Consider the following 144,179-nt stretch of genomic DNA (forward strand, 5'->3'; position numbering starts at 1 on the left):
ATGAAAGACAGGGCTATGTTCCAGAACACAAAGAAACAGGGCTATGTTCCAGAACACAAAGAAACTGGGCTACGTTCCAGAACACAAAGAAACAGGGCTACGTTCAAGAACACAAAGAAACAGGGCTACGTTCAAGAACACAAGGTTGAAAAGAAAAGCAGAACCTAGAAAAGAAAAGCAGAACCTTACAACAATGACCAAACAATATACTGTATGTGAGTCTCTTGATCATATCTTTGATCATGACACTGGTGAGGAGGAGAGAGTCCTTGTTTAAACTTTGACACAAAGTAGTCTGTGATAAATAGCACAATATGTTTCATCTGAGTATTTGTTATAGTCAAAATAATCCATATATTATGCGTTTGTTACTCAAAAACGAGATGTATGAGCTCAGGTCAATGAGGCCTACAAGGCATAAATAGCAAATAGAAGTTCAAAACTTGTAATGTTCACAAGAACGTAAATTGATAAAAAGATCTAGCACAACATTTGGTGATAGTATATGTATTATTATGGATTTATAATCAGCCATAATAGGGCGTTCATTTTGGACCGGGAACACAGAACTAATTAACATGAAACGAACAGGAGGGTTAGTGAAGAGCTCAGAGTTTGACTAGCCATGTGCAACATGCATGCGCAGTTACAAGCCTGCTAGAGTTAGCGGCAGGAGGACAAACAATATCCACCTTCCTAGTACGGATGAAGCCTGAGCTGGAATGTGAAGCTAACTGAAGCTGGTTAAATGGTAAACTTCATCTATATGCGAATGATACTATTATGTATGCTATTGCCCCGACTGTGCATGTCAGAGCAGAAACTATACCAGGAAGTTAAAGGAGCTATCCGTAGACCTCCAAGATGGAATTGTCATGAGGTATATATCTGGAAAAGGGTACAAAACCATTTCTAGAGTGTTGAACATTTCCAAGAACACAGTGGTCTCCATCATTGGGAAATTGAAAAAATATGGAACTACCCAGACTCTGCCTATAGCTGGCCGTCCGACCAAACTGAGCAACCGGGCAAGAAGGACCTTGGTCAGGGAGGTGACCAAGAACCCAGTGACCAATCTGACAGAACTACAGAGTTCCTTGGCTGAGATGGGAGAACCTGCCAGAAGGACAACAGTCTCTACAGCACTTCCCCAATCTGGGATTTATGGGAGAGTGGCCAGATGGAAGCAACTCCTGAGAAAAAGGCACATGACAGCACACTTGGAGTTTGCAGAAAGTAATGAAAGACTCTGAGATCATAATGCAAAAGATCCTGTGGTCTGATGATACAAAAATTGTACTCTTTGGCCTGAATGCAAAGCGCTATGTCTGGTGAAAACCAAGCACAGCTCATCACCCATCTAACACCATCCCTACCGTGAAGCATGGTGGTTGCATCATCATGCTATGGGGACTGGGAGACTGGTAAGGATAGAGGGAACAATGAAGGCAGCCAAATACAGGTCAATCCTTAATGAGAACCTGATTCAGAATGCCAACAACCTTAGACTGGGGCGAAGATTTCAAAATCAAATCAAAGTATATTTGTCACGTGCGCCGAATACAACAGGTGTAGTAGACCTTACAGTAAAATGCAAATAGCCTGGTTAGCCAATGTGCGGGAGCACTGGTTGGTCGGGCTAATTGAGGTAGTATGTACATATGTACATGAATGTACAGTTAAAGTGACTGTGCATATAGGAAAAACAGAGTGTAGCAGCAGTGTAAAAGAGGGGTTGAGGGGGGCACACAATGCAAATAGTCCAGGTAGCCATTTGATTATCTGTTCAGGAGTCTTATGGCTTGGGGGTAAAAACTGTTGAGAAACCATTTTGTCCTAGACTTGGCACTCAGGTACCGCTTGCCATGTGGAAGGAAGTAGAGAGAACAGTTTATGACTGGGGTGGCTGGGGTCTTTGACAATTTTTAGGGCCTTCCTCTGACACTGCCTGGTGTAGAGGTCCTGGATGCCAGGCAGCTTAGCCCCAGTGATGTACTGGGCCATACGCACTACCCTCTGTAATTGCCGTAACAGGCAGTGATGCAACCAGTCAGGATGCTCTTGATGTTGCAGCTGTAGAACCTTTTGAGGATCTTAGGACCCATGCCAAATCTTTTTAGTTTCCTGAGGGGGAATAGGCTTTGTCGTGCCCTCTTCACGACTGTCTTGGTGTGTTTGGTCCATTCTAGTTTGTTGGTGATGTGGACACCAAGGAACTTGAAGCTCTCAACCTGCTCCACTACAGCCCCATTGATAAGAATGGGGGCGTACTCAGTCCTCCTTTTCCTGTAGTCCACAATCATCTCCTCAGTCTTGGTTATGTTGAGGGATAGGTTGTTATTCTGGCACCACCTGGCCAGGTCTCTGACCTCCTCTCTATAGGCTCGTCGTTGTTGGTAATCAGGCCTACCACTGTTGTGTCATCTGCAAACTTGATGATGGTGTTGGTGTCGTGCCTGGCAATGCAGTCATGGGTGAACAGGGAGTACAGGAGGGGACTGAGCACGCACCCCTGGGGGGCTCCAGTGTTGAGGATCAGCATGGCAGATGTGTTGCTACCTACCCTCACCACCTGCGGGGCGGCCCGTCAGGAAGTCCAGGATCCAGTTGCAGAGGGAGGTGTTTAGTCCCAGGATACTTAGTTTAGTGATGAGCTTTGAGGGTACTATGGTGTTGAACGCTGAGCTGTAGTCAATGAATAGCATTCTCAGATAAGTGTTCGTTTTGTCCAGGTGGGAAAGGGCAGTGTGGAGTGCAATAGAGATTGCATCATCTGTGGATCTGTTTGTGCGGTATGCAAATTGGAGTGGGTCTAGAGTTTCTGGGATGATGGTGTTGATGTGAGCCATTACTAGCCTTTCAAAGCATTTCATGGCTACGGACATGAGTGCTATGGGTCTGTAGTCATTTAGGCAGGTTGCCTTTGTGTTTTTGGGCACAGGGACTATGGTGGTCTGCTTGAAACATGTTGGTATTACAGACTCAATCAGGGAGATGTTGAAAATGTCAGTGAAGACACCTGCAAGTTTGTCAGCACATGCCCAGAGCACACGTCCTGGTAATCTGTCTGGCCCCGCAGCCTTGTGTATGTTGACCTGTTTAATGGTCTTAGTCACGTCGGCTACGGAGAGCGTGATCACACAGTCATCCGGAACAACTGATGCTCTCATGCATGCCTCAGTGTTGCTTACCTCGAAGCGAACATAGAAGTGATTTAGCTCGTCTGGTAGACTCGTGTCACTAGGCAGCTCGCGGCTGTGCTTCCCTTTGTAGTCTGTAATAGTTTGCGAGCCCTGCCACATAAGACGAGCGTCAGAGCCGGTGTAGTATGATTCAATCTTAGCCCTGTATTGACGCTTTGCCTGTTTGATGGTTCATCGCAGGGCATAGCAGGATTTCTTGTACGCTTCCGGGTTAGAGTCCCGCACCTTGAAAGCGGCAGCACTACCCGTTAGCTCAGTGCGAATGTTGCCTGTAATCCCTGGCTTCTGGTCGGGGTATGTACGTATGGTCACTGTGGGGACGACGTTCCAGATGCACTTATTGATAAAGCCAGTGATTGACGTGGTGTACTCCTCAGTGCCATCGGAAGAATCCCGGAACATGTTTCAGTCTGTGATAGCAAAACAGTCCTGTAGTTTAGCATCTGCTTCATCTGACCAGTTTTTTATAGACCGAGTCACTGGTGCTTCCTGCTTTAATTTTTGCTTCTAAGCAGGAATCAGGAGGATAGAGTTGTGGTCAGATTTACCAAATGGAGGGCGGGGGAGAGCTTGTACGTGTCTCTGTGTGTGGAGTACAGGTGATCTTTCCAACAGGACAAGGATCTGAAGCATACAGCCAAAACAACGCTGGAATGGATTCAGAACAAGAATGTGAAAGTCCTTGAGTGGACCAGCCAAAGCCCAGACTTGAATCCCATTGAAAATCTGTGGAAATACTTGAAGATTGCTGTTCACAACTGATCCCCATCTAATTTAACAGAGCTTGAGAAGATCTGCAAGAAATAATGGGAGAAAATCCCCAAATCCAGATATGCAAAGCTGATACAGACATACCCAAGACAACTCAGAGCTGTGATTGCCGCCAAAGGTGCTTCTACAAAGCATTGATTCGGGGGTGTGAATACTTAAGTAAATTAGATATTTCTGTATTTTATTTTCAATAAAATGGCAACAATTCTAAAAACATGTTTTCACTTTTATCATTATGGGGTATTGTGTGTAGATGGGTGAGAACAAATATCTATTTAATTCGTTTTGAATTCAGGCTGTAACACAACAAAATGTGGAATAAGTCAAGGGGTATGAATACTTTCTGAAGGCACTGTAGCTGTAAAATATAGATAGGATCTGTGCTGTCACAAGAAGTCCTGCAGAGGACAGTGTTTCTCCACAAAGGGTCCATGTTAAACTCAAGAGATTTTGCACAGTAAAATAGTGAAAGCTGTTTGAGAGAAAGCTATGGGCCAATGTTTCCAAACTCCAGTCCTCCAGTACCTCCCAACAGTACACATTTTTGCTGTGGCCCCGGAAAAACACACCTGATTTAACTTGTCAACTAATCATCAAACCTTAAATGAGATGCGTCATCCCTTCACACAGGAATAGCTGCCATGATTGGCTTTTTAGGTGCCTCTGCTACCACACGTAATATAAAGACTGATGATCGCTGTGTGGTACTCTTACAAACTAATTTAGTTGAATAAGGTGAGTTTGTCCGGGCCTACAACACAGACGTGTTACTGGAAGGAGGAAACACTGCATAGTGTAGCAAACATTCATAATGTCACATATACAGTAGCATAATTAAGCAATAAGGCACGAGGAGGGGTGGTATATTGGCAATATACCACGGCTAAGGGCTGTTCTTAGCATGATGCAACGTGGAGTGCCTGGACACAGCCCTTAGCCGTGGTATATTGGCCATATATCACAAACCCCTGAGGCGCCTTATTGCTGTTATAAACTGGTTACCAACTTAATTAGAGCAGTAAAAATAAATGATTTGTCATACCTGGGGTATACGGTCTGATATACCACGGCTGTCAGCCAATCAGCATTCAGGGCTCGTACCACCCCGTTTTATAAAGAGGGATATAGTAGGCTGACTTTATTTGGATATTCCATCTGTAGATGCTCTACAGACTATCAGTACCATTTCAACTAGCTACTAACCCTAACCCTAACCTTAACCCTTATCCTAACCCTAAACTCAATACTTACCCTAACCTTTATTCTGATCCTAACCCTAACTGTAACCTTAGCATGGAGTTGCTTATCAACAGATCGTTTGTTGGTAGAGCATCTACAGATGTACTATCCAGACTATCCAAATAAAGCATGACCAACTGTAGTGTGACTGTATTACTTTCAAATTTTACTAATAAATTCACAATATAGATGATTGCCACTGTGTGTCAAGTGTGAATCAGGTCTACATCGAGATTCATGTAAAACATTTTCATTGCGATCAGCCCTGGTGTCTGTGTGCCTTTAAGGGTTTTAATCACACGGTTGATGACGATATATCGTGCTGTAAACACCGCTGGCGCTCCGCTGCCGCTCCGCTGCGTGGTGGAGACAGCTCAAACCAAGGCTGGAGCTGCTCTATTCAGTAGACTGGGCCACTAAAACGCTCTGTTCACATCTCAAGCCTCATATGCCACCTCAAAGACGGTGCAGAATCTCCTGTCTGAGGTGCAATGGCTAGAAAGACAGACATTCCTCCTTCATACTATGGTGAGTCGCCACATTCGTCTTTGTTTAAGGTCGGTAACCTCACGTTGTTTCTTCAAGACAACAAAGGGTAGCCTACAACGATATTCTTCAAACGCTATCCTGACTTTGGTTACTGGGGCGGCTTTTAGCGCTAGGGCTGATTTACTAAATGTAACATTGAAGTGAGATACAATGTACCAATGTTATGTCACTTCATCATGAATGGAGCCTAACAAATTAGAAATTGCTTCGCGATCATATTTTAATTTGAAAGTAGGCTACTGGATATAAAAATGGTAACGTTAAGATGTTGTTTCTGTCACTCGAATCATGAAATGTAACACCAGTGGAACTATCAACCGTAGTTTTTTAAATGTATTTTTTAACATTATACAGTGTAACCTCTTGGGGATTGACACTTGGTATGTAGTGAACCTAGCTAACCGTATTGGTACAACATGTTATTGTTACAGTATTAAACACATACTATAGCCTAATTCTAATGATTTAAGACTGTTTTCTTTCCCCCAACCCTTGACAACAGATGAAACTTAAAGGTATTGTTTTGATGAAGAAAAAAAGTGAATTGCATCTGAAAGCCAAGACGAACAACAATACTCATAAATCATGTCCATTGTTATTATAAAATACAAGGCAAACGATGTAAAAGACAATAGATTTTTCCCTTTGTCCCTAAGTGAGAGTTGTTCCCTGGTCGTTATATGGATATTCAATCTCTGTGAAGATTTACTGTCCATTAGCTGGTCCTCTTTGTTAGGGTGTCTGTGAAAATCCGGGACTCGTGCCAGATGCCATAGAAACCACATTACTACAGTGTTTCAAGTGTGAAACGACAGCTTCCATAAGCAGTAACACAGTAATAACACAGTTTACCACAGATTGTCAGACAAAGGAGCACTAATAGAAGACGTGGATGTTGATTAAGGCAGCCCCCTCACCTCTGATTCAGAAGATCCATTTCAGTTGAAGGAATTCAGTTGTACTGAATAGGTATCCACCTTTACCTTTCCCTTATAGTAGTGCATGCAGAGATATGCAAGCTATGGCTTATGTAATTACAGTATAATAGTCTTGGTTATTATAGACAGTGCATGTCATGGCATCTTATAAGTAACGGTTTTACAGTCATTATCATAGGAGGTGAACCCTCATTATAATCAATCTTTTCTGTACATGAGCAATCATTATAATTCGGGTCAAGCCATCCATATTATTGGTGAATTTGTCAAAAGACCACTAATTCAGCCAGTCCACTTCATGCTGTGACAACTGGCAGAGGTATATAGAATTGTCATTGTCAGTAAGTGACATAGTCAATCTACTCAGTATGACTTCATGGGAAAGCTGCAGTGTCTCTCATCTCTCCCTAGACACTGACCCTGTGTTTCACTCAGTTCCCATGACTCCAGGCCCCTGCCAATCATGTTTGTAGCCTGTCAGTTGGAGATGAGGATTGGCTGCAGTGAAATAGACTCTCGCTGCCATCTCTTGAGACCTCCAACTGCCCACTCAGAATTCAGCCCACACTTGAACATTGTGTTGAAGCAGAGGAAGCTGTACATACAGTACTTCATTACATTTCAGCATTTTAGAATGAATAGTGCTTATGGTACATGTGAGTTGATCATGCTTGTGCCAATGCAACATTTTGGTGTTTATTGTCAAAAGATTTGGGATAATCTTACGCTCCTCCATCTGAAAAGGAAACGAGGCCCTGCGTCTTTAAATGCAGCCTGGCCAGTGGAGCATGGGATGGAGTTGTGCCGACTCCCCGTGTTCAGGTCAGCTGCTGTGTCCAAGTGGCCTCTCTGGTGCTGGTGCTCAGTCAGCCAGCCTGTCCAAATGGCCTTTCCCAGGCAGCTCGGGGCAGGGCTGTCAAGCAGAGAGGGATGCTAGGTGCAAAAACTCTATAGTCCTCGCCAACCTGCCTCTCTAGCAAATGGAAATGCGTGGTGATGGTCACACACACACACACACACACACACACACACACACACACACACACACACACACACACACACACACACACACACACACACACACACACACACACACACACACACGCACGGACACGGACACTAGTCAATCAAGCATCAATACACACTTGCAGACATGCTCAATTTGTGCACTTTCCATCACACACCAACATTCACACTTCTAGTGCATTTTTACAGACAAATAAACATGTTAAATCATACATTTGCACAGTCATAGACAGTCCCTTCATTCATCCTCAACCTTTTATAATGGATCCACAGCCAATACTTTCATCAGTAATGCATCCTGAATGATGTTCAGTCATTCATAAAGGTAGAACATACTGTCCCCATCCCAGACAGGTTCAGTCATTCATAAAGGTAGAACATACTGTCCCCATCCCAGACAGGTTCAGTCATTCATAAAGGTAGACCATCCCAGACAGGTTCAGTCATTCATAAAGGTAGACCATCCCAGACAGGTTCAGTCATTCATAAAGGTAGAACATACTGTCCCCTATCCCAGACAGGTTCAGTCATTCATAAAGGTACAACATACTGCCCCCATCCCAGACAGGTTCAGTCATTCATAAAGGTAGAACATACTGTCCCCTATCCCAGACAGGTTCAGTCATTCATAAAGGTAGAACATACTGTCCCCTATCCCAGACAGGTTCAGTCATTCATAAAGGTACAACATACTGCCCCTATCCCAGACAGGTTCAGTCATTCATAAAGGTAGAACATACTGTCCCCTATCCCAGACAGGTTCAGTCATTCATAAAGGTAGAACATACTGTCCCCTATCCCAGACAGGTTCAGTCATTCATAAAGGTAGAACATACTGTCCCCTATCCCAGACAGGTTCAGTCATTCATAAAGGTAGAACATACTGCCCCCTATCCCAGACAGGTTCAGTCATTCATTAAGGTAGAACATACTGTCCCCTATCCCAGACAGGTTCAGTCATTCATTAAGGTAGAGCATACTGCCACCTATCCCAGACAGGTTCAGTCATTCATAAAGGTACAACATACTGCCCCCATCCCAGACAGGTTCAGTCATTCATAAAGGTAGAACATACTGCCCCCATCCCAGACAGGTTCAGTCATTCATTAAGGTAGAGCATACTGCCACCTATCCCAGACAGGTTCAGTCATTCATAAAGGTAGAACATACTGTCCCCATCCCAGACAGGTTCAGTCATTCATAAAGGTAGACCATCCCAGACAGGTTCAGTCATTCATAAAGGTAGAACATACTGTCCCCTATCCCAGACAGGTTCAGTCATTCATAAAGGTAGAACATACTGTCCCCTATCCCAGACAGGTTCAGTCATTCATAAAGGTAGAACATACTGTCCCCTATCCCAGACAGGTTCAGTCATTCATAAAGGTAGACCATCCCAGACAGGTTCAGTCATTCATAAAGGTAGACCATCCCAGACAGGTTCAGTCATTCATAAAGGTAGACCATCCCAGACAGGTTCAGTCATTCATAAAGGTAGACCATCCCAGACAGGTTCAGTCATTCATAAAGGTAGACCATCCCAGACAGGTTCAGTCATTCATAAAGGTACAACATACTGAATTATCACTCTCTGACAAGTTCGTAAGAGACTGTTTAGAATGAGTCGCGTTCAGCAACAAAAGTGTTGAGCTGGTCACCTTGTTAATGAACACATTTCTCACATGGTCAGGTTGCCTGAGCGTGGCATTCTCACACCCAGGCAATGCAGACTTTTCACGGAGGCTGACAAAGAGCTAGGAATAGTTTTTTCAAAGACTGTCCTCTCCTTATAAACTACTGCAGTCGTAGTTCAGATGCCTCATCCCTTCAGACAGGAATAAGTGCCATGATTGGCTTTTTATTTTTATTTAACTGGGCAAGTAAGTTAAGAACAAACTGTTATTTACAATGACAGCGTAGGAACAGTGGGTTAACTGCCTTGTTCAGGGGCAGAACGACAGATTTTTACCTTGTCAGCTCGGGGATTCGATCTAGCAACCTTTCGATTACTGGCCCAACGCTCTAACCACTAGGCTACCTGCTGCTTTTAGGGGCCTCTGCTACCACACATAATATGAAGAGTGATCGCTGGGTGGTACTCCTACACACTGTAATGGACTCTTTATAATGCCCCTACTCATTCTATTGAATGAGGTTCTTCCCCTATGAAATTCTGCGGTGGTTTTCTCTGGCTACTACAGTAGGATATCACGGTTCCCTGATGTTTTTACAGACTACAGAAAGGTATTCACAGTGCTGGCAGGCTTGAGTCCGTAAATACTTCCACAAACTCGCTTCGTATCACGACAGGCAAACATGAATTGCCTTTTGTAAACCCTGTGTGAATTGAACAGAGTTTGGCTCTAAATGTCCAGCTATCTCTCCCTGTTACAGGCAACGCTATGCACGAAGGCTTTGGATATCCAGTTTGCAGCATGAATACAGTCCCTTTCTTTATTGGGCTAGTGGGCTAGCTGACATTATACGACGAGTGGCTCTAATCTAATCCTGGATGCTGATTGGTTAAAACTGACAATGATTTATTAAACACAACTCAAAGAAACAAAGTGTGTATAGCGAGTGAGACAGCTGCAGTTCCAACACACATAGAAAACAGATTCAGGTCTTTGTCTTGTGTTGAGTCTCTGCTACTGTGAGGTTGGTGATGTACTGAATGATTCAGGTCTATCAACAGATTCCATGGATCATTATCCTGAGATGAAAGTCAGCTGCTGTGTTATTTATTCTGTATGTGGAGAGGTGAGGGACTTGCATAACACCTCAGGGATGTGCTGCGTTGCACCGCTTTCTCAGCCAACTCCAGGCTGATCTGAATTACAAAATGACTGTGAGAGATGGGAAGGAAAGGAGAGAGTGGTAGAGGCATACGCTTATGAGATCCTCTAGCCTGAGGATAACCCCATCTTCTTCCTGACATTGATCACGTTAGGAGGCTGATCCAGAACCAATTCTTACTGTCACTTAATCAGTGAAGGCAAGTAATTCTGATTGCTTTGGGTCCTGTAACACCCCATGCAACCTCAGGCAAATTGACAACAGAGTCGCGTTAGCGAGTTGTTTTGCTCGACATCGAAGCTCCGCTGTATAAGGGAGAGGAGGCAGTCTGAAATGCAATATGTAGTGTGTGAATAACAATAAAGAAACATTGTGTGTGTAGCTAAGCATTTAAGCTGTGTCTCTCCCTGAACCTCCACATTACACAAGACGGACATGAAGAAACAGGCGTCATTCCATGACTCAACCTTAAAATCCATATAAACCCAAACCAAAGCCTGTTGAGCTTGTCACTGATCCAGCATGACAGACTCATTTCACAGGAACACAGGGCTGCTACTGATGTGCCTGGGGACCTTGCTGCATTTCTGTCTCATCACACCCTGCTACATCACACAAGTAGCCAAGGTCACAATCCCCCAAACACTGCCTGCCTCGCTGTCTACTCTGTCCCCAATCTCTCTCTCTCTCTCTCTCTCTCTCTCTCTCTCTCTCTCTCTCTCTCTCTCTCTCTCTCTCTACTCTGCCCCTCTCTCTCTACTCTGCCCCTCTCTCGCTCTCTCTACTCTGCCCCTCTCTCGCTCTCTACTCTGCCCTCTCTCTCTCTCTCTACTCTGCCCCTCTCTCTCTCTCTACTCTGCCCCTCTCTCTCTCTACTCTGCCCCTCTCTCTCTCTCTACTCTGCCCCTCTCTCTCTCTCTCTCTCTCTCTCTCTCTCTCTCTCTCTCTACTCTGCCCCCTCTCTCACTCTATACTCTGCCCCTCTCTCTCTCTACTCTGCCCCCTCTCTCTCTCTCTCTACTCTGCCCCCCCTCTCTCTCTACTCTGCCCCCTCTCTCTCTACTCTTCACCCCCCCTCTCTCTACCCATCACCCCCCTCTCTCTACTCTGCCCCCCCTCTCTCTCTCTACTCTCCCACTCTCTCTCTACTCTTCCCCCTCTCTCTCGCTCTACTCTTCCCCCTCGCTCTACTCTACCCCCTCTCTCTCGCTCTACTCTGCCCTCTCTCTCTCTCTCTCTCTCTCTCTACTCTGCCCCTCTCTCTCTCTACTCTGCCCTCTCTCTCTCTCTCTCTCTACTCTGCCCCCTCTCTCTCTCTACTCTCCCACCCTCTCTCTACTCTGCCCTCTCTCTCTCTCTCTACTCTCCCACCCTCTCTCTACTCTGCCCTCTCTCTCTCTCTCTACTCTCCCACCCTCTCTCTACTCTGCCCTCTCTCTCCCTCTCTCTCTCTCTACTCTTCCCCCTCTCTCTCGCTCTACTCTTCCCCCTATCTCTCGCTCTACGCTTCCCCCTCTCTCTCGCTCTACTCTGCCCTCTCTCTCTCTCTCTCTCTCTCTACTCTGCCCCTCTCTCTCTCTACTCTGCCCTCTCTCTCTCTCTCTCTCTACTCTGCCCCCCCTCTCTCTCTACTCTGCCCCCCCTCTCTCTCTCTACTCTGCCCCCTCTCTCTCTCTCTACTCTTCACCCCCCCCTCTCTCTACTCTGCCCTCTCTCTCGCCCTCTCTCTCTCTCTACTCTGCCTCTCTCTCTCTCTCTCTACTCTGCCCTCTCTCTCTACTCTGCCCTCTCTCTCTCTCTCTCTCTCTCTCTACCTCTCTCTCTACTCTGCGCCTCTCTGTCTCTCTCTCTCTACTCTGCCCTCTCTCTCTCTCTCTCTCTCTCTCTCTCTCTCTCTCTAATCTGCTCTCTCTCTCTCTCTCTACTCTGCCCTCTCTCTCTCTCTCTCTCTCTCTCTACTCTGCCCCCTCTCTCGCTGTCTCTCTCTACTCTGCCCTCTCTCTCTCTCTCTACTCTGCCCCTCTCTCTCTCTCTACTCTGCCCCTCTCTCTCTCTACTCTGCCCCTCTCTCTCTCTACACTGCCCCTCTCTCTCTCTCTCTCTCTCTCTCTCTCTCTCTCTCTCTCTACTCTGCCCCCTCTCTTGCTCTATACTCTGCCCCCTCTCTCGCTCTACTCTGCCCTCTTTCTCTCTCTCTCTCTCTCTCTACTCTGCCCCCTCTCTCACTCTATACTCTGCCCCTCTCTCTCTCTACTCTGCCCCCTCTCTCTCTCTCTCTACTCTGCCCCCCCTCTCTCTCTACTCTGCCCCCCCTCTCTCTCTACTCTGCCCCCTCTCTCTCTACTCTTCACCCCCCCTCTCTCTACCCATCACCCCCCTCTCTCTACTCTGCCCCCCCTCTCTCTCTACTCTCCCACTCTCTCTCTACTCTGCCCTCTCTCTCTCTCTCTCTCTCTACTCTTCCCCCTCTCTCTACTCTTCCCCCTCTCTCTCGCTCTACTCTTCCCCCTCTCTCTCGCTCTACTCTTCCCCCTCTCTCTCGCTCTACTCTTCCCCCTCGCTCTACTCTACCCCCTCTCTCTCACTCTACTCTGCCCTCTCTCTCTCTCTCTCTCTCTCTACTCTGCCCCTCTCTCTCTCTACTCTGCCCTCTCTCTCTCTCTACTCTGCCCCCTCTCTCTCTCTACTCTCCCACCCTCTCTCTACTCTGCCCCTCTCTCTCTCTCTCTCTCTCTACTCTGCCCCTCTCTCTCTCTACTCTGCCCTCTCTCTCTCTCTACTCTGCCCCCTCTCTCTCTCTACTCTCCCACCCTCTCTCTACTCTGCCCTCTCTCTCCCTCTCTCTCTCTCTACTCTTCCCCCTATCTCTCGCTCTACGCTTCCCCCTCTCTCTCGCTCTACTCTGCCCTCTCTCTCTCTCTCTCTCTCTCTACTCTGCCCCTCTCTCTCTCTACTCTGCCCTCTCTCTCTCTCTCTCTCTACTCTGCCCCCCCTCTCTCTCTACTCTGCCCCCCCTCTCTCTCTCTACTCTGCCCCCTCTCTCTCTCTCTACTCTTCACCCCCCCTCTCTCTACTCTGCCCTCTCTCTCGCCCTCTCTCTCTCTACTCTGCCTCTCTCTCTCTCTCTCTACTCTGCCCTCTCTCTCTACTCTGCCCTCTCTCTCTCTCTCTCTCTCTCTCTACCTCTCTCTCTACTCTGCCTCTCTGTCTCTCTCTCTCTACTCTGCCCTCTCTCTCTCTCTCTCTCTCTCTCTCTCTCTCTCTCTCTCTCTAATCTGCTCTCTCTCTCTCTCTCTCTCTCTCTACTCTGCCCTCTCTCTCTCTCTCTCTCTCTACTCTGCCCCCTCTCTCGCTCTCTCTCTCTACTCTGCCCCCTCTCTTCCCTCTACACTGCCCCCTCCCTCCCTCTACTGTGCCCCTGTCTCTACCCCTCTCTACTCTGCCTCTCTCTACTCTGCCCCCTCTCTCTCTCTACTGTGCCCCTCTCTCTCTATTCTCTGCCCCCTCTCTCTCTCTACTGTGCCCCTGTCTCTACCCCTCTCTACTCTACCTCTCTCTACTCTGCCTCTCTCTCTCTCTACTCTACCTCTCTACTCTCTCTCTACTCTGCCTCTCTGTTTGCTGTAGGCTAGCTGCCAGAGGCTGACGCTGAAATGCTAACCCAAACCCCCAGTGGGAGCCCATCCTGTACCCTGCTGCCTCTTTCCCCTACAGAGTGGATGTCAGTGTGGTGTGTTTACAAGGCTGGTAACAGGGAGATGTTTTAAATACTACTCATGTCTTAATGTACTAACTCAGTGAGAGTCCACTCCAGATATTCCAGCCCAGTGTAGTTCCGGGGGCTCAGTTGGCTTGAGCAAGGTGGTTGTGACATAAACGTTGTGGGTTTGATACCTGCACGGGCAGATGATCTATTGTGGACCGAGTTAAGCTCAGGGAGGACTCAGGAGTTGGTACTATAAGTCCAGACATTTGGAGTTCTTGTCTCTCAAAGGAGAACTGGTGACCCACGGCGATTTTCTGTTTTCTGAGCAGATGCTAATTTAAAAAGAAATGTGTGTGTGTGTATACGCACACACACTGCCGGTCAAATGTTTTAGGACATCTACGCATTGAAGGGTTTTTCTTTATTTTTACAATGTTCTACATTGTAGAATAATAGTGAAGATATAAACTATGAAATCTCATGTGGAATCATGTACTAAGTGTTAAACAAATCAAAATATATTTGAGATTCATCAAGTAGCCAACCTTCGCCTTGATGACAGCTTTGCACACTCTTGGCATTCTCTCAAGCAGCTTCACCTGGAATGCTTTTCCAACAGTCTTGAAAGAGTTCCCACATATGCTGAGCACTTGTTGGCTGCTTTTCCTTCACTCTGCTGTCTAACTCATCCCAAACCATCTCAGTTGGGTTGAGGTCAGGTAATTGTGGAGGAAGCACTCCATCACTCTCCTTCTTGGTCAAATAGCCCTTACACAGCCTGGAGGTGTGTTTGGGGTCATTGTCCTGTTGAAAAACAAATGATAGTCCCACTAAGTGCAAACCAGATGGTATGGCGTATCGCTGCAGAATGCTGTGGTAGCCATGCTGGTTAAGTGTGCCTTGAATTCTAAATAAATCACTGACAGTGTCAGCAGTCACCAGTGCTGCATCAGATGACCTGGCCTCCACAATCACCCAACCTCAACCCATTTGAGATGGTTTGGGATGAGTTGCCCTCTCTCTCTCTTTCTACTCTGCTCTTCTCTCACTCTACTCTGCCGCTCTCTCTCTCTCTAGTCTGCCTCTCTATTTACTCTGCCCTTCTGTCACTCTACCCCTCTCTCTCTAGTCTGCCTCCCTATCTACTCTGCCCCTCTCTACTCTGCCCCTCTCTACTCTCTCCCTCTACTCTGCCCCTCTACTGTCTCTCTCTCTCTACCTCTCTCTACTCTGCCCCCCTCTCTCTCTCTCTCTCTCTCTCTCTCTCTCTCTCTAGTCTGCCTCCCTATCTACTCTGCCCCTCTCTCTACTCTGTCCCTCTCTTTCTCTCTCTCTACTCTGCCCCTCTACTGTCTCTCTCTACTCTGTCCCTCTACTGTCTCTCTCTACTCTGCCCCTCTCTCTACTCTGCCCCTCTACTGTCTCTCTCTACTCTGCCCCTCTCTCTACTCTGCCCCTCTACTGTCTCTCTCTACTCTGCCCCTCTCTCTACTCTGCCCCTCTACTGTCTCTCTCTACTCTGCCCCTCTCTCTACTCTGCCCCTCTACTGTCTCTCTCTACTCTGTCCCTCTCTTTCTCTCTCTACTCTGTCCCTCTACTGTCTCTCTCTACTCTGCCCCTCTACTGTCTCTCTCTACTCTGACCCTCTACTCTCTCTCTCTACTCTGTCCCTCTACTGTCTCTCTCTGTCCCTCTACTCTCTCTCTCTACTCTGTCCCTCTACTGTCTCTCTCTACTCTGCCCCTCTCTCTACTCTGTCCCTCTACTGTCTCTCTCTACTCTGCCCCTCTACTGTCTCTCTCTACTCTGACCCTCTACTCTCTCTCTCTACTCTGCCCCTCTACTGTCTCTCTCTACTCTGTCCCTCTCTTTCTCTCTCTACTCTGTCCCTCTACTGTCTCTCTCTACTCTGCCCCTCTACTGTCTCTCTCTACTCTGCCCCTCTACTCTCTCTCTCTACTCTGTCCCTCTACTGTCTCTCTCTGTCCCTCTACTCTCTCTCTCTACTCTGTCCCTCTACTGTCTCTCTCTACTCTGCCCCTCTCTCTACTCTGCCCCTCTACTGTCTCTCTCTACTCTGACCCTCTACTGTCTCTCTCTACTCTGACCCTCTCTACTCTCTCTCTCTACTCTGCCCCTCTCTACTGTCTCTCTCTCTCTACCTCTCTACTTTGCCCCCCCTCTCTCTCTCTCTCTCTCTCTCTCTCTAGTCTGCCTCTCTATTTACTCTGCCCTTCTCTCACTCTACCCCTCTCTCTCTAGTCTGCCTCCCTATCTACTCTGCCCCTCTACTGTCTCTCTCTCTCTCTCTCTACTCTGCCCCTCTACTGTCTCTCTCTACTCTGCCCCTCTACTGTCTCTCTCTACTCTGCCCCTCTCTCTACTCTGCCCCTCTACTGTCTCTCTCTCTACCTCTCTCTCTCTCTACCTCTCTCTACTTTGCCCCCCTCTCTCTCTCTCTCTCTCTCTCTCTCTCTCTCTCTCTCTCTCTAGTCTGCCTCCCTATCTACTCTGCCCCTCTCTCTACTCTGTCCCTCTCTTTCTCTCTCTACTCTGTCCCTCTACTGTCTCTCTCTACTCTGTCCCTCTACTGTCTCTCTCTACTCTGTCCCTCTACTGTCTCTCTCTACTCTGCCCCTCTCTCTACTCTGTCCCTCTACTGTCTCTCTCTACTCTGCCCCTCTCTTTACTCTGTCCCTCTACTGTCTCTCTCTACTCTGTCCCTCTACTGTCTCTCTCTACTCTGCCCCTCTACTGTCTCTCTCTACTCTGCCCCTCTACTGTCTCTCTCTACTATGTCCCTCTACTGTCTCTCTCTACTCTGACCCTCTCTCTACTCTGTCCCTCTACTGTCTCTCTACTCTGCCCCTCTACTGTCTCTCTCTACTCTGACCCTTTACTGTCTCTCTCTCTCTACCTCTCGCTCTACTCTGCCCCTCTCTCTACCTCTCTCTCTACTTTCTGATCCACGCCCTTACCTTAAAAAAAAGGTGACCAAAGGATGCATATCTGTATTTGCAGTCATGTGAAATAAATTCATTAGGCCCTAATCTATGTATTTAAATTGGCTGATTTCCTTATATGGGCTGTAACTCAGTAGAATCTTTGAAATTGTTGCTTTGCTACAGGAGGGACTGGTGAACTTCACAAAATAGATGGCATCATGAGGATTGAAAATGATGTGGATATACTGAAGCAACATCTCAAGACATCAGTCAGGAAGTTAAAGCTTGGTCGCAAATGGGTCTTCCAAATGGACAATGACCCCAAGCATACTTCCAACGCTGTGGCAAAATGGCTTAAGGACAACAAAGTCAAGGTATTGGAGTGGCCATCACAAAGCCCTGGCCTCAATCCCATAGAAAATTTGTGCGCAGAACTGATAAAAGCGTGTGCGAGCAAGGAGGCCTACAAACCTGACTCAGTTACACCAACTCTGTCAGGAGGAATGGGCCAAAATCCATCCAACTTATCGTGGGAAGCTTGTGGAAGGCTACCTGAAACGTTTGACCCAAGTTGAACAATTTGAAGGCAATGCTACCAAATGCTAATTGAGTGTATGTAAACTTCTGACCCACTGGGAATGTGATGAAAGAAATAAAAGCTGAAATATGTCATTCTCTCTACTATTATTCTGACATTTCACATTCTTAAAATAAAGTGGTGATCCTAACTGACCTAAGACAGGGAATTTTTACTAGAATTAAATGTCAGGAATTGTGAAAAACTGAGTTTAAATGTAGAGTGCGCAGGGAGAAACGGGGAGAAAGAGAGGACGCTGGGAGAAACGGGGAGAAAGAGAGGACGCTGGGAGAAACGGGGAGAAAGAGAGGGCGCAGGGAGAAACGAGGAGAAAGAGAGGGCGCAGGGAGAAACGGTGAGAAACGGGGAGAAAGAGAGGGCGCGATGGGAGAAATGGGGAGATATTGGGAGAAAGAGAGGGCGCAGGGAGAAACGGGGAGAAACGAGGAGAAAGAGAGGGCGCAGGGAGAAACGGGGAGAAACGAGGAGAAAGAGAGGGCGCAGGGAGAAACGGGGAGAAACGAGGAGAAAGAGAGGGCGCAGGGAGAAACGGGGAGAAACGAGGAGAAAGAGAGGGCGCAGGGAGAAACGGTGAGAAACGGGGAGAAAGAGAGGGCGCAGGGAGAAACGGGGAGAAAGAGAGGGCGCAGGGAGAAACGGGGAGAAAGAGAGGGCGCAGGGAGAAACGGGGAGAAAGAGAGGGCGCAGGGAGAAATGGGGAGAAAGAGAGGGCGCAGGGAGAAACGGTGCCGTACTGTATTTATGTTGTATATTAGGACAATAACGTACACAATCCCAATAGGCCAATATCTCAATTAAGAGGTGTTTTAATAAAATGATATGCAGCTGTTTTTGTGACCTGAAAAATGTTTTATAACAGACACATGCATTCAGTCTGGCATCCCTTTTTTCAAGCCCTCTCATAGCCCTCTACCAAGAACATCCTGTTCCACCAATGATAATGACAGAATTAATCTCTGTACAATGTCACATTTACAGGGCTTTGAAAGGATGCTAGAGATTGTCTAGTTGAAGCTGTCCTATATCCATTGATTAGTCACAGAATGATTGGAAGTGGAATGTGGTTGGAGTGAAACTATCCATCTGTTCTGTACAGAATGTCACAGTCAATGCAGTCAGTTCTGTGGTGTACATTGACCCATAATGCTATCGCTATGGCAGACTGAGGATGCAAATGGGATTGGAGTATGAGGATTAGTGACAAATCCTCTGTCTGAACCTGATGTGTAATGTCATACCCAGTCTGCCCTCAACGCCCCAGAGAGTAGCTATAATCACCACAGTTCATTTGCTGGGCTGAAGAAATCCTATTGGGTTTTTTTTCTCTTGGAGAAATGGAAAACACTGGTAAGATGCTTGAGGAGGGTGGTCACGTGCGCTAGCAAGACAGAAGTCCTGGGTTCGAGCCTCAGTGTGTGCCGACTCAGGAGGAAGCGGTACTTGCTTAGCAAGCAGCGTAACAACAAACGGAAGCCCAGCCGCGAACTGCCCAGTGACACGAGCCTAACAGACGAGCTAAATTACTTCTATGCTCGCTTCGAGGCAAGCAACACTGAAGCACGCATGAGAGCACCAACTGTTCCAGACGACTGTGTGATCTTGCGCTCCGTAGCCAATTTTTGTATGTTTTAAATTTTATTTCACCTTTATATAACCAGGTAGGCTAGTTGAGAACAAGTTCTCATTTACAACTGCGACCTGGCCAAGATAAAGCAAAGCAGTGCGACACAAACAACAACACAGAGTTACACATGGAATAAACAAACATACAGTAAGTAATACAATAGAAAAAGTCTATATACAGTGTGTGCAAATGAGGTAGGATAAGGGAGGTAAGGCAATAAATAGGCCATAGTGGCGAAATAATTACAATATTGGCTGAATGTGCAGAAGATGAATGTGCAAGTAGAGATACTGGGGTGCAAAGGAGCAAAAATAAATAACATTATGGGGATGAGGTAGTTGGATGGGCTATTTACAGATGGGCTATGTACAGGTGCAGTGATCTGTGAGCTGCTCTGACAGTTGGTGCTTAAAGCTAGTGAGGGAGATATGAGTCTCCAGCTTCAGTGATTTTTTTTTCTCAGTTCGTTCCAGTCATTGGCAGCAGAGAACTGGAAGGAAAGGCGGCTGAAGGAGGAATTGGCTTTCGGGGTGACCAGTGAAATATACCGGCTGGAGCGCGTGCTACGGGTGGGTGCTGCTATGGTGACCAGTGAGCTGAGATAAGGCGGGGATTTTCCCCCGCTTTGTGAGTAAAACCTTTAGACAGGTCAACATTCACAAGGCCGCAAGACCAGACAGATTACCAGGACATGTACTCGAAGCATGCGCTGACCAACTGGCAAGTGTCTTCACTGACGTTTTCAACCTGTCCTTGACCTAGTCTGTAATAACTACATGTTTCAAGCAGACCACCATAGTCCCTGTGCCCAAGAACACCAAGCTAACCTGCCTAAATGACTACCGACCCGTAGCACTCTCGTCTGTAGCCATGAAGTGCTTTGAAAAGCTGGTCATGGCTCACATCATCACAAACATCCCAGAAACCCTAGACCCTCTCCAATTTGCATACCGCCCCAACAGATCCACAGCAATTTCTATTGCACTCCACACTACCCTTTCCCACCTGGACAAACAAAACACCTATGTGCGAATGCTGTTCATTAACTACAGCTCAGTGTCCAACACCATAGTGCCCTCAAAGCTCATCATTAAGCACCTCCCTCTGCAACTGAATCCTGGACTTCCTGACGGGCCGCCCCCAGGTGGTAAGGGTAGGCAACAACACATCTGCCACGCTGATCCTCAACACGGGGACCCATTTTTGGTGCGTGCTTAGTCCCCTCCTGTACTCCCTGTTTAACCATGACTGAGTGGCCAAGCACAATTCCAACACCATCATTAAGTTTGCCAACGACACAACGGTGGTATGCCTGATCACCAACGATGATGAGACAGCATATAGGGAGGAGGTCAGTGACCTGGCAGTGTGGTGCCAGGATAACAACCTCTCCCTCAACGTGATCAAGACAAAGGAGATGATCGTGGACTACAGGAAAAGGAGGACCAAGCACGTCCCCATTCTCATTGACAGGGCTGTAGTGAAGCAGGTTGAGAGCTTCAAGTTCCTTGGTGTCCACATCACCAACAAAAATATAATGGTCCAAGCACACCAAGACAGTTGTGAAGAGGGCACGACAAAACCTATTCCCCCTCAGGAGACTGAAAAGATTTGGCATGGGTCCTTAGATTCTCAAAGTTCTAGAACTGCACCATCGAGAGCATCCTAACGGGTTGCATCACCGCCTGGTATGGCATCTGCTTAGCCTCCGACCGCAAAACGCTACAGAGGGTAGTGCTTACAGTCCAGTACATCACTGGGGCCAAACGTCCTGCCATCTAGGACCTCTATACCAGGCGGTGTCAGAGGAACGCCCTAACAATTGGCAAAGTCTCCAGCCACCCTACTCATAGACTTTTCTCTCTGCTACCACACGGCAAGCAGTACAGGAGCGCCAAGTCCAGGTCCAAAAGACTTCTTAACAGCTTCTACCCCCAAGCCATACTTCTGCTGAACAGGTAATCAAATGGCTACCCAGACTATTTGTATTTTTTGTACGCTGCTGCTACTCGCTGTTTATTATCTATGCATAGTCACTACCCCTACCAACATGTACATATTACCTCAACTAACCTGTACCTCCGCACATTTACTCGGTACTGGTACCCCCTGTATAAAGACTCGTTATTGTTATTTTATTGTTGGTCTTTTATTTTTGGGGGTAAATATTTTCTTAACCAACGACGCAGTTTTAAGAAGGGCTTGTAAGTAAGCATTTCCCGGTAAGGTCTACACCTGTTGTATTTGGCGCATGTGACAAATAAAATGTGATTTGATCCTTTACATATACACCCTGCTAACATCCTCATTCCTAAACTTTGTTTATGCATGCATACTACACACATCAACATATTGTCTGTGCTCTATGTACACAACCTGCATCATCATCTGTCTTATGTAACAACACCTCAACGTGAGATGAGCCAACACACTGAGAGTAGAGGAGCCTGGCAGGCAACAGAGCCAACACACTGAGAGTAGAGGAGCCTGGCAGGCAACAGAGCCAACACACTGAGAGTAGAGGAGCCTGGCAGGCACCAGGCAACAGAGCCAACGCACTGAGAGTAGAGGAGCCTGGCAGGCACCAGGCAACAGAGCCAACGCACTGAGAGTCGAGGAGCCTGGCAGGCAACAGAGCCAACACACTGAGAGTAGAGGAGCCTGGCAGGCACCAGGCAACAGAGCCAACACACTGAGAGTAGAGGAGCCTGGCAGGCAACAGAGCCAACACACTGAGAGTAGAGGAGCCTGGCAGGCACCAGGCAACAGAGCCAACACACTGAGAGTAGAGGAGCCTAGCAGGCACCAGGCAACAGAGCCAACACACTGAGAGTAGAGGAGCCTAGCAGGCACCAGGCAACAGAGCCAACACACTGAGAGTAGAGGAGCCTAGCAGGCAACAGAGCCAACACACTGAGAGTAGAGGAGCCTGGCAGGCAACAGAGCCAACACACTGAGAGTAGAGGAGCCTAGCAGGCAACAGAGCCAACACACTGAGAGTAGAGGAGCCTAGCAGGCAACAGAGCCAACACACTGAGAGTAGAGGAGCCTAGCAGGCACCAGGCAACAGAGCCAACACACTGAGAGTAGAGGAGCCTAGCAGGCAACAGAGCCAATACACTGAGAGTAGAGGAGCCTAGCAGGCACCAGGCAACAGAGCCAACACACTGAGAGTAGAGGAGCCTAGCAGGCAACAGAGCCAACACACTGAGAGTAGAGGAGCCTAGCAGGCACCAGAGCCAACACACTGAGAGTAGAGGAGCCTAGAAGGCAACAGAGCCAACACACTGAGAGTAGAGGAGCCTAGCAGGCAACAGAGCCAACGCACTGAGAGTAGAGGAGCCTAGCAGGCACCAGGCAACAGAGCCAACACACTGAGAGTAGAGGAGCCTAGCAGGCACCAGGCAACAGAGCCAACACACTGAGAGTAGAGGAGCCTAGCAGGCAACAGAGCCAACACACTGAGAGTAGAGGAGCCTGGCAGGCAACAGAGCCAACACACTGAGAGTAGAGGAGCCTAGCAGGCAACAGAGCCAACACACTGAGAGTAGAGGAGCCTAGCAGGCACCAGGCAACAGAGCCAACACACTGAGAGTAGAGGAGCCTAGCAGGTAACAGAGCCAACACACTGAGAGTAGAGGAGCCTAACAGGCAACAGAGCCAACACACTGAGAGTAGGGGAGCCTGGCAGGCAACAGGCAACAGAGCCAACACACTGAGAGTAGAGGAGCCTGGCAGGCAACAGAGCCAACACACTGAGAGTAGAGGAGCCTGGCAGGCAACAGAGCCAACACACTGAGAGTAGAGGAGCCTAGCAGGCACCAGGCAACAGAGCCAACACACTGAGAGTAGAGGAGCCTAGCAGGCACCAGGCAACAGAGCCAACACACTGAGAGTAGAGGAGCCTAGCAGGCACCAGGCAACAGAGCCAACACACTGAGAGTAGAGGAGCCTGGCAGGCAACAGAGCCAACACACTGAGAGTAGAGGAGCCTGGCAGGCAACAGAGCCAACACACTGAGAGTAGAGGAGCCTGGCAGGCAACAGAGCCAACACACTGAGAGTAGAGGAGCCTGGCAGGCAACAGAGCCAACACACTGAGAGTAGAGGAGCCTAGCAGGCAACAGAGCCAACGCACTGAGAGTAGAGGAGCCTAGCAGGCAACAGAGCCAACGCACTGAGAGTAGAGGAGCCTAGCAGGCAACAGAGCCAACACACTGAGAGTAGAGGAGCCTGGCAGGCAACATAGCCAACACACTGAGAGTAGAGGAGCCTAGCAGGCAACAGAGCCAATGCACTGAGAGTAGAGGAGCCTAGCAGGCACCAGAGCCAACACACTGAGAGTAGAGGAGCCTAGCAGGCACCAGGCAACAGAGCCAACACACTGAGAGTAGAGGAGCCTAGCAGGCAATAGAGCCAACACACAGAGTAGAGGACGCCTAGCAGGCACCAGGCAACAGAGCCAACGCACTGAGAGTAGAGGAGCCTAGCAGGCAACAGAGCCAACACACTGAGAGTAGAGGAGCCTAGCAGGCAACAGAGCCAACACACTGAGAGTAGAGGAGCCTGGCAGGCAACATAGCCAACACACTGAGAGTAGAGGAGCCTAGCAGGCAACAGAGCCAATGCACTGAGAGTAGAGGAGCCTAGCAGGCAACAGAGCCAACACACTGAGAGTAGAGGAGCCTGGCAGGCAACAGAGCCAACACACTGAGAGTAGAGGAGCCTAGCAGGCACCAGAGCCAACACACTGAGAGTAGAGGAGCCTAGCAGGCACCAGGCAACAGAGCCAACACACTGAGAGTAGAGGAGCCTAGCAGGCAATAGAGCCAACACACAGAGTAGAGGAGCCTAGCAGGCACCAGGCAACAGAGCCAACACACAGAGTAGAGGAGCCTGGCAGGCACCAGAGCCAACACACTGAGAGTAGAGGAGCCTAGCAGGCAACAGAGCCAACACACTGAGAGTAGAGGAGCCTAGCAGGCAACAGAGCCAACACACTGAGAGTAGAGGAGCCTAGCAGGCAACAGAGCCAACACACTGAGAGTAAAGGAGCCTAGCAGGCAACAGAGCCAACGCACTGAGAGTAGAGGAGCCTAGCAGGCAACAGAGCCAACGCACTGAGAGTAGAGGAGCCTAGCAGGCACCAGGCAACAGAGCCAACACACTGAGAGTAGAGGAGCCTAGCAGGCAACAGAGCCAACACACTGAGAGTAGAGGAGCCTAGCAGGCACCAGGCAACAGAGCCAACACACTGAGAGTAGAGGAGCCTAGCAGGCACCAGGCAACAGAGCCAACACACTGAGAGTAGAGGAGCCTAGCAGGCACCAGGCAACAGAGCCAACACACTGAGAGTAGAGGAGCCTAGCAGGCACCAGGCAACAGAGCCAACACACTGAGAGTAGAGGAGCCTAGCAGGCACCAGGCAACAGAGCCAACACACTGAGAGTAGAGGAGCCTAGCAGGCAACAGAGCCAACACACTGAGAGTAGAGTAGCCTAGCAGGCACCAGGCAACATTAGCCAAAACACTACGTTAGCTAACTTCCACAGTATGCCTTGGAGGCATTTTCCAAATGTTGTTGACTACAGCCCTTCATTCAGCCTGACTGACCCCAGCACATCACACATCCACTACTCTCTACACTGGTTAAGTCGTCATCCAGGGCCGACTCTACTGGTGGTCCAGTGTTACCGATTGATTGGCAGGCCCTCGGTACTGTATAATGGGACTGAAATCACTTTTCAGAATCAGAGTAAAGCTCAGAATTCTTCTGAGAGGAGGAACAGGGCAGGCTACTGTGGTGAGCCAAGCACTCAGGCAATAAAGCCAAGCAGTCAGGTCTCACAGGTGGTGCCCAATAAGCAAATCCTGGTTTTGTGTGTACTGATGAGAATCTAGTGCATTTCAGCTACTCATGTTGTTGAATAATGTTCTTAGGTGTTCACTGAGTCCCCTGATAACTTGTGTTTTACGTCCAAGAGAGTATTCAGACAATAGTATGATGAGCCACCCACGCCAAGCTGGTGTCCTCTCTTTACACCCTAACAGTTGGCCGAGGCCCACGGCCCCCCATTCGTTCCCCTGTTGGACACTGTGGTGTTTGTCAATGAAGTGGGGAGCGATATTGCAAGCCCTCCCGAAACAATATTCTCCTGCCCCTCACTGTTGCGCAATCTGTCCTCTCAACATTAGCTTCCCTTCATCTCTGTATGAATTAGCTTCCGCAATTCCCCCCCTTCGTGCAGACCAGTCTGTTTTCACCACGATGGATGACAAAGACCAGGGAGCACTCAGTCGCTTGAAATGTTCACACAACAAGGTCAATGAAAATGATTTTTCTCTCGATTTATAATCTACCTGGCTGCTTGAATCCCGGTCCAACTGATACAGTAGTCAGCTCACAACCCACGGCAGCTGGACCTCTAATAATCTCTGATGTTCGTTCATCTAATGCTACCTGCTGGCCGCTGGTTTGTAGGAACATCCACCGGGATATACAAACAACAACATGCGCCATGCGGACGTGCTGACACAGATCAAACCAATCTCTTACTGCACAGGACCTGGTTCCTAATATCTGCTCTGAAGCCATATATTGTAGGAACTGTCAATGGTGAATTAGTTTGGCCATTTGCCATTGGCAGTTAAGTGAACTGTCTTTGAAAGTTCTGTTGAAACCTTCTCTATGACTGTGCTGGTGTCCTGGGGTCCATCCCGACATGTTGCACTCATCAAAGGGAAATGTGTAAACATCTGTGTCCGGGTCACACAGATACGAAGGTGGTTAGATGGTAGTTCAGGACAATGCGGATGTTTTGCTGCTTTTTCCTGAGGAAATAGATGGTGTTGCTGTCATGACCTTGGTGTCTGGGAACATGGCAGGCTAAATCATCAGTGGTTTGTCACTGCTGGGAACATGGCAGGCTAAATCATCATAGTGGTTTGTCACTGCTGGGAACATGGCAGGCTAAATCATCAGTGGTTTGTCACTGCTGGGAACATGGCAGGCTAAATCATCATAGTGGTTTGTCACTGCTGGGAACATGGCAGGCTAAATCATCATAGTGGTTTGTCACTGCTGGGAACATGGCAGGCTAAATCATCACAGTGGTTTGTCACTGCTGGGAACATGGCAGGCTAAATCATCACAGTGGTTTGTCACTGCTGGGAACATGGCAGGCTAAATCATCACAGTGGTTTGTCACTGCTGGGAACATGACAGGCTAAATCATCAGTGGTTTGTCACTGCTGGGAACATGGCAGGCTAAATCATCACAGTGGTTTGTCACTGCTGGGAACATGGCAGGCTAAATCATCATAGTGGTTTGTCACTGCTGGGAACATGGCAGGCTAAATCATCATAGTGGTTTGTCACTGCTGGGAACATGGCAGGCTAAATCATCACAGTGGTTTGTCACTGCTGGGAACATGGCAGGCTAAATCATCATAGTGGTTTGTCACTGCTGGGAACATGGCAGGCTAAATCATCACAGTGGTTTGTCACTGCTGGGAACATGGCAGGCTAAATCATCACAGTGGTTTGTCACTGCTGGGAACATGGCAGGCTAAATCATCACAGTGGTTTGTCACTGCTGGGAACATGGCAGGCTAAATCATCAGTGGTTTGTCACTGCTGGGAACATGGCAGGCTAAATCATCACAGTGGTTTGTCACTGCTGGGAACATGGCAGGCTAAATCATCACAGTGGTTTGTCACTGCATCATTGATGTCTCATATCTTTACAGCACAGATGTGCATCCGTGTGTCAAACATATCGATGTGGTTTGCCTGTTAAAATAACTTGATGTGCTATATAAGGAAATAGCTAACTCGGTATCCTGGTCCCAGATCTGTTTGTGATGTCTTGTCCTGTGGTCATTGTCATGCAAAACGTGACCAGGCTGTTAACACAAGTCTACATCTACGCTCTCTCTTATCTGAATTCCAAGGTTGCTGTAGTCTCCTGCTGACTGCACCTGGTCCTGTGACTCTGTCCTTGGCTGAGAGATGCAGATTAATCCTAGAAAATCTCCAAGGTCCTGGGCGTCTTTATTTAGAACCAAAATACAACGTCATTGCGGTAGAGAACAATCGACTGAATACTCAGTGGATTGGAGGAGCACAGCGTCTCTGGCACAGGGGGTTATGGGTTCAAGTCCCTCAAATCTGGTACTTTTACATTTTGCATTGCATAAATAACTAATTACCTCCTCTGAATGTGATGCCTGAATATCGGGACAGTGCTGATGGAGACAATGTCTTCAACCGGAAATGTTGAACACCTCAGTCACGTGATTGATCGTCAACATGAGAGCGTTGCCATGTATATTTCTCACTCTCTCTCTCAGCCAATGACACCCAGTGATTCATGAGTGCTCAGTGAGGAGGCCAAGTGCGTAGTACAGTGTCCCCGGTGCTGGGTTCTGCCAAGTGGGCTGTATCTCTGAGAGCAGAAGCAGGCCTTCAGAGACAGATGGGAGATAGGCCCACTCATGTTGCTCTGAGAAATTACACTCTCTGTGTGATGAATGTGCTCACAGGAACAGTTCATACTGCAACTCCACGGGGGCACCGGCAAACATATACAGCACACATACAAACACACGTTGGGATGTGCACGTGGACACACTCTCACACTCAAGCAAGCACGAACACATACACATAGTAGCTTGGCATCATGTTAGCATCTCAGTCCTGCTACACAGGATGTGTCTCAAATGGCAGACCTCTACATAGTCCACTACTTTTTAGCGGTAGGAAGTTATGCACTGTTAGGGGAGTAGGGTGCCATTTGGACTGAAGCTACAGGGAGGAGCTGTGAACTGACCTAGTTGTTAGTGCCCTCCCAGGCAGTTGAATGTTATGCTTATTGCAGGGCCAACTGGTACATGTGTTGTTTCTCTCTCATTGATCACCGTTCCTGTCAGTAAGACCATTTGCAGTTACTGTATGTTGCTGGAGGACCGTTTTTGAACACTTTATTTCTGCTCTATTGTCTACATACAATAACTTCTCTTTTGATCTCATGCAGTGCTGTGAAAAAGTATTTGCCCCCTTTTTAATTTTCTCTACTTTTTTGCATATTTTTGATACTGAATGCCATCAGATGTTCAACCCAAACCTGACATTAGATAAATGGACCCTGAGTGAACAAATAACACAATGATTACATACTTCTTTCATTTATTTCCTAAACAAAGTTATACAACACCCAAAGCCCCTGTGTGAAAAAGTAATTGCCCCTTTACACTCAATAACTGGTTGTGCCACCTTTAGCTGCAATGACTCAACAAACACTTCCTGTAGTTGTTGATCAGTCTCTCATGTCACTGTGGAGGAATTTTGGCCCACTTTTCCATGCAGAACTACTTTAACTGAGCAACATTTGTGGGTTTTCAAGCATGAACTGCTCGTTTCAAGTCCTGCCACAACATCTCAATTGGGATTAGGTCTGGACTTTGACTAGGCCATTCCAAAACTTCAAATGTTTTGCTATTTCACTATTTTAATGTAGACTTGATTGTGTGTTTTGGATCATTGTCTTGCTACATGACCCAGCTTCACTTTAGCTCAGACGGAAGGCTTTACATTCTCCTGTAGAATTCTCTGATACAGAGCAGAATTCATGGTTCCTTCTATTAAGGGAAGTCATCCAGGTCCTAAAGGAGCAAAGCATCCCCAAACCATCATACTACCACCACCATGCTTGACCGTTGGTATGAGGTTCTTACTGTGGGATGCAGTGTTTGGTTTTCACCAGGCATAATTGGACCCATGCCATCCAAAAAGTTATACTTTTTACTCATCTATCCATAGAACATTCTTCCTTCAAAGAGTCTCGGTGATCATCCAGTTGCTTTTCAGCAAACTTGAGTCAACTTTTTGGATGAGATGGGTCCCATTTATGTCTGGAGAAAAACCAAACACTGCATTCCACAGTAAGATGTGAGAGACTGATCAGCAACTACAGGAAGTGTTTGGTTGCAGTCATTACAGCTAAAGGTGGCACAACCAGTTATTGAGTGTAAAGGGGCAATTACTTTTTCACACAGGGGAATGGGATGTTGCATAACTTTGTTCATAAAAAAATATATGTATTTGTAAACTCAGGTTCCCTTTATCTAATACTACATTTTGGTTGAAGATCTGATAACATTCAGAATCAAAAATATACAAAAATAGAGTAAATCAGAAAGGCGGCATATACTTGTTCACCGTACATGTAAATTGTCTTATCAATATTATAGATTTCCCTGTTTCTAAGCCGAGTAGTTCTGCAAGACACCGCTGTGTTGCATGTTAGAGGTAACAGACTCTTGGTTTACGAATGGGAACCACACTATGATCTGCTTCCCTTACAGGTGAGCCACGCAACTTTGACCCGAGCTTCAGAGGACCTATCCATAACAGGTACTGTACTCACTGGTCAACTCCAACTTCCCTTGCATGTTTATTTTGACTTTTTTCAGCTGAAGAAGCTATAGAGACATTACATTTTCATTTTAGTCATTGATCAGACGCTCTTATCCAGAGCGACTTATAGTAGTGAGTGCATACATTGTAATTCGCACTGGTCGCCCGTGGGAATCAAACCCACAACCCTGGTATTTCAAGTGCCATGCTCTACCAACTGAGCCACACGGGACCAGACATGTACAGTAATAAGCTTGTAATAAGCGGCATGATGGACGTTCAGCAGCCTATTGATAGTGAGGCCTAGATTCTTCTTTACAAAAGTGTTATTTTTTCTCTCTCCTTTTTTCTCTGCCCCAAAGATATACCTATAGTCATCTTGTAAAACTGACCTAGAATTTAACTGTGCATTCTTTCAGAACCACACTGTTTCATAAGCTTCTTTGCGTGTCAACACATTGATCGTTTGCCAGACAGTGTTAATCGAGAGAGGCTGAGGGCTGGCAGGTCTCTTTGCTACATCACACAGATCAATGGCTATTAGTCACATGGTGGTCTGGAGTTTACACACTCACATATCATAGGGGGTTTAGCGTGTGAACTGCAATATAAGATCCTGTTTTGACCTATTTTCATTTAACAAGGAAGCAGTCAGAGGTTGAATGTTTGACCTTTATCTGGCCCATTGACCAATGCCATGTTGCTATGTCTTGTTTGCATTTGTTTGGTTCTCACTTGACTATGTCATCTCACAAGACAACATAGTAAACAACATTGGTAACTTAGTATGCAGCTGCGTATGTCTGATAGCCTTTCAAAGTTGTGCTTATTCTCTTTGGACCACTGAAGCGTATCATTACTTCATACTGTAGAATATATTCAAGACCAGTTTCACAAGCAGCTGGGAAAGCATGTTCAGGTCCTCCTGAGCCTCTCTATCCCACCCTCTCAATCTCCTCTCAATCTCCTCTCTATCCCACCCTCTCCATCTCCTCTCAATCTCCTCTCCATCTCCTCTCTATCCCACCCTCTCCATCTCCTCTCCATCTCCTCTCTATCCCACCCTCTCCATCTCCTCTCTATCCCACCCTCTCAATCTCCTCTCTATCCCACCCTCTCAATCTCCTCTCCATCTCCTCTCTATCCCACCCTCTCCATCTCCTCTCTATCCCACCCTCTCAATCTCCTCTCTATCCCACCCTCTCCATCTCCTCTCTATCCCACCCTCTCCATCTCCTCTCTATCCCACCCTCTCCATCTCCTCTCTATCCCACCCTCTCCATCTCCTCTCTATCCCACCCTCTCCATCTCCTCTCTATCCCACCCTCTCCATCTCCTCTCTATCCCACCCTCTCCATCTCCTCTCCATCTCCTCTCTATCCCACCCTCTCCATCTCCTCTCTATCCCACCCTCTCCATATCCTCTCTACCCCACCCTCTCTATCCCACCCTCTCCATCTCCTCTCTATCCCACCCTCTCTATCCCACCCTCTCCATCTCCTCTCTATCCCACCCTCTCCATATCCTCTCTACCCCACCCTCTCTATCCCACCCTCTCCATCTCCTCTCTATCCCACCCTCTCCATCTCTATCTCTCCATCTCCTCTCTATCCCTCCATCTCCTCTGTATCTCACCCTCTCCATCTCCTCTCTATCCCACCGTCTCCATCTCCTCTCTAACCCTCCTTCTCCATCTCCTCTCTATCCCTCCATCTCCTCTGTATCCCACCCTCTTCATCTCCTCTCTATCCCACCCTCTCTATTCCACCCTCTCCATCTCCTCTCTATCCCACCCTCTCCATCTCCTCTCTATCCCACCCTCTCCATCTCCTCTCTATCCCACCCTCTCCATCTCCTCTCTATCCCACCCTCTCCATCTCTTCTCCATCTCCTCTCTATCCCACCCTCTCCATCTCCTCTCTATCCCACCCTCTCCATCTCCTCTCTATCCCACCCTCTCCATCTCCTCTCTATCCCACCCTCTCCATCTCCTCTCTATCCCACCATCTCCATCTCCTCTCTATCCCACCCTCTCAATCTCCTCTCTATCCCACCCTCTCCATCTCCTCTCTATCCCACCCTCTCAATCTCCTCTCCATCTCCTCTCTATCCCACCCTCTCCATCTCCTCTCTATCCCACCCTCTCCATCTCCTCTCTATCCCACCCTCTCAATCTCCTCTCCATCTCCTCTCTATCCCGCCCTCTCCATCTCCTCTCTAACCCACCCTCTCTATCCCACCCTCTCTATCTCTCCATCTCTATCTCTCCATCTCCTCTCTATCCCTCCATCTCCTCTGTATCTCACCCTCTCCATATCCTCTCTACCCCACCCTCTCTATCCCACCCTCTCCATCTCCTCTCTATCCCACCCTCTCCATCTCCTCTCTCTCCCACCGTCTCCATCTCCTCTCTATCCTACCGTCTCCATCTCCTCTCTAACCCTCCATCTCCATCTCCTCTCTAACCCTCCATCTCCATCTCCTCTCTATCTCTCCATCTCCTCTCTATCCCTCCATCTCCTCTCTATCCCACCCTCTCCATCTCCTCTCTATCCCATCCTCTCCATCTCCTCTCTATCCCACCCTCTCTATCCCACCCTCTCCATCTCCTCTCTATCCCACCCTCTCAATCTCTTCTCCATCTCCTCTCTATCCCACCCTCTCCATCTCCTCTCTATCCCACCCTCTCCATCTCCTCTCTATCCCACCCTCTCCATCTCCTCTCTATCCCACCCTCTCCATCTCCTCTCTATCCCACCCTCTCCATCTCCTCTCTATCCCACCCTCTCAATCTCCTCTCTATCCCACCCTCTCCATCTCCTCTCTATCCCACCCTCTCAATCTCCTCTCCATCTCCTCTCTATCCCACCCTCTCCATCTCCTCTCTATCCCACCCTCTCAATCTCCTCTCCATCTCCTCTCTATCCCGCCCTCTCCATCTCCTCTCTAACCCACCCTCTCTATCCCACCCTCTCTATCTCTCCATCTCTATCTCTCCATCTCTATCTCTCCATCTCCTCTCTATCCCTCCATCTCCTCTGTATCTCACCCTCTCCATATCCTCTCTACCCCACCCTCTCTATCCCACCCTCTCCATCTCCTCTCTATCCCACCCTCTCCATCTCCTCTCTATCCCACCCTCTCCATCTCCTCTCTATCCCACCGTCTCCATCTCCTCTCTATCCTACCGTCTCCATCTCCTCTCTAACCCTCCATCTCCATCTCCTCTCTAACCCTCCATCTCCATCTCCTCTCTATCCCTCCATCTCCTCTCTATCCCACCCTCTCCATATCCTCTCTATCCTAACCTCTCTATTCCACCCTCTCCATCTCCTCTCTATCCCACCCTCTCCATCTCCTCTCTATCCCACCCTCTCAATCTCCTCTCCATCTCCTCTCTATCCCACCCTCTCCATCTCCTCTCTATCCCATCCTCTCCATCTCCTCTCTATCCCACCCTCTCTATCCCACCCTCTCCATCTCCTCTCTATCCCACCCTCTCAATCTCCTCTCCATCTCCTCTCTATCCCACCCTCTCCATCTCCTCTGTATCCCACCCTCTCCATCTCCTCTCTATCTCACCCTCTCCATCTCCTCTCTATCCCACCCTCTCAATCTCCTCTCCATCTCCTCTCTATCCCTCCATCTCCTCTGTATCCCACCCTCTCCATCTCCTCTCTATCTCACCCTCTCCATCTCCTCTCTATCCCACCCTCTCCAGCTCGTATAACTCCTACATCTGTGTGGACTGAGTGAAGGCACTTTTATGTTTCTCTTGCTTGTAGGCTTTTTTAATTAGAACTGGGAGAGAAGTGAAGCTCACTGCCAAAATGAAGTCCGTACCTGTGGTTAACAGTTCTCCAAGAGTAGAGAAATGGGCACATATTGTAGCTTTCTGACTAATTCTGCCTACAATTCTGCTGTTGTACGAGCGGCATATCAATCTGTAAAGTACGTCTGAATAATGTATGAGTTGAAATAATGTAATTGACGGTGAACAGTGGACTGCACATCTTTTAAGTCAAGGCAGGAAAGTTAAAAAACATTCAAAACCCTCCTGCCTTCCATTGCTATCCCTGTTGGCTCTCCAGATGGTTAGACATTTCCCAGTGTGTTACAGCATGTGGGAATCCTTTCTCCCAAACTCTCTCCCTGTTAACTCCCTGTTAATTCTCATTATGTGCTGGAGACAGGCGGTGGTGACACACCAGAATGGCACCCAGGCTACTCTGTAGCAGCGTCTAACCAGTTATTACCACCACACCAGAATGGCACCCAGGCTACTCTGTAGCAGCGTTTAACCAGTTATCACCACCACACCAGAATGGCACCCAGGCTACTCTGTAGCAGCGTCTAACCAGTTATCACCACCACACCAGAATGGCACCCAGGCTACTCTGTAGCAGCGTCTAACCAGTTATCACCACCACACCAGAATGGCACCCAGGCTACTCTGTAGCAGCGTCTAACCAGTTATCACCACCACACCAGAATGGCACCCAGGCTACTCTGTAGCAGCGTCTAACCAGTTATCACCACCACACCAGAATGGCACCCAGGCTACTCTGTAGCAGCGTCTAACCAGTTATCACCACCACACCAGAATGGCACCCAGGCTACTCTGTAGCAGCGTCTAACCAGTTATCACCACCACACCAGAATGGCACCCAGGCTACTCTGTAGCAGCGTCTAACCAGTTATCACCACCACACCAGAATGGCACCCAGGCTACTCTGTAGCAGCGTCTAACCAGTTATCACCACCACACCAGAATGGCACCCAGGCTACTCTGTAGCAGCGTCTAACCAGTTATCACCACCACACCAGAATGGCACCCAGGCTACTCTGTAGCAGCGTCTAACCAGTTATCACCACCACACCAGAATGGCACCCAGGCTACTCTGTAGCAGCGTCTAACCAGTTATCACCACCACACCAGAATGGCACCCAGGCTACTCTGTAGCAGCGTCTAACCAGTTATCACCACCACACCAGAATGGCACCCAGGCTACTCTGTAGCAGCGTCTAACCAGTTATCACCACCACACCAGAATGGCACCCAGGCTACTCTGTAGCAGCGTCTAACCAGTTATCACCACCACACCAGAATGGCACCCAGGCTACTCTGTAGCAGCGTCTAACCAGTTATCACCACCACACCAGAATGGCACCCAGGCTACTCTGTAGCAGCGTCTAACCAGTTATCACCACCACACCAGAATGGCACCCAGGCTACTCTGTAGCAGCGTCTAACCAGTTATCACCACCACACCAGAATGGCACCCAGGCTACTCTGTAGCAGCGTCTAACCAGTTATCACCACCACACCAGAATGGCACCCAGGCTACTCTGTAGCAGCGTCTAACCAGTTATCACCACCACACCAGAATGGCACCCAGGCTACTCTGTAGCAGCGTCTAACCAGTTATCACCACCACAGCCATGGCTCTCTAAGTGGAGTGAGCTTTACGAATAATACACTCTGTCACACAGCTTCACATGGCATTGCAAGAATACCAGCCAGTATTCACTGCCTCACAGCATGTAGACTAGCAGCACACACAAACACCAACCCAGCAGGTGGAAAGAACTTGTTCTAGCCGATTGGCTTTTGGTTCAGATATGGAGGGAGATCTAAGGCAGGCCAGGTTTGGAAATCAGAATGGGTTTAGACTAGAAAAGGAATTTGACAGTGGACCACATTTGCATTCCGGCTGCGTTTGCTTCTCGTAGATAAAAGAGACGTTGTTTTTTTTCTCTCCTTTGGCATCTTCCTTTCAGCGTTCACCTTTGAATGACTCAAAGGTGGTTATTTGTATTAGCTGTGTAGTGCCAGCTTTGACTTTGCCTTAATGAGGTAGTTTCTAGGCCCTGGGGGGTTGGGTAGAAGACAGTGAAGACTGACCTCACAGTAAGGCAGTGAAGAGGTGTTAGAAGGTCTGCTTCGGAGTCCCACCCCCTGGATCTCAGCGACTAATCACCCATAATTCCTAGCTACCCGCTGGTCCACTACAGTACCTGACTCAACTCCTAACAGCTCTTGTTCCTTGCCTTGAATGAAATGAAAAAGTAGTCCCTCATCTCTTTTTTAATACAGTGTTTAATATTAGAGCAGGCAGTGCCTGAGGTGGCATAGCTCCACTTCACACTGTATCAAATTAACCATCTCTACATGAAGTCTCTACAGGAATGTAGTCAGTGTGATGGAGTTCTGCCTTAACTCCCTTTGTCTGGGTCTGTTTTCAAAATGTGGCATAGCCTTTGAAGTCTGAGTTCCATAACCATCACGCTATAGACATGTCATTCTTTGAGTCTCTGCCATCAAATATATATACAGTGCATTCGGGAAGTATTCAGACACCTTGACACCAGTCTCAACATCAACAGTGAAGAGGTGACTCCTGGATGCTGACCTTCTAGGCAGAGTTCCTCTGTCCAGTGTCCTGTGTTATTTTGCCCATCTTAATCTTTTATTTTTATTGGCCAGTCTGAGATATGTCTTTTTCTTTGCAACTCTGCCTAGAAAGGCAGCATCCTGAAGACACTTTTCACTGTTGACGTTGAGACTGGTGTTTTGCGGGTACTATTTAATGAAGCTGCCAGTTGAGGACTTGTGAGGCGTCTATTTCTCAAACTAGACACACTAATATCCTCTAATGTCCTCTTGCTCAGTTGTGCACCGGGGCCTCCCACTGCTCTTTCTATTCTGGTTAGAGACAGTTTGGGCTGTTCTGTGAAGGGAGTAGCACACAGCGTTGTACGAGATCTACAGTTTCTTTGCAATTTCTCGCATGGAATAGCCGTCATTTCTCAGAACAAGAATACACTGACGAGTTTCAGAAGAAAGGCTTTGTTTCTGACCATTTTGAGCCAGTAATCGAAACCACAAATGCTGATGCTCCAGATATTCAAATAGTCTAAAGGCCAGTTTTATTGGTTCATTAATGAGCACAACAGTTTTCATCTGTGCTAACATAACTGCAAAAGGGTTTTCTAATGATCAATTAGCCTTTTAAAATGATAAACCTGGATTAGCTAACACAACGTGCCATTGGAACACAGGAGTGATGGTTGCTGATAATGGGCCTATATACGGTTGAAGTCGGAAGTTTACATACACTTTGGTTGGAGTCATTAAAACTACTTTTTCGACCACTCCACAAATTTCTTGTTAACAAACAATAGTTTGGGAAGTCGGTTAGGACATCTACTTTATGCATGACAGAAGTAATTTTTCCAACAATTGTTTACAGACAGATTATTTCACTTATAATTCACTGTATCACAATTCCAGTGGGTCAGAAGTTTACATACACTAAGTTGACTGTGTCTTTAAACAGACTATGGTTTGCAACTGCACATGGGGACAAAGGTTGTACTTTTTGGAGAAATGTCCTCTGATTTGATGAAACCATAAAAAAAGCCATAATGAAAGCCATAATGACCATCGTTATGTTTGGAGGAAAAAGGGGGAGGCTTGCAAGCCGAAGAACACCATCCCAACCGTGAAGCACGGGGGTGGCAGCATCATGTTGTGGGGGTGCTTTGCTGCAGGAGGGACTGGTGCACTTCACAAAATAGATGGCATCATGAGGATGTAAAATTATATATTGAAGCAACATCTCAAGACATCAGTCAGGAAGTTAAAGCTTGGTCGCAAATGGGTCTTCCAAATGGGCAATGACCCCAAGCATACTTCCAAAGTTGTGGCAAATGGCTTAAGGACAACAATGTCAAGGTATTGGAGTGGCCATCACAAAGGCCTGACCTCAATCCTATAGAACATTTGTGGGCAGAACTGGAAAAGCTTGTGTGAGCAAGGAGGCCTCAGGAGGCGAAATAAATTTGGCTTGTCACCTAAAACCTTCACAAACTTTTCTAGATGCAAAATTGAGAGCATCCTGTTGGGCTATATCACCGCCTGGTACGGCAACTGCTCCGCCCACAACCGCAGGGCTCTCCAGAGGGTGGTGCGGTCTGCACAATGCATCACCGGGGGCAAACTACCTGCCCTCCAGGACACCGACAGCACCCGATGTCACAGGTAGGCCAAAAAGATAATCAAGGGCAACAACCACCAGAGCCACTGCCTGTTCACCCAGCTACCATCCAGAAGGCGAGGTCAGTACAGGTGCGTCAAAGCTGGGACCGAGAGACCGAAGCTATTTTTCAATCTCAAGGCCATCAGATTGTTAAACAGCCGTCACTAACACAGAGAGGCTGCTGCCTACATACAGACTTGAAATCATTGGCCTCTTGAATAAATAGATCACTAGTAATTTTAATAATGTTTACATATCTTGCATTACTCATCCCATATGTATACTGTATTTTATACCATCTATTGCATCTTGCCTGTGCTGCTCGGCTATCACTCATCCATATATTTATATGTATATATTCTTATTCCATCCCAATACTTAGATTTGTGTGTATTAGGTAGTTGTTGTTGAATTATCAGAGAACTACTTGTTAGATATTGCTGCACTGTCGGAACTAGAAGCAGAAGCATTTCGCTACACTCACAATTAGGGATGCACGATATATCGGTGAGCATATCGGAATCGGACGATATTAGCTAAAAATGCCAACATCGCCCCGATGTCTAGTTCAATGCAGATTTGTGCAAAACCGATGTCAAAGCTGATGTGCATACCTATATATCGTAAGTAGATGACGTAATGACGACACGAAAAATACAGCACCACACAGAACAAAAACAGAAAAATACCTAGCGCACACTTCCACCAACTAAACAAGTTCAAGTCAAGCAGTCTGTCACGTCCTGACCATAGAGAGCTCTTATTTTCTATGGTAGAGTAGGTCAGGGCGTGACTGGGGGGGTTTATCTAGTTTATTTAGTTCTATGTTGATTTGGTTCTAGTTTCTTTTTTCTATGTTGGGATTTTTGTATGATCCCCAATTAGAGGCAGCTGGTCATCGTTGTCTCTAATTGGGGATCATATTTAAGTAGTTGTTTTTCCCACCTGTGTTTGTGGGAGATTATTTTGAGTTAGTGCATGTTGCACCTCTGTCGTCACGATTTGTTGTTTGTTTATAGTTTATTGTTTGTTTGGCTAAGTTTCACTATTGTAACGGCTGTCGTCGCAAGAAAACCAAGATGCAGCGGAGGTTGTGGATTCATTATAAATATTTAATAAAATGAACCACTATAAACAAAACATCAAACAGCAATGATAGCTAACAGTCCTGTCTGGTCAAAAACGAACGAGACAGAAAACAATCCCCCACAAAACCCAAAGGAAAAACATGCTCCTTATGTGTGACTCCCAATCAACAACAACGAACTTCAGCTGTGCCTGATTGGGAGCCACACACAGCCCAAAACAAAGAAATACAAAAAACCTAGAAAAATAACATAGAACGCCCACCCAATGTAACACCCTGGCCTAACCAAAATAAAGAACAAAAACCCCTCTCTATGGCCAGGGCGTTACAACTATATAATAAAGATGTGGAACGATACGCACGCTGCGCCTTGGTCTCCTTCATACGACGAACGTGACACAGTCATTTGAAAGATTAAGAAAATTTGGGCGAGACAACTCGAAGGCAAAATCCGTTAATGCCAAGATAATGGAATTCATTTCCCTTGACAATCAGCTGTGCTCTGTCGTGGAGGATTTTTGCTTTCGCCGACTGGTCCATCCCCGGTACACACTATTTTTCAGATGTTGCCCTACCGGATTTACACAGTATTGTTGAGACTCACATCCATGAGCTACTTGCTATGGGCGTCACTGCTATTAGTTTCACGACTGACATTTGGACCAGCGATGTCAGCCCCATGAGCATTATGAGTCTGACAGCACAGTGGGTCCACGAGGATTTCATACTGAGGAAAGATGTATTGCATGCTCAAGAATGTGCTGGTTCTCATATCGCTGCTGCCATTTTTCAATGGCATTTGAGAACATGTTTGAAACATGGAAACATGAACACTCCTAGCTCCATTAGAAAAACTGACTGGAGAAATAAGCTAAACTGAGTCTGCAGCAGACGTGGTACCCTCTGTCATGGCATTGAAACGCCTGCTCAACAAAACTGCTGACAGACCGTGGGGTTAAAACTTGCAAAAGTACTCGAAGCAGTGAACAAGCGATTCGGTGGCATTCTCTCTGAGTCTCTTTACTGTGTCGCCACCATGCTCGATGCTAGGTACAAGGACCGCTACTTCGATGTAGACAAGGAACAGGGTTTACGTGAAATGTTACAGACACAGCTGGACAAGATGGAAATGGACACAGTGACAGTACGCACCGAGGAAGAGAGGCCACGGATGAAACTTCACTGCTTGACATGCATGATGAAATCCTGGTTGAGAATGAAACGACTGAACGAAACAGCACAGCAAGTAAGTGAAAGAAGTAGGTTTTGATTATGTTTTACTGGTAATGGGGACATATGTAAATGCCAATAATTTACTTTTGTGTGTGTGTGTGTGTGTGTGTGTGTGTATGTGTGTGTGTGTGTGTGTGTGTGTGTGTGTGTGTGTGTGTGTGTGTGTGTGTGTGTGTGTGTGTGTGTGTGTGTGTGTGTAACCTTTATTTAACTGGTCAAGTTGGTTAAGAACAAATTCTTATTTACAATGACCGCCTACCCCGGACGACGCTGGGACAATTGTGCGCTGCCCTATGGGACTCCCAATCACGGCCAGATGTGATACAGCCTGGATTCAAACCAGGGACTGTAGTGACGCCTCTCGCACTGAGATGCAGTGCCTTAGACCACAGTGTCCGTGTGTGTGTTAACTATTTATCTCTACTAGAATGCTTAAAAGGCTGCTAAAATGTAAAATATTGGATATTGATAACGGCCATAAATGTCGTATTGATGCATCGCTCCTCGCAATAACATCTGCTAACCATGTGTATGTTTTTCAAAAGCAAAGTCAAACTGCTGCCACTTGAACAGAAAACAGTGTCATCCACACAATATGTCTCCCAATGTCATTGACATAGGTAATAAACCACAACTCGGCACACCCGAGCACAACTGTACGGTGTCCGACTAACAACCCTTGCCTTAACACACGGGGTTTGAATTGACAGTTTTTGTGGGTAATGGTGTCTTTGACAGGAGGATGCTGATCTGAACAGATGGTCTATGGGTCAGTCATTAGCTGAAGGGGATTTATGGGCAATATAATTTGAGGAGATATCTCAAATTGGACGTTCACAATTTAATTATGATGTCTCCAGACTTCATGTAATTCAGATGAGATTGGTGATAGACATTTAATTCAGCAGTGAGACAGATGTGTGTTATAGGTCTGTACTTTTGGATCTCATCTATTTACCGTAAAATCAGAAAGTATTCACACCCCTTGACTGTTTTCACATTTTGTTATGTTACAGCCTACATTTACAATGGATTAAATGTCGTTTTGTTTGGTCTACACACAATACCCCATAAAGTCAAAGTGGAATTATATTTTTAGACATTTTTACAAATTATTTCAAAATGAAAAGCTGGAATGTCTTGATTCAGTAAGTATCAAACCTCTTTGTTATGTCAACCCAAAATTAGTTCAGGGGTGAAAATGTGCTTAACAAGTCACATAATAAGTTGCATGGACTCACTCTGTGTGCAGTAGTAGTGTTTAACATGATTTTTGAATGACTACATCATCCCTGTACCCCACACATACAATTATCGGTAAGGTCCCTCAGTCAAACACAGATTCAACCACACAGGTTTTCCAATGACTCGCAAAGAAGGGCATTTATTGGTAGATGGCTAAAACAGTTTTAAAAAGCAGACATTGAATATCCCTTTTAGCATGGTGAACTTATTAATTACACTTTGAATGGTGTATCAATACACCCAGTCACTACAAAGATACAGGCGTCCTTCCTAACTCCATTGCCAGAGAGGAAGGAAATCGCTCAGGGATTTCACCATGAGGCCAATTGTGACTTTAAAACAATTATAGAATTGAATGGCTGTGATAGGAGAGAACTGAGGATGGATTAACAACATTGTAGTTACTCCACAGTACTAACCTAAATGACAGAGTGAAAAGAAGGTAGCCTGTACAGAATACAAATATTCCAAAACTTGCATTCTGTTTACAACAAGACACTAAAGTAAAAATGCAATCAATGTGGCAAAGAAATTAACTTTATGACCTGAGTAGAAAGCATTATGTTTGGGGCAAATTTAACAAACCACATCACTGAGTACCACTCTTCACATTTTCAAGCATGGTGATGGCTGCACCATGTTATGGGTATGCTTGTCATGGGCAAGGACTAGGGAGTTTTTTATGATAAAAATAAACCATTTAGAACTAAGCACAGGCAGGATCCTAAAGGAAAACCTGGTTCAGTCTGCTTTCCAACAGACACTGGGGGGAAAATTCACCTTTCAGCAGGACAATAACCTAAAACACAAGGCAAAATATACACTGGAGTTGCTTACCAAGACAGCATTGAATTTTCTTGAGTGCCCTAGTTACAGTTTTGAGTGAAATCGGCTTGAAAACAGAATATTTTGTCTAGATTGTTGAAAAAAGGACAAATCCATTTTAATCCCACTTTTTAACCCAACAAATTTGTAGAGAAAGTCAAAGGGTGTGAATACTTTCTGAAGACACGGTAACTGGGAAGGAATCTCAATCGTCTTTATTGTTGAACTCCAACATGCCCCACTTTCACATAACAACTCATTAGAGTGGAATGCTAATGCAGTGGCAATTACCTACGGTATTTATGTAGGGCCATAAACATTCTGCTTAATTGCAACAGCACTTTGCAAAACATTCCAGGATAATTTGTGATGCAAAGCTTAAACTGTGCAATGCCATCTAAATCTGTTTAAGAGCCACATTTAGTTACCTAAACGTTTGTGCATTTCTAGCACGCAATGACTACGTCAAGCTTGTGACTACAATCTAGTTTGATGCATTTGCGGATTGTTTTGGATCGGGATTTCAAACAATAAAAAAACATTAAGTAAATCGCAGGATTCGCTGTGATATTAATAGGAAATTCATAATTTGATCTAATTGAGCTGTAATTTTAAGATTAGTTATACAAGAAGCATTACAAAATATTGACGTCTTGATTTTGTAAAAAGTAACGGTTAGCAAAATCAGGTAACTTGTCAATGTCAACTTGTTTTGACATATTGTTGTTTTTTGCTGTGTAGGTTGTGTATTTTGAATGATTTACGACATTGCGATTAATCACGATTTAAAAACAATTAGTGCAATCAAATCAGAAAAAGTGAACCAGAGTAAACTGGTTAACTCTGACAGCCCTGGTTTTGGATTATGTTTTGCCCAATAGGAACTGAATGGTGAATAATGTGTGTGTACTTACACAATTTTTCATGTTATTTTTATTTCACCTTTATTTAACCAGGTAGGCCAGTTGAGAACAAGTTCTCATTTACAACTGTGACCTGGCCAAGATAGAGCAAAGCAGTGCAACACAAACAACACAGGGTTACACATGGGATACACAAACGTACAGTCAATAACACAATAGAAAAGTATTTATACAGTGTGTGCAAATGTAGTGAGATTAAGGAGGTAAGGCAATAAATAGGCCATAGTGGCGAAATAATTACAATTTAGGAATTAAACACTGGAGTGATAGATGTGCAGAAGATGAATGTGCAAGTAGAGATACTGGGGTGCAAAGGAGCAGAAAAACAAAAACAATATGGGGATGAGGTAGTTGGGTGGGCTATTTAATGATGGGCTATGTACAGGTGCAATTATCGGTAAGCTGCTCTGACAGCTGATGCTTAAAGTTCGAGAGGGAGATATAAGACTCCAGCTTCAGTGATTTGTTTGCAATTCATTCCAGTCATTGGCAGCAGAGAACTGGAGGGAATGGCAGTCAAAGAAGGAGTTGGCTTTGGGGGTGACCAGTGAAATATACCTGCTGGAGCGCGTGCTACAGGTGGGTGTTGTTATGGTGACCAGTGAGCTGAGATAAGGTGGGGCTATACCTATAAAAGACTTATCGATGACCTGGAGACAGTGGGTTTGGCGACGAATATGAAGCAAGGGCCAGCCAACGAGAGCGTACATGTCGCAGTGGTGGGTAGTATATGGGGCTTTGGTGACAAAACAGATGGCACTGTGATAGACTACATCCAATTTGCTGAATAGAGTGTTGGAGGCTATTTTGTAAATGACATCCCCGAAGTCAAGGATCGGTAGGATAGTCAGTTTTACGAGGGTATGTTTGGCAGCATGAGTGAAGGAGGCTTTGTTGCGAAATAGGAAGCCGATTCTAGATGTAATTTTGGATTGGAGATGCTTAATGTGAGTCTGGAAGGAGAGTTTACAGTCTAACAAGACACCTAGGTATTTGTAGTTGTCCACATATTCTAAATCAGAACCACCCAGAGTAGTGATGCTAGACGGGTGGGTAAGTGGGCGCGGGCAGCAATCGGTTGAAGAGCATGCATTTAGTTTTGCTTGCACTTAAGAGCAGTTGGAGGTCACGGAAGGAGGGTTGCATGGCATTGAAGCTCGTCTGGAGGTTTGTTAACACAGTATCCAGAGAAGGGCTACATTCAACCGTTCAAAAGTTTGGGATCACTTAGAAATGTCCTTGTTTTTGAGAGATTGTCCTTGTTTTTGCAGATTTTTTTTGTCCATTAAAATAGAGGAACTCTGCCTAGAAAGCCAGCATCCCGGAGTCACCTCTTCACTGTTGACATTGAGACTAGTGTTTTGTTTATTTGTCTATTTAAAGAAGCTGCCAGTTGAGGACTTGTGAGGCATCTGTCTCTCAAACTAGACATTGCTTATTGCTTCTTTAGCAGCACAACAGTTTTCAGCTGTGCTAACATAATTGCAAAGGGGTTTTCTAATGATCAATTAGCCTTTTAAAATGATAAACTTGGATTAGCTAATACAACGTGATATTAGAACACAGGAGTGATGGTTGCTGATAATGGGCCTCTGTATACCTATGTAGATAGTCCATAAAAAATCTGACGTTTCCAGCTACAATAGTCATTTTACAACAATAACTACACTGTATTTCTGATCAATTTGATGGTGTTTTAATGGACAAGAAATGTGAATTTCTTTAAAAAACATTTCTAAGTGACCCCAAACTTTTGAACAGTAATGTACACCGCTCAAAAAAATAAAGGGAACACTAACTCCAACTCCTGGACAGTCTGTGGTGCAACATGGCGTTGGTGGATGGAGCGAGACATGATGTCCCAGATGTGCTCAATTGGATTCAGGTCTGGGGAACAGGCAGGCCAGTCCATAGCATCAATGCCTTCCTCTTGCAGGAACTGCTGACACACTCCAGCCACATGAGGTCTATAATTGTCTTGCATTAGGAGGAACCCAGGGCCAACCTCACCAGCATATGGTCTCACAAGGGGTCTGAGGATCTCATCTCAGTACCTAATGGCAGTCAGGCTACCTCTGGCGAGCACATGGAGGGCTGTGCGGCCCCCCAAAGAAATGCCACCCCTCACCATGACTGACCCACCGCCAAACCGGTCATGCTGGAGGATGTTGCAGGCAGCAGAACATTCTCCACGGCGTCTCCAGACTCTCACGTCTGTCACATGTGCTCAGTGTGAACCTGCTTTCATCTGTGAAGAGCACAGGGCGCCAGTGGCGAATTTGCCAATCTTGGTGTTCTCTGGCAAATGCCAAACGTCCTGCACGGTGTTGGGCTGTAAGCACAACCCCCACCTGTGGACGTCGGGCCCTCATACCACCCTCATGGAGTCTGTTTCTGACCGTTTGAGCAGACACATGCACATTTGTGGCCTGCTGGAGGTAATTTTGCAGGGCTCTGGCAGTGCTCCTCCTGCTCCTCCTTGCACAAAGGCGGAGGTAGCGGTCCTGCTGCTGGGATGTTGCCCTCCTACGGCCTCCTCCACATCTCCTGATGTACTGGCCTGTCTCCTGGTAGCGCCTCCATGCTCTGGACACTACGCTGACAGACACAGCAAACCTTCTTGCCACAGCTCGCATTGATGTACCATCCTGGATGAGCTGCACTACCTGAGCCACTTGTGTGGGTTGTAGACTCCGTCTCATGCTACCACTAGAGTGAAAGCACCGCCAGCATTCATAAGTGACCAAAACATCAGCCAGGAAGCATAGGAACTGAGAAGTGGTCTGTGGTTACCACCTGCAGAACCACTCCTTTATTGGGGGTGTCTTGCTAATTGCCTATAATTTCCACCTGTTGTCTATTCCATTTGCACAACAGCATGTGAAATGTATTGTCAATCAGTGTTGCTTCTTAAGTGGACAGTTTGGTTTCACAGAAGTGTGATTGACTTGGAGTTACATTGTGTTGTTTAAGTGTTCCCTTTATTTTTTTTAGCAGTATATTTTGGTGTAAGAAGTAGAAATATATGTTTTTGAACACTTCTACATTCATGTGAATGAGAACATGATTGTGGATAATCATGAATGAATCGTGAATAATGAGCGAGAAGGTTAGAGGCACAGATCATAGCCCTCAAATGCTAACCCTAATTTGTTGTAGCTTCTGAACGGCATCTCACTCTTCATTATTCATGATTCATTCATGATTTTTCTTAATGATGACGTTATTAGGATTCATTTAGAAGTGTTCAGAAACATCTTAACTGCTCACTTAGAAAGAAAAAATTACTCAACATTGGTATTGGTACGGCGTTAGGATCCCCATTAGCTGCTGCAAAAGCATCAGCTACTCTTCCTGTGGTCCACATAAACATGACACAATACATAGTAGGGAACATTATTAGTCAAGGACTGAAATACATACATTTAAGACGTCACACATAGCCTAAATATCAGTACATACACATAATATCTAGGTCAAATGCATAATGCAGTGAAAATTACAATACAAGATATATAAAATGTCTGTCCCTTCACAGTCCCCTTTTCTGCAGTAAGGTGTTTTTTTATCTGGTTTTATTGCTAGCTTGAGTTAACTGGGGTGGCAGAGTTCCATGTTGTTATGGCTTTATTTAATACTGTGCGTTTCCCAGCCTCTGTTCTGGACCTGGGGATTGTGAAGAGACCTCTGGTTGCATGTGTTGTGCCGATGAGTGTCTGAACTGTGTGGTGTGGACATCTAAGTGCGATACATGCTGCTTTGTTCTCGACCTTCTGCAATGTCCCTCTTTGCCACACATGACCAAACAGCTGGGCAGTAGTCCAGGTACGACAAAACTAGGGTGTGTAGGACCTGTCTGGTCGACTGAGATGTCAAGAATACAGACCAACACCCTATCATTGACAGATCTCTTCCCATTTGAGCAACTATTGAGTCTATATGTTTTGACCATGACAGTTTACTATCTAGGGTTACACTCAGCAGTTTAGTCTCTCCAACTTGCTAAATTGCCACATTATTCAATGATATATCTAAATGAGGTTTAGCACCCGGGGGGGACTAGCTACATAAAGTGCTTTAATTTCTACGCTGTAAAACAGATAGTGCCTTTAGAATGTATTCATACCCCTTGACTTATTCCACACTTTGTTGTTATAGCCTGAATTCAAAATGGATTAAATTGATTTTGTTTCTCACCCATCTACACACACAATACCCCATAATGACAAAGTGAAAACATGTTTTAGAAATGTTAGCAAATGTATTGAAATGGAAATACAGAAATATCTCATTTACATAAGTATTCTCACCCCTGAGTCAATACATGTTAGAATAAACTTTGCCAGCAATTACAGTTGTGAGTCTATCTGGGTAAGTTTCTAAGACTTTGCACACCTGGATTGTACAACATTTGCACATTATTATTTTTAAAATTCTTCAAGCTCTGTCGAGTTGGTTGTTATAATCTTTGCTATACAGCTATTTTCAAGTCTTGCCATATATTTTCAGCCAAATTAAGTAAAAACTCGTAACTAGGCCACTCTTTGGCACACCAGTATTTCTACTTGCACATCCTCATCTGCATATCACTCCAGTGTAAATTGCTAAATTGTAATTACTTCGCCACTATTGGCCTATCTATTGCCTTACCTCCTTACTTCATTTGCACGTACTGTACACAGATCTTTCTATTGTGTTACTGACTGTACGTTTGTTTATTCCATGTGTTCTTTGTGTCACACTGCTTTGCTTTATCTTGACCAGGTCGCAGTTGTGAATGAGAACTTGTTCTCAACTTGCCTACCTGGTTAAATAAAGGTGAAATAAAAAGAATTATACAAAAATACAATGTCTTGGTATTTCAGCTTTTAATTTTTAATTTGTAAACATTTCTCAAAACAATTCTACTTTAAAATTATGGGGTAGTGTGTGTGTGTATACCAGTGACACAAAATCTCAATTTAATTCAGGCAGTAACACAACAAAATGTGAAACAAGTCAAGGGGTGTGAATACTTTCTGAAGGCACTGTATGTATGAAAATACCACTGCCTTCGGAAAATATCAAGAAAAGTAAGGTATAGAGCAAACGCTGCGTACATATCAAGCCTATGTGTGCCTAACAGGTGCCGTTAGATTACGATGTCATTTTTCGGACCGTTTGAACAATGTTGACAACACAATAAATTATAAGCGTACCAGAGAGTCTGAATGTATTATTATTATTTTCTGAAAAGCCTTTACTACAGTTATTTTAAAACTACAATTCTTGATTGTATTTCACATCATGAATAACTCGTATGCTGTGTGATGACATGAACATATACATTATAGATTGATACAGTAGCCTATATAAGTATTGAAAAATAGGCCTCAGTAAGTTACAGTATTAAGACTAAGCAGGATGGGCTCTTAGACCTACAGATCAATGGTGGTTATATAAGGCTGCTATACTAACCCTACTAATGATAATGACATTACTTATTATTATAATGGTGGTTATATAAGGCTGCTATACTAACCCTACTAATGATAATGACATTACTTATTATTATAATGGTGGTTATATAAGGCTGCTATTCTAACCCTACTAATGATAATGACATTACTTATTATTATAATGGTGGTTATATAAGGCTGCTATACTAACCCTACTAATGATAATGACATGACTTATTATTATAATGGTGGTTATATAAGGCTGCTATTCTAACCCTACTAATGATAATGACATTACTTATTATTATAATGGTGGTTATATAAGGCTGTTATACTAACCCTACTAATGATAATGACATTACTTATTATTATAATGGTGGTTAAATAAGGCTGTTATACTAACCCTACTAATGATAATGACATTACTTATTATTATAATGGTGGTTATATAAGGCTGCTATACTAACCCTACTAATGATAATGACATTACTTATTATTATAATGGTGGTTATATAAGGCTGCTATTCTAACCCTACTAATGATAATGACATTACTTATTATTATAATGGTGGTTATATAAGGCTGCTATACTAACCCTACTAATGATAATGACATTACTTATTATTATAATGGTGGTTATATAAGGCTGCTATACTAACCCTACTAATGATAATGACATGACTTATTATTATAATGGTGGTTATATAAGGCTGCTATTCTAACCCTACTAATGATAATGACATTACTTATTATTATAATGGTGGTTATATAAGGCTGTTATACTAATCCTACTAATGATAATGACATTACTTATTATTATAATGGTGGTTATATAAGGCTGCTATACTAACCCTACTAATGATAATGACATTACTTATTATTATAATGGTGGTTATATAAGGCTGCTATACTAACCCTACTAATGATAATGACATTACTTATTATTATAATGGTGGTTATATAAGGCTGCTATTCTAACCCTACTAATGATAATGACATTACTTATTATTATAATGGTGGTTATATAAGGCTGCTATACTAACCCTACTAATGATAATGACATGACTTATTATTATAATGGTGGTTATATAAGGCTGCTATTCTAACCCTACTAATGATAATGACATTACTTATTATTATAATGGTGGTTATATAAGGCTGTTATACTAACCCTACTAATGATAATGACATTACTTATTATTATAATGGTGGTTATATAAGGCTGCTATACTAAACCTACTAATGATAATGACCTTACTTATTATTATAATGATCATCATCATAATAATATTAATATAAATAATTAGATCAAGGAAAAATTGTTAGTATTATTGTAAATATAATTCTTCTGACACTTTGGCACAGTGTAAACAACATTAAGTTCCCTGTGGCTCAGTTGGTAGAGCGTCTGCTAAATGACTCAAATGTAAATCTGTCTTATTTCTGTATATACAGAAAAGTTGTCATACTCCAGCACACCTTGTGGGCTGCTGCAGCATTCTGTGGCACGTTATCTATTTGTCAGCCATTGTTTTCTGCACCCTCATTTTCTAATTATTGTCTAATCAATACCCAAATGGAGATTAAGTGAAAATAAAAATCTCATTGATTTATCAAGACCAGTCTCCATGCTTGCCTCAGAGCAGCGCGAAACGGTGTTAAATAGTTGTAGGCTTTTGCTTCTAACTTCTATATCCTATTTAAATAAATAAGACCTACACCATTTTTAACAGCACATTACTCAACATTAGTGAGACTCATTTCGCCTACGGTAGACCTAAAGTATATCGAAAATATTTTTTCCAATGACGTGACTCTGCCAATAATTACATTTAGAGGATTGGAGGACTCTAATATCTAAGGGGCATTTTCCGTTAGATATTCTCACATATCCTAAGGGGCTTTTATATAATTCTAAATTAATTAATAATAATAATTGCTTTGTTTAAAAAGTAAAAATATTTTGGAGATTTCGTTTTCATTTAACCTAGAGTGAGCGAGGAAAAAGGCAATTCTTGGAGTGAGAAATTCTCACTTATATGTAAATAAAGCCAGTTTGTTATTTTTTATTATTTATTTCTGGAGAAACCTAAATTGATTATTTAGCAGACATCACTTGCTTATATTCCATCAACACATATCTTAAGAATATCATGGAATATTTGAACAAGTAATTCGTTATGGATCCATAACTAAATAAACATCAGCATTTTGAAAGAGTATATTTATCATTTTATTAACGAAAGCATAAAGATGCTGATGAAGAAATACAGTACTGTACAGTATATGCTTTCACATTTGGATAATAAAGCATTTAAAGCATTTTGAAGATATAAGCCACCTGTATTTGTTTTTTAGGCTACTGTGCAGTTTGACAAGTAAACATAGCCTACAGTAAATACTGTAGTAAACATGTTAAAGTGTCACGTTCTGACCAGTAAAGGGGTTATTTGTTATTGTAGTTTAGTCAGGACGTGGCAGGGGGGTGTTTGTTTTATGTGGTTCGGGGTTTGTTGGGATATGTGTTTATGTAGAGGGGTGTTTGTTTAGAGTATTCCGGGGTTTTTGGTTATGTTCTATGTTTTGTATTTCTATGATCTGTCTATGTTGTGTATTTCTTTGTGTTGGCCTGGTATGGCTCTCAATCAGGAACAGCTGTACATTGTTGTTGCTGATTGGGAGTCATACTTAGGTAGCCCTGTTTTCACATGTCCCTTGTGGGAAGTTGTTTTTGCACTGCTGTGTTTAGCCTGCAATACTGTTTAGCTGTCGTCCGTTTTGTTATTTTTGTTAAGTGTTCAATTTATTAAAATAAAACGTTAAAATGAGCACTCAACCCGCTGCGCCTTGGTCTACTTCATACGGCGACCGTTACATAAAGTGCCTAATTCCTTACATAAGGGAGAGCAGGCCATGTCAAGACTTTCTCGGTGACCTCAAGTACTCATTAACTCTGTCTTTAATGCTTTTTAGGGTTGCATCAGTCATGGATGGAAACTTCTGAGACACAGTATTAATGATGAACACCCGGAGGTTCACTGGTAAGCCATATCTGCCTCAGGATCCATCCCAGTTTGTATTCTGTGCCTACTCGTGGTATCTCTCTTCAGTTTCACATCCTTGGAATAGCAGAACAGCTTATCTGTCTGGGCGGTCTTTGCTGTGCCTGGTGAGCAGTTGGTCAAGTTCTGTTGTCAGAAGAGGAATGGAAAGGTCAGGGTGAACCGACGACCTGACGAACCCGCCACGTATGTTGACTCTGCCTGTAGGAGGTGGAGTTCCAGAGCTCACAGGTGTGCCTGGCATGGATTGTGACTCCATCTCGTTCCTCGCCCTTTTCAATGCGTCATTCTCCACCTGACTCTCCGCCAATGCCGCCTGACTCTCCGCTAATGAGGAGTGACTCTCCGCCAATACCGCCTGGCTCTGGACCAGTGCATCAGCTGTCACACGTATCTCTGCCCTCAGATGTTTCACTTTCTGCTGGTCTGCCTTCAGTGACTCGATCTCAGTCTTCAAAGTTTGAATCTCACCCATGAGCACCTTCATCAGATGAGCAGAATGGTACCGCCCTGAGCACCCATCGATTTCAGTGGCCTATGATAGAAACGGTAGATCTATTAAGAATTTAAAAGTGACTCCAACACACAAATGTTGCATACACATTTTAAGAATCTAGCTTAACTAACCGCTTTCTTTGCAACTATGCGTTTTTCCGATGCTGCCCGTTGCCCAGCCCTTTGTCCACTGATCTCCACGGATGGTTGTCGGCATGGTTGTAAGCTCTGCAAAAATACGTTAATGTTTTTAGTACACAATTATCGATTTTATTACACAGTATGTCTACACATTGATAGGCTATATACCTTTTTTTATTTTTTATAAAATGCTCTGAAACCAAAATACCTTTAGTTTTGGTGATCCTCTCAGCTCCGGCTCATTTTCAAGTCCTCTGGTGATTACAGTCCAACACTGGAATGAGTAGCACCATAGAAAGAAGCTGGTTTGATGAAAACGATGTACATTTCGTCTGTTCTCTTTGGTCGCAATGTCATTTTTTTTAGATAAACAGCTCGTTTTTGAATGGTAACTGTGTTGAGGGTGGAGTTTTGGGCGGGGTGAGGAAAGGTGTGACTTTCAGGTTATTATAGGCTATAAGTATACAGTAGATTGCCGATTGTCCTCACTTTGATTATACTGTAGCACCATGACCAGGATCTCTATTCATTTAAGTGAGCAGATTAGGGCTTTCAGGAGGAACGAAAAATCTTCTGGAGACATTTCAAAAATACTGGTAGACTTGGGGATTTTGGTCACTGACAGCTATTCGCAAAAACTATCATCAGATGCCTGTTTTACGCTGAACTCGAAGCCCAGGAAAATGAACAGGTACAGTAAGCGACAATACTTTAATGTAGGCCTAATAATGCTAAAAATAATGCTTAAATAAATCGACTGCTGGTCTTTACTGTACGCTGCACATTTTCAACTTGTATTTAATTTCCAGTAAGACTATTCAAACCATCGACTCACTGATGAATGAAGATGATGAGCGATCGGCAAAGGCAATCTGTAATCTGCCGGGTTATAAAAAGTCTATTGTCCTGCTAATAGGAAACATTTGCATGATGGGCTACACCTGCTACGGTGGGGATGTCTTCACTATTATTCTACAATGTAGAAAATAGTAAAAATATAGAAAAATCCTGGAATGAGGAGGTGTGTCCAAACTATTGACTGGTACTTGCTTAATTAATTACATTAATATTATTGTGTTTCTATTCCATGAAAAAACCTCTGGGTTTCTGTTAGGATGGAACGGAAAATATGGCGCTGTACAACGTGACGGTCGGCAGTACAGTACTGAGCTATTTAGCTAAAGAACCCCTGTGTCGTGCGGACGAGAGACCGGTTGCAATTGTAAGTAGGCCTAATTTAAAAAAAATCCTACTTCTATTAGGCTGTTAAGCCTCAGAGCCTACCTCAGCCAGTTATTTTATATAGGTCTAGGCTCAGAAGAAATAGACTCCAATTAAGCCCTCTTGTTGTTTGTAAAGTCTAACTAAAATGAAGATTATTGTTGAAATGAATTGCTCGATTGGTGTAGGTCTTCTCCATCTGTTGGTGTGCAGCACTTGCTTAACAAGTTAGCTATATTTTCAGCATCAACCACTGTTCACCTCCTATTGATTGCGCTGCGGTTGCCGCCAGTTGTTTTTTTAAATTGAACCTTTATTTAACAGGCAAGTCATGTAAGAACAAATTCTTATTTACAATGAAGGCATACCCCGGCCAAACCCGGATGACACTGGGCCAATTGTGCGCCGCCCTATGTCACTCCCAATCACGGCCGGATGTGATGCAGTCTGAATTCGAACCAGGAACTGTAGTAAAGCCTCTTGCACAAAGATGCAGTGCCTTAGCCTCTCTAGGCTAGGCGGGACGAATTCGTCCCACCTACGTAACAGCCACGGCTATCCTGTGGAAAAGAAGTTCAACAAATGGTCAGACAGGCCACTTCCTGTAAAGGAATCTCTCAGGTTTTGACCTGCCATTTGAGTTCTGTTATACTCACAGACACCATTCAAACAGTTTTAGAAAATTTAGGGTGTTTTCTATCCATATGTAATAAGTATATGCATATTCTAGTTACTGAGTAGGAGTGGTAACCAGATTAAATCGGGTATGTTTTTTATCCAGCCGTGTCAATGCTGCCCCCTAGCCCTAACAGGTTAAACCGCTGCGCCACTTGGGAGCCAAGACCTGTATATATATATATATATATGGTTGAATAGTCTATTGTTCAGCTAATAGCCCATCCTGCTACGCTTGTGAAAAACAAATAATAATAATTTTCCCCCTTTCCACATGTTATACAGTGGGGGAAAAAAGTATTTGATCCCCTGCTGATATTGTACGTTTGCCCACTTACAAAGAAATTATCAGTCTATAATTTTAATGGTAGGTTTATATGAACAGTGAGAGACAGAATAACAACAAAAAAATCCAGAAAAACGCATGTCAAAAATGTTATAAAATGATTACCATTTTAATGAGGGAAATAAGTATTTGACCCCTCTGCAAAACATGACTTAGTACTTGGTGGCAAAACCCTTGTTGGCAATCACAGAGGTCAGACGTTTCTTGTAGTTGGCCACCAGGTTTGCACACATCTCAGGAGTGATTTTGTCCCACTCCTCTTTGCAGATCTTCTCCAAGTCATTAAGGTTTCGAGGCTGACGTTTGGCAACTCGAACCTTCAGCTCCCTCCACAGATTTTCTATGGGATTAAGGTCTGGAGATTGGCTAGGCCACTCCAGGACCTTAATGTGCTTCTTCTTGAGCTACTCCTTTGTTGCCTTGGCCGTGTGTTTTGGGTCATTGTCATGCTGGAATACCCATCCACGACCCATTTTCAATGCCCTGGCTGAGGGAAGGAGGTTCTCACCCAAGATTTGACAGTACATGGCCCCGTCAAATGATGCGGTGAAGTTGTTCTGTCCCCTTAGCAGAAAAACACCCCCAAAACATAACGTTTCCACCTCCATGTTTGACGGTGGGGATGGTGTTCTTGGGGTCATAGGCAGCATTCCTCCTCCTCCAAACACGGCGAGTTGAGTTGATGCCAAAAAGCTCAACCTACCATTAAAATTATAGACTGATCCTTTCTTTATCAGTGGGCAAACGTACAAAATCAGCAGGGGATCAAATACTTTTTTCCCCCACTGTATATATATTTTTTCCAGAACGTTAATCGTCTGTAGGTAGATACGTGTGTAGGTAGATATGGAAAAATGGGGGCTTTGTCTCATTAGAAATTCAGTGTAGCTCAGAATGTTTTTCTCTGAGCTCACAGTCTTAACATGCCACCTGGTCTGGTCTGCTGGCAAATGCTGCTCCCAGCTTAGGAGCTCAAGTAAAAGCCTACTATCAGGGATGTATGCCATGGCAGGGGCAGAGCCCTGGGTACTAGTCTCATCTAATCGACTCTCTCTCTCTCTCTCTCTCTCTCTCTCTCTCTCGCTGTCTCTCTATTTCTCAATTTAATTCGCTCTCTCTGATCTGATTCGCGCTCTCTCCCTGATCTCTCTTTCTCTATTTTCTCTCTTCCTCTGTCTCTTTCTCTCTCTCTCTCTTGCTGATCTTTCTCTCTCTCGCTGATCTCGCTCTTTCTCTCTCTCTATTTATCTCTCTCTTTATTTATCTCTCAATTTAATTTAAGGGTGTCGTAGCGTTTGCTGTCATTAAATGTGAAGACTGTTAAATTATCAAATCAATTTTTTGTGTAATTATTCCTTATGTGATTAAACTAATCATGTAACTTTAATTAACTAGGAAGTCGGGGCACCACAGTAAAATGTTTATAGGAGTCTCTATTTCCCAAATTAACTCTTCAGATATTTTCATATCTTATCGATTACGGTCTTCTATTAATGTTTTATTACCGCATCAATCGCATTCCTGAATGTCGCAAACCCTTAGATATCTGTACGAACCCTAGCATCATAAATCATGAATCAGCGTTATACAAATTGGCTTAATTATTTATTTACTAACTAATCAATCACAGAATTACATAAACTCACACAATAGGTCATACATTGGTTACTAACATGATACCAAGAAAAAGTCCCTAGTGGACGAAACCATATGACGGCTTGGTAGGCAAAGGAAAGAGGTGGGGACAGATAAGAAAGAGCGGGAGAACAGAATGGACCCACTACATACACTACCACTCAAAAGTTTGGGGTCACTTAGAAATTCCTTTTGTTTTTGAAAGAAAAGCAATTTTTTTTGTCCATTTAAAATAACATCAAATTGATCAGAAATACAGTGTAGACATTGTTAATGTTGTAAATGACTATTGTAGCTGGAAACGGCAGATTTTTAATGGAATTTCTACATAGGCATACAGAGGCCCATTATCAGCAATCATCACTCCTGTGTTCCAATGGCATGTTGTGTTAGCTAATCCAAGTTAATCATTTTAAAAGACTAATTGATCATTAGAAAACCCTTTCGCAATTATGTTTTAGCACAGCTGAAAACTTTTGTGCTTAATAAAGAAGCAATAAAACTGGCCTTCTTTAGACTAGTTGAGTATCTGGAGCGTTAGCATTTGTGGGTTCGATTACAGGCTCAAAATGGTCAGAAACAAATAACTTTATTCTGAAACTCATCAGTCTATTCTTGTTCTGAGAAATGAAGTCTATTCCATGCGAGAAATTGCCAAAAAACTGAAGATCTCGTACAACGCGGTGTACTACTTCACAGAACAGTGCAAACTGGCTCTAACCAGAATAGACAGAGGAGTGGGAGGCCCCAGTGCACAACTGAGCAAGAAGACAAGTACATTAGAATGTCTAGTTTGAGAAACACATGCCTCACAAGTTCTCATCTGGCAGAATCATTAAATAGTACCCGCAAAACACCAGTCTCAACGTCAACAGTGAAGAGGCGACTCCAGGATGATGGCCTTCTAGGCAGAGTTGCAAAGAAAAAGCCATATCTCAGACTGGCCAATAAAAAGAAAATAGGGCAAAAGAACACAGACACTGGACAGAGGAACTCTGCCTAGAAGTCCAGCACCCCGGAGTTGCCTCTTAACTGTTGACGTTGAGACTGGTGTATGCCTTTGTTGTCCCTCTCTGTGATCGCCGGTCCATCTGCTAGATAGATTGTCGACAGAAAGTGTCTGGTTTGTCCACCAGAGATCAAAGTCTTCCGTAGTTGTTGGTTGTTATAATGGATAAGACAGAGTACCATTCGGAAATGTTTTTAGGATGGATGCTTTTACCAGACTAAAGTATTTAAACAGGTGCAGCCTGAATAATTGGTCTTTAGTTTGGAGATTTTTTTCATTGTTTCAGCGTGTGGATGATCTCCACGTTCTCTGGTCTTGTCCTTTTGTAGAGTTGTAGTTTAAACCATTTTGGCTCACGCCTTAATCTGCTTGGTCTATAGAGGGATAGCCATCCCAACGTGGGGACCTGGTCCCTGTGTTCTCTTGACTATATTTAAATTGCCAACCATTTCAACATGTAGTTACAGCTACGTGTTTTCTGATCTAATGTAAATTTCATCGTGGTTTTTATACTGAAATAGAAAAGGGGGTGTTACATGACGCCGATGTAAATGTCTGTATTCACGTGGTGTGGTCACTTTATATGAAAAACGATTCTCATTTAGAAGACCAAGATCACACTGTTGTGTATAAAAACAAAGAAACAGTAATGTATGTCTCCTGTCTTTCATGAGGTCCCCAAATGAAACAATTTCGACATGGTCATTCTTTGCTTCCCCACTGACCGGTTCCACATTCTCAAGAAATATTGTTTAATTCTCCAATTTTGGGGATGTAGGAGTTTGTCAGAACAGCTTCTTTGTTCCACTGTGAAATCCTCTCTCCTCATACTGCATGTCCAAAGGGGGAGAGGGACTTAATGAAGAACCCCAAGCCTAGGGATCCCACCCCCTCTGAGCACCCCCAACTAGGTTCACCCAGACAAATAATATTACACACAGGCACAAATGACCTGAGAGCACAGCAGGAAAGGGTGGCCACAGCACTTCTTCCACAAAATCTTCTTCCACTTTCCCCAACGCACAAGTGGTTATCCCCACCTTGCTACCACAAAAATACTTCCACCCTGCTACTATACAGCGGGTAAATGCAAGTATTTCTCGTGAATGTGCCTCAAAACCAAATGTTTACCTGGCCCACCACTCCACCCTGGACTTGAAAAACCTTTATGACCAGGTTCAGCTATACAAGCCACCTTCGCCCGGACCCTAAAGGACATCGCTCTCAAAAGCAGCCCCAACAGGAGCAACAGATTAATAGACACCCTGCCCAGTTCAGCGGCACCTAGATCTTCTGCACAGATTCTGACAGACCTGGGCCATGACAGTAAATCTCAGTAAGACAAAAATAATGGTGTTCCAAAAAAGGTCCACTTGCCAGGACCACAAATTCAAATTCCATTTAGACACCGTTGCCCTAGAGCACACAAAAAATGATACATACCTTGGCCTAAACATCAGCGCCACAGGTATTTTCCGCAAAGCTGTGAACGATCTGAGAGACAAGGCAAGAAGGGCCTTCTATGCCATCAAAAGGAACATAAAATTCGACATACCAATTAGGATCTGACTAAAAATATTTGAATCAGTTATAGAACCCATTGCCCTTTATGGTTGTGAGGTCTGAGGTCCGCTCACCAACCAAGAATTCACAAAATGGGACAAACACCAAATTGAGACTCTGCATGCAGAATTCTGCAAAAATGTCCTTAGTGTACAACATAAAACTCCAAATAATGCATGCAGAGCAGAATTAGGCTGATTCCCGCTAATTATCAAAATCCAAAAAAGAGACGTTAAATTCTACAACCACCTAAAAAGGAAGCGATTCCCAAACCTTCCTTAACAAAGCCATCACCTACAGAGAGATGAACCTGGAGAAGAGTCCCCTATGCAAGCTGGTCCTGGGGCTCTGTTCACAAACACATACAGGCCCTACAGAGCCTCAGGACAGCAACACAATTAGACCCTACCAAATCATGAGAAAACAAAAATATAATTACTTGACATATAGGAAAAAATTGACAAAAAAACGGATCAAACTAGAATGCTATTTGGCCCTAAACAGAGAGTACGCAGTGGCAGAATACCTGACCACTGTGACTGACCCAAACTTAAGAAAAGCTTTGACTAAGTACAGACTCAGTGAGCATAGCCTTGCTATTGGCCGCCGTAGGCAGACCTGGCTCTCAAGAGAAGACAGGCTATGTGCACACTGCCCACAAAATTAGGTGGAAACTGAGCTGCACTTCCTAACCTCCTGCCAAATGTATGACCATATTAGAGACAAATATTTCCCTCAGATTACACAGATCCACAATTTTGATGAACTCTAATATCTACTGGGTGAAATACCACAGTGAGCCATCACAGCAGCAAGATTTGTGACCTGTTGCCACAAGAAAAGGTCAACCAGTGAAGAACAAACACCATTGTAAATACAACCCATATTTCTGTTATTTATTTTCCGTTTTGTACTTCAACCATTTGCACATCGTTACAACACTGTATATATACATAATATGAGATTTGAAATGTCTTAATTATTTTGGAACTTCTGTGATTGTAATGTTTACTGTTCATTTTTATTGTTTATTCCACTTTTGTTTATTATCTAGTTCACCTGCTTTGGCAATGTTAACATATGTTTCCCATGCCAATAAAGCCCCTTGAATTTATTTGAATTGAGAGAGGGGGGGCGCCTATGATCCTCCCCCAAGGGCAGTCATGACAAGGGCTTTATTGGCATGGGAAACGTATGTTAACATTGCCAAAGCAAGTGAACTAGATAATAAACAAAAGTGGAATAAACAATAACAGTAACACTCTCTCTGTTTCTCTCTTCTCCCCAGGGCCTGCACGGATGTGTTGTGCTGTGTCATCATCGTCATCGTCATCCTCGGCTACATTGCTCTGGGCACCGTGGGTGAGTTGTCATGTTGCTGCCTATCTCATCGAACATAGAGGTTTCATAACAATAAAGTCCCAGTGTCCCACTCACATTTTAGTCATTTAGCAGACGCTCTTATCCAGAGCGACTTACAGTAGTGAATACATACATTTCATGCATTTTTTTTTTTTACTGGCCCCCCCCGTGGGAATCGAACCCACAACCCTGGCGTTGCACACACCATGCTGGCGTTGCAAAGACCATGCTCTACCAACTGAGCCACAGGGAAGGCTTCACTCTGTTGTACCTCAAAGAAGGATGTGGTCTAAGCCAGTGTTTCCCAACACTGGTCCTCAAGTACTCCCAACCGTTCACTATTTCATTGTAGCCCTGGACAAGCACACCTGATTCAACTTATCAACTTGTCAACGAATCATCAATCCCTCAATGAGTTGAATGAGGTGTGTTTGTCTAGGACTACAATGAGAATGTGTACTGTTGAGGGTTCTCGAGTGCTAGGGTTGGGAAACACTGGTCTAAGCAGATGGTGTGAGGAAAGTTGGTGTGTGTGTGAGTTCGTCTGTGTTCATGTTTGTTAGTTAGTGAGTTTCTGCGTGCCTAGCTCTCATCTAGACAGTCTTTGTGTTCTATATATTCCACCAACTGTGTTGCCATATCGATGCTAGTGTTGTATTTGATGCCATTTTTGCATTGAGCAACAGAGCCTCTGATTGTGTAGTGTGTGGGAGGTAGAAATATGAGCGCCTGAATTTCCCCAGAGACAGACCCATTCCTTAATTAGCGGGAGTTAGTAACATCAGTCTGTTTGTATGTGAGGCACTTTCTGTTTTCTGAGGTTACTCTATGGCAGGTATTGCAATGCCGTCGGGGGTACGCCAAATAAAAATGTGATTCACATTTCAAAATGTACTTTTTTTTTTCCTTTTTTTTTTCTTCACATTTTCAAACAGTCCATTTATATTTTCCAACGGAGCTATACATTTGGGTGAGGTTTTTTTCTCGCCTGAGTAGCCTCGTTTCACTGCCAAAAAGAAAATTAAACCATCTAGTGTTCAGCGAAATAACAACACAATGTCAAGTACAGGTAGCCTAGTCAAATAATTAACATCCAATCACATGAACCTTACTCTCTCGCGGGAATTCCACTAACGGTCTGTATGTAGCCAAATGTAGCTGCTGCTCATTCCGTTTGCTCAAAAATTGATAAATGGTTTAAAAAGTAAGGCCCGCGTTTCCATAGAGACTCATACCAGCTCTACTGGTAGTACTGCTACTACCAGCAGTACTACACCTGCACCTGTTGACGACACAAGTTGTGTTCTGCTTCCACGAGCACATCTAATGCTAGCATCAGTAACTACATTTGTTGTTAGCCCAGCTAGTATGGACACTGACAGTTGTGAATCTGATGCAGCCGAAGAGCTACTGCCCCCTTACCCGGGAAAGCACCGAACAACAAACAGGGACGTTGGACCATCGAAGAGGCGCAAATATAATGAGAACTACATTGATTTGGGGTTCACTTATATTGGGAGTAGTGCCTTTCCTCAGCCACAGTGTGTTATATGTGCAAAAGTACTATCTCACAACTCAATGAAACCTTCACTCTTCCGCAGACATTTAGAAACAAAACATGCAAATTTGAAAAATGAGCCACAGAGTTTTTTGAGCAAGAATTAAGACGACTTTTGAGTAGTAAGACATGTATAAAAGCAACAGATACCATTAATAAAAGGGGCTAAAAGCGCCTTATATGGTGAGCTACCGAGTGGCTAGGACAGGCAAGCCCCATACTATTGTGGAGGATTTAATTCTTCCTGTTTCTGCGGATATGGCTGGGACAATGCTGGGGGAAAAGGCCCACAACACTATACAGACATAGACTTCATCAAACAACACTGTTTCATGATGCATCAGTGACATGGCAGGAGATGTTTTGAAACAGTTACTGCTTTGGATACAAGCCAGTGAATTCTATGCATTACAGCTGGATGACTCAACAGACGTGGAGGGCCTGGCACAGCTCCTGGTATATGTCTGTTACGTTTATGGGGGGTCAATTAAGGAAGACATCCTCTTCTGGAAACCAGGACAACAGGAGAGGATATTTTTAAAGTACTGGACAACTTTGTGACATCAAATGGACTTTGGTGGTCAAGATGTGTTGATATCTGTACTGATGGCGCAAAAACCATGACAGGGAGACACAGTGGAGTGGTAACGCGCATACAAGCAGTTGTTCCCGATGCCACTTGGGTGCACTGCAGCATCCACCGAGAGGCTCTTGCTGCCAAGAGAATGCCTGACAGCTTGAAAGATGTTTTGGACACTACAGTGAAAATGGTTGACTTTGTTAAAGCAAGGCCCCTGAACTCTCGTGTATTTTATGCACTATGCAATGATATGGGCAGCAACCATGTAACGTTTTTACAACATACAGAAGCGCGCTGGTTATCAAGGGGCAAAGTATTGACACATTGTTTTGGAGTTGAGAGACGAGCTCACTTACAGTTCTCTTTACTGACCATAATTTTCACTTGTCTGACCGCTTGCATGATGACGAGTTTCTCACACGACTGGCCTATCTGGGTGATGTTTTTTCTCACTTGAATGATCTGATTCTGGAATTACAGGGACTCTCCACAACTATATTCAATGTGCGGGACAAAATTGAGACTATGATAAAGAAGTTGGAGCTCTTCTCTGTCTGCATTAACAAGGACAACACACAGGTCTTTCCATCATTGTATGATTTTTTTGTGTACAAATGAACTCAAGCTTACGGACCATGTCAAATGTGATATAGCGAAGCAATTACACAGGTAGGTTTCTGAAATGGATGACACAAACAACTGGATTCGTTATCCCTTTCATGCCCTGCCTCTAGTCCACTTACCGATATCTGAACAAGAGAGCCTCATCGAAATAGCAACAAGCGGTTCTGTGACAGTTGAATTTAATCAGAAGTCACTGCCAGATTTCTGGATTGGGCTGCGCTCAGAGTATCCTGCCTTGGCAAATCACGCTGTTAAGACACTGATGCCGTTTGAAACCACATACTTATGTGAGAGTGGATTCTTGGCCCTCACTAGCATGAAAACTAAATACAGGCACAGGCTGTTTGGCAAATGATTTAAGACTGAGACTCTCTCCAATACAACCCAACATTACAGAGTTATGTGTATCTTTCAAGCACACCGTTCTCATTAACCTGTGGTGAGTTATTCACAATTTTCAATGAATGATAAAGTTTTATATGTAAGATGGTTAAATAAAAAGCAAAATTATTGATTATTATTATTATTTGTGCACTGGTCCTATAAGAGTCACTTCCCACAAGCCGGGTTGTGACAAAAACTCACACTCATTCTTATGTTTAATAAATGTATCGTATAGTGTGTGTGTGGCAGGCTTACAATGATGGCAAAAAACAACATTTGAGAGTGTGCTGACCCTGGTGCTAGAGGGGGTACACAGCTGAAGGTGGATTGTTTGAAGGGGTACGGGACTATAAAAAGTTTGGGAACCACTGCTCTAAGGCTTCTCCCTAATCTGTGCTTCTAATCTTCTGATTGGAGGTTAGAGCATGTTCTCTAGAGAAATGGGTGATGTCCTCTGGCCTCCATGCCTTTTTAAGGCATTTAATTAGAGCAGCTAAACACAGCCATACTCCAGTGTGTTCCTCTCAGTAGATTGGAATCAATCATGTGAATCTCCTCACACACACACACCTAAGTCTGTACATACAGACTAACACACACACACACACACACACACCCACACACACACACACACACACATACACACACACACACACACACACACACACACACACACACACACACACACACCCTGAGTGAGTCAAATGAAATCAACGGTGATGTCTTCTCTCAAAGTGGAGTCCCACTCAGACTTCCATTGGCAGTGTAGTCACGTCCGAGTCTGGGCAGAGGAAGGACTGTCTGTTGCCCAATTACTTTAAGAGAGCCAGAACCATGAAAATGGAGGTGACTTCAAATAGACACTGGCATGTCAGCAATTATGTGAAGAGCTTTTCATTCTTTCTCCTCCCCTGTGCTCTTCCTCGTGCATAACTTCTCTTTCTCTTCCTCCCAGCTGTGTGAGGCAGGCTAGAAAATAATATGTTATTGTCCTCCTAGGTAATTATTTGCTGTTTATGTTTTGAACAGGTTAGAAAAACTATTGAACACAGGATTGCATTGTGAATTGAAGCCTCAAAAGATGCAGACTGGTGGAAAAAGTGTTGGAGTGATTGGATTACCTTGGCCTTGGTTTTGTTAGTGCTTTTCAGTCGTATTATCACTCTGTAATCTCTAAGTTTCTCACAGACTTTTTCGGGTTGTCCTGTAATGGCTGAACAGCCAGGTCTCAGCTTGACACACTAATATATTCATATCTGGCTTCTGATTGTGATTCATAACAGCAGTCTACATTGGATCCCATTTGACCTTCTTTTATACTGATGTACAGTACTTGTGGGCTGAGGTGATTATGGTAGTCAATCAAATCAGTCACATAAAGCCCTTTTTACATCAGCAGTTGTCACAAAGTGCTTATACAGAAACCTAAAACCCCAAAGAGCAACATTGCAGATGTAGAAGCACGGTGGCTTGGAAAAACTCCCAAGAAAGGCAGAAACCTAGAGAGGAACCAGGCTCTGAGGGGTGGCCAGTCCTCTTCTGGCTGTGCCGGGTGTAGATTATAACAGTACATGGCCATTAAGGCCAGATCGTTCTTCAAGATGTTCAAACAGTCATAGATGAACAGCAGGGTCAGATATTAACTTATTATGACTTGAATCCCGTTAGCGGGATCGATATGACAACAGCCAGTGAAAGTGCAGGGTGCCAAATTCAAAACAACAAAAATCTCATATTTAAAATTCCTCAAACATACAAGTATTATACACCATTTTAAAGCTTTACCTCTTGTTAATCCAGCCACAGTGTCTGATTTCAAAAAGGCTTTACGGCGAAAGCCAACCATATGATTATGTTAGGTCAGCGCCTATACACAAAAAAACACAGCCATTTTCCAGCCAAAGAGAGTCACAAAAAGCAGAAATAGAGATAATGAATCACTAACCTTTGATGATCTTCATGAGATGGCACTCATAGGACTTCATGTTACACAATACATGTATGTTTTGTTCGATAAAGTTCATATTTATATCCAAAAATCTCAGTTTACATTGGCGCATTATGTTCAGTAATGTTTTGCCTCCAAAACACCTGGTGATTTTGCAGAGAGCCACATCAATTTACAGAAATACTCATCATAAATGTTGATGAAAATACAAGTGTTATACATGGAACTTTAGATAAACTTCTCCTTAATGCAACCGCTGTGCCAGATTTAAAAAAAGCTTTACCGAAAAAGCAATAATCTGTGTATGGCGCTCAGACACAAAAACATGCCATACAATATATCTGCCATGTTGGAGTCAACAATATTCAGAAATAGCATTATAAATATTCACTTACTTTTGATGATCTTTATCAGAATGCACTCCCAGGAAGCCCCGTTCCACAATAAATGTTTGTTTTGTTTGATAAAGTCCATCCTTTGTCCAAATACCTCCTTTTTGTTCGTACCTTCAGTTCACAAATCCAAATTCACGACGCGCAGGTCAGACGAAACTCAAAAAATTCAATTACAGTTCGTAGAAACATGTCAAACGATGTATAGAATCAATCTTTAGGATGTTTTTATCATAAATCCGCAATAAAGTTTCAACCGGAGAAATCCTTTGTCTTCAGAAATGCAATGGAACTGAGCTACCTCTCACGTGAGTGCGCATGGCTGAGGCTCATGCCCTGCTGGCAGTCATCTGACTCCAGGAGCTCTTATCCATCCCCACTTCACAGTAGAAGCCTCAAACAAGGTTCTAAAGACTGTTGACATCTAGTGGAAGCCTTAGCAAGTGCAAAATGACCCCACAGACACTGTAGTTTGGATAGGCAATCACTTGAAAAACTACAAACCACTTCCTGTTTGGATTTATTCTCAGGTTTTTGCCTGCCATATGAGTTCTGTTATACTCACAGACATCATTCAAACTGTTTTAGAAACTTCAGAGTGTTTTCTATCCAAATCTACTAATAATATGCATATCTTAGTTTCTGGGCGTGAGTAGCAGGCAGTTTACTCTGGGCACGTCAGTCATCCAAGCTACTCAATACTGCCACCATCCATAAGAAGATAATCACAGTGGTTATAGAGGGTGCAACAGGTCAGCACCTCAGGAGTAAATGTCAATTGGCTTTTCATAGCTGAGCATTCAGAGGTCGAGACAACTTGTGCATGTGCATTACAGACTGTCAGAATATTCCAATACATACACAGTCAGGCAGATCCTATCACTCATTCATGTCCAGAGGGATTGACATATGACAGGGCTGTGAATGAGGCTAATGATGTGGCCGTCTGTCTGGTTGCAGCCTGGATCCATGGCGACCCCAGGAAGGTGGTCTACCCCACTGACAGCCACGGACAGTTCTGTGGACAGCAGGGGACCCCCAACGCGTAAGTCGAAAGAAAGACCGCTATCTGTGTTTGGAGAAAAATGTATTGTATCTACAGTACTATGGATACTATATAGTTACTATGGATAGTTATAGTACTATATCATTGCATTGCACTTAGGACAAGTGTGGCTTCACATTAATATCCTCTAAAAGAATTCTGCACTTGGAAGAGATTGTAAACAGCCTGCGAGGGGTGTCGGCTTAAACACTTTTGACACCTCCAATACAGCAGGAACAATGTGCGAGAAATCATAATGCTGACAAACTGCTTTTCTCTACGATTAATATCCGGTCTCAGTAAATGTCAGTTGTATTAGTCTGTAATATTTGAAACATAGTCATTTTAAACTACCCTTCTATGTTCAGCAGGGCTCTCCAACCCTGTTCCTGGAGAGCTACTGTCCTGTAGGTTTACACTCAACCCTAATCTAGCGCACCGGATTCTAATAATTAGCAGATTGAGAAGGTGAATCAGGTTAGTTACAACTGGGGTTGGAGCGAAAACCTGCAGGAGGGTGTGGCTTCCGTGTGGCTCAGTTAGTAGAGCATGGTGCTTGCAGCACCATGGTTGTGGGTTCAATTCCCACGGGGGACCTGTAAGAAAAATAAGTACAAAATGTATGCACTCACTACTGTAAATTGCTCTGGATAAGAATGTCTGCTAAATGACAAAAATGTAAAGGAGGGTAGCTCTCCAGGAACAGGAATGGAGTGAAAACCTGCAGGAGGGTAGCTCTTCTGGCACAGGAATGGAGTAAAAACCTTCGGAGGGTAGCTCTTCTGGCACAGGAATGGAGTAAAAACCTTCGGAGGGTAGCTCTTCTGGCACAGGAATGGAGTAAAAACCTTCGGAGGGTAGCTCTCCTGGCACAGGAATGGAGTAAAAACCTTCGGAGGGTAGCTCTTCTGGCACAGGAATGGAGTAAAAACCTTCGGAGGGTAGCTCTTCTGGCACAGGAATGGAGTGAAAACCTGTAGGAGGGTAGCTCTTCTGGAACAGGAATGGACTGAAAACCTGTAGGAGGGTAGCTCTCCAGGAATGGGAATGGAGTGAAAACCTGTAGGAGGGTAGCTCTCCAGGAACAGGGTACAGAGCCCTGCTGTACAGTAATCCCCCCTCTTGTTTGTATAGGGCTTTGTGTGGCATGTATGAAAAGTGCATTTAAAGTAGCATTAACCACAGGCTTCCCTGCACCCTGTGTGTTTACACTGTGTCCTGCCTCTGTTTGACAGGCAGCTCAATCTGCCATTAGTTCAATACAACATTTGTTCTCAGCGTTTTCTAATAAAACTGTCATTGTGTATGTGTCGGAAAACGAATGACTATTCTCTCCCTTTCCCTGTGGTTACAGCAACAAAGCCATATTATTCTACTTCAACATATTGCAATGTGCCAATCCTGCCGTTCTCATTAACCTCCAGTGCCCTACAACCCAGGTAAGAGGTCCCTCTTTACGCGGCACACTATTATGTTCCTGCTTGTTCTTTCTTGCTTGATTATACAAGGTCAGTGTTCTCTGTTGTTAAGCGTTGATGAATGTTTGTCTCTACCTCTCTCTTCTCAGCTCTGTGTCTCCAAGTGCCCAGACAGATTTGCCACATACCTAGACATGCAGTACAACTACAGGTACAACAACAGCTACTGGGAGTATTACAGGCAGTTCTGCAAGCCGGGCTTCGACAATCCTAGAAAGGTACAGAGACCTGATGCCTCAAGACACTTATGGCCTCACCTCATTAAGTCCTTGAGTGTTCTGAACAGATGTCATCTGTAATGGTTATCCATCTAAAAGTCAGTAGTGACCAAGACTCTTCTGGAATGGCAATCTTATTAGAATCAGTTAGTCATTTAGTTGCTGCAATTAGAGTATATCTTGTACATTTAATTATACGGAAAAACACGATATTGCTTTATAAGTACTAGGCCTATGTAATGTATTATGTAAAGGAAACATAATGAGATGTAAAAGTTCTGTGACAAAGAGGGAGGGACTGAAAGGGGGAGAGAGGGAGGAAGAGAGAGAGGAAAAGAGTGTGCGCTTAGTCTGCACCCAGACCAGAGTGATAAAACGACAAATGACTCAGGAAGGGTTCCCTACCAGTCTAATGTATGACAGCCTTCTGTTCTGTTCCTATTCAGCTCAGCCACACGCCCACTCTCCTCATGGTCCTTTTGGATAATGGCAAACTCATAGGATATGGTGATAGGATGTCTTACCAGTCATCCTAACCTATGAGTTGGTATAAAAACTAAACTCTGAGGATTTGACATCACTGAATTTATATTGTTTGACGTCTTCTTCCTCTCTTGTCTCCCTTTAGTCAGTTGCACACGTCTTGAGAGATGAGGACTGCCCATCTATGATAGTGCCAAGCAGACCTTGTAAGTGAATCCAGGTTCTACACACAGTTCCTCCACTATCGTTATGGTGACTTAAGATTCAGACTGTCTATTCTAAGACTTAGGTTCTGTGGGAGGGGGCATTATGTGTTAGGGGTTGGGAAAGGAAAGTGATACTTATCAACAGTGTATGACATTGAAACATTATTCTTAGCCATTAAGTATTTGTTTGTGTGTTTCAGTCCTTCAAAGGTGCTTCCCTGACTTCATCACCAGGAACGGGACGCTAACCGTCGCCAACAAGACGGACTTCAAAGACGGGTTAGGTAAAACGAGGAGTGTGATCGATCTCAGGGACGCTGCCAAGTAAGTCCTGCTCTCCTCAACGTCCCTTTGTTGTAGTCAAAATGTTGTTGAGGCAGTTTGGTGGAAAATTAGCATATTTTCTTTATGTGGATTTTAGAATATTCACATGAAAATCTGTCACCAATTGGATTGAAACCTAGCTATTGCCATCTATTTATTGTGTCTATTTATAGACTGATAGGCTACCATACAAATGATATCAGACTTACTGCAAAGGTCATTTATAACCCATAGGAATTCAAGTAAACCAATACTGCAACAAAATTAACATATTTAGTAGCTAAGCTACTTTCTATTTATTAATGACATATTTAGTGCATTCGGGAGATATTCAGACCTGTAACGTGTACGCTGGGAGTCGGGAAGCAAGTGCAGGGAGTGCAAATATAATAATAAGTAGAACATAATACAAAACAGGAAAAGCGTACAGACACGAAACTGAAACAGAGTCAATAACACCTAGGGAAAGAACCAGGGGGAGTGACAGATATAGGGGAGGTAATCAGGAAGGTGATGGAGTCCAGGGGAGTGTCATGAGGCGCAGGTGCGCATAACGATTGTGGCAGGTCTGCATAATGATGAGACAACTGCCGACGTCGAGCACCTGAGTGGGAGTAAACGTGACAGTACTCTTTGACTTTTTCCTCATTTTGTTATGTTATAGCCTTATTCTAAAATTGATTAAATTGTTGTTGTTTTTCCCTTATCCATCTACACACCCCATAATGACAAAGCAAAAACAGGTTTTTAGATTTTGTTTTGCAAATTTCAAAAAAATTCAAACTGATTAAATTACATTTACATAAGTATTCAGACCCTTGACTCAGTACTTTGTTGAAGCACCTTTTTCAGCGATTACAGCCTTGAGTCTTCTTTGGTATGGCGCTACAAGCATGGCACACCTGTATTTGGGGAGTTTCTCCCATTCTTCTCTGCCCAATCAATTTAATTGACCACAGGTGGACTCCAATCAAGTTGTGGAAACATCAAGGATGATCAATGGGAACAAGATGCACCTGAGCTCAATTTCGAGTCGTCATAGCAAACGGTTTGAATACTTGTACTTGTAAATAAGGTATTTAATTTTGATGTTTTTTTTATACATTTGCAAAACTTTCTGGAAACCTGTTTTCACTTTTACATTATGGGATATAGTGTGTAGATTGATGAGGATAAAAAATATTTAATCTGTTTTAGAATAAGGCTGTGACATAACAAAATGTGGAAAAAGTGAAATGGTCTGAATACTTTCCGAAAGCACTGTATATGGCATATATTAAAGGGCAATTAGAAATGCCTGGCGGGCAATTTTTTATTTTTTTACTTGATCACAATTAATCCGAATAATTTGACAGTGCTCTTTTCGACCATTGATGGCCTGTAAATCCTCCCCCTGCCAACCTACAGTATGTGAACTTTCCTCCACATCTCAATGTGATGAGTTTGTGGGATATTTTAGAGGTAAGAAAACCAACGTTAGGCTGGGTATCAGTCAAGCAAGACCTGATGAGAAGCTTGATGATATGTGCCCTAGCCTACCATGCAAAGGCATTATAGAGTAATTTTCCCTGGTTGACACAGACATGCTCAGCAAAGTGATCTCACAACTTAAGCCTTCTACCTGCCTTCTTGATCCAATCTCCACCATCTTCTTCAAAACTGTTTTTAATTGCATATCTGAAGAAGAGGCAGCCTTTAGTTATCACTCCTTGTTCACAGGCACTTTCTCCACTGCACTGTAAACTGCTATGGTGGAACCCCTTCTGAAGAAAAGTCATCTAGATTCATCAGCTCTTAGCAATTTTTTGACAATTTCCAACCTTCCATTCCTAAGCAAAATTCTTGAGAAATTTCTGTTCAAACAGCTAAATATTTTTTTTATGTGACAACTGTATTTTTGAAAAATTCCAATCTGGGTTTTGTGCCCACCACAGCACAGAGACAGCCTTAGTTCAGGTAGTAAATGATCTTGGAGCCAACACAGATGCCAAACAGCTCTCTGTCCTCTTAGATTTAAGTGCTGCATTCAACACTGTTGACCATGATGTCCTTCTGGACAGACTGGAGAGGTGGGTTGGCCTCTTCGGTCCAGTTCTAAATTGGTTTAGGACCTACCTGTCGAGAGTTTTTTGTCATCATTGGTGAACATAACTCAGTGAAAAATACTGTTCAGTAACCCCTTGGCAGCGTTATCAGAAGGCACAGCATTGATTTTCACTGCTACTCAGACGATACACCATTTTACATTTCTGTGTCATCAGAGGATTTTAGCTCCATGTATAAATTATTATATTGTATTAGTGATTTAAATACTTGGATGTCTCACAACTTCCTCCAGCTAAATCAAGACAAGACCAAGGTTCTTATTGTTGGAGCCAAAGCACCTTGGGCAATAAAGATAAAATACCAGGTAAAAAACCTAGGTGTTATTTTAGATACTGATCTAAATTTAGAATCACACATTAGAACGTGATTAAAATAGCTTTTTGCCACCTGAGGAACGTTGCCAAGGTGTGGCCGTTTCTCTCTCCGGCTGATACAGAGAGACTCATCCATGCTTTTATTACAAGCAGACTTGACTACTGTAATGCTCTCAGGTCCTCTGGTACTGGCCTTTTAACTGTCCCAAAGCATAGGACCAAGAGGCATGGAGAGGCAGCTTTTAGTTATTATGCCCCCAGCCTCTGGAATAGCCTGCCAGAGAACCTGAGGGGGGTTGAAACTGTGGACATATTTAAGAGATCTTAAAACAATATTTTTTAGCTTTGCGTTTCCTTAGGGTACTTTTTAGTTGTTCAGTTTCTGTCATTCTTTAGTTTTGTTATCTTATGTTTGTTGTGCAGTAAATATTTCAGCTTTTATTTTATTTACTTTTTATTTTTCTGTAAAGCACATTGTGTTGCATTCCATGTCTGAAATGTGCTGTGTATATATACTGCTCAAAAAAATAAAGGGAACACTTAAACAACACATCCTAGATCTGAATGAAAGAAATAATCTTATTAAATACTTTTTTCTTTACATAGTTGAATGTGCTGACAACAAAATCACACAAACATAATCAATGGAAATCCAATTTATCAACCCATGGAGGTCTGGATTTGGAGACACTCAAAATTAAAGTGGAAAACCACACTACATGTCACGGTCGTCGCTAGAAATGGAGGACCAAAACGCAGCAGGTATGTGTATACTCATCTTCTTTATTTACCGGAAAAGAAGGAAAAACCAAACAAACACGTATACAAAAATAAACAAAACGATGAACGACAAAATGACAGCCTTGAAGGCACCACAGCAATCCAAGAACAATCTCCCACAAAATACAAGACAAACACACCCAACTAATATAGGACTTCCAATCAAAGGCAACACCAAACAGCTGCCTTCAATTGGAAGTCCACCCCAATTAACTCAACATAGAAACACACTCACTAGACTACACATAGAAATACATAAACATAGACCATAACCCAAAACCCGGAAATAATAAATCAAACGCCCTCCTAACTAACACACCACCCCGAACCACATAAAACAAATACCCTCTGCCACGTCCTGACCAAACTACAATAACAATTAACCCTTATACTGGCCTGGACGTGACACTACAGGCTGATCCAACTTTGATGTAATGTCCTTAAAACAAGTCAAAATGAGGCTCACTAGTGTGTGTGGCCTCCACGTGCCTGTATGATCTCCCTACAACGCCTGGGCATGCTCCTGATGAGGTGGCGGATGGTCTCTTGAGGGATCTCCTCCCAGACCTGGACTAAAGCATCCGCCAACTCCTGGACAGTCTGTGGTGCAACGTGGCGTTGGTGGATGGAGCGAGACATGATGTCCCAGATGTGCTCAATTGGATTCAGGTCTGGGGAATGGGTGGGCCAGTCCATAGTATCAATGCCTTCCTCTTGCAGGAACTGCTGACACACTCCAGCCACATGAGGTCTAGCATTGTCTTGCATTAGGAGGAACCCAGGGCCAACCGCACCAGCATATGGTCTCACAAGGGGTCTGAGGATCTCATCTCGGTACCTAATGGCAGTCAGGCTACCTCTGGCGAGCACATGGAGGGCTGTGCTGCCCCCCAAAGAAATGCCACCCCACACCATGACTGACCCACTGCCAAACCGGTCATGCTGGAGGATGTTGCAGGCAGCAGAACATTCTCCACGGCGTCTCCAGACTCTGTCACGTCTGTTATGTGCTCAGTGTGAACCTGCTTTCATCTGTGAAGAGCACAGGGCGCCAGTGGCGAATTTGCCAATCTTGGTGTTCTCTGGCAAATGCCAAACGTCCTGCACGGTGTTGGGCTGTAAGCACAACCCCCACCTGTGGACGTCGGGCCCTCATACCACCCTCATGGAGTCTGTTTCTGACCGTTTGAGCAGACACATGCACATTTGTGGCCTGCTGGACGTAATTTTGCAGGGCTCTGGCAGTGCTTCTCCTGCTCCTCCTTGCACAAAGGCGGAGGTAGCGGTCCTGCTGCTGGGTTGTTGCCCTCCTACGGCCTCCTCCACGTCTCCTGGTGTACTGGCCTGTCTCCTGGTAGCGCCTCCATGCTCTGGACACTACGCTGACAGACACAGCAAACCTTTTTGCCACAGCTCGCAATGATGTGCCATCCTGGATGAGCTGCACTATCTGAGCCACTTGTGTGGGTTGTAGACTCCGTCTCATGCTACCACTAGAGTTAAAGCACCGCCAGCATTCAAAAGTGACCAAAACATCAGCCAGGAAGCATAGGAACTGAGAAGTGGTCTGTGGTCCCCACCTGCAGAACCACTCCTTTATTGGGGGTGTCTTGCTAATTGCCTATAATTTCCACCTGTTGTCTATTCCATTTGCACAACAACATGTGAAATGTATTGTCAATCAGTGTTGCTTCCTAAGTGGACAGTTTGATTTCACAGAAGTGTGATTGACTTGGAGTTACATTGTGTTGTTTAAGTGTTCCCTTTATTTTTTTGAGCAGTGTATAAAGCTTGATTTGATAGTTGTAATTTCTGTCCAAGTCCTGCTCTCCTCAACGTCTCTTTGTGTAGTGGAAATACTGTCGAGGCTGAGGGAGACTGTTGCATAAGTGGAAGACCTATTATGGGTGATGGTATGAAATGGTTGAATAATTTTGACCAGCAGACCTGAAAGATTAACGCTGCACAAATCTGTTCACTGAGGCCTCATTGATGTTTGGGAATGCGAATGCATTGAAACCAGTGGCGCAACTTTGGTTTTAGAGGTGGGGGGGACATAATAATTTATTATTATTATTGTTATTTTATCTAGTTGGATAAACACTCCAAACAGCCTACCGCTCGGAGGCGTCCGCATAGTCCTAAAGCACACGGTTACCTCGTTTTGTATCATATTCAAATGATAAAACTGGGATGACAAAAATGCTATTTCAGAATGTGGGGGGGACATGACCCCTTCCGTCCCCAGTGAACGTTGTGCCCCTGGGTCATAGGGATTCCACCCTTGAACCCAGAGTCAACTGGACAGCTATTACAGGGTAGGATAACTGGGCAATGAGACTCATGCCCAATAGCGTGTGGAGTGTGGATCATTCATGCATATTGAAAGCCGTCTATGCATGTCTGCATGAAAATCCAACGTATGCTGTAGCTTCACAGTAGTACAGTTAAGTGACTTTCTTCATGCTTATGCATGTACAGTCTTTAAAACTTTCAATAAATTTAGATTAACTGGTGGGAATGATTAGAGGAGCAATTAAGACAGATGCAGTGTCTTGATAGTTTTGTATCAATGAGTTGCCATCATTAGTGCATGAAATTCCATGGTTGCATAGATTTAAACCCGTTTGCCTTTGAAACAAGGAATTGATGACCAGTTGAATGCTTTTCCTTCATAGCCAAGTTATCGCCATGCAGCAAGGATTGGAAAGGTCTCAAACTAATTACAGTATTTCAACCTTCTGTAGCCCCGAGTTCGCTGTCTTCAAACTAACCTTCCCACTTGACTGTGCATCATCGGTAATCTGCTGCTGCTCCTCTGACTATGGCTGTGGAAAGGAAAGGGGACAGATTACCTCTAAATGTTGTATGTTGTGGAGTTTACATCGATATCAAAGCCCTAACAAAGAGTAACAATGTAGCTTACAGCTGATGTACCATTGGTCTTTCAAAGCTGAGTGTCACATCACCCCCTGGCTTTCATCAATGTGCTCCTTCGTCAACATGTTCCTTCTTTCTTATCATAATGTTTGCAAAGATTTCATTTAGTAAAACTGGAAAAGAGCACCCTCAGATTAGTGTAGTAATTAGCGTTATTACCACAGTAATTAGCACAAGTTATATATAGCTCTTAGGCCTACCTCAGTCTATGAAAGTCAATCTGAACACAAAACTTGAGTTTCGAAGCTGAAAATGAAAGTGGTATTCTGATGTCCTTGTCATGAGATGAAACTGTTTTGAAGACCGTTTCTGACAGTGTGTTCTTTGCTTCTGACAGAGCAGGGATGATGTCCTCTAACCTATCCTTCCCTCAGTCTCTGAACCAGGAAGATCTATCTCTAAGCGTCAAGCCACCAGACTCAGTGGCACTCACTTTATCTGCTGTACTTGTGCCTTGATGTTATGACTGCTCTATTTAAAAAAAATGTATCACCTTTATTTAAATAGGCCATGGTGGCGAAGTAATTACAATATAGCAATTAAACACTGGAATAGTAGATGTGCAGAAGATGAATGTGCAAGTAGACATACTGGGGTGCAAAGGAGCAAGATAAATAAATAAATAAATAAATACAGTATGGGGATGAGGTGGTTGGGTGGGCTATTTACAGATGGGCTATGTACAGGTGCAATGATCTGTGAGCTGCTCTGACAGCTGGTGCTTAAAGCTAGTGAGGGAGATATGAGTCTCCAGCTTCAGTGATTTTGTTTTCAGTTCGTTCCAGTCATTGGCAGCAGAGAACTGTAAGGAAAGGCGGCCAAAGGAGGAATTGACTTTGGGGGTGACCAGTGAGATATACCTGCTGGAGCGCGTGCTACGGGTGGGTGCTGCTATGGTGACCAGTGAGCTGAGATAAGGCGGGGCTTTACCTAGCAGAGACTTGTAGATGACCTGGTGCCAGTGGTTTGGCGACGAGTATGAAGCGAGGGCCAGCCAACGAGAGCATACAGGTCGCAGTGGTGGGTAGTATATGGGGCTTTGGTGACAAAACGGATGGCACTGTGATAGACTGCATCCAATTTGTTGAGTAGAGTGTTGGAGGCTATTTTGTAAATGACATCGCCAAAGTCGAGGATCGGTAGGATAGTCAGTTTAACGAGGGTATGTTTGGCTGAGGTGCACCCATGACCAGCTCTGAAACCAGATTGCATAGCGGAGAAGTGGGATTCGAAATGGTCGGTAATCTGTTTGTTAACCTGGCTTTCGAAAACCTTAGAAAGGCAGGGTAGGATAGATATAGGTCTATAGCAGTTTCGGTCTAAAGTGTCTCCCCCTTTGAAGAGGGGGATGACCACGGCAGCTTTCCAATCTTTGGTAATCTCAGACGATACGAAAGAGAGGTTGAACAGGCTAGTAATGGGGGTTGCAACAATTTCGGCAGATAATTTTAGAATCAGAGGGTCCAGATTGTCTAGCCCGGCTGATTTGTAGGGGTTCAGATTGATGTCCTTATTGTTGACTAGTCGTCTAATGTCATCCTCATTGTTTTGACTGGTATGCTATTGTTTTGACTGGTGTAATGCAATTGTTTTAACTTGTGTAATGTTATTGTTTTGACAGATGTAATGCTATTGTTTTAACTGGTGCAATGCTATTGTTTTGTCTGGTGTAATGCTATTGTTATGACTGGTGTAATGGTATTGTTTTAACTGGTGTAATGTTTTTGTTATCACCGGTGAAATGCTCTTGTTTTGACTGGTTTAATGTTTTTGTTATGACCGGTGTAATGCTATTGTTTTGACTGGTGTAATGTTTTTGTTATGACTGGTGTAATGCTATTGTTTTGACTGGTTTAATGTTTTTGTTATGACCGGTGTAATGCTATTGTTTTGACTGGTGTAATGTTTTTGTTATGACTGGTGTGATGCTTTTGTTATGACAGGTGTAATGCTATCTTTCATCTCACCCAAATGTTGAACTTTGTATGACCTCAACCACTGTTGTTAGGGTGACAGCTCCTTCATTTCCCATTTTAAAAAAAATACAGCAATTTTAAAGGTCCGTTTTTTGTAATCTCTCAGCTTTTCGCCTGGTGGTGAACCCCTCAGGCATGGCTGGACTCATCTCACCCTTACACGTGATTTGTCCACCCCAGTGCCTTTCCCATATTTCCCCCTGAATGTCAAGAGCTTCAACAAGCTGTCCAAGGACAGAGCATTTCAGGCCAATTACACTTCCTACAACCAACCACTTCAACATTGCATCTATTATTTTGCTTTCGACTGGAGGTTTGGCTGAACTCCATCTGTTAAATTCTGGTCTGTGGAGTGCATTAGGCACATTAGCACAGTACTCCACGTGTATCCACAGAGTTGGGGAAATCTGCCTTTTCCTACCAGGTCTCTATCATGTGGAATAATCTCCAAGTAATGTTTCGATGTGTTATTGTCTCTGGGTCAGTTTAGGAGAACGGTTAGGGATTTTTATATTGATAAAGGTGTTTGTTTTGTTTGATTGTGTATATAATATTTGCTATTTATTTAATTTTGTGTTTTAAATTGTCTAATATAATTTTTTTGTATCGTTCCCAAGGCACATTTGCAAATGAGACCTAGGTCTCAATGTGTTTTTCCCTGGTTAAATACAAGTTAACAAATGATTTCATTAGTACTGATGGAGATCAGGGACTCTCTTTTTCATAACAACAAAATTACTTAAGTAAATTGTATTTTGTGCTACTATAGGGATTTTTATAGAAGTACGTTGGCCCAGATTAAATGAACGCCTAGAGTGAGCTTTGCTCCTGACGTGAGGTAGCTGTCCTCATAAAACAGATTAGTGCTTGACTCTGGAGGCATTCTACACAGTTCCAGTGGAAGGTTGGTTCTAGTCTCTTGCTACTGCTGTCCACCAGTCCTGTAGAATCTGATCATCTACTGAGCAAAAGCATCTGGGAATATTTTAGTTCAGATATCTACAATTTAAATGATGAACAATATAACTTGTGTTAACGTTGCCAGTTTACCAATGCAATAATGAGGAATCACAAAGCCAGATATTTGCATGATTTTACAGAATCTCTGTAGTTACAGTGGATATCTGATCAAATTATTCTCGGTGGTTTTTGCTATTACCTCTTTCTCCAGTTTGTACATTGAACCGTTACCATACCCTGCTTGTTCATGTAGTTTTGACGGAAAGAGATTCAGGAATAATTAATAATCCAGACCCATTTCTTTGTCCTGTTCTAATCAGACGTTTCATTTGTAACTGCTGTAGAGTAGTAACCTGCTGCTTCAGAGTCATAGAGAGCATCACTGCTTCCTAGCACTTTGATAACACTGATGTTGACTTGTGACATTTATAAGGGAGGCCTGCCTACAACCTGTGCAGTCTCCCAGGGTTTTACAACCCCCTAATAAACTGCAGTGTGTCATGACCTGCTGTGTGAACAAGAGAGTCACTGTTATACAACACAGGTCAGTATAAGTCAATGTTTCTGCCTCTGTGGACATGTTCTCACTCTCTCTCTTTCTCCCTCCCTCTCTTTCATCTCCCTCTCTATCTCCCTTTTTTCTTTCCACAATTCTCCCACCCCACTATATTTGTCTATCCCACTCCTCCTCTTCCTCTCTCACAGTGGCATTACCAGTCTGCTAGATGCCAAGGAGGTTGGCATGAAGATATTTGAGGATTACGCCAGCTCCTGGTACTGGATCTTAATGTAAGAGCCGCGTTTCTGTGCGTCTGTGAGTGCCATATGTGTGTTTTACTGTGGTTGTCACTATGACATAAAGGTGTGTGTGTGTCTAGAGGTCTGGTGATAACTATGGTGGTCAGCCTGGCTTTTATCCTGCTGCTACGGTTCACAGCCGGAGTTCTCCTGTGGCTCATCATCTTTGGAGTCATCGCTGTGGTGGGCTATGGTTAGTAATACAGTACAGTACACTCTGCCACTAATCAACAGCAACTTTAGCCTCAGTAAAAGAGCCTAATGCTGTCTTTAGTCTGAGTACAGTACCCACACTCCACTAGCCCATACTGTACTTATAGTAACATACCGCTACTGTATATAGATTTCTGTGGGTCAGTGTCCACATCTTCTAACATCCAACTGTCACCAACACCTCTGTTGTCATGGCAAACCAACACCTGTTGTCATGGAAAACCAAATGTAGCAGATAACCTCTCACATCTCTCTCATATCTCTCTCTCTCTCTCTCTCTCTCTCTCTCTCTCTCTCTCTCTCTCTCTCTCTCTCTCTCTCTCTCTCTCTCCTCTCTCTCTCTCTCTCTCTCTCTCTCTCTCTCAGGGATCTGGCACTGCTACTGGGAGTTCAGTACACTGAGAGGGAAGCCACACAGTGATGGTGATGTTACCATCTCTGACATCGGCTTTCAGACGGACTTCAGGGTTTACCTGCAGCTCAGTCAAACCTGGCTCATCTTGAGTGAGTTACCATCCACTATCCCGCTATTTAAGCACAGGGGGATACTATTTATTTATTTATTTTATTTAACCTTTTTTATTTAACTAGGCAAGGCAGTTAAGAACAAATTCTTATTTACAATGATGGCCTACCAAAAGGCAAAAGGCCTCCTGCGGGGACAGGGGCCTGGGATTAAAAATAAAACATAAATATAGGACAAAACACACATCACGGCAAGAGAGACAACGCTACATAAAGAGAGACCTAAGACAACAACATAGCAATGCAGCAACACATGACAACACAGCATAGTAGCAACACAACATAACAACAACATGGTAGCAACACAACATGGCAGCAGCACATCATGGTAGCAGCACAACACATGGTACAAACATTATTGGGCACAGACAACAGCACAAAGGGCAAGAAGGTAGAGACAACAATACATCACACAAAGCAGCCACAACTGTCAGTAAGAGTGTCCATGATTGAGTCTTTGAATGAAGAGATTGTGATAAAACTGTCCAGTTTGTGTGTTTGTTGCAGCTCGTTCCTGTCGCTAGCTGCAGCGAACTGAAAAGAGCAGCGACCCAGAGATGTGTGTTCTTTGGGGACCTTTAACAGAATGTGACTGGCAGAACGGGTGTTGTATGTGGAGGATGAGGGCTGCAGTAGATATCTCAGAATGTGGGAAGTGAGGCCTAAGAGGGTTTTATAAATAAGCATCATCCAGTGGGTGTTGCGACGGGTATACAGAGATGACCAGTTTACAGAGGAGTATAGAGTGCAGTGATGTGTCCTATAAGGAGCATTGGTGACACATCTGATGGCCGAATGGTAAAGAACATCTAGACGCTCGAGAGCACCCTTACCTGCTGATCTATAAATGATGTCTCCGTAATCTAGCATGGGTAGGATGGTCATCTGAATCAAGGTTAGTTTGGCAGCTGGGGTGAAAGAGGAGCGATTACGATAGAGGAACCCAAGTCTAGATGTAACTTTAGGCTGCAGCTTTGATATGTGCTGAGAGAAGGACAGTGTACCATCTAGCCTTACTCCCAAGTACTTGTATGAGGTGGCTACCTCCAGCTCTAAACCCTCAGAGGTAGTAATCACACCTGTGGGGAGAGGGGCATTCTTTTTACCAAACCACATGACCTTTGTTTTGGAGGTGTTCTGAACAAGGTTAAGGGTAGAGAATGCTTGTAAGACACTAAGAAAGCTTTGTTGTAGAGCATTTAACACGTAATCTGGAGAGGGGCCAACTGAGTATAAGACTGTATCATCTGCATATAAATGGATGAGAGAGCTTCCTACTGCCTGAGCTATCATGTTGAAGTAAATTGAGAAGAGCGTGGGGCCTAGCATCGAGCCTTGGGGTACTCCCTTGGTGACAGGCAGTGGCTGAGACAGCAGATTTTCTGACTTTATACACTGCACTCTTTGAGAGAGGTAGTTAGCAAACTAGGCCAAAGACCCCTCAGAGACACCAGTACTCCTTAGCCGGCCCACAAGAATGGAATGGTCTACCGTATCAAAGTCAATAAAAATAGCAGCACAATATTGCTTAGAATCAAGGTCAATGGTGACATAATTGAGGACCTTTAACCTGTTGGGGGTAGGGGGCAGTATTGACACGGCCGGATAAAAAACGTACCCGATTTAATCTGGTTACTACTCCTGCCCAGTAACTAGAATATGCATATAATTATTGGCTTTGGATAGAAAACACCCTAAAGTTTCTAAAACTGTTTGAATGGTGTCTGTGAGTATAACAGAACTCATATGGCAGGCAAAAACCTGAGAAGATTCCTTACAGGAAGTGGCCTGTCTGACAAGTTGTTGTTCATCTTGGCTCTTTTATTGAAGACTGAGGATCTTTGCTGTAACGTGACACTTCCTACGGCTCCCATCGGCTCTCAGAGCCCGGGAAAAAGCTGAATGATATCGAGGCAGCCCCAGGCTGAAACACATTTACGCTTTTGGCAAGTGGCCGATCAGAGGACAATGGGCTTAGGCGCGTGCCCGAGTCGACCCCATGCTTTATTTTCTTTCGTCTGTTTACCTAAATGCAGATTCCCAGTCGGAATATTATCGCTTTTTACGAGAAAAATGGCATAAAAATGGATTTTAAACAGCGGTTGACATGCTTCGAAGTACGGTAATGGAATATTTAGAATTTTTTTGTCACGAAATGCGCCATGCTCGTCACCCTTCTTTACCCTTTCGGATAGTGTCTTGAACGCACGAACAAAACGCCGCTATTTGGATATAACAATGGATTATTTTGGACCAAACCAACATTTGTTATTGAAGTAGAAGTCCTGGGAGTGCATTCTGACGAAGAACTTCAAAGGTAATAACATTTTTCTTATAGTAAATCTGACTTTGGTGAGTGCTAAACTTGCTAGGTGTCTAAATAGCTAGCCCTGTGATGCCGGGCTATCTACTTAGAATATTGCAAAATGTGCTTTCACCGAAAAGCTATTTTAAAATCGGACATATCGAGTGCATAGAGGAGTTCTGTATCTATAATTCTTAAAATAATTGTTATGCTTTTTGTGAACGTTTATCGTGAGTAATTTAGTAAATTCACCGGAAGTTTGCGGGGGGTATGCTAGTTCTGAACGTCACATGCTAATGTAAAAAGCTGGTTTTTGATATAAATATAAACTTGATTGAACAAAACATGCATGTATTGTATAACATAATGTCCTAGGTGTGTCATCTGATGAAGATCATCAAAGGTTAGTGCTGCATTTAGCTGTCTTTTGGGTTTTTGTGACATTATATGCTAGCTTGAAAAATGGGTGTCTGATTATTTCTGGCTGGGTACTCTGCTGACATAATCTAATGTTTTGCTTTCGTTGTAAAGCCTTTTTGAAATCGGACAGTGTGGTTAGATTAACGAGAGTCTTGTCTTTAAAATGGTGTAAAATAGTCCAAATCAAATAAAAACATGGTGTCGTCTCGTGCACGAGCATGAAGCCCTTTGTCCGCTGATAGACCACTTAGCAAAAGCGCTCGTGTGTTTCAGCCAGGGCTTTGAATTACGTCATTCAGCTTTTTCCCGGGCTCTGAGAGCCCATGGGAGCCGTAGGAAGTGTCACGTAACAGCAGAGATCCTTTGTAATGGATAGAGATGACAAAGAAGGCCAAGAAATGGTCAGACAGGGTACTTCCTGTACAGAATCTTCTCAGGTTTTGGCCTGCCAAATGAGTTCTGTTATACTCACAGACACCATTCAAACAGTTTTAGAAACTTTGGAGTGTTTTCTATCCAAAGTTAATAATTATATGCATATTCTAGTTTCTGGGCAGGAGTAATAATCAGATTAAATCGGGTACGTTTTTTATCCGGACGTGAAAATACTGCCCCCTATCCATAACAGGTTAAAAAGGTTTGAGATAGGCTTGGCGATGACCCAGATGTTTTTTTGGGGTGAAGTTTAACCTTTCTGGGAAGGGGGTTCTGCTAGCGGAACACCTGGCCTACAGCCAGTGAAATTGCAGGGCACCAAATTCAAACAACAGAAATCTCATAATTAAAATTCCTCAAACATACAAGTATTATACACCATTTAAAGATAAACTTCTTGTTAATCCAACCACAGTGTCCGATTTCAAAAAGGCTTTACGGTGAAAGCACACCATGCGATTATGTTAGGTCAGCGCCTAGCCACAAAGACCATACAGCCATTTTCCAACCAAGGAGAGGTGTCACAAAAGTCAGAAATAGCATTAAAATGAATCACTAACCTTTGATGATCTTCATCTGGTGGCACTCCCAGGTCTCCATGTTAGACAATAAATGTTTGTTTTGTTCGATAAAGTTAATCTTTATGTGCATAAACCTCATTTGAAATTGGCGTGTTATGTTCAGAAATGCATTGTCTCAAACAAACATCTGGTGAAAATGCAGAGAGCCACATCAAATTACAGAAATACTCATCATAAACATTGATATAAGATACAAGTGTTATACACACGATTAAAGATACACTTCTTGTTAATCCAGACACAGTCAGCCTGAGTATGCGCGTGTGGAGCCTTTCGCCAAATGCAATTCTTGAGGGGGAGTAATTTTGGGGCGGCAGGTAGCCTATTGGTTAGAGCGTTGGGCCAGTAACCGAAAGGTTGCTAGATCGAATCCCCGAGCTGACAAGGTAAAAATCTGTCGTTCTGCCCCTGAACAAGGCAGTTAACGCACTGTTCCTAGGCCGTCATTGAAAATAAGAATTTGTTCTTAACTAATTTGCCTAGTTAAACAAAGGTTAAATAAAAATACTAAGAAAAAAAAGATCACGGTTGAACCAGGGGCTGAACCTGTTTTTAATTCTCATTTTCTTTATGGGGGCGTGTTTGTTGACAATACCACTGAAAATATCAAAAAAGAAGGTCCAAGCATCTTCGACAAGCTGATTCTATAACATTTTACGGAGGCCAGTTCATGAAGAAAGGCTTTCTCATTGAAGTTTTTTAGCAAGCATCTATTACAAATCAGGACAGATCGTTTCACTGAGCAGCCATTACGACCACGGGCTGTAAAACAGTGATCACTAAGGTCATTACAGAAAACACCAGACTGATACCTATCAGGATTATTTGTGAGGATAACATCGAGGAGAGTAGCCTTTTCTGGGTGTTTGGAGTCATACCTTGTGGGATTGGTAATAATCTGAGAAAGATTTAGGGAGTCCCATTTCTTTAGGACTTGGTCAGGTGGTTTAAGCATGTCCCAGTTGAGGTCACCTAGCAGGACAAATTCAGACTTAGTGTAAGGGGTCAGGAGAGAGTTTAGGGCAGGTAGGGTACAGGCTGGTGCTGATGGAGGACCATGGCACCCAGCAACAGTCAACAAAGAGATATTTGAAAGTTTAATGCTTAAAACCAGCAAATCAAATTGTTTGGGGACAGACTTGGTGGAGACAACCGAGCACTGAAGGTGATCCTTGGTAAAGATTGCCACTCCCCCACCTTTGGAAAATCTGTCTTGCCGAAAAAGGTGATAACCAGAAAGGTTAACATCAGTATTCCTTAACCACATCCCAGTAATGACCAACACATCTGGATTGGAGCTGTGAACCCACACATTATTTTACAAGAGCAGAAATCAGTGAAACAGATATCAGAGCACAAGTCAGAATTGGGTCTAGCAACAGTAGATGGGCCAGGGTGTACATGCACATTTCCAGATATCATCAACAGTAACAATCACGGCCCACTAGCCTAGCACAAGGCTGCCACAACTCAGTTTACTGTGTGTGTCACAAGGTGCAGGGAAGCAGTTGGGTGTGTCTGCTGGTTTTGTTTTTATTTCTCAATCAGCAAATGAATTAGAGCAGGGAAACCGTAGGCCTTCCTGTATTTTATTGATTTATTTTTATTTAACTTTTATTTTATCAGAGAGTCATACTGAGACCAAGGTCTCTTTTACAGACAAGCCCTGAATTTACATAAAATACAAAATTAAACCTGATATTGTTTAAATTAATTTGGCAAACCCCAGGAGATGCTGTGGCCTGAGAGGATCGATTTTTTTTTTTGTCCACCTCTGCTGTAAAGGAACATACATTTTTCTACTCAATAGTAATAATTTGTATTGCAGTGATCTCCCTATCAGTCATTGAGGCGGTCATCATAGTAATCCTGATATTCCTGAGGAGGAGAGTACGCATCGCCATCGCTCTGCTGGAGGAGGGGAGCAGGTGAGTGGTGTTCTTCTCTCAGGAGATTAAGTCGGACGTCTTGTTGTGTCACTTCCAATGAAACCAGCATCTGTGAGTTCAAACTTTTAACTATTCTTTTTTCACACTTTCTCCCCCTTCTCTGTCTCTCTCTTTTCTCCAGGGCCATTGGTTACATCATGTCCACTCTCTTCTACCCGATCATCACTTTTGTGCTGCTGGCCATCTGCATAGCATACTGGGCAGTCATTGCTGTGTATCCTCTCTATGTAGGTCTTCTCAGCCTCGTCCTCACTGTGTGTGTACACTTTTACACAGTTATCTTTACATGCAGCATTGCCCATTGTAGCTACACATGTGAAGCATCCTGAACTGTCACCAATGGCATCATAGAGATAAAGACTGGATGAATTGAACCTATTGAAACTGCTGAACCCGTAGTGGAAATCCCAATGTAGATGGCTCATAGGCAGGCACACATATTGTTACTTATCACTGCTTCTATTCTTCCGTGTTGCACTTGACTGGTTTTGCCCTCAGCTTCTTAGCGTCATCTGGCGATGCTGTCTACAAGGTCATGTCGACGCAGGACAAATGCATGTATGCCAACCTCACCTGTGATCCAGAGGTTCGCTTTTCTTTTTACTGTCTTCCTCTTTGTCACATTGACGTTATTGCTGTATTGCACACTCCTAGAATACTGTATGTTATTGGCCTTGAAACCCTGAATTGGAGCAGTTTACAGCTTATTGAAATTCAGCTCAGTGTGCTTGGCAGCAGTACAAATCATCCAGCTGTGAATACAGTTGAAGTCAGAAGTTTACATACACTTAGGTTGGAGTCAATAAAACTCGTTTTTCAACCACTCCACAAATGTCTTGTTAACAAACTATAGTTTTGGCAAGTCGGTTAGGACATCTACTTTCCGCATGATACAAGTCATTTTTCCAACAATTGTTTACAGACAGATTATTTCACTTATAACTCACTGTATCACAATTCCAGTGGGTCAGAAGTTTACATACACTAAATTGAATGTGCCTTTAAACAGCTTGGAAAATTCCAGAAAATGATGTCATGGCTTTAGAAGCTTCTGATAGGCTAATTGACATAATTTGAGTCAATTGGAGGTGTAACTGTGGATGTATTTCAAGGCCTACCTTCAAACTCAGTGCCTCTTTGCTTGACATCATGGGAAAATCAAAAGATATCAGCCAAGACCTCAGATTTTTCTTTTTAGACCTCCACAAGTCTGGTTCATCCTTGGGAGCAATTTCCAAACGCCTGAAGGTACCACGTTCATCTGTACAAACAATAGTATGCAAGTATAAACACCATGGGACCACGCAGCCGTCATACCACTCAGGAAGGAGATGCGTTCTGTCTCCTCGAGATGAATGTACTTTGGTGCGAAAAGTGCAAATCATTCCCAGAACAACAGCAAAGGACCTTGTGAAGATGCTGGCGGAAACAGGTACAAAAGTTTCTATATCCACAGGTAAACAAGTCCTATATCGACATAACCTGAAAGGCCGCTCAGCAAGGAAGAATGGAGAAATGTCCTCTGGTCTGATGAAACAAAAATAGAACTGTTTTAACATAATAAACATCATTATGATTGGAGGAAAAAGGGGGAGGCTTGCAAGCCAAAGAACATCATCCCAACCGTGAAGCACGGGGGTGGCAGCATCATGTTGTGGGGGTGCTTTGCTGTAGGAGGGACTGGTGCACTTCACAAAATAGATGGCATCATGAGGGAGGAAAATTATGTGGATATATTGAAGCAACATCTCTAGACATCAGTCAGGAAGTTAAAGCTTGGTTCCAAATGGGTCTTCCAAATGGACAATGACCCCAAGCATACTTCCAAAGTTGTGGCAAAGTGGCTTAAGGACAACAAAGTCAAGGTTTTGGAGTGGCCATCACAAAGCCCTGACCTCAAACCTATAGAACATTTGTGGGCAGAACTGAAGAAGCGTGTGCGAGCAAGGAGGCTTACAAACCTGACTCAGTTACACAAGCTCTGTCAGGGGTAATGGGCCAAAATTCACCCAACTTATTGTGGAAAGCTTGTGGAAGGCTACCTGAAAAATTGACCCAAGTTAAACAATTTAAAGGCAATGCTACCAAATACTAATTGAGTGTATGTAAACTTCTGACCCACTGGGAATGTGAAGAAAGAAATAAAAGCTGAAGTAAATCATGCTCTCTACTATTATTCTGACATTTCACATTCTTAAATTAAAGTGGTGATCTTAACTGACCTAAGACAGGGAATTTTTACTCAGATTAAATGTCAGGAATTGTGAAAAACTGATTTTAAATATATTTGGCTAAGGTGTATGTAAACTTCCGAATTCAACTGTAGCTAGCCAGTGACAACATCTGTTAACTCTGGCTACATTTGGTCTTTCATTACAATTTAAAACTGAAATGGCACCCTATTCCCAATATAGGGAATAGGTTGCCGTTGTAAACTCTGGCCAAAGGTAGTGAACTGTATAGGGAATAGGGTGCCATTATAAACTCTGGCCAGAAGTAAATAGAGAATAGGGTGCGATTTCCTTCTAACCCAATAACTCACCCCTATCTCTCCCCAGACGTTCAGTCTGACCAACGTGACCACGGTGTGCCCCGGCTCCCAGTGCACCTTTGCCTTCTACGGAGGCGAGAGCCTCTACCACCACTACATCTTTGTGCTGCAGCTGTGCAACCTGCTGGTGTTCCTGTGGCTGGTCAACTTTACCATCGCCCTGGGACAGTGCACCCTGGCCGGGGCTTTCGCTTCCTACTACTGGGCCCTGAAGAAGCCCCAAGACATACCATCATGCCCCTTGTTTTCCTCCTTTAGCAGGGCTGTACGGTAGGCTGACTCAGTCATATAGGTTTTTAACGCATAAGGAAGGTGAAGATGGTGTTGAGTTGGACACTGAACAGAAATATGAACTAACATGGAAAGTGTTGGTCCGATGTTTCATGAGCTGAAATAAAAGATCCCAGAAATGTTCCATATGCATTTTCTGCACAAATTTGTTTACATCCCTGTTATTGAGCATTTCTCGTTTGCTAAATTAATCCATGCAGCTGACCGGTGTGGCATATCAATAAACTGATTAAAGAGCGTGATCATTACACAGGTGCTGGGGACAATAAAAGGCCACTAAAATGTGCCGTTTTTTCACTATACAATGCCACAGATGTCTCAAGTTTTGAGGGACTGTGCAATTGGCAAGCTGGCTGCAGGAATGTCCACCAGAGCTGTTGCCAGAGAATTTAATGTTCAATTCTCTACCATAAGCCGCCTCCAACGTAGTTTTAGAGAATTTGGCACTACGTCCAACCGGCCTCACAACCGCAGACCACGTGTATGGCGTTGTGTGGGTGAGCGATTTGCTGATGTCAACGTTGTGCTCCATGGTGGCGGTGGTGTTATGGTATGGGCAGGTATAAGCTACAGACACTGAACACAATTGCATTTTATTGATGGCAATTTGAATGCACAGAGATACCGTGACGAGCTCCTGATGCCCATTGTTGTGGCATTCATCCGCCGCCATCACCTCATGATTCAACATGATAATACACAGCCGCAAGGATCTGTTCACAATTACTGGAAGATGAAAATGTCCCAGTTCTTCCATGGCCTGCATACTCACCAGACATGTCACCCATTGGTCATGTTTGGAATGCTCTGGATCGACATGTACAACAGCGTGTTCCAGTTCCTGCCCATATCCAGCAACTTCGCACAGCCATTGAAGAAGAGTGGGACAACATTCCACTGGCCACAATCAACAGCCTGATCATCTCTATGCGAAGGAAATGTCACGCTGCATGAGGAAAATACTGGTCACATCAGATACTGACTGGTTTTCTGATCCACGCCCCTACCTTTTTTTTAAGGTATCTGTGACCAATCATGTGAAATCATCATGTGAAGTCATGTGAAATCCATAGATTATGGCCTAATTAATGAATTTAAATTGACTGATTTCCTCAGTAAAGTTGTTGAAATGGTTGCATTTTGCTTTTATATTTTTGTTCAGTATAGTTTATAATGGCACATCTTGCTTGGAGAGATATTCCCTAAGGGAGTTATCCTAGTACTACACTAATAAACTATTTCAGATTCTCCATTAAGCCTTTAAATCCAAGACGAGACATAATCTGTGTCGAGGAAACTGCTCCTACGTGTGTTGAGGGTTTTACACCTATGATGGGAAGTGTGTATGTGCGTGTGGTGGATATAAAGCTCTATTTTGTATTAGTAATACAGTGTATTGTGTATCTCCCAGGTACCACACAGGCTCTCTGGCATTTGGCTCTCTGATCCTGGCCTTAGTGCAGATGTTTCGCATCGTTCTAGAGTATCTGGATCACAAACTCAAAGGTGGGTTTTCTGCTCGTACTTAACCCACTGCCTTTCGTATGTATATTTATATGGCAGATTTTCATGAAGATGATCATCATGTATTTTTCAGGTGCTCACAATGCTTTTGCCCGCTTCCTGATTTGCTGTCTCAAATGCTGCTTCTGGTGCCTGGAACATTTCATCAAGTTCATGAACAGGAACGCCTACATCATGGTGAGTTTGATAACCATCTCACAGAAAGTGTTGGAATCGTGAATAACATGGTCTTACTTTGAATTTCTCACCGTAGATGGCGATATATGGAAAGAGCTTCTGCACTTCGGCCAAAGATGCTTTCTTCCTCCTGATGAGGAACGTAGTAAGGTAAAACAAGGTCTTTTGTATCGGTTCGTTTGATTGTCTGTCCCTCAGACAGTTTTTTTTGTGTCTGTCTGTCTTTCATGGTGGTGACTGTCTCTCTCTGGGCCTCTGGGCTTCTCCAATGAGTTGTCTCCTCTGTAGGGTGGCAGTGCTGGATAAGGTGACAGACTTTCTCCTCTTCTTGGGAAAAGTGCTTATTTCAGGGAGTGTTGGTGAGTTCCCTTTCCCACACACTGGTGGTATGTTTAACTATGAGGGCTGATGTTAAAATCACCCAATGCATGAACAAGACTAAACAAACAACACACGCTGGAAAATAGTACTACAACTACTCGGCAGAGGCCTTCTCTATAAGACAATGTCCATAGATACTATGTTACACTAATTGTACATTTGTCAGTGTTTGCTCAGGTTGTTATTTTGTTATTAAGGATTCCGATTCCCCCCCCCCCCCCAGGTGTTCTAGCATTCTTCTTCTTCACCCGTAAGATTCCAGTTATTCAAGAGGAGGTGCCATCACTAAATTATTACTGGGTCCCCCTACTGGTAAGAAATAGACTTACATTATATGAGTCAGCATTGCTTGTTGATAAATGCGTCCGCATACGTAGGTTCTGTTTGCTTCTAGCCGAACTTGGCTAGGCGACGCAACTTCTGTGCTCTTATACTCCCTAAAGACATTCGCTTGAATAACTAGAAAAAAACAGCAATCTTAATGTTGTTCGCACAATTTTACATTTAGATAAAATGTTTGGTGCAGAAAAAATGTGCATTAAAACTACTCATCACTCGTTGACTGACAAACACTTCACGATCCCACTCCGACTAGGAGTATTACTATTGTCCAATCAACCAAACTTCGACTTGTCTCAAGAAATATTTTTGTCTGCACAAACAGCTGGAACAAAAACTCCCGAAAACCAAAAATAACACAAACGTCACACAATTTTGTGATAATATATGAGCAAACTGTTTTGACTGGGAAGCATACGGTAAGCTTTATTGTGCTTACTGACTTGGACTTTTCTGCCATTGTCAGACGGTGATACTAGGATCCTACCTGATCGCCCATGGCTTCTTCAACGTCTATGCTATGTGTGTGGACACCTTATTCCTATGTTTCTGTAAGTACACCATTCATCTCTTTAAATACAGGCCAGTCTGGGGTGTGAGGGTGTTTATATGATACACAGGGAGTACACTCCAGGGGCTGTGTTGGAACTGACTGCAGCTTTGTGAGCTAATTCAATGCTTCTCCATTTCTACTTGATGTTGCTCTCTATTATATCATTAGCGGTGTACAGTTTTTTTCATAAGACAGAAAAAGGTTATTCTTGCACTGCGTGATTTTTTTTTTTTTACACTAATGTCATTGTTTTACTAATTCAATCATTTATATTGCATGTTCTTGCAGTGAAGACTATTGTATAGGGCCTGTGCTATATGCATTATATTTATCGAACTTTTCCTCCGCTGCATACTAATCACTGAACCAGTTGGCTATAATGCACTGGCCATTTTGGCTGACTGAAACCTATATCAACTTTTTTTCCTAATTAATTTCCCTGCTTGGCTTTCTAAATCGTTTGGCTCAAACTCCTTTCTCTTTCTCTCTTTCTCTCTCTGCCTTCCTACCCATACGTTGTCTGCTCCTCTCCTCCTTGTCTCTCTTCCTTTTCTCCTCCTCTGTGACAATGCTTCGTCTTCCGTCGGTCCTGGATCAGGTGAAGACCTGGAGAGGAACGACGGCTCGCCCCTCAAGCCCTTCTACATGTCCCCTCAACTGCACAGGATCCTCCGCAGAGAGCAGGGCGCCAAGCTCTACGCTTCCTCCTGATAGGCCACAACACTGAACCTCTTTCTCCTGATAGGCCACAACACTGAACCTTTTCTCCTGATAGGCTACAACACTGAACCTCTTTCTCCTGATAGCCAGAACACTTGATACACTGGACTGACCCATTCAGTGTCTGTGTGTGGGGGTGATTGTGGTCTGGAGGATACTAGAGCAGGGCCTTATGGCTGGGCTGGACTCATGAATGGAGTTGACCTGACTGGTCAGGACTGACCAGGAAGGCCTTGGCAGGACATGGCAGGACCCAAGAGGGTGGTGTATGTGGGTGGGGTTTAGAAAGAGGCGGAGCTCTGTCCTGCACCGCCACTGATACTTCTAATATCAGTCTTTTTTTCTCTGCAGTGCTTCTGTCCCTTTCTTTGTTGTGTCCACACTCTGCTGGCCTCTGCCTTACTTAGAGAGCGCTGCAGCAGCACAGTGGACATGGGTGAAATTGCCATTAGCCCAATACACTGCAAGAGGCACATACACTGCAGAAGGAGATCTCTGTATTTCGGATGCAATTGGTGTACTTTGCAGATGGTTGTGGGGTGATGCAGGGCAAGGGCGCCCCCGTGTGACACTACTGTGGTTGTGCAATGGTTCCATGTACTGTAATGTAAGGTCATGTGTAGGGTGAAGTTGCCCTTCGACACTGATCTTGGGTCAGTTTAGCATTTTCCTCAACAATAGTTAAGGTTAGGATTGGGGGAGGGCAAGCTGATCTTAGATCTGTACCTAGGGGAAACTTCATCCCAGAGCTATTTTTAGGTGCTCTCATGTGTTGGAAAATAACCCTGAGGTGGCTTTTCTGTCTAGCATGATTCTTTTAATGTCTGTTTAGTCTTTGGTTGAAGAGGCACTTTTGGTCCACCATATGTATTATTGCCACTGTTACAGACATCGTTCAAAACTTAAAGTGCAATGCTACAGATAGATAAACTGAACATACTCCTAAATTGAGGGGCGGCAGGTAGCTTAGTGGTTAGAGCATTGGACTAGTAACTGAAAGGTTGCAAGATCAAATCCCCGAGCTGACAAGGTAAAAATCAGTCGTTTTGCCCCTGAACAAGGCAGATAACCCACTGTTCCTAGGCCGTCATTGAAAATAAGAATTTGTTCTTAACTGACTTGCCTAGTTTAAATAAAGGTAAAATAAATTAATACAAATTACATGGTTACAGACACTTTTAGTATGTTTTGGTTTTACACTGTAAGGTGTAACACTAGATATTGGTTTTACACTGTAAGTGACAGTTATAATGTAGGCTCAGGGAGGTCAAGACCTCTGAACACATTTGATGCTCATGGTGAATGATTTGAATGGACCCTGACACCTTTCAGGGATTCCGACTGCAGTTGCTAGTAAATGTGCCTAGTTCTAAATGGAGAAATGTTCCTCTTTATTGTTTTGTGGTTTTACGATCTACCGCCGAGAACCTTTTGAAATACCGTTTATAAAAGGATGTTAAAGCCATTTTTGGTATTTTTATATGGAATAGTGCAGAACTGCAGTAGTGCGGTTTTTAATACTAGGTACTGTAACACATCTGTTCTGAGGATATTTAAGGTTTTTGTACAGGATAACACTTTTTGTATCAATGACACCATGAAAATGTGAAATCTTTTTTTTAAATAAATGTGAATGATTTCATTATAGCAAATTTTCTAGGTGATTCATACCTAATTTGTATATTTTATTTGTATATTGTATTTAAGAGTTAATGACATTTAAATTGATCGTTGGTTTGGGATATTCAAGTTTTTGGGGTAGGCCTGTTATCAAACAGTGGGTTTGAGGAAATCAGAGGTGTCTTGGTTGGGATCAAGAGGGCTTTTATGAAACAGTGATTTGAGGGTAAGTATCTAAACTTGAGTTTGGTATTTGAAATGGATTTGAAGGAATTTACAATAACAGTGAGGTTGAGGTATATGACTGCGTTTCAGAATGTTTAGCAGTAGGTTATGTCTTGTATTTAGAGTTTGGCCAGCTTTTAGAATGTTTTATATTGTTCTAATTCTATACATGTCATTATTTGAATATTCCCATTGTAATGTTAATAGGGTGCTGCCACTGATGCCATAGAATGTTGTGTTGTTATTTAAATGTGACGTAATGCAGAAACCGCAATGGCCCAACTTTCTAAATACATGGGGGTATTTAACAGAGTTTCTGTGGTATGTGACTGGCTATGTGTTCCTGTCCCCAGTGGTGGATCTGGAGGTGCACAACGGCTCTGCAGCCAGACCCTTCTACATGAGCAGAACCCTGAGACACATCCTCAACAAGAAACCCAACAAGAAGAGGAAAGACAAGAGATAGACGAGAGAAGAAGAGAGGAACGGATACAGGGTGACTGGAGGATTATGGATAGACAGAGGCAGGAAAGGTGATAGGGAAGACAACTGTGCAAGATCAAGTAGAGATGGTGGTAAATACTAATTCAGGTCCATATTAGACCCAGACTTTCGCCCCGTAGCACTCACTTCTGTCATCATGAAGTGCTTTGGGAGACTAGTCAATGATCATATTACTGACACCTTACCTGCCACCCTAGACCCACTTCAGTTTGCATACCGTCCCAACAGGTCCACAGACGATGCGATCGCCATCACACTGCCCTATCCTATCTGGGCAAGAGGAATACCTATGTAAGAATGCTGTTCATTGACTACAGCTCAGCATTCAGCACCATCGTACCATCCAAGCTCATCATTAAGCTTAAGGCCCTGGGTCTCAACCCTGCACTGTGCAATTGGGTCCTGGACTTTCTGACGGTCCGCCCCTAGGTGGTGAAAGTAGGAAACAACATCTCCACTTCGCTGATCCTCAACACTGGGGCCCCACAAGGGTGCGTGCTCAGCCCCCTCCTGTACTCCCTGTTCACCCGTGACTGCTTGGCCATGCACGTCTCCAAATCAATCATCAAGTTTCCAGATGACACAACAGTAGTGGGCTTGATTACCAACAATGACGAGACAGCCTACAGGGAGGAGGTGAGGGCACTCGAAGTGTGGTGTCAGGAAAACAGCCTCTCACTCAACAAAACAAAGGAGATGATCGATGACTTCAGGAAACAGCAGAGGGAGCACCCCCCTATCCACATCGACGAGACAGTAGTGGAGAAGGTGGAAAGTTTTAAGTTCCTTGGCGTACACATCACGGACAAACTGAAATAATCCCCCCACACAGACAGTGTGGTGAAGAAGGTGCAACAGCTTCTCTTCAATCTCAGGAAGCTGAAGAAATGTGGCTTGTCACCTAAAACACTCAGAAACTTTTACAGATGCACAATTGAGAGCATCCTGTCGGTCTGTATCACTGCCTGGTACAGCAACTGCACAGCCATCAACCGCAAGGCTCTCCAGAGGGTGGTGCGGTCTGCACAACGCATCACCGGGGGCAAACTACCTGTCCTCCAGGACACCTACAGCACCCGTTGTTACAGAAAGGCCAAAAAGATCATCAAGGACAACAACCACTCGAGCCACTGCCTGTTCACACCGCTACCATCCAGAAGGCGAGGTCAGTACAGGTACATCAAAAGGTGGGACTGAAAGACTGAAAAACAGCTTCTTTCTCAAGGCCATTAGACTATTAAACAGCCATCACTAACACAGAGAGGCTGCTGCCTACATACAGACTCAATCATTGGCCACTTTAATAAATTGATCACCAGTCACTATAATGCCTCTTTAATAATGTTTACATATCTTACATTACTCATCTCATATGTATATACTGTGTTTTATACCATCTATTGCATCTTGCCAATGCCGCTCGGCCATCGCTCATCCATATATTTATATGTACATATTCTTATTCCATCCCTTTACGTGGTGTGTATAAAGTAGTTGTTGTTGAATTGTTAGATCATTTGTTAGATATTACTGCACTGTCGGAACTAGTAGCACAAGCATTTCACTACACTCGCATTAACATCTGCTAACCATGTGTATGTGACCAATACAATTTGATTTGATGATTTGATTTGATTGCTTCTGATGCCATTATTATTATTATTATTATTATGTGCTTTGGACATACAGTTGAAGTCGGAAGTTTACATACACTTAGGTTGGAGTCATTAAAACAAATTTTTCAACCAATCCACTAATTTCTTGTTAACAAACTATAGTTTTGGCAAGTCGGTTAGGACATCTACTTTGTACATGACACAAGTAATTTTTCCCACAATTATTTACAGACAGATTATTTCACTTATAATTCACTGTATCACAATTCCAGTGGGTCAGAAGTTTACATGCACAGTCAACTTAGTGTCTTTAAACAGCTTGGAAAATTCCAGGAATTGAAGTCATGGCTTTAGAAGCTTCTGATAGGCTTATTGACATCATTTGAGTCAATTGGAGGTGTACCTGTGGATGTATTTCAAGGCCTACCTTCAAACTCAGTGCCTCTTTGCTCGACATCATGGGAAAATCAAAAATCAGCCAAAAAAAAGGTACCATGTTCATCTGAACAAACAATAGTACGCAAGTATTAACACCATGGGACTACGCAGCCGTCATACCGCTCAGGAAGGAGACGCGTTCTGTCTCCTTCCTGAGTGCAAATCAATCTCAGAACAACAGCAAAAGACCTTGTGAAGATGTTGGAGGAAACAGGAAACAGAGGGACTGGTGCAAATGGGTCTTCCAAATGGACAATGACCCCAAGCATACTTCCAACGTTGTGGCAAAATGGCTTAAGGACAACAAAGTCAAGGTATTGGAGTGGCCATCACAAAGCTCTGACCTCAAACCTATAGAAAATGTGTGGGCAGGACTGAAAACGTGTGTGCGAGCAAGGAGGCCTACAAACCTGACTCAGTTACACCAGCTCTGTCAGGAGGAATGGGCCAAAATTCACCCAACTTATTGTAGGAAGCTTGTGGAAGGCTACCTGAAACGTTTGACCCAAGTTAAGCAGTTTAAAGGCAATGCTACCAAATACTAATTGAGAATATGTAAACTTCTAACCCACTGGGAATGTGAGATAAAAGCTTAAATAAATAATTCTCCCTGCTATTATTCTGACATTTCACATTCTTAAAATAAAGTGGTGATCCTAAATGACCTAAGACAGGGAATTTTTACTCGGATTAAATGTCAGGAATTGTGAAAAACTGAGTTTAAATGTATTTGGCTAAGGTGTATGTAAACTTCCGACTTCAACTGTAATATTGGAATTTATTACCTTGCCATACAGTACTTTATGTACTAACAAACCATCACCTTAAAGAGATTCTCCAGTAATTTTGTATACTTTTTAGACAGTCGTTCTGAAAGTAGCGCTCCCGAGCCAAAAGTGGTCTGCAAAAATTGGCATATAAATGGCATATATTATTATAAACTCAGCAAAAAAAAGAAACGTCCCTTTTTCAGGACCCTGTCTTTCAAAGATAATTCGTAAAAATCCAAATAAATAGGAAATTAAGGTCACATTTATGAAAACTTTGGACACTAAAGAGGCCTTTCTACTGACTCTGGAAAACACCAAAAGAAAGATGCCCAGGGTCCCTGCTCATCTGCATGAACGTGCCTTAGGCATGCTGCAAGGAGGCATGAGGACTGCAGATGTGGCCAGGGCAATAAATTGCAATGTCCTTACTGTGAGACGCCTAAGACAGTGCTACAGGGAGACAGGATGGACAGCTGATCGTCCTCGCAGTGGCAGACCACGTGTAACAACACCTGCACAGGATCGGTAGATCTGAACATCACACCTGCGGGACAGGTACAGGATGGAAACAACTACTGCCCGTGTTACAACCAGGACTGCACAATCCCTACATCAGTGCTCAGACTGTCCCCAATAGGCTGAGAGAGGCTGGACTGAGGGCTGTAGGCCTGTTGTAAGGCAGGTCCTCACCAGACATCACCGGCAACAACATTGCCTATGGGCGCAAACCCACCGTCGTTGGACCAGACAGGACTGGCAAAAAGTGCTCTTCACTTACGAGTCGCGGTTTTGTCTCACCAGGGGTGATGGTCGGATTTGTGTTTATCGTCGAAGGAATGAGCGTTACACCGAGGACACATTATTACATTTCTGTTAGTCACATGTCTGTGGAACTTGTTCAGTTCATGTCTCAGTTTTTGAATCTTAAGTTCATACAAATATTTACACATGTTAAGTTTGCTCACTAATATGGCGAGGGGCTGAAGCTCATTGGTTGAACTCCACTTACTAGGTGGCTGGCCCACGTGGGGGAAAACTATAGATTTTGTGTGTAACTGAGCTAAAACAGTAATTATATATTATGCATGTATTCAAATTGACACATTCAGCTCAAAGCGGGAGGTTTAAAAAATGCTTAGTAGTTGTCAAAGTTCCAGAGCATGTCTTTAAATGCACAATGATAACAGTATGGTTAACATAACTGTGACCAAATCATGCATTTAAAGGCAACTGCAAGACATTGTTGATTTTACCAATGTACTGTACAGCACTTGCTTGAGTGAAAAATCAAGTATATAATTTTATAACAATATGTTGCACCACATATTACCCAGCAGGCACTTGTAACTCTGTATGCAGTGACTCAAACCAGCCACAGGGTGGCACTACAAATATTCAGAAACCTCCCAAAAGGTTACACCAAGACAACTGATTGAACGGCTGCTCTGGTTAATACTGTACATGAAATGCCCATAATTCCCATGTATAATTATGTATAATTATGCTCTTCAAGCTCCTTGGAGCGCTAACTTTTATTTTCTCATATTGAGAAAGCTATTTGCAATGCATTGTCCATTGGGCTCATTTCTTTGTCTCAACCCTCTAACTTTAACTTTTCCAATTGTGAGTATGTAATAGCCCTACAATTTAAAAGGTGTGTCAGTAAGTGCCAAGCCTTTGAGGACCCTTGCCTTGTTCATAGCATTCTAACCACAATTGACCATAAATCACACTGATGAAGCCACAAATGAGTCATGTTTGGCCCCTGTCCCTCTGGTGTGCCATTCAAGGTTTTTTACTTGAAGGTCTTTGTCCCTCACTTTCTTTGTGCAGCAGCACTGTGGGGACAGATAATGTGCCCTTACAGTCTCTGTCACGCCGTTGCATCACTGTCAATATCACACCACATCCTCCTTCACTATACTGTAGCACATGCCCATATATGCACAAGCCATACCATGTTTGTTATTGACATCCGACCTGTGTAAAGGCACAACAAAGTCATGATCATGTAACATTAAAATACAGATGAACTCTATTTTATATTCGCGCTGGTTATAGAATGTCATGGAAGGTCCCCATCGAACCACCAAGACTCTTCCTAGAGCTGGCCGCCCGGCCAAACTGAGCAATCGGGGGAGAAGGGCCTTCCTTGGTCAGGGAGGTGATCAAGAACCCGATGGTCACTTTGACAGAGCTCTAAAGTTCCTCTGTGGAGATGGGAGAACCTTCCAGAAGGACAACCATCTCTGCAGCACTCCATCAATACGGCCTTTATGGTAGAGTGACCAGACGGAAACCACTCCTCAGTAAAAGGCACATGATAGCCCACTTGGAGTTTACAAGATTCTTTGGTCTGATGAAACCAAGATTGAACTCTTTGGCCTGAATGCCAAGCGTCAAGTATGGAGTAAACCTGGCACCATCCCTACGGTGAAGCATGGTGGTGGGATGTTTTTCAGCGGCATGTCCTTGAGTGGACTTGAATCTGATCAAACATCTCGGTAGACTTGAAAATAGTTGTGCAGCAACGCTCCCCATCCAACCTGACTGAGCTTGAGAGGATCTGCTGAGAAGATTGGGAGAAACTCCCCAAATATAGGTGTGTCAAGCTTGTAGCGTCATACCCAAGAAGACACGATGCTGTAATCGCAAAAGAAGTTGCTTCATTAAAGTACTGAGTAAAGGATCTGAATACTTATGTAAATGTGATATTTAAAAAATAGATATGTTTTAAACAAGCTGTTTTTGCTTTGTCATTATGGGGTATTGTGTGTGGATTGATGAGGAACAAAAGAATTTAATACATTTTAGAATAAGGCTGTAACGTAACAAAGTGTAGAAAAAGTCAATCAATCAATCACATTAATTTATAAAGCCCTTCTTACTTCAGCTGATGTCACAAAGTGCTGTACAGAAACCCGGCCTAAAACCCCAAACAGCAAGCAATGCAGGTGTAGAAGCACAGTGGCTAGGAAAAACTCCCTAGAAAGGCCAGAACCTAGGAAGAAACCTAAAGAGGAACCAGGATATAAGGAGTGGCCAGTCCTCTTCTGGCTGTGCCGGGTGGAGATTATAACAGAACATGGACAAGATGTTCAAATGTTCATAGATTACTAGCACGGTCAAATAATAATAATCACAGTGGTTGTCGAGGGTGCAACAGGTCAGCACCTCAGGAGTAAATGTCAGTTGGCTTTTCATAGCCGATCATTCAGTGTATCTCTACCGCTCCTGCTGTCTCTAGAGAGTTGAAAACAGCAGGTCTGGGACAGGTAGCACATCCGGTGAACAGGTCAGGGTTCCATAGCCGCAGGCAGAACAGTTGAAGCAGCAGCACGGCCAGGTGGACTGAGGACAGCAAGGAGTCATCAGGCCAGGTAGTCCTGAGGCATGGTCCTAGGGCTCAGGTCCTCCGAGAGAGAGAATTAGAGAAAGCATACTTAAATTCACACAGGACACCGGATAAGACAGGAGAAATACTCCAGATATAACAGACTGACACTAGCCCCCCAACACATAAACTATTGCAGCATAAATACCGTAGGCTGAGACAGGAGTGGTCGGGAGACACTGTGGCACCGCCCAACGATACCCCCGGACAGGGCCAAACAGGCAGGATATAACCCCACCCACTTTGCCAAAGCACAGCCCCCACACCACTAGAGGGATATCTCCAACCACCAACTTACCATCCTGAGACAAGGCCGAGTATAGCCCACGAAGATCTCCCCCACGGTACAACCCAAGGGCGGGCGCCAACCCAGACAGGAAGATCACGGCAGTGACTCAACCCACTCAAGTGACGCACCCCTCCTAGGGATGGCATGGAAGAGCACCAGTAAGCCAGTGACTCAGCCCCTGTAATAGGGTTTGAGGCAGAGAATCCCAGTGGAGAGAGTGGAACCGGCCTGGCAGAGACAGCAAGGGCGGTCCGTTGCTCCAGTGCCTTTCCTTTCACCTTTCTCACTCCTGGGCCAGACTACACTCAATCATAGGACCTACTGAAGAGATGAGTCTTCAATAAAGACTTAAAGGTTGAGACCAAGTCTGTGTCTCTCACATGGATAGGCAGACCATTCCATAAAAATTGAGCTCTATAGGAGAAAGCCCTGCCTCCAGCTGTTTGCTTAGAAAATATAGGGACAATAAGGAGGCCTGCGTCTTGTGACCATAGCGTACGTGTAAGTATATATGACAGGACCAAATTGGAAAGATAGGTAGGAGCAAGCCCATGTAACGCTTTGTAGGTTAGCAGTAAAACCTTGAAATCAGCCCTTGCCTTAAGAGAAAACCAGTGTAGAGAGGCTAGCACTGGATTAATAAGGGTCTGAATACTTTCTGAAGGACCTGTAAAGTTACAGTACCAGTCAAAAGTTTGGACACACCTACTCATTTGAGGGCTTTTCTTTATTTTTTTACTATTTTCTACATTGTATAATAATATTGAAGACATCTAAACTAAGAAATAACATGTGGAATCATGTAGTAACTAAAAAAGGGTTAAACAAATCAAAATATATTTTATATTTGAGATTCTTCAAAGTAGTCACCCTTTGCCTTGATGACAGCTTTGCACTCTTGGCATTCTCTCAACCAGCTTCACCTGGAATGCTTTTCCAACAGTCTTGAAGGAGTTCCCACATATGCTGAGCACTTGTTGGCTGCTTTTCCTTCACTCTGCGGTCCAACTCATCCCAAACCATCTCAATTTGGTTGAGGTCGGGTGATTGTGGAGGCCATGTCATCTGATGCAGCATGCCATCACTCTCTTTCTTGGTTAAATAGGCCTTACACAGCCTGGAGGTGTGTTGGGTCATTGTCCTGTTGAAAAACAAAGAATACTCCGACTAAGCGCAAACCGGCTGTGATGGCGTATCACTGCAGAATGTTGTGGTAGCCAGGCTGGTTAAGTGTGCCTTGAATTCTAAATAAATCAACGACAATGTCACCAGCAAAGACCCATCACACCTCCTCCTCCTCCATGCTTCACGGTGGGAACCACACATGCAGAGATAATCCGTTCACCTACTCAGCGTCTCACAAAGACATGGCGGTTGGAACCAAAAATGTCAAATTTGGACTTGTCAGACAAAAGGACAGATTTCCACTGGTCTTATGTCCATTGCTTGTCTTTCTTGGCCCAAGCAAGTCTCTTCTTCTTATTGGTGTCATTTAGAAGTGGTTTCTTTGCAGCAATTCGACCATGAAGGCCTGATTCACGCAGTCACCTCTGAACAGTTGATGTTGAGATGTGTTTGTCACTTGAACTCTGAAACATTTATTTGGGCAGCAATTTCTGAGGCTGGTAACTCTAATGAACTTATCCTCTGCAGCAGAGGTAACTGGTTCTTCCTTTCCTGTGGCGGTCCTCATGAGAGCCAGTTTCATCATAGCGCTTGATGTTTTTTTGCGACTGCACTTGAAGAAACTTTCAAAGTTCTTGAAATGTTCCATATTGACTGACCTTCATGTTTAAAGTAATGATGGACTGTCGTTTCTCTTTGCTTATTTGAGCTGTTCTTGCCATAATACGGACTTGGTCTTTTACCAAATAAACTATCTTCTGTATACCACCACCACCTTGTCATAACACAACTGATGGCTCAAATGCATTAAGAAGGAAAGAAATTCCACAAATTCACTTTTAATAAGGCGCACCTGTTAATTGAAATGCATTCCCTGTGACTACCTCATGAAGCTTGTTGAGAGAATGCCAAGAGTGTACAAAGCTGTCATCAAGGCAAAGGGTGACTACTTTGAAGAATCTCAAATATAAAATATATTTTTATTTGTTTAACCCTTTTTTGGTTACTACATGATTCCACGTGTTATTTCATGGTTTTGATGTCTTCACTTTTATTCTGCAATGTAGTAAATAGTCAAAAAATAAAGAAACTCTTCAATGAGTTGGTGTGTCCAAACTTTTGACTGGTACTGTATCTCATTAGGCTGTATGTATTTTTTAGATATAGGCCTATTTGTAAATGTGTATTATTAAGCGTCATCTTTATTGGGTGGTGCTCATGTAAATGACTTCTTTTTCGGCTTTAGACCAATGCCTATGTCTCACTTAAAACAGTCTTGGCTTTTTAATCAGATTACATTTTTGAATGGAATGCTTTCTTGTTACACTATGTTGCCATGAATTAACATCCCACTTCAATGCAATGATGCCAATAAGCTATTTATGGCTATCTTAACTGTATGACCCATTGTAACAGATTAGATCAAATCATATTCAGTATGTAGAGTCCTTCATCTTTCTGGAACATAATGGCCAGCTTGTTTTGATGTAATAAGATACATTTTCAAACATCAGATAAGACTGAGGTAAAAAAAAGAGGAATCCCTCCCTCTATGGGGACTGTGTTATTTTTGGTTTATCACAGTCAACAAGTAGAGCCAAGTAAAAACTGATGGTGAGTTAGTGTGTGTCTTAGTTTCACCTCTACTGCTCAAGGACAACGCATGGACTGATCACTAACAGCACAGTGAGGAGACGGTAAAAGACTATTGAACAGAGAATAAAAGACTGATTTCATTTCAATGATCTATGACCTGTGCGTCAGACTGTAGCGCCACTCCAATGGTAGATTCCAATCTTTTGTTTTGAAATGTATATAAAGAAAATCTGTGCTTTCTTTTAAACACCGTTGAGAATGTATTCATGTTTGTACTGTGTGTATGCATGTTATTGAACACGTTAGAATAGGGTACAAATATTGAGGAACAATGCCCTTATTTGTCTCACCTTGAGACAGCTTACTAGTCTGTTTCTTGTGTAACTTGCTCTTTATTAACTATTAATATGCCGTTATTATAGCTAATAATTAGGTTATTAAGGATTGGCCAGTTATAAGTGACTTATAATGTTTGAATAAGAATGCTTAAATTAAGGCCTAATACATGGCTAATGAGACCTAATAAAGGCCTTTTAAGTGACTGATATATACACACTTATAAACTAACAAATTAGTGGCTAATACGTGAACCTTAAAATAAAGTGTTATTGAAACATTATAAATCATGTATACTGGCCAATCCTTAATAACTAGGGATGGGTATAGTTAAGATTTTAACGGTATTACTACTCTTACCGATACTGTTTATCGATCCGGTACTTTAACGATATTCTTATCGGTAATTTGTTTTATTTTATACGGAAAAAACGAAACAAATTAAGAACAGAATTAACATTGCTTTATTTCCTGAAATGTAAAATAAACAATTATTTACAGCAAAAGAAACTTGAATGTTTTGAACAAATCACCTATTATAAACTCTAATGTTGTGATGATGGAAATGTAAAACAAATGAAATAAATAATATTTTCGTACAAAAGAAAATACAGTGGTATAGAGGTGGCAGGTAGCCAATTGATTAGAGTGTATTGGCGACAGGTACTTTAGTGCTTAGAGTGTAGGGGCGGCAGGTAGCTTAGGGGTTAGAGCATTGGACTAGTAGCTGAAAGGTTGCAAGATCGAATCCCCGAGCTGACAAGGTAAAAATCTGTTGTTCTGCCCCTGAACAAGGCAGTTAACCCACTGTTCCTAGGCTGTCATTGAAAATAAGAATTTGTTCTTAACTGACTTGCCAAGTTAACCTCTCTGGGCCAGTGGGACATTTGCGTCCCACCCTAGTCAACAGCCAGTGGAATCGCGTGGCGCGAAATACAAATACCTCAAAAATGCTATAACTTCAATTTCTCAAACATATGACTATTTTACACCATTTGAAAGATAAGACTCTCGTTAATCCAACCACATTGTCCGATTTCAAAAAGGCTTTACAGCGAAAGCAAAACATTAGATTATGTCAGGAGAGTACCCTGCCAAAAATAATCACACAGCCATTTTCAAAGCAAGCATATATGTCACAAAAACCAAAACCACAGCAGCACTAACCTTTGATGATCTTCATCTGATGACACTCCTAGGACATTATGTTATACAATACATGCATGTTTTGTTCAATCAAGTTCATATTTATATCAAAAAACAGCTTTTTATATTAGCATGTGATGTTCAGAACTAGCATACCCACCGAAAACTTCCGGTGAATTTACTAAATTACTCATGATAAATGTTGACAAAATACATAACAATTGTTTTAAGAATTATAGATACAGAACTCCTTTATGCAAACGCTATGTCAGATTTTAAAATAGCTTTTCGGCGAAAGCACATTTTGCAATATTCTGAGTACATAGCTCGGCCATCACAGGCTAGCTAATTTGACACCCACCAAAAAAAAAATGGATTACCTTTGCTGTTCTTCGTCAGAATGCACTCCCAGGACTTCTACTTCAACAACAAATGTCGTTTTGGTTCCAAATAATCCATAGTTATATCCAAATACCTCCGTTTTGTTCGTGCATTCAGGTCACTATCCGAAGGGTAACGCGCGAGTGCATTTCGTGACAAAAAAATGTAAAAATATTCCATTACCGTACTTAGAAGCATGTCAAACGCTGTTTAAAATCAATTTTTATGCTATTTTTCTCGTAAAATAGCAATAATATTCCAACCGGACAACTTTGTATTCATTCAAAGACTGAAAGAAAAAAATAGAGAAGTCTTGTGAACGCGCATCTCAGTCTCACTGTCCCCAGGCAGGCCACTTACAAACTCTGCTGCTGTACTTTGCCCAGAGACAGGAGACACGTCATTCCACTTTCTGAACGCTTTAGAGAGCCAATGGAAGCCTTATGTGTCACGTAACAGCACAGATGTCACAACTTGCAGACTTGTTTACGTGCTGCTGTGCGTTTTGTTGCCGATCTTACTTTGCTACCTGACTACTTCACGGTTTTTACTTTTTCATTACCGTATATTTTTTGTTTTTCCCTCACTCAACTTTTTTCGTTCAACTTTTTCACCCCGGAGGTTTTATCTGGACATGGTTCGTCAGGACTTCAAACAGCCGAAGCTAAGTAACATTAACATGATGCCTTCTAATTGCAGTCGTTGTACTTATAATATACAGGAGAACGATCGCCTTACGGCGAGGATAGCTGTGCTGCAAGCCCAGCTTCAGACTCAATCGTTAGGCAAGGGCAATTTCAGTGTAGGAAAGGATGAAACAGCGTCTGTGCCACCAGTAAGTACAGATAGTAACGTTAGTATAAACCCCCTCGCACGGTCCCCGCAGCCGGACAACTTTCTCATGGCTTCTGGAGGGAAACGCTGTAGGAATGCTCAACCGGTGTCGCTTATTCAGCTGACAGAAACTTTCAACCGGTTCTCCCCATTAAGCGAGTCGGAGTCAGAGGCCGAGACTTCTCTGGTCTCTGCTCCTCCCATTATGGGGTCTGAGACGCCGAAGCCTCCCACCATTAGCTCTGACATATTGAAAACCCTAGTCATTGGCGACTCCGTTACCCGCAGTATTAGACTAAAAACAAATCATCCAGCGATCATACACTGTTTACCAGGGGGCAGGGCTACCGACGTTAAGGCTAATCTAAAGACGGTGCTGGCTAAAGCTAAAACTGGCGAATGTAGAGAGTATAGAGATATTGTTATCCACGTCGGCACCAACGATGTTAGGATGAAACAGTCAGAGGTCACCAAGCGCAACATAGCTTCAGCGTGTAAATCAGCTAGAAAGATGTGTCGGCATCGACTAATTGTCTCTGGCCCCCTCCCAGTTAGGGGGAGTGATGAGCTCTACAGCAGAGTCTCACAACTCAATCGCTGGTTGAAAACTGTTTTCTGCCCCTCCCAAAAGATAGAATTTGTAGATAATTGGCCCTCTTTCTGGGACTCACCCACAAACAGGACCAAGCCTGGCCTGTTGAGGAGTGACGGACTCCATCCTAGCTGGAGGGGTGCTCTCATCTTATCTACGAACATAGACAGGGCTCTAACTCCTCTAGCTCCACAATGAAATAGGGTGCAGGCCAGGCAGCAGGCTGTTAGCCAGCCTGCCAGCTTAGTGGAGTCTACCACTAGCACAGTCAGTGTAGTCAGCTCAGCTATCCCCATTGAGACCGTGTCTGTGCCTCGACCTAGGTTGGGCAAAATTAAAGATGGCGGTGTTCGCTTTAGCAATCTCACTAGTATAAAGACCTCCTCCATCCCTGCCATTATTGAAAGAGATTGTGATACCTCACATCTCAAAATAGGACTACTTAATGTTAGATCCCTCACTTCAAAGGCAGTTATAGTCAATGAACTAATCACTGATCATAATCTTGATGTGATTGGCCTGACTGAAACATGGCTTAAGCCTGATGAATTTACTGTGTTAAATGAGGCCTCACCCCCTGGTTACACTAGTGACCATATCCCCCGCGGATCCCGCAAAGGCGGAGGTGTTGCTAACATTTATGATAGCAAATTTAAATTTACCAACAAAAAAAACAACAACGACGTTTTCGTCTTTTGAGCTTCTAGTCATGAAATCTATGCAGCCTACTCAATCACTTTTTATAGCTACTGTTTACAGGCCTCCTGGGCCATATGCAGCATTCCTCACTGAGGTCCCTGAATTCCTATCGGACCTTGTAGTCATCGCAGATAATATTCAAATTTTTGGTGATATTCACATGGAAAAGTCCACAGACCCACTCCAAAAGGCTTTCGGAGCCATCATCGACTCAGTCGGTTTTGTCCAACATGTCTCTGGACCTACTCACTGCCACAGTCATACTCTGGACCTAGTTTTGTCCCATGGAATAAATGTTGTGGATCTTAATGTTTTTCCTCATAATCCTGGACTATCGGACCACCATTTTATTACGTTCGCAATCGCAACAAATAATCTGCTCAGACCCCAACCAAGAAGCATTAAAAGTCGTGCTATAAATTCTCAGACAACCCAAAGATTCCTTGATGCCCTTCCAGACTCCTTCTGCCTACCCAAGGACGTCAGAGGACAAAAATCAGTTAACCACCTAACCGAGGAACTCAATTTAACCTTGTGCAATACCCTAGATGCAGTTGCACCCCTAAAAACTAAAAACATTTGTCATAAGAAACTAGCTCCCTGGTATACAGAAAATAAACGAGCTCTGAAGCAAGCTTCCAGAAAATTGGAACGGAAATGGCGCCACACCAAACTGGAAGTCTTCCGACTAGCTTGGAAAGACAGTACCGTGCAGTATCGAAGAGCCCTCACTGCTGCTCGATCATCCTATTTTTCCAACTTAATTGAGGAAAATAAGAACAATCCGAAATTTCTTTTTGATACTGTCGCAAAGTTAACTAAAAAGCAGCATTCCCCAAGAGAGGATGGCTCTCACTTCAGCAGTAATGAATTCATGAACTTCTTTGAGGAAAAGATCATGATCATTAGAAAGCAAATTACGGACTCCTCTTTAAATCTGCGTATTCCTCCAAAGCTCCGTTGTCCTGAGTCTGCACAACCCTGCCAGGACCTAGGATCAAGGGAGACACTAAAGTGTTTTAGTACTATATCTCTTGACACAATGATGAAAATAATCATGGCCTCTAAACCTTCAAGCTGCATACTGGACCCTATTCCAACTAAACTACTGAAAGAGCTGCTTTCTGTGCTTGGCCCTCCTATGTTGAACATAATAAACGGCTCTCTATCCACCGGATGTGTACCAAACTCACTAAAAGTGGCAGTAATAAAGCCTCTCTTGAAAAAGCCAAATCTTGACCCAGAAATTATAAAAAACTATCGGCCTATATCGAATCTTCCATTCCTCTAAAAAAAAATTGAAAAAGTTGTTGCGCAGCAACTCACTGCCTTCCTGAAGACAAACAATGTATACGAAATGCTTCAGTCTGGTTTTAGACCCCATCATAGCACTGAGACTGCACTTGTGAAGGTGGTGAATGACCTTTTAATGACATCAGACCGAGGCTCTGCGTCTGTCCTCGTGCTCCTAGATCTTAGTGCTGCTTTTGATACCATCGATCACCACATTCTTTCGGAGAGATTGGAAACCCAAATTGGTCTACATGGACAAGTTCTGGCCTGGTTTAGGTCTTATCTGTCGGAAAGATATCAGTTTGTCTCTGTGAATGGTTTGTCCTCTGACAAATCAACTGTAAATTTCGGTGTTCCTCAAGGTTCCGTTTTAGGACTAGTATTGTTTTCACTATATATTTTACCTCTTGGGGATGTCATTCGAAAACATAATGTTAAATTTCACTGCTATGCGGATGACACACAGCTGTACATTTCAATGAAACATGGTGAAGCCCCAAATTTCCCCTCACTTGAAGCCTGTGTCTCAGACATAAGGAAGTGGATGGCTGCAAACGTTCTACTCTTAAACTCGGACAAAACAGAGATGCTTGTTCTAGGTCCCAAGAAACAAAGAGATCTTCTGTTGAATCTGACAATTAATCTGGATGGTTGTACAGTCGTCTCAAATAAAACTGTGAAGGACCTCGGCGTTACTCTGGACCCTGATCTCTCTTTTGAAGAACATATCAAGACTGTTTCAAGGACAGCTTTTTTCCATCTACGTAACATTGCAAAAATCAGAAACTTTCTGTCCAAAAATTACGCTGAAAAATGAATCCATGCCTTTGTTACTTCTAGGTTGGACTACTGCAATGCTCTACTTTCCGGCTACCCGGATAATGCACTAAATACACTTCAGTTAGTGCTAAATACGGCTGCTAGAATCCTGACTAGAACCAAAACATTTGATCATATTACTCCAGTGCTAGCCTCCCTACACTGGCTTCCTGTTAAGGCAAGGGCTGATTTCAAGGTTTTACTGCTAACCTACAAAGCATTACATGGGCTTGCTCCTACCTATCTTTCCGATTTGGTCCTGCCGTACATACCTACACGTACGCTACGGTCACAAGACGCGGGCCTCCTAATTGTTCCTAGAATTTCTAAGCAAACAGCTGTAGGCAGGGCTTTCTCCTATAGAGCTCCATTTTTATGGAATAGTCTGCCTACCCATGTGAGAGACGGAGACTCAGTCTCAACCTTTAAGTCTTTACTGAAGACATATCTCTTCAGGAGGTCCTATGATTAAGTGTAGTCTGGCCCAGGGGTGTGAGGTGAACGGAAAGGCTGGAGCAACGAACCGCCCTTGCTGTCTCTGCCTGGCCGGTTTCCCCTCTTTCCACTGGGATTCTCTGCCTCTACCCCTATTACGGGGGCTGAGTCACGGGCTTGCTGGTGTTCTTCCATGCCGTCCCTGGGAGGGGTGCGTCACTTGAGGGGGTTGAGTCACTGACGTGGTCTTCCTGTCTGGGTTGGCGCCCCCCCTTGGGCTGTGCCGTGGCGGAGATCTTTGTGGGCTATACTCGGCCTTGTCCCGGGATGGTATGTTGGTGGTTGGAGATATCCCTCCAGTGGTGTGGTGGCTGTGCTTTGGCAAAGTGGGTGGGGTTATATCCTACCTGTTTGGCCCTGTCTGGGGGTTTCATCGGATGGGGCCACAGTGTCTCCTGACCCCTCCTGTCTCAGCCTCCAGTATTTATGCTGCAGTAGTTTATGTGTCGGGGGGCTAGTGTCAGCCTGTCACATCTGGAGTATTTCTCTTGTCTTTTCCGGTGTCCTATGTGAATTTAAATATGCTCTCTCTAATTCTCTCTTTCTCTCTTTCTCTCTCTCGGAGGACCTGAGCCCTAGGACCATGCCTCAGGACTACCTGGCTTGATGACTCCTTGCTGTCCCCAGTTCACCTGGCCGTGCTGCTGCTCCAGTTCCAACTGTTCTGCCCGCAGCTATGGAACCCTGACCTGTTCACCGGACGTGCTACCTGTCCCAGACCTGCTGTCCCAGACCTGCTGGAACCCTGACCTATTCACTGGACATGCTACCTGTCCCAGACCTGCTGTTTTCAACTCTCTAGAGACAGCAGGAGCGGTAGAGATACTCTCAAAGATCGGCTATGAAAAAGCCAACTGACACTTACTCTTGTGTTACTGACTTGTGGCACCCTCGACAACTACTATGATTATTATTATTTGACCATGCTGGTCATTTATGAACATTTGAACATCTAGGCCATGTGCTGTTATAATCTCCACCCAGCACAGCCAGAAGAGGACTGGCCACCCCTCATAGCCTGGTTCCTCTCTAGGTTTCTTCCTAGGTTTTGGCCTTTCTAGGGAGTTTTTCCTAGCCACCGTGCTTCTACACCTGCATTGCTTGCTGTTTGGGGTTTTAGGCTGGGTTTCTGTACAGCACTTTGAGATATCAGCTGATGTAAGAAGGGCTATATCAATAAATTTGATTTGATTTGATGGAACCACACAGCCATCATACCGCTTAGGAAGGAGACGCATTCTGTCTTCTAGAGATGAACGTACCTTGGTGTGAAAAGTGCAAATCAAGCCCAGAACAACAGCAAAGGACCTTGTGAAGATGCTGGAGGAAACAGGTACAAAAGTATCTATATCCACAGTAAAACGAGTCCTATATTGACATAACCTGAAAGGCCGCTTAGCAAGGAAGAAGCCACTGCTCCAAAACCGCCATAAAAAGCGAGACTACAGTTCGCAACTGCACATGGGGACAAAGATTGTACTTTTTGGAGAAATGTCTTCTGGTCTGATGAAACAAAAATAGAACTGTTTGACCATTGTTTGGAGGAAAAAGGTGGAGGCATGCAAGCCGAAGAACACCATCCCAACTGTGAAGCACGGGGGTGGCAGCATCATGTTGTGGGGGTGCTTTGCTGCAGGAGGGACTGGTGCACTTCACAAAATAGATGGCAACATGAGGGAGGAAAATTAAGTGGATATATTGAAGAAACATCTCAAGACATCAGTCAGGAAGTTAAAGCTTGGTCGCAAATGGGTCTTCCAAATGGACAATGACCCCAAGCATAGTTCCAAAGTTGTGGAAAATGGCTGAAGGACAACAAAGTCAAGGTATTGGAGTGGCCATCACAAAGCCCTGACCTTAATCCTATAGAACATTTGTGGGCAGAACTGAAAAAGTGTGTGCGAGCAAGGAGGCCTACAAATCTGACTCAGTTACACCAGCTCTGTCAGGAGGAATGTACCAAAATTCATCCAACTTATTGTGAGAAGCTTGTGGAAAGCTTCCCGAAACGTTTGACCCAAGTGAAGCAATTTAAAGGCAATGCTACCAAATACTAATTGAGTGTACGTAAACTTCTGACCCATTAGGAATGTGATGAAATAAATAAAAGCTAAAATTAATCATTCTCTGTACTATTATTCTGACATTTCACATTTTTAAGAAAAAGTGGTGATCCTAACTGACCTAAGACAGGGCATTTTTAATAGGATTAATTGTCAGGAATTGTGAAAAACTGACTTTAAATGTATTTGGTTAAGGTGTATGTTAACTTCCGACTTCAACTGTATATGTGCCCTTCTTTGTGAGGCATTGGAAAACCACCCTGGTTTTTGTGGTTGAATTGGTATTTGAAATGCACTGCTCGACTGAGGAACCTTACAGATAATGGTATGTGTGGGGTACAGAGATGAGGTAGTCGTTCAAAAATAATGTTAAACCCCCAGGCAATGGAAAAACTTTCAGTTTCCAGGAATTGTGTACAGATCCTTGCGACATGGGGCTGTGCATTATCATGCTGAAACATGTCGCGATGGCGGCAGATGAATGGCACGACAATGGGCCTCAGGATCTCGTCACGGTATCTCTGTGCATTCAAATTGCCATCGCTAAAACGAAATTGTGTTCGTTGTCTGTAGCTTATGCCTGCCCATACCATAACCCCACCGCTACCATGGGGCACTCTGTTCACAACGTTGACATCAGCAAACCGCTTATCCACATGACGCCATACACGTGGTCTGCAGTTTTGAGGTTGGTTTGACGTACTGACAAATTCTCTAAAAACGCCATTGGCTTATGGTAGAGAAATTAACATTCCATTCTCTTGCAACTGCTCTGGTGTACATACATGCAGTCAGCCTGCCAATTGAACACTCCCTCAAAACTTGAGACATCTGTGGCATTGTGTTGTGTGACAAAACTGTACATTTTAGAGTGGCCTTTTATTGTCCCCAGCACAAGGTGCACCTGTGTAATGATCATGCTGTTTAGTCAGCTTCTTGATATGCCACCTGTCAGGTGGATGGGTTATCATAGTAAAGGAGAAATGTTCACTAACAGGGATGTAAACAAATTTGTGCGCAAAATTTCTGAGAAATAAGCTTTTTGTGCGTATAGAACATTTCTGGGATCTTTTACTTCAGCTCATAAAACATGGAACCAACACTTTACATGTTGTATTTATAGTTTTGCTTGGCATATATACAGAAAGAAGATTTAGATTTCCATATTTTAAATTGTGATTACTTTTGTGTTAAAGATTTACAACTTTATCTGTACTGTATCTGATGGCAGAAATGGTATCTCTGCAATTACATTCAATTTCACCCATCTCAATTTCGGTCAGTCAAGGAATCACATTTTATTTTCTTTGGAGGATTTTCAAATCCAATTGAAATGGACATACATTGAAATATAATCACCCTGTCACGCCCTGACCTTAGAGAGACGTTTATTTTCCTCTAGTTTGGTTAGGTCAGGGTGTGATGTGGGGTGGGCAATCTAGTTTGTCTATTTCTTTGTGTTGAGCCGAGTATGGTTCCTAATCAGAGGCAGCTGTCTATCGTTGTCTCTGATTGGGAATCATACTTAGGCAGCCCTTTTTCCCACCTTCAGTTGTGGGATCTTGTTTTTGTGTAGCTGCCTTTGAGCAGCCACAGAACGTCACGGTTTCCTCATGTTTGTTGTTTTGGTGAGTTTAATTTCCATTAAAAAGATGTGGAATTCCATGCACGCTGCGCCTTGGTTTATTTATGATCGGGAGTTCGAAGATAGCGAACGTGACACACCCAATGCATTTGAAAACAGTGCATGTCGTACATAGAACATACAACAAATGGCTACATAACTACACATACAGTAATAACAATTGGTGAAATTGTGAAATGTCTTATGTAGGAAACCGTTTGTGTCAAAACATATGTTGCTGCTAACACCTCTAAGGCTGTGTTTACACAGGTATCCCAATTCTGATATTTCTCCACCAATTGGTCTTTAATCAGATCTGATATTTTGACAAAAATTGGGCAAAAGATCAGAATTGGGTTGCCTGTGTAAACGCAGCCTAATAACTCTACTTCTAAATATTCTTGGATAATTTATTTATTCATATGCCATTCATTATGAATCCTGTATTTAGTTTTGTTTGGTTAGGATTCATCCTGTTTATCACTGTCAAATCCTATAGAATGAAACTCAATGATTTCTCTATTTTATTGAAAGTAAATAGCACAAATTGCCTGAGCATTCTGACGCTCAAGATGTTTCTATTGAGTAGACTATACAGGTGGTATGAAACATTCTCAAAACCCCCAAAAAGGCCTCTTATCCCAAAAATATTTACCAGATATAAAAACCACACAAATCTATTCAAACAGTTCAACACCATAAACACAGAAAGTAGTAAATAGCTTTAGGAAATACGCATAACGACACATATATATATATATATATATATATATATATATATATATATATCTTATACTCAAGACTAGATCAACCAACATGTCTATGCGATAAACTTAGAAATAAGGTTATGGCTTTATGAACTACAGTAATAGTGCATAGTAGAGCTGGAAGACTTCCCATCTATGTTAGTTAGTTGCTGTCTTCGAAGCTGCCATTGCTGCTGCAGTTGGAGTGGAAGCGCATGGTGCTCATAGGGTCTGACACATACCCTGAAGGAGATAGGACACAGAGGTCGGGGGTTAGGGGCTGATCCACAGCCAGTTCCTTTCCAACACACACCAACACCAGCTTTGGTGTACATTCTACCCAACCGGCTGTACTCCATTTCAAATGATGAAGTTCTATAATACCGGTATAGGATTGATAAGTAATATGCTTTTTACCATTTCGGTCAATAGGTGGAAACTGCATATTCCTCCTCAGTTCATCCAGAGACGGACCTTGGGAATCACGTCGTCCCTCGCTGAAAATAAAACATACATGAGCTGTTATAAGGCTGAATATAGTGATTCTGTTTACAGAATCAACCTCTACTACATAATACGACAATCTGCACCAAATGATTACGGACACATTTTGTATAATGATCTCTTTAAAATAATGAAAGATTGAGGAGGCAGAGTTAGATGTCCTCTGATGAATCTAGCATGACCCCCTGTGTAACAGCACAGGACCTAATAACCACAATCTCACTTCTAGACCTAAAATAAACAAAATGGATGAAACGTTTGATTAACTGCCAGTCTGCCAGGACATTTCTAACAGGCAGAGACTTCAGCAGTAGAGAACACACACAAATCTAACTTCAGTTACTGTGTCCCTGGAGACCGATGCCAGGCTCCCGATGTACTCCCTTTTCTCTTCAACCACACACACACACCAAACAGGCTTACAGGGCTGGACACCAGCGGAGTCTTTAGGCCTTAGTCAGAATGCATAGAAAGATTTTATCAGATTTGCTTGTCTTTGTTTTCCCTGACCAATATCCGGGCAACTCCACCTCTAACTGTTGCAGTAAAGCGTCTCTAGTGTTGTACACGTTATTGCTCAAACAGTGGGTCAAGGCGAGTGCTACCGCGGCAACAAAGCACAACTTTACAGGCCCACACATGATGTCCATGGAATTCCTACTAGTACTGGCCTTTACACTCAACTTGGTTATGCTTAGCAATCCAGTATATAGGCCATAGAGACAGAGACAGAGATGGAGATGGAGACAAAGGTCAACATGCCCTAATAGAAAAGAGAGAAACATTTGAAACTCCTTCAGTGAAACTCTCTAATCCACTCTCTCTGTATTGTGGTCATCTGTGTGTGAAGAAGACTATATGATATACTAGCCTGGTCCCAGATGGGTGTGTGGAGAAGACTATATGATATACTAGCCTGGTCCCAGATGGGTGTGTGGAGAAGACTATATGATATACTAGCTTGGTCCCAGATGGGTGTGTGGAGACGACTATATGATATACTAGCCTGGTCCCAGATGGGTGTGTGGAGAAGACTATATGATATACTAGCCTGGTGTCCCAGATGGGTGTGTGGAGAAGACTATATGATATACTAGCCTGGTGTCCCAGATGGGTGTGTGGAGAAGACTATATGATATACTAGCCTGGTCCCAGATGGGTGTGTGGAGAAGACTATATGATATACTAGCCTGGTGTCCCAGATGGGTGCGTGGAGAAGACTTTATGATATACTAGCCTGGTGTCCCAGATGGGTGTGTGGAGAAGACTATATGATATACTAGCCTGGTCCCAGATGGGTGTGTGGAGAAGACTATATGATATACTAGCCTTGTCCCAGATGGGTGTGTGGAGAAGACTATATGATATACTAGCCTGGTCCCAGATGGGTGTGTGGAGAAGACTATATGATATACTAGCCTGGTCCCAGATGGGTGTGTGCTGTGTAGCCAACTCCTATGGTCATTATCAACACCAGGCAATGACCAGGCTAGTGAAGCCCTACCTCTGAGTCCAGACTGCGTAGGCACGGGCGTTGAGGGCGTACTCCAGTTCAAAGCGGGAACGGAGGGCAGCCACGTGACTCCGACCAGGACTGCCCCTCGCCAGGCAGTCAGAAGAGCCAGAGGGGGACAGGGACCCACTGCTGTTACTGGAGGCTGGGGACATCAACTGTGGATCACACACATACATGTATGACATTATCATCAACAAGTGTCACATGGACAGACAAGAAAGCTAGGAACCGGTGAACTTCCTGAAAGTGTAAGCAGCATGCATCTATGTGTTTATTCCCACTCTGGTGTAGATTCACATACTATAGAAAAACACCATACCTCCACATTGCATAGGCATTCCTCTAGTGTGGCCAGCACCTCAGAGAACTCAGGTCTATCCTGATTTGGAGGAGATAAAATAGGATTACTTAACCTTTAAACACTCTTCACAGAAAAAAGACACACACACCACACATACAGCTGTGCTTCCTCAGTCTGTCTGTCTGTCTGGTCATGTGGATCTACCCACACATGAATAAAAGGTGAACTCTGCTTAAAAAGCAGGCTTTCCATCTCCTACTTCACTGTAAGACAACAAACACAGAGCCAGATCCTACTTCACTGTAAGACAACAAACACAGAGCCAGATCCTACTTCACTGTAAGACAACAAACACAGAGCCAGATCCTACTTCACTGCAAGACAACAAACACAGAGCCAGATCCTACTTCACTGTAAGACAACAAACACAGAGCCAGATCCTACTTCACTGCAAGACAACAAACACAGAGCCAGATCCTACTTCACTGTAGACACTGTCATGACGTTGCCCTCTTTGGGTTTTCTATGCACCATCCCCCTATCTCTGTCTCCCACACCCAGGCTGCTGTGGTCAGAAGAGGTCGTAAATTCCTATAAGAAGATCCTGCCTCATGGCCCCAGTATAGAGAGAGAGTGAGTTTTCATAGAGAACAAAGGAGTTCTTCCACCTCACAGAACTGGAAAACCGAACGACATTTATGTTCTGGAGAAGGTATAAAAGATCGGTGAAGAACTGGTCCGTTTGGTACAATTTTGTGAAACTCATGAGAGACAATACGGCAACATTACCATAATCATGTTTATAGAAGAGTCTCAGCTATGAGACTTACATCTAAATGGTTGTATAAAATGAATGAATAAGGATGGAACTGTTTGTGAAATTGTGTAATGTGATTTTGGACTGTTTAATGAAGGAAACTCCAATTCCCTTTGGAGTCTTAACTAAGTCCTTGGCACGCCCCCAGGGACACAGACAAGACCTGGCGTCATGAGACAGCCATTTTCTATGTCCCAAATAAAACCCCCACTTTGGTTTTCTATCCCCAGACCGAGCTGACTTCAATTACGAGATGGGTAAAGGTTGGAGACCATGCATTCCTCTTTCTGAACTTTAACCATACCACGTGGTTAAACTCTTAGACTATCGATTCCGACAGAATAAGAACAAGTCTTTGATATTAATTAGTAGTCTGCAGCTAGGAACTCGGTATCATTGAACGCGAAGACCGACGAAACATCTGTCCTATAATGACATGAATGAATGTCACTCTGAACTATCCATCCTAACCACGAGAGAGAGAGAGAGAGAGAGAGAGAGAGAGAGAGAGAGAGAGAGAGAGAGAGAGAGAGAGAGAGAGAGAGAGAGAGAGAGAGAGAGAGAGAGAGAGAGAGAGAGAGAGAGAGAGAGAGAGAGAGAGAGAGAGAGAGAGAGCGCGGACAAACTCTCCAACAGAAACAAACTTTTCAACAAAGATTCCGACGACACACTGAGTGTAAATATATATATTGATTGAAATTATTCCCGAATGAGTGAGCGTTCATGTGCAAAGGTTTAGCATTTCAATTGTTATAATTATTAACTCTGTAGTGTCTTCTCAGCCTCCCCCACTCCCCTTTTGTCTAACAAGTCACCATGCCGGTTTAGCCCACTAGGGCACATTCCTCTATCATTTCTTGTAACGATATCTACTGTTTGTTATGCATTTCTGTGAATTACTTAGTTAGTAAATAAATTATTTTAAGACAATTGATGTATGGATGACTCATAGTGAAGACTGGGTTCGTGCAGATAACCAACAATTTACGACGTTTGGAATGAGACTGACGTGAGGTAACTAATACGTCATGAATCAGAAGACTAATAGATCAGATATTATAATATCTGAAAGTTATATTAGGAAAATTATATCTTTGTAATCTGAATATTAACCTCCTAGTTAATTACAGTTACACGATTAATCAGTTTAATCGCGTAATAATAATTACAGAGAGTTATTTGATAAATATGTCTTCAGTTTTAATGATGCCAAAGACACGACAACACCCTGGTAATGGCTGAAATGGGCTCAATGGAATACAGTAGATTGTCTTTCCATTAAATCTATAAGAACGATAATGCTTTGTCTGGGATTTAATGCATCGTCTCAACACTAACATCACAAGAAAGAGAAGAAAGAACTTTATTTTGATGTGTGTTCATTTTTTGTGGAATTGGAAAAAGCAATAATTAATACAGTTGAAATGTATACAAATTAGTTCCGCTGAAATTTAAGCAACTTCCGAAAATGAACACTCGGATTATAGTGATATTATGTCTGATCTCGCAAACAATTAAATGTATGTTTAGATGGGTATAATATAGAGTCAAGCGTGTTGATTTTTAATCCAAGGGTATCCTGCTATTGACACACTTGTTGAATTATGCAAGAGAAAGTGAAAACAATAGTAATTAATGAGGCAGTATAGACAGCACAGGTGAGTGCAGGTAGGGTAGACATAGAAAGTGTTTGGTGGGTTGCAGCCCTGTTCCACCCCTTTATGTTAATTTATTAGTAAGCACCAGCACTTAGCTCACATGAGTGTAGCATACTTAGCACATGAACTTAGCTCACATGAATTTAGCTCATATGTAAGTATACGTAGCACTTAGTATAGTTAGCTCATGAATTTAGCTCACATGAACTTAGCATTCGTAGCATTTAGCTCACATGAGTGTAGCATACTTAGCACATGAATTTAGCTCACATTAACTTAGCTCACATGAACTTAGCTCATATGAACTTAGCATACGTAGAACTTAGTTCATATGAACTTAGCTCACATAAATGTAGGGGTCTTTACGCTCTACGGAATCAAGGGACTATCTATTGTAGGAGGACACTGACCTCGGGACAGACATTCCAGCCCCTCATTAGCATGGCAGAGATGGGTTTGGGTATGGAGTAGCCAATAGGAGGCCGGATGTGGTGGTAGGCCATGTCTGCAGCTGCTGCAGCTTGATGAGGACAGGGAGAATCCAACATATATAACATGCTTGAAACAATCCGATACTCACTCATTCATTCACATTCTCCCAAACCAGTATCAGTTTGGTGTGTTTGTATTCATGCAGAGATTACCAGGTTTCAGGTGGGCAAAGGGGATCTCTCCAGTGAGCAGCTCCCACAGACACAGGGCATAGCTGAACATGTCGGCCTTGACAGTATAGCGTGTACACTGGGTGAATATCTCTGGGGCCATCCAGCGCAGGTTCTGTACACCAACACAGGAGTCAAATTAGCAACGCAAAACACTCTGGCTACCATGGACAAATGGTTCCTCAGCTTCACTCCAGGGAGCATAACGCACGGACTCACACTCACACTCACTCGCACGCACACACATTTAATTAACCTTGTGGGGGGACACAATTTATAACCATTCAAAATCCTATTTTCCATTATCCTAACCTTAATCCCAAAACCTAACCTTCACCCTAAACTCCGAACCCTAAACCTAATTTTAATCCTACTTTAACCCTAAACCTATGAGAAATAGCATTTGACCTTGTTGGGACAGATATTTGTTTGTTTACTATTCTTGTGGGGACTTCTGGTCCCCACAAGTATAGTTAAACACACACACACACACATTTATGGTATGGTGAACCAGGAAGTTGGACTAACCCCTGGCTGCTTGGTCATATTGTCCACAACCTCGGATAACAGAAATCTGGATTCTAAAGAGAAAAAAAAGGGTTTCAAGATTCTAATGAGGTTAGTGAGGCAGCCATTTTTATTTCAATATCAAATCACTTCTTTGTAACAATTTAGTACCTTACTGTATTAGTTTCCCATAAAAACTTCTCAAGCAAGCATTTTGCTAGGACTGTCTTGGAATGGTCTGAGTCGGGAGGGGGAGGGACATGTAATCTGAAAACTAGCTGTTATTGGGCATTTATGACAAATTCACTATAGGAAATGGCTACTTTACCAACTGTAATCTGTCTTCATTATATTGTATGTTTATACTGTACCAGTCAAAAGTTTGGACACATCTACTCATTCCAGGGTTTTTCTTTATTTTTACTATTTTCTACATTGTAGAATAATAGCATGACATCAAAACTATGAAATAACACATATGGAATCATGTAGTAACCAAAAAAGTGTTAAACAAATCAAAATATGTTTTATATTTGAGATTCTTCAAAGAGTCTAGCTTTGCACAGCTTATGACAAGTGCTATAATGTGGTATGATAGCTTTGCACACTCTTCGTGTGTGCCTTGTTAAAAGTTAATTTGAGGAATTTCTTTCCTTCGTAACTCGTTTGAGCCATCAGTTGTGTTGTGACAAGGTAGGGCTGGCATACAGAAGATAGCCCTATTTGGTAAAAACCCAAGTCCATATTATGGCAAGAACAGCTCAAATAAGCAAAGAGAAACGAGAGTCCATTATTACTTTAAGACATGAACGTCAGTTGCAAAAACCATCAAATCAAATCCATTTTTTTTATCACATGCGCCGAATACAACAGACCTTTCAGTGAAATGCTTACTCACTTTTAAAAGGTATTTTCTTGTAAGAGAAAATTATTAAAAATAAATAAAATAATTAAAGAGCAGCAATAAAATAACAATAGCAAGGCGATATACAGGGGGTAGTGGTACAGAATCAATGTGCGGGGGCACTTGTGTCAAGATAACTGAAGTAATATGTACATGTAGATAGAGTTATTAAAGTGACTATGCATAGATAATAACAGAGAGTAGCAGCAGCATAGAAGAGAGGGGGAGGGGGCAATGCAAATCGTCTGGGTAGCCATTTGATTAGATGCTTGGGGTAGAAGCTGTTTAGAAGCCTCTTGGACATTGGCTTGGCGCTCCGGTACCGCTTGCCGTGTGGTAGCAAAGAGAACAGTCTATGACTAGGGTGGTTGGAGTTTTTCACAATTTTTAGGGCCTTCCTCTGACACCGCCTGGTATAGAGGTCCTGGATGGCAGGAGGCTTGGCCCCGGTGATGTACTGGGCCGTACGCACTACCCTCTGTAGTGCCTTGCGGTCGGAGGCCGAGCAGTTGCCATACCAGGCAGTGATGGAACCTGTCAGGATGCTTTCGATGGTGCAGCTGTAAAACCTTTTGAGGATCTGAGGACCCATCTCAAATCTTTTCAGTCTCCTGATGGGGAATAGGTCTTGTCATGCCCCCTTCACGACTGTCTTGGTGTGCTTGGACCATGTTCGTTTGTTGGTGATGCGGACGTCAAGGAACTTGAAGCTCTCAACCTGCTCCACTACAGCCTCGTCGATGAGAATGGGGGCATGCTTGGTCCTCCTTTTCCTGTAGTCCACAATCATCTTCTTTGTCTTGATCACATTGAGGGAGAGGTTGTTGTCCTTGCACCACACAGTCAGGTCTCTGACCTCCCTATAGACTGTCTCAGTGTCGGTGATCAGGTCGACCATTCTTGTGTCATCTGCAAACTTAATGATGGTGTTGGAGTCGTGCCTGGCCGTGCAGTCATGAGTGAACAGGGAGTACAGGAGGGGACTGTGCATGCACCCTTGAGGGGCCCCTGTGTTGAGGATCAGCGTGGCGGTTGTGTTGTTTACCTACCCTTGAAACCTGGGGGCGGCCCGTCAAGAAGTCCAGGACCCAGTTGCAGAGGGAGGTGTTAAGTCCCAGGGTCCTTAGCTTAGTGATGAGCTTTGAGGGTACTATGGTGTTGAATGCTGAGCTGTAGTCAATGAATAGCATTCTCACATAGGTGTTCCTTTTGTCCAGGTGTGTAAGGGCAATAAAGATTGCATCATCTGTGGATCTTTTGGGGTGGTATGCAAATTGGAGTGGGTCTAGTGTTTCTGGGATAATGATGTTGATGTGAGCCATGACCAGCCTTTGAAAGCACTTCATGGCCACAGACGTGAGTGCTACGGGTCGGTAGTCATTTAGGAAGGTTAGGTGTTCTTGGGCACAGGGACTATGATGGTCTGTTTGAAACATGTAGTTATTACAGGGAGAGGTTGAAAATGTCAATGAAAGACACTTGCCAGTTGGTCAGCACATGCTCGGAGTGCACGTCCTAGTAGTCCGTCTGGCCCTGTGAATGTTGACCTGTTTAAAGGTCTTACTCGACATTGGCTGCGCAGAGCGTGATCACACAGTCGCCCGGAACAGCTGATGCTCTCATGCATGTTTCAGTGTTACTTGCCTCAAAGCGAGCATAGAAGTTATTTAGCTCGTCTGGTAGGCTCGTGTCACTGGGCAGCTCGCGGCTGTGCTTCCCTTTGTAGTCCGAAATAATAGCCCTGACACATCCAACGAGGATCGGAGCCGGTGTAGTACGATTCAATCTTAGTACAGTATTGACGCTTCGCTCTTTGATGGTTTGTCGGACGGAATAGCGGGATTTCTTATAAGCTTCTGGGTTAGAGTCCCGCTACTTGAAAGTGGCAGCTCTACCCTTTAGCTCAGTGCGAATGTTGCCTGTAATCCATGGCTTCTGGTTGGGGTATGTATGTACAGTCACTGTGGGGACGACGTTATCGATGCACTTATCGATCAAGCGCTATGATGAAACTGGCTCTCATGAGGACCGCCACAGGAAAGGAAGACCCAGAGTTACGTCTGCTGCAGAGGATAAGTTCATTCGAGTTAACTGAACCTCAGATTGCAGCCCAAATGAATGCTTCACATAGTTCAAGTAACAGACACATCTCATCATCAACTGTTCGGAGGAGACTGCGTGAATCAGGCCTTCATGGTCGAATTGCTGCAAAGAAACCACTACTAAAGGACACCAATAATAAGAAGACACTTGCTTGGGCCAAAAAACACAAGCAATGGACATTAGACCGGTGGAAATCTGTCCTTTGGTCTGATGTGTCCCCCGAAAAAATCTGCATGTGTGGTTCCCACCGTGAAGCATGGAGAAGGAGGTTTGATGATATGGAGGTGCTTTGCTGGTGACACTGTCTGTGATTAATTTAGAGTGGTAGCCACACTTAACCAGCATGGCTACCACAGCATTCTGCAGCAATACACCATCCCATCTGGTTTGCGCTTAGTGGTTCTTTCATTTGTTTTTCAACAGGACAATGACCCAAAACACACCTCCAGGCTGTGTGAGGACTATTTGACCAAGGAGAGTGATAGAGTGCTGTATCAGATGACCTGGCCTCCACAATCACCCAACCTCAACCCAATTGAGATGGTTTGGGATGAGTTGGACCACAGACTGAAGGAAAAGCAGCCATCAAGTGCTCAGCATATGTGTGAACTCCTTCAAGACTGTAGGAAAATCATTCCTCATGAAACTGGTTGAGAGAATGCCAAGAGTGTGCAAAGCTGTCATCAAGGCAAAGGGCGGTTACTTTGAAGAATCTCAAATCTCAAATATATTTTGATTAATTTAACACTTTTTTGGTTACAACATGTACATGATTCCATGTGTTACTTCATAGTTTTGATGTCTTCACTATTATTCTACAATGTGTAAAACAGTAATAATAAAGACTAACCCTTGAATGAGTAGGTGTGTCCAAACTTTTGACTGGTACTGTATTTTGCTGCTTACCTCCAAAATCAGCCACCACAGCATGCCCGTCCTCATAGAGTAGAATGTTGTGACTAAAAGTAGCAAATGTCATTATTGGAAGAATAACTCAAAACACTTAATTTCACATAGTCACTATAGCTTCAATTCAACATGTTTACCTCTCATTATGCTTCATTTCTACATAGAGTGAGACCCAGTATAAATTCCCCACAAAACACACATGCCCCCCACCCCACACACAAAACCCCACTGACCCCCACCCTCCACCGACCTGTTGAGGTCCCTGTGGATGATGGGCTGAGTGAGGTTGTGCAGGTACTCCATGCCCTTGGCCACGTCGATGGCGATGATGAGCTTGGACTGCAGGTCGATGATCCTGTCCGTTGACACATCATTACACATCATTAGAGGAACAACCCCAACACTAAGTAACACAGATCGATGCTCCCTGGCCCTGCCAATCAACTGATACCACGGTACACAGCAGAAGATCAATAAGTCAGCTGATAGACTGTTAGACTTAATCTAAATGCAGAGTAACATTTACTATAAACTGGGTGGATTGAGCCCTGAATGCAGATTGGTTGACAACCGTGGTATATCAGACCATATACCATGGGTATGACAAAACATGTATCAGAGTAACACTTAGTTTGATCAATGATGATAGGTGGGAGAAACGGATGTAAAGACACTTTCAAGAAATAAGACATGAAACAGTTCACAACAATTGTTTTACAGCCCCAATGTCCATAAAAAATACTGGATGATGGATCGACAACACCACTAAACACTATACTTACACACCAATTAAAAAGTTTAAGTAATGCTTTAATGTAGGTGTCCTTATGAATAAAGCCTTTATAACAGCTATATAACATATCATAACATTCATAAACTGTCATAAGTAGTTTGAAATAGTTATGAGTAACGGCATGAGATGTTAGAAAACCGGTTATAATGACTCGCTATAACATCTCATGTCATTACTAATGAATATTTAAAACTACTTATGACCGCTTACGACAAGTGTTATAATGTGTTATATAAACTCAGCAAAAAAAGAAACGTCCCTTTTTCAGGACCCTGTCTTTCAGAGATAATTAGTAAAAATCCAAATAACTTCACAGATCTTCATTGTAAAGGGTTTAAAAACTGTTTCCCATGCTTGTTCAATGAACCATAAACAACGAATGAACATGCGTCTGTGGAATGGTCGTTAAGACACTAACAGCTTACAGACGGTAGGCAATTAACGTCACAGTTATGAAAACTTAGGACACTAAAGAGGCATTTCTACTGACTCTGAAAAACACCAAAAGAAAGATGCCCAGGGTTGCTGCTCATCTGTGTGAACGTGCCTTAGGCATGCTGCAAGGAGGCATGAGGACTGCAGATGTGGCCAGGGCAATACATTGCAATGTCCGTACTGTGAGACACCTAAGACAGCGCTACAGGGAGACAGGACGGACAGCTGATCGTCCTCGCAGTGGCAGACCACTGCCACTGCGGGACAGGTACAGGATGGCAACAACAACTGCCCGAGTTACACCAGGAACGCCATCAGTGCTCAGACTGTCCGCAATGGGCTGAGAGAGGCTGGACTGAGGGCTTGTAGGCCTGTTGTAAGGCAGGTCCTCACCAGACATCACCGGCAACAATGTTGCCTATGGGCACAAACCCACCGTCGCTGGACCAGACAGGAATGGCAAAAAATGCTCTTCTCTGATGAGTCGCGGTTTTGTCTCACCAGGGGTGATGGTCGGATTTGCGGTTATCGTAAAAGGGATGAGCGTTACACCGAGGCCTGTACTCTGGAGCAGGATCAATTTGGAGGTGGAGGGTCCGTCATGGTCTGGGGCGGTGTGTCACAGCATCATCGGACTGAGTTTGTTGTCATTGCAGGCAATCTCAACGCTGTATGTTACAGGGAAGACATCCTCCTCCCTCATGTGGTACCCTTCCTGCAGGCTCATCCTGACATGACCCTCAAGCATGACAATGCCACCAGCCAGACTGCTCGTTCTGTGCATGATTTCCTGCAAGACTGGAATGTCAGTGTTCTGCCATGGCCAGCAAAGAGCCCGGATCTCAATCCCATTGAGCACGTCTGGGACCTGTTGGATCGGAAGGGTGAGGGCTAGGGCCATTCCCCCCAGAAATGTCCAGGAACTTGCAGGTGCCTTGGTGGAAGAGTGGGGTAACATCTCACAGCAAGAACTGGCAAATCTGGTGCAGTCCATGAGGAGGAGATGCACTGCAGTACTTAATGCAGCTGGTGGCCACACCAGATACTGACTGTTACTTTTCATTTTGACCCCCCTTTGTTCAGGGACACATTATTCAATTTCTGTTGGTCACATGTCAGTGGAACTTGTTCAGTTTATGTCTCAGTTGTTGAATCTTATGTTCATACAAATATTTACACATGTTAAGTTTGCTGAAAATAAACGCAGTGAGAGGACGTTTCTTTTTTTGCTGAGTTTAGCTGTTGTAGAGGATTTATGGATGCATTCATAAGGAAACCTACAGTAAAGTGTTTTTCGAAAGTTTAAATGTGAGAAAGATATACTGTTACGAATTCCCTGCCGGTGACTGTCATCAGCACCTCACAACCCTGAGCTGCACACTTCCTCACACTCCATCGCCCCACGACCTGAGCCCGAGAGTCTAGGGGGTACCATAAACCTGGCTCTCAAACGCTTTCTGACCTGTGTGACCTGTGCCCTGACCTGTGCCCTGATAGGTTGCTGGACATCTGCCCATCCTATTGACTATACAGGTCACGTAATACTGTCAGTCTCCCTTAAGCAGTGGCAGAGAGCAACAGCTCTGTCTCTGCCCATCAACAACTCGACAAACTCATACAGTATCTCTGTCTTGGCTTGTGGGATGGTGTGCGTGCCCAATGTGAGTTGTGCGACAATATATATTGTTCTTAATAGTTAGTTGTTAATTGTTGTTGCATTATGTATGCTGCCTCTGTATAGCTTGTAACCTGTAAACATGTTCACTGATTATAAGTCATTTATACAGTTCTTCATTACTGTTATTATGTTCTTGTCATATCGTATGTACAGTATATTCATTGTCTTTCTTTTCCTTATACAGAAACCCTACTATTCCTCTACCTTTCCCGCCTTTCATCCCCATATGCATCCCCATGTTCATCTTCCTCAGTGTGAATAAATAAAGTTCCTGTGTGTTAACTGTTGGGCTGCTTTATTCCCCTCTAACCGTGTCAGTGAGTCACAGACCAGTAAGATACGTAGCGCCGGGACAGAGAAAGGGGAAGTGAGAAAGAAGGGCGTAAAAATAAACTGATCTGCCCCTCAGCCTCTCAATGTGTCTAAACAACAGACCCGGAAGAGATCACACATATATGCAAGATATAAAAATGAGATGCACAAGATATATAGATGCAGATACAACACAGCTAGCTGACCACCAAATTCATATCTCATTGTGTAGAGCAGAATTCAACAACAACTGAACTGCTGAATTGAGGATCCTAGACCTAGGGAGTAACACGATCTCTCGGATTACAGAGAACAGTTTATTTGGCCTGCAAAGCTTAGAGACTTTAACACTGTTCAATAATCCCATCATGCAAATTGCAGCATTTGCATTCATCCACCTCACTTCGCTGACAAACGTAGATTTAGGGTACATTCACCATCCATCCAGCCAGTGGGAGATACATGTGAGTGTGAATCTGACGCACATATTCGGTTGAGTCTTCCCTCAAGCGCTGACTCACATGATTATAAGCTCCTGTTGTCCTCTCAACATCACCGTCGGCAGCAACAGCACCCCAAAACCAGGCTTCACCCTGCAGCTCTTCACTCCATTGAATGTGATCTTCCAGGACTGCTGGAGACCATTCTTCCAGTCTGTTGTCAACCTCAGGGCTGTAACAGGACATCTTCTGTGTGGATCTCACTTCGTCGCAAAGTACTTCCTCTCTCTGCAGGAGTTTGAGTTTGAGTTGGTTCTCTCACCAGAGTTTGTGAGAGAACCAACTGTGGACATGACTAACCTGAACAGGCTTGTGCAGCTGAGGCATCTGAAGCTGACAGGAGTGGACCTCATCGTGCAGCCAGTGTTGGGCATCATGTTCCACAACCTAACCAGGCTGGAGAGCCTGAGCTTGATCGAATGTAGCATCCTCACTCTGGAGGAGGATCTGAGCAGAGACCTGCACTCCCTCATTTTGATTCAAGTCCAATCCCGAGAGGAGTTTAGCATGTTAGAGGGCTTTCCAGAGCCACTGACCAGCCTGAGGTATATGGAGTTCTTCAGTCCTCGCCTGCATTGCAGCTGTGACAACGCCTGGCTGGACAACTGGGTCAGGAGACAGAGACAAGCCCAGGTAATTGTTTAGCTAAATGGGGAGTTGGAGTTGACATGCAAAAATGAAGGTGGCATCCAGAACTTCCCCAGGTACTCTGTGGCACACCGCTCCCTGGACATGGGCTTTGTCCTGTTCCTCTGCACCTCACTGGGCCTGCTCCTCTTCATGCTGATGGTGCTGCTCCATCAGCTGGCCGGGGACTACCTAATGGCCTTCTGCCACATCGCCCGTGGCTGGCTGGAGGAGGCACGTAAGCCACTCAGGGTCAGGTCAGGCAGAGGTCAGTAATCCAGAGTAGTGGGGCAAAGGTACAGGAAGGTAGACAGGCTCAGGGTCAGGTCAGGCAGAGGTCAGTAACCCAGAGTAGTGGGACAAAGGGACAGGACGGTAGACAGGCTCAGGGTCAGGTCAGGCAGAGGTCAGTAACCCAGAGTAGTGGGACAAAGGGACAGGACGGTAGACAGGCTCCGGGTCAGGTCAGGCAGAGGTCAGTAACCCAGAGTAGTGGGACAAAGGGACAGGACGGTAGACAGGCTCAGGGTCAGGTCAGGCAGAGGTCAGTAACCCAGAGTAGTGGGACAAAGGTACAGGACTGTAGACAGGCTCAGGGTCAGGCAGAGGTCGGAAATCCAGAGTAGTGGGGCAAAGGTACAGGACGACAGGCAGGCTCAGGGTCAGGTCAGGCAGAGGTCAGTAATCCAGAGTAGTGGGGCAAAGGTACAGGAAGGTAGACAGGCTCAGGGTCAGGTCAGGCAGAGGTCAGTAATCCAGAGTAGTGGGGCAAAGGTACAGGAAGGTAGGCAGGCTCAGGGTCGGGCAGGCAGAGGTCGGTAACCCAGAGTAGTGGGGCAAAGGTACAAGACAGTGGGCAGGCTCAGGGTCAGGGTAGGCAGAAAGGTCAAAACAGTGAAAACTAGGAAACAGGCACTATAGACAGGACAGGAGCAAGGGGGGAAACACTGGTTGGTCTGAATGAACAAAACGAACTGGCAACAGACAAACAGAGAACACAGGTATAACTACACAGTGGATAATGGGGAAGATGGGCGACCCCTGGAGGGAGGTGGAGACAATCACAAAGACAGGTGAAAAATATCAGGGGTGTAACAGTATGTTATCTATGTCGTCGTTCAGCCAGAATGTTCCGTTGGTAGGATAGTCTCAACTGTAAATCGTCAAGTTTGTTTTCCAGTCATAGCACGTTGGCCAACAGAACCGATGGTAATGGCAATTTACTGACTTGCCTACGAATCCTAACAACGCACCCCGACCGTCTCCCTTGGGCCTGGTCTCCGGAGAGCAGTATATCCTTCGCGTCGGACTTATTAAAGAAAAAATCTTAGTCCAGTTTGAGGTGAGTAATCGCTGTTCTGATGTCCAGAAGATCTTCTCGGTCATAAGAGACGGTAGCAGCAACATTATGTACAAAATAAGTTACAAACAATGTGAGAAAACACACAAAATAGCACAGTTGTTTAGGAGCCCGTAAAACAGCAGCCATCCCCTACAGCGCCATTGTCTTATCCTCCTGGAGGTGTTTCAACAACTTGATTGGAGTCCACCTGTGGTAAATTCAATTGATTGGACATGATCGTGAAAGGCAGACACCTGTCTATATATTTTTTTTATTGAATCTTTATTTAACTAGGCAAGTCAGGTAAGAACAAATTCTTATTTACAGTGATGGCCTAACCTGGGCAAACCCAAATCCAGACTTCGCTGGGCCAATTGTGCGCCGCCCAATGGGACTCCCAATCACAGCCGGTTGTGTTACAGCCTGGAATCAAACCAGGGTCTGTAGTGACGCCTCTAGTACTGAGATGCAGTGCCTTACACGCTGCACCACTTGGGAGCCCACAGTTGACAGTGCATGTCAGAGCAAAAACCAAGCCATGAGGTCGAAGGAATTGTCTGTAGAGCTCCGAGACAGGTTTGTGTCGAGGCACAGATCTGGGGAAGCGTACCAAAAAATGTCTGCAGCATTGATGGTCCCCAAGAACACAGTGGCCTCCATCATTCTTAAATGGAAGAAGTTTGGAAACACCAAGACATCCTAGAGCTGGCTGCCTGGCCAAACTGAGCAATCAGGGAAGAAGGGCCTTGGTCAGAGAGGTCACCAAGAACCCGATGGTCACCTAAAGGGCTCTCCAACTATGAGAAACAAGATTCTCTGGTCTGATGAAACCAAGATTGAACTTTTTGGCCTGACTGCCAAGCGTCACATTTGGAGGAAACCTGGCACCATCCCTACAGTGAAGCATGGTGGTGGCAGCATCATGCTGTGGGGATGTTTTTCAGCGGCAGGGACTGGGAGACAAGTCATGATTGAGGGAAAGATGAATGGAGCAAAGTACAGAGAGATCCTTGATGAAAACCTGCTCCAGAGTGCTCAGGACCTCAGACTGGGGCGAAGGTTCACCCTCCAACAGGACAACGACCCTAAGCACACAGCCAAGACAACGCAGGAGTGGCTTTGGGACAATTCTCTGAATGTCCTTGAGTGGCCCAGCCGGAGCCCAGACTTGAACCTGATTGTACATCTCTAAGACCTGAAAATAGCTGTGCAGTGACGCTCCCCATCCGACCTGACAGAGCTTGAAAGGATATGCAGAGAAGACTGGGGAAACTCCCCAAATACAGATGTGCCAAGCTTGTAGCGTCACACCCAAGAAGACTCGAAACTGTAATCACTGCCAAAGGTGCTTCAATAAAGTACTGAGTAAAAGGTCTGAATACTTATGTGAATGGGATATTTCAGGTTTTTTTTTAATACCTTTTCAACATAAAAAAAAACAGTTTTTGCTTCGTCATCATGCGGTATTGTGTGTATATTGATGAGGGAAACAATTATTTCATACATTTTATAAGGCTGTAATGCAACACATTTTGGAAAAAGTCAAGGGGTCTGAATACTTTCCCAAAGCATCGTATGTAAATGTCATAATTCTGTTTGTTATTTTTAATAAATTTGCAAAAATGTCTAAAAACCTGTTTTTGCTTTGTCATCATGGGGTATTGTGTGTATATTGATGAGGGAAAAAAAATATTTGTATCAAATTTTAGAATAAGGCTGTAACATAACAAAATGTGGAAAAAGTGAATTGCTCTGAATATTTTCCGAAACTGCTGTATATGTTTAGACAGAGTAAGACTGCAGTAGTCCATTGACAGGTCTAAGATCAGTTCAGAACCACCTCTTCTGTTCCTGGCCATTGACAACACTATAAACACAGTAACAGTGTAGTCAAATGACAGGTCTGAGATCAGCTCAGGGCCTCACCTCTTCTGCTCGTGCAGCAGGGAGAACAGGGAGCCCCCAGAGACATATTGGGTGGCGATGGCGAACTGACTGGGGTCATCCAGACACGCCCCCACAAACTGGATGACACAGGGGTGGTTGAGACGACACAGGATAGACACCTCCCTACAGAACATGTCCACGTCTGACTTGGAGCAGTACGTGTTGGCCCGATACCTATAAAGAGGAGAATTAAAAGTTAGTTCATATTTAATTAATTTGTGTCTTAGCATTTTATTTAATATTTTAGTAGTTTGTGTTTAAGTAGTTTGTATTTTAGCATTTTATGTTGTATTTTAGTTGTTTGTATTTTCATTAGTTTTGCGAGCCAAGAACAATGCTAACCAATGTAAGTGATGTTAATCCTTAGGCTTACCTACCTTTTGATGGCAACGACCTTGTTCTTACACTTGCCTCTATAGACCTTTCCAAAGGAGCCTGTGGGTAGAAAATATATTCTACTATTCAATATAGTCTGTATGTGCATAAAGCATGTTGTTAAGGAAAACAGTATAGTGTTGAATCTGTCCGTAATACCTGAACCAATGATCTCATTGAACTCCAGGTCAGAGAGCTGCAGTTGGAAGCTTGAGTGGAGGCTGGCCCGGAGGAGAAGAACATCTGCCTTTTCTAAAGAGAGATAGTAAAATGTTCAAGGTCATTTGAATTTCATTTTGAATCAAGTGATCAATGATCAAGAAATTTGTCAAAAACGAACAGATATCAGGTAACCTAAACTAGGAAAATATATAATTGACCATCAGTCAGTCAACAGATTATCATTAGCCTGGTGTTTACTATATTGATTACCAGATCATAATTAAAAGTCACACTGAGTCTAGGGCAGTCCCCGACTAAACCTTTGTCTGTCACGTCCTGACCAGTATAGAGGATTATTTGTATTATTTGATCAGGGCGTGGCAGAGGTATGTTTGTTTTGTATGGTGGGTTTTTTTTGTGTATAGCTTAGAGGGGTGTGTTATTTATGTGTTCCGGGGTTTTGTGGTGTATGTTTTAGTATGAGTAGGTTCTAAATTAAGTTTTCTATGTGCAGGTTTGGTTGCTGGACTCTCAATTGGAGGCAGGTGTTTCTAGTTGCCTCTGATTGGGAGTCCTATAAGTAGGTGTGTGTTTTGTTTGTCACTTGTGGGTAGTTGTATGTTAGCACTGCTTTTGTTTAGCCTGCTACACTGTTCCTGTCATGAGTTTTGTTTAAAGTTTTTTTCCTTGTGTTCTCATTTTAAATAAAATGATGATGAGCACGCAATCCGCTGCATATTGGTCCACTTTGTCCGACAGCGATTTCAACATATCTTCTGACGAAGAGGTTTGTGACATTGTCGAACAAGAGTCGTCTGTTCGTTTGACCAGTCGATTGGTCGAAATTGTTTAAAACTTGTATTTTTCCATACATTGACCCATTCCATGTGTTTTAGTCAAATGAACTATATTCACTGAGCTTGTCTGATACTTTAAGCACACTGTTTGATGAAATAATTAAGACACACAAATTACTAGAGGGAGTCCGACCAGCAATTGATTTGATTGTGCCGGGCCTGGCTCAGACTTGCTGCGCTGTGTTCCAAAAAAAAGACAGCGAGTGACTGCGTGCACCGGTTGTCTCTCTCTCCTCCCTGCTGCAGTGACCACCACAGAACATCAAAGTGTTTAACACGTTGTCTGTGTTGCTGAAGCTGCAAGATACAGTGCATTCGGAAAGTATTCAGACCCCTTCCCATTTTTCACATTTTTGTGACGTTACAGCCTTATTCTAAAATTGATTAAATCTACACATAATACCCCATAATGACAAAGCGAAAAACAGTTTTCTCAAAATGTTAGCAAATGTATAAAAAAATTATAAAACAACAAAAAGGCCAGCATACCGGAGTCGCCTCTTCACTGTTGACGTTGAGACTGGTGTTTTGCAGGTACTATTTAATGAAGCTGCAGTTGAGGACTTGTGAGGCATCTGTTTCTCAAACTAGACACTCTAATGTACTTGTCCTCTTGCTCAGTTGTGCACCGGGGCCTCCCACTCCTCTTTCTATTCTGGTTAGAGACAGTTTGCGCTGTTCTGTGAAGGGAGTAGTACACAGCGTTATACGAGATCTTCAGTTTCTTGGCAATTTTTCGCATGGAATAGCCTTCATTTCTCAGAACAGGAATAGACTGGCGAGTTTCAGAAGAAAGTTCTTTGTTTCTGTCCATTTTGAGCCTGTAATCGAACCCACAAATGCTGATGCTCCAGATACTCAACTATTCTGAAGAAGGATGGTTTTATTGCTTTTTTTTTAAATATTTTTTTTATTGCTTTATTGTATTTATAAAGCCCTTCTTACATCAGCTGATATCTCAAAGTGCTGTACAGAAACCCAGCCTAAAACCCCAAACAGCAAGCAATGCAGGTGTAGAAGCACAGTTGCTAGGAAAAACTCCCTAGAAAGGCCAGAACCTAGGAAGAAACCTAGAGAGGAACCAGGCTTTGAGGAGCGGCCAGTCCTTTTCTGGCTGTGTCGGGTGGAGATTATAACAGAACATGGCCAAGATGTTCAAATGTTCATAGATGACCAGCAGGGTCAAATAATAATAATCACAGTGGTTGTCGAAGGTGCAACAGGTCAGCACCTCAGGAGTAAATGTCAGTTGGCTTTTAATAGCCGATCAACAGTTTTCAGCGGTGCTAACATAATTGCAAAAGGGTTTTCTAATGATCAATTAGGCTTTTAAAATGATAAACTTGGATTAGCTAACACAACGTGCTATTGGAACACAGGAGTGATGGTTGCTGATAATGGGCCTCTGTACGCCTATGCAGATATTACATTAAAAATCTGCCGTTTCCAGCTACAATAGTCATTTACAATATTAACAATGTCTACACTGTATTTCTGATCAATTTGCTGTTATTTTAATGGACCAAAAATGTGCTTTTCTTTCAAAAACAAGGACATTTCTAAGTGACCCCAAACTTTTGAACGGTAGTGTAAGTGAACCCCAATCAATGCAGTTCTCATCATATTTGCGCCTCTTCGATGGTCCAACGTCCCTGTCTGATGCTCGGTGCTTTCCCGGGTAAGGGGGCAGTAGCTCTTTGGCTGTATCAGATTCACAACTGTCAGTGTCCATGCTAGCTGGGCTAACAACAAATGTAGAATTACTGATGCTAGCATTGGATGTGCTCGTGGAAGCAGAACAACTTGTGTCGTCAACAGGTGCAGGTGTAGTACTGCTGTAGTACTGCTGCTAGTAGCAGTACTGCCAGTAGAGCTGGTATGAGTCTCTATGGATGCGAGCCTTTCTAAATGGACTGTTTGAAAATGTGAAGAAAATGTTTTTGAATCACATTTTGCGCGGACCCCAGATTGGGAATACCTGTCTCAGACAATAAGTCAAGGGCTGTTTTCTCATCTCCTTATTCTGCTGCTGCCCCCACCGCATTGTTCTCAACACCAATATGCTGGTTAACTTTGCTATTATGCACATAGCAACATGGTCTAGAAAAAGGCGGCAATTCAACAGTGCACTGATGTGTTTCTGAACCGCGGACAGCGACCACTATCCAATGCGGGAGAAAGCGCATTTGTTATAAAATAATATAATTTTTCTTAGTGTTGAGTCATTGTTCTTATGTAATATAACCATATACAATTTCAGCAGCACATGTCTTAGAGTGATGGACTGTGTCATCTCAAAGACCTCCACAATGGATCAGTCCACTCAGACAGGCGCCAATTAGACAGGTGTCTTGTACACAATATTTTTTATTTTTTATTTTGCTAATGCTCGACTAAAGAAATCCTTGGTCGACCAACAGCCTATCCACCAAACAATCGACCAGTCGACCAAATGGGGTCAGCCCTACCTGCGTCACATAGCAACAGTAACCAGTGAGCTTTTTTCTCTCTTTTTGTTGTTGTTATTTTTTATTTTATTACATTGGCCTGTTGTTTGCTATTGTCGATTACCATATAATCATATATAGGAGACACACTCTAATAAGTCCCATAGCAACAGTAATCAGTTAGCATGTCACTGTCAGCTGACAGTGATGTGAAGTGTTGCTTGGATGATGCAGGATGCAGCGTGTCATGTGCTTCACTTTACTCCAGTACCTTTGGTCATGCTTTTGATCTTGCCCAGGGGGGATGGCACAGACACGTAGGACCCATCTGAAAGAGTCGTGACAAGATAAACAGGATGAAGAAAATGGCCCATGTTTCTGCTCAATCTTTATTCTTTTTTTTTAGATTATCACATGTACATTGTTGTATTTATTCAGCAATCTTGGTGAGGTGTTATCTTGCACTTTGAACATGACACGTTAATTAATAGTCAACATTCTCTCCTTTGTAGAGCTATTATTTATGATTTTTTTTAAAATAACATTTACTTGTGTTGTATTCTATCATCTTGGTGAGGTGTTATCTTTGAACATTACTAATGTTTATAGTCAACATCCTCTCCTTTGTTGGCCTCTCCTAAAGATACATAGCATTAGATGTACATTATATAGCATAGCAAAGACACAGTATAGCATCAAAAAGAGAATATTAGTTCTCTCAATTGTCTTAATTCCTTACATCCTCTCTCCTTGGCTCCTTAAAACGTATTGGAGAAGAATATCAGAGGTTCCTCCCCTCTGACCTTCTCCTCCAATGCGTTTTGAGAAGGCGGTAAGTAGAGAGAACATGAGGAATCAAGCAAATACAGTTGAGATTCACCCTATGAGATGGCCCTAGATGTTAGGACCTTGAAGTCAAAGTGCACCAGTGATCCCCTCCTCTCCCACTCACCTCCTCCAGGCTGAGAGTACTCGTTACATGGGGAGTCGTCCAGGGGACGCTTGTAGTGTTTGAGCAGAGTGACGATGGTATCATGACCTGGGGTAGGGACACCGGGACAGGGTCACAGATACAGGGATATACAGACAGGGTTGTTACGGTGGCATTCACTATAAACAAACTCATTATTACCGCATTATACCCATCTACCAAAGTCACCATTAGTAGTGCTACTACTGCAGTTTCTACTACTACTACTACTACATGTATGATTACTAATACTACATGTATGACTACTACATGTATGACTACTACTACTACTGCATGTATGACTACTACATGTATGACTACTACTACTACTACTGCATGTATGATTACTACTACTACATGTATGACTACTACATGTATGACTACTACTACTACTACTGCATGTATGATTAATACTACTACTACAACTACTACTACTACTATATGTATGACTACTACTACTACATGTATGACTACTACTACGACATGTATGATTACTACTACTACATGTATGACTACTACATGTATGTATGATAACTACTACTGTATGATTACTACTACTACATGTATGACTACTACATGTATGATTAGTACTACATGTATGACTACTACATGTATGACTACTACTACATGTATGTATGATTACTACTACTACTACTACATGTATGATTACTACTACTACATGTATGACTACTACATGTATGTATGACTACTACTACTACATGCATGACTACTACTACTACTACTGCATGTATGATTACTACTACTACATGTATGACTACTACATGTATGTATGACTACTACTACTACATGTATGATTACTACTACTACATGTATGATTACTACTACTACATGTATGACTACTACATGTATGTATGACTACTACTACTACATGCATGATTACTACTACTACTACATGTATGATTACTACTACTACATGTATGACTACTACATGTATGACTACTACATGTATGTATGATTACTACTACATGTATGTATGATTACTACTACTACATGTATGACTACTACATGTATGACTACTACTACTACATGTATGACTACTACATGTATGACTACTACTACTACTGCATGTATGATTACTACTACTACTACATGTATGACTACTACTACATGTATGACTACTACTACTACTACTGCATGTATGATTAATACTACTACTACAACTACTACTACTACTATATGTATGACTACTACTACTACATGTATGACTACTACTACTACATGTATGATTACTACTACTACATGTGTGACTACTACATGTATGTATGATTACTACTACTGTATGATTACTACTACTACATGTATGACTACTACATGTATGTATGACTACTACTACTACATGTATGATTACTTCTACTACATGTATGATTACTACTACTACATGTATGACTACTACTACTACATGTATGATTACTTCTACTACATGTATGATTACTACTACTACATGTATGACTACTACATGTATGTATGACTACTACTACTACATGCATGATTACTACTGCTACTACATGTATGATTACTACTACTACATGTATGACTACTACATGTATGACTACTACATGTATGTATGATTACTACTACATGTATGTATGATTACTACTGCTACATGTATGACTACTACATGTATGACTACTACTACTACATGTATGACTACTACATGTATGACTACTACTACTACTACTGCATGTATGATTACTACTACTACTACATGTATGACTACTACTACATGTATGACTACTACTACTACATGTATGACTACTACTACTACTACATGTATGATTACTACTACTACATGTATGACTACTACATATATGTATGATTACTACTGCTACATGTATGATTACTACTACTACTACATGTATGATTACTACTACTACATGTATGACTACTACATGTATGACTACTACTACTACATGTATGATTACTACTACTTCTACATGTATGATTACTACTACATGTATGACTACTACATGTATGACTACTACTACTACATATATGATTACTACTACTACATGTATGACTACTACATGTATGTATGACTACTACTACTACATGTATGACTACTACTACTACTACTGCATGTATGATTACTACTACTGTATGTATGATTACTACTACTACATGTATGATTACTACTACTACATGTATGATTACTACTACTACATGTATGACTACTACATGTATGACTACTACTAAATGTATGACTACTACATGTATGACTACTACTACATGTATGACTACTACATGTTTGTATGATTACTACTACATGTATGTATGATTACTACTACTACATGTATGACTACTACATGTATGACTACTATACTACATGTATGACTCCTACTATGTGTATGACTACTACATGTTTGTATGATTACTACTACATGTGTGTATGATTACTACTACTACATGTATGACTACTACTACTACATGTATGACTACTACTACATGTATGACTACTACTACATGTATGACTACTACATGTATGTATGATTACTACTACATGTATGTATGATTACTACTACTGTATGTATGATTACTACTACTACATGTATGACTACTATATGTATGTATGATTACTACATGTATGACTACTACATGTATGTATGATTACTACTACATGTATGTATGATTACTACTACTACATGTATGACTACTACATGTATGTATGATTACTACTACATGTATGTATGATTACTACTACTACATGTATGATTACTACTACTACATGTATGACAACTACATGTATGACTACTACTACTACATGTATGACTACTACTGATAATAATAATAATAATAATAATAATAATAATAATAATAATAATAATAATAATAATAATAATACATGTAGGACTACTACTAGTAGTTTTTTTGTCTAAAGGGTTTTAAAATTGCGATTCACCTCAATCAACCAAGTTTTTAGTGTTAATCAATCGGATAACTAATAATGAGGCAAATAGCAGTACTTTGACTGTTAGTTTTAATCTTTTTTGTTGTTGTTGTGAAATGTACCAAACAAGCTGTCAATCTAACCTTCGATGGATACAGCAAGCCGCAACCGCGGATATCATACATTAGAGATGTCCTGCTTAATCTCCGACCCTTTGCTGCAAGTCTACACTGCAATGGAATACCACAATTAATAAATCAACATTTTCCCAAGAAAAGACATCTAAACCAAGGAAGTGTGGTGGTAGAGGAGGAATTCAGAATCAGATTAAAAAACAGCCCTTCAGAACACCTCTTCCATCTATTATGGATGGACATGTACAAAGCATAAGGAATAAGACTGGGCTTGTACCCAACACCTCTCAGAGTACCAACAATCCTGCCTGATCTGTCTATCTGAGACCTGGCTTACGTAACAGGATCCCGACTCCATTGTGGAGCTGGATGGCTACACAATTGTTAGAATGGACTGAAACATCAACTCTGGTAAGAGAAAAGGTGGTGGAGTTTGTGCATTTATCAACGAGAAATATTGCAATTCCTGCCAATATTACAACTAAGCACCAGGTCTGTACTAAAGACATTAAACTCTGACCATACTACCTGCCATGGAAAATAAATCAGGTCTGACTATTTACTGTTTACATAGCCCCCTCCACTGACACCCAAATAGGTGCCAACGTGACTCATGACCTTGTATCCTAGGCTGAGACAGAGTCAATCAATCAAATGTATTTATAAAGCCCTTTTTACATCAGCCAATGTCACAAAGTGCTATACAGAAATCCAGCCTAAAACACCAAACAGAAAGCAATGCAGATGTAGAAGCACGGTGGCAAGGAAAAACTTGGCCTGTGGGTAAGGTTTGTGACCCCCCCCATAAATACCTTTCTCCCTTCCCCTCTCTTTCTGACCCTACTGAAGGACTGCTGAATACCCTGTGTTAAATATAGAGAGTCTGGGAACATCAAACAAATGGGGAAAGGAACCATATTTTGGTAATAAAACCAGTTGGAAATATGCTTTGGAACGTAATGAGTATGGATGTCAGTTCGGTTGTCATCTGAGACATTATGACTGATGACAGGACGACATAAACTGTACCTGGGAAAGTATACACCCTCTAGTTATCAGAGTCACATGGAATTGTTATGCAATTGAAATGTTTGATATTGAAATTGTTTGTTAGGAGATTAAATGTAATTTTAGCTTCCAAATGAGAGAATTGGGTTTTCATAAGGAAAGTGCCCTGCTTGATCAGTGGCCCACCCCTGTGAAGAGACAGGGGTTATAAGCGATGAAACACATCCTTCCCCCTCTCCACTATATAAGCCTTTGACGAAAAGATAACCACATGTTCCAGTACGTGAGGTCTGCAGCCTCTACGTTAGAAGGACACACGTCAAGTACAGAACTAAGCCAACCTCGGCGTGAGCTTTGGTGGCGAATGGTATGAACTTTGAGCTTATTCACAACAGAAGTGATACTTCCTAGCCGTTGAGTTAGCAGCGGCCGCTGTAGACGTGGGCTAGGAAAGGACGGACGACAGATCCAGTCTAACAACGAACAGACGAAGATACCACCACGTATCCAATTTACCACCAGAGACATTCTTCCGAGGACAGGAAGATCTGTTGGCCAACCCGGCCAGCATCTACGACCAATATACCGAAGCGCAGCTCAGAGTAAATATTTATTGCATTTTCCTTTTCCAAATGGGCGGTAATTTAGTAATGCATAAGATAATGTATTTACGATAGCATAGCTGCTGTTTCTTTGTTCCTAAGTCTTCCCGCTCTTTCATTCAAGCCCAACCCCCTTTCCTTTGTGTAACCAGCCATCATACAGGTTCCGTCCACCAGGGACGTTTTCTGTATGACATAATTTGTATTCTGTGTATTTGTAATTCTGTGTGATTAGTTTAGGTATTTAGTAAATAAATGATTAAACCCAATTTTGTATTGCTGATTCAACTTGTTAGCCAGGGTTCGTGAAGATAGCCAAGAATTTACAACTTTCATTATGAGACTGAAAATAAGATAAGGGTTAATATTGACTGCTATCGATGTAAAATATAAATCGGTCTTTAAGAGTTTATTCGGAAGATAACGGCTCTATAAACACTCTTCCGTGGTGTCCCGACTTTCTAGTTAATTACATTTACATGATTAGTTTAATCAGGTAATATTAATTACAGAGAAAGAATTTTATAGGTTAGCATGTCATATCACTTAATCCGGCATAGCCAAAGACACGACAGTAGGAAGAAACCTAGAGAGGAACCAGGCTCTGAGGGGTGGCCAGTCCTCTTCTGGCTGTGCCGGGTGGATATTATAACAGTACATGGCCAAGATGCTCAAACGTTCATAGATGACCAGCAGGGTCAAATAATAATAATCACAGTGGTTGTAGAGGGTGCAACAGGTCAGCACCTCAGGAGTAAATTTCAGTTGGCTTTTCATAGCCGATCATTCAGAGTTAGAGACAGCAGGTGCGGTAGAGAGAGAGAGTCAAAAACAGCAGGTCCGGGACAAGGTAGCACGCCCGGTGAACAGGTCAGGGTTCCATAGCCCAGTGGCGGTTCTAGACCATTTCAACTGGGGGGGCCAAGCTGGGGCCAGTTGTACTGTTAGAGGGGCCAGTTACATTAGACGTTATTGTTGTCATATCGTTTTCTTCACTACATTGCAGGCATTAGCAGGCAAAAGACCATGTTCATAATCATTAGTGTTCCGCGTTGCCACTGTCTAATAATGGATTTAAAAAAAGAATGATAGCAAAAATTTGTTATGTAAAAATGATTTCATACTCCACATTTAGGGGGGCCACAAGGGGGTCCAAAATTGTTGTCACAGGGGCACCCCCCCCCCCAGAACTACCAGAACAGTTGAAACTGGAGCAGCAGCACGACCAGGTGGACTGGGGACAGCAATGAGTCATCAGGCCAGGTAGTCCTGAGTCACCTGAAGCAGTAAAGTTAACCATGGGAGACTTTAAAATGTGCAATCTATCTGAACACTTACCATCATATCAGAAATATGTTACATGTCCTACCCGAAATGAAGCCTGTCTGGACCTCTGTTATAGTAACATCCCAGGTGAAGCCTGTCTGGACCTCTGTTATGGTAATATCCCAGGTGAAGTCTGTCTGGACCTCTGTTATGGTAACATCCCAGGTGCGTATTTTTCTAAGGCACTACCCAAACGTGGGGGTTCGGATCATAACATGGTTCAGCTCATCCCAGTCTATAAAGCGCGTCTGCAGCGAGAGAAGGCTAAAAAGGTGGAGATTAAAAGCTGGACTCCTGAAGCGACTGAAGCCCTCCAGGACTGTTTTGAGTCCACTGACGGACAGCTCCGATGGCCTGGAAGAGGCAGCGGATACTGTCTCTGAGTACATCTGTTTCTGTGAGGATCTCGTTATTCCCCAAAAGAAAGTCAACATCTTCCCCAATAATAAGCCGTGGGTAACTCTGGAATTAAATGAGCTCTTCATCCAGAAAAAAACAAGTGTTTAAATCAGGTGGCAGTAAAGAGGAAAGGAAAATTATTCAGAGGCAACTGAAAAGTAAAATCATGGAGTGCAAGGCAGCATGTAAAGACAAATTAGAAAACATCTTAAAGGACATTAGGAAAGCCTGGCAAGGGCTACAAACCATCACAGGATACAAACCAAAGAGACATTGTATGACCGTTGAAAATGACCTTCCTTTTGCAAATTATTTGAACAGTTTCTATTGTAGGTTTGACATGTGTGATTTTACATCGCAACAGAAAGTGGCCTTGGACAGTATAGACAGCATACCAGCTGTTGATATACAGATCTCTGTGAATGACATCAAGCAATACTTTCAACGTGTCAACCCACAAAAATAATATGGTCCAGACGGCATCAGCAGCAAGAGACTTCCAGCTGTCACTGAAAAGTGGGATAATTCCAGATTTATGGAAGAAGTTGCTGATTGTCCCAATACCTAAAAACAACAAGCCAAAAGTGTCACACCTTGATCTGTTTCACCTGTTTTTGTGCTTGTCTCCACCCCCCTGCAGGTGTCGCCCATCTTCCTCATTATACCCAGTGTATTTATACCT

The 144,179-nt window shown here is 43.4% G+C and overlaps 2 protein-coding genes and 1 pseudogene across 4 annotated transcripts in view; 2 read left to right on the forward strand and 1 right to left on the reverse strand.

Annotated features, from left to right (window-relative positions):
* The first annotated feature begins 5,540 nt into the window (after positions 1-5,540).
* Positions 5,541-96,171, forward strand: LOC106574020 (choline transporter-like protein 5-B). 3 transcript variants are annotated; one of them, XM_014149529.3, is made up of 22 exons: positions 5,541-5,741; positions 29,761-29,809; positions 60,041-60,114; positions 66,561-66,645; positions 68,000-68,084; positions 68,213-68,341; positions 68,970-69,030; positions 69,231-69,354; positions 79,136-79,219; positions 79,309-79,421; positions 79,808-79,945; positions 85,536-85,635; positions 85,778-85,870; positions 86,155-86,242; positions 88,215-88,477; positions 89,910-90,004; positions 90,096-90,199; positions 90,276-90,349; positions 90,488-90,558; positions 90,804-90,892; positions 91,386-91,470; positions 94,391-96,171. In XM_014149529.3, exons 1-22 carry the CDS (start codon positions 5,705-5,707, stop codon positions 94,501-94,503), a joined length of 2,154 nt encoding a protein of 717 aa, XP_014005004.1. In that variant the 5' UTR covers positions 5,541-5,704; the 3' UTR covers positions 94,504-96,171. The 3 variants fall into 3 exon arrangements, with proteins under 3 accessions (XP_014005004.1, XP_014005003.1, XP_014005006.1); XM_014149528.3 differs by lacking the exon at positions 94,391-96,171 and adding an exon at positions 92,071-93,849; XM_014149531.3 differs by lacking the exons at positions 29,761-29,809; positions 94,391-96,171 and adding an exon at positions 92,071-93,849.
* Positions 96,172-114,849: 18,678 nt separating this feature from the next.
* Positions 114,850-144,179, reverse strand: part of tnni3k (TNNI3 interacting kinase) — a 53,458-nt gene continuing 24,128 nt past the window's right edge. Inside the window, exons 12-25 of the mRNA XM_014149515.3 lie at positions 137,106-137,192; positions 136,425-136,481; positions 132,847-132,939; positions 132,690-132,747; positions 132,292-132,486; positions 124,929-125,033; positions 124,676-124,728; positions 120,784-120,836; positions 120,238-120,370; positions 120,004-120,113; positions 117,137-117,196; positions 116,806-116,972; positions 115,215-115,294; positions 114,850-115,040 (exon numbers count right to left, since the gene is read on the reverse strand). Of these exons, the coding sequence (XP_014004990.1) occupies positions 114,961-115,040; positions 115,215-115,294; positions 116,806-116,972; positions 117,137-117,196; positions 120,004-120,113; positions 120,238-120,370; positions 120,784-120,836; positions 124,676-124,728; positions 124,929-125,033; positions 132,292-132,486; positions 132,690-132,747; positions 132,847-132,939; positions 136,425-136,481; positions 137,106-137,192 (1,331 nt within the window). The 3' untranslated portion in view covers positions 114,850-114,960. The remainder of the gene's footprint in view (positions 115,041-115,214; positions 115,295-116,805; positions 116,973-117,136; positions 117,197-120,003; positions 120,114-120,237; positions 120,371-120,783; positions 120,837-124,675; positions 124,729-124,928; positions 125,034-132,291; positions 132,487-132,689; positions 132,748-132,846; positions 132,940-136,424; positions 136,482-137,105; positions 137,193-144,179) is intronic.
* LOC123727843 (toll-like receptor 12) lies at positions 128,070-132,297 on the forward strand (annotated as a pseudogene).

This window comes from Salmo salar, chromosome 16, assembly GCF_965601325.2.
Source record: "Salmo salar chromosome 16, fSalSal1, whole genome shotgun sequence".
NCBI classification, from domain to species: domain Eukaryota; kingdom Metazoa; phylum Chordata; class Actinopteri; order Salmoniformes; family Salmonidae; genus Salmo; species Salmo salar.

Bases quoted from the DNA above. Each gene is read 5' to 3' on its own strand.
- LOC106574020 (XM_014149529.3), top strand. From the start codon at position 5,705: ATGGCTAGAAAGACAGACATTCCTCCTTCATACTATG. The intron at 5,742-29,760 runs GTGAGTCGCCAC...CTTCCCTTACAG, and splicing joins CATTCCTCCTTCATACTATG to GTGAGCCACGCAACTTTGAC. The intron at 79,220-79,308 runs GTAAGAGCCGCG...GTGTGTGTCTAG, and splicing joins TCCTGGTACTGGATCTTAAT to AGGTCTGGTGATAACTATGG.